Source organism: Balaenoptera acutorostrata, chromosome 3, assembly GCF_949987535.1.
Source record: "Balaenoptera acutorostrata chromosome 3, mBalAcu1.1, whole genome shotgun sequence".
In the NCBI taxonomy this organism is placed as follows: domain Eukaryota; kingdom Metazoa; phylum Chordata; class Mammalia; order Artiodactyla; family Balaenopteridae; genus Balaenoptera; species Balaenoptera acutorostrata.
The window spans coordinates 74,068,557-74,170,860 of NC_080066.1; the positions used below are offsets into that span (position 1 = coordinate 74,068,557).

General features: G+C 41.2%; 2 protein-coding genes and 3 long non-coding RNA genes across 9 annotated transcripts; 2 read left to right on the forward strand and 3 right to left on the reverse strand.

Moving 5' to 3' along the window:
- Positions 1 to 9,361: 9,361 nt before the first annotated feature.
- On the reverse strand, positions 9,362 to 25,357 carry LOC130707739 (uncharacterized). Its single transcript, XR_009007764.1, has 3 exons — positions 25,090 to 25,357; positions 21,570 to 21,676; positions 9,362 to 9,473 (listed from the first exon to the last, which is right to left on the reverse strand). It is a non-coding gene; the product is annotated as an uncharacterized LOC130707739 (long non-coding RNA).
- On the forward strand, positions 16,805 to 20,344 carry RPS27L (ribosomal protein S27 like). Of its 2 annotated transcripts, none has more exons than XM_007165970.3 (4): positions 16,805 to 16,960; positions 17,851 to 17,959; positions 18,919 to 19,029; positions 20,144 to 20,344. In XM_007165970.3, exons 1-4 carry the CDS (start codon positions 16,955 to 16,957, stop codon positions 20,170 to 20,172), a joined length of 255 nt encoding a protein of 84 aa, XP_007166032.1. In that variant the 5' UTR covers positions 16,805 to 16,954; the 3' UTR covers positions 20,173 to 20,344. The 2 variants fall into 2 exon arrangements, with proteins under 2 accessions (XP_007166032.1, XP_057400512.1); XM_057544529.1 differs by lacking the exon at positions 16,805 to 16,960 and adding an exon at positions 17,017 to 17,544.
- Positions 25,358 to 27,712: 2,355 nt separating the features above from the next.
- On the reverse strand, positions 27,713 to 75,651 carry LACTB (lactamase beta). 4 transcript variants are annotated; one of them, XM_057542057.1, is made up of 6 exons: positions 74,767 to 75,651; positions 72,165 to 72,333; positions 42,717 to 42,907; positions 42,077 to 42,428; positions 40,982 to 41,147; positions 27,713 to 30,862 (listed from the first exon to the last, which is right to left on the reverse strand). In XM_057542057.1, exons 3-6 carry the CDS (start codon positions 42,852 to 42,854, stop codon positions 30,331 to 30,333), a joined length of 1,188 nt encoding a protein of 395 aa, XP_057398040.1. In that variant the 5' UTR covers positions 42,855 to 42,907; positions 72,165 to 72,333; positions 74,767 to 75,651; the 3' UTR covers positions 27,713 to 30,330. The 4 variants fall into 4 exon arrangements, with proteins under 4 accessions (XP_057398040.1, XP_007166176.2, XP_057398043.1 ...); XM_007166114.2 differs by lacking the exons at positions 72,165 to 72,333; positions 74,767 to 75,651 and adding exons at positions 44,668 to 44,734; positions 45,143 to 46,128; XM_057542060.1 differs by lacking the exons at positions 40,982 to 41,147; positions 72,165 to 72,333; positions 74,767 to 75,651 and adding exons at positions 44,668 to 44,734; positions 45,143 to 46,137 and having other exon boundaries at positions 30,626 to 30,862.
- A 4,037-nt stretch (positions 75,652 to 79,688) lies between these two features.
- On the reverse strand, positions 79,689 to 90,959 carry LOC103017867 (uncharacterized). Its single transcript, XR_449653.2, has 3 exons — positions 90,670 to 90,959; positions 87,919 to 88,022; positions 79,689 to 80,316 (listed from the first exon to the last, which is right to left on the reverse strand). It is a non-coding gene; the product is annotated as an uncharacterized LOC103017867 (long non-coding RNA).
- Positions 90,960 to 95,531: 4,572 nt separating this feature from the next.
- On the forward strand, positions 95,532 to 99,916 carry LOC130707485 (uncharacterized). The gene is made up of 3 exons (XR_009007379.1): positions 95,532 to 95,913; positions 96,322 to 96,433; positions 98,169 to 99,916. It is a non-coding gene; the product is annotated as an uncharacterized LOC130707485 (long non-coding RNA).
- Positions 99,917 to 102,304: the final 2,388 nt, after the last annotated feature.

The window sequence follows — 102,304 nt, forward strand, 5'->3', positions numbered from 1 at the left end:
GCCCCGCCGCTCACCTCCTGCTGTGAGGCTCGGTTCCTAACAGGGTTGGGGACCCCTAATCTATCTCATAGAGAAGTTATAAAGATTAAATGTGATAATCTATGCAAAGTGCTTAGCACAGTGGCTGGCACAAAATCAGTGCTCAGATAATACCATCATCATCATCATCATCGTTAGAGATTATAGGGGAAGGAGTCTTGGTTGCTCTCAGAGCCTAAGAGTACAGCCTTCAGATTCAGTAACCTGCCCCATGGTTCCATTAATGTTACCTTATTAATCTGAAGCAGGAACCCATGTAAGTCAGAACCTCCAGATTTTCTGCTTCTAGTCTCTGATTTCAGGTTTTATTCTTTGGATACCTAGAGAAGTATGAATAAGATAGTTTTCATTCAGACATAATTTGAGGGCTGTTTAAAAAGGCACTTTGCAAATTAACTACTTGTACATATGCCTAAGTAATTCTGTTGGTTGTAAAATATATTGTTAGGCAATGTAGATCCTTGTAAACAGGCTCATTACCAATGTACTTGGTGGGTCCTTTTGCTTAAACTGGTTTCTCCCCTTAATGTGTGGTCCCTAGATTTCATTATTCTACATGAAAAAAAAAAGTTTTTGTTGCAGACATTCATCATCAATGAAGTTCATGATGAAGGCCTTTTCAGTTAACAAACTATGTTTAGGTATTGTTCAGTGTTTCAGGGAGAAGGCAGAGCTACAGTGAGGCAGCATGAACGGGAGGACTTAGAGCCACTGGCTGCCTTGACAACAGTTTGGAGGGAGTAGTCACCTTAGGGGGTCTTAGTTCAGTCTGTGCCTCCTTTTTAAAGAGGTTCTGTGTATCCACTTCCACAGGGGTGGGCCCCAGGAGTCACTACCACCCCAAGCGCTTACAGCTGATTGGAGGAGACGCTCCTGACCCAAGCTAAGATTCTGTCTGCAGGACATCTGGAATGCGGACACAGCCCTTCTGGTCAGTCACTATTGGCCCTAGATTTAGGACAGCATACAATAAGGGGCTGGCATGGCCATTTTCACGATGTACTCTGGGAGGCAGAAAAAACTGGAATGTAGCAAAAGATGACTAAAAACGTCAGGGAGAAGTAGAGATGAGAAACCAGGTCGCCCCTGGGAGAAAAGGGGAGGTGGCAAGAGAATAGCTGTCTGCGTTCCCATGGGCCTCTCAGGGCTTTGTTCTAACCCCCTTGAGGCCCAGCTGCCCTTCTGGCTCTGGCCCATGTCCAGTCCACTCTCTGTTTTAGCTCAGGCAAGCTTGAACTGTATCTGTTACGTGAAACCCAAGGAGCCTTGGCTGAGTGAGGGGGCTGGCACAGAGAGAGAGGCCACGCCAGGCGGGGTCCACATGGGCATGCCCACCCAGGGGGGTCCCATCACACAGGCCTGCCAAAATCAGACATGCATACAAGTAATTTTTGCTGATGATAAAACTGAATAGAACAGATTCATAGTTATTCCAAAACAGTGCTCTCTCCCAGTCACTTCCTGAAACGCTTTTTTGTGTGGTTGGAAGCAGCCGGCATTATAGATGGCACACCCAGAATTGTGTCTAACCCTGAATATTTTTAAAGGGGTACGTGTACCTACAGCTGTCATTGGTCATGCGTGTTGCAGGAAACAAAGCAAAACACAACGCGATAGGCACTGGTCTCTCCTAAGGAGCTATCAGTCCCCATCACCGTGCCACTTGACACTCATCTATAGCTTTGGCCCTCCCCCAGATTCAGGGCCCAATCCTGTCTCTAGCTGAAGGCTTTAAGGAGCCCTGTTTCAGTAGTTCAGGGGACAAAGTTAGGTTATCCTGTGACTTGTCCTGCTCTGATCAAATGCCCTGGTTCTGGCCTCTGGGCTTTTGCCTTCAACCAGGCATCAAGTCCCTGTTCTAATTCCCTGTTGTAGAGCCTGAGTCCTTGATTCCTCAGGCTTTAGCTCCTGCCTCCATAACCTGACCAGGACCCTGGTCTCTTCAAAATCAGGACTCTAACTTGCTTACATCTGTTTTCTCCAGGTAACACCCCTGAAAGGCAGACCAAGCTGGGAGCTTGCTAACTGCCACTTGTCCTGTCTGTCCCACACTGCCAGTCTGGGTCACTCCCACTGTTTCTCCCATTCCCCCACCCCCACTTTCACCACTGCCAATAATCATATTTGCTTCACGTATGGGACACCTACCTTTTGCTACCTTCTAGGTCTTTCTAACACTGAATCTCTCTCAATTATCATGTCACCTGTTACTACTCTCAGGACCCATGTGGTCCTGCAGCTCTGCTTGCCTGGCAGACCTCTTCCACTGACTTCAGCTGGGCACCAATCACAAAGCCTTGCACACAGCAAGGTGATAGGGAGGCGGGGTGGCATGGTGGAATGAGCATGACATGAACGTGGGCATCCCGAGCAGACCTGGGTTCAAATCCTTGCTCCTCCACTTGCACCTGTTCCTTAATGCCTGTAGGACTCAAAGGTATAAGGTATTGTTGAAAGAATTATATTATGAGATGATGTGCCTGTCAAAATATAGTAGTTATTTGATAAAATACCAAATTTAGCTTTTTTTGGGGGGGGGGGGGCGGGGCCTGCACCACACAGCATGTGGGATCTTAGTTCCCTGACCAGGGATCACACCTGCATCCCCTGCATTGGAGGCGTGGAGTCTTCACCACTGGGAAGTCCCCACCAAATTTAGCATTTAATAAAACACATCTGTCTTTCTTTCTTGAACTTATATTTCTAACAGCTTTATTGAGGTATCCACATATCATTCAACCCACTGATTTAAAGGGTACAATTCAATGGTTTTTAGTATACTCACTGGACTTAGATTTCTTAAAATGTAATTATAGCATAAGGGATATGAGGATTAATAACAGTTAAAAAGACGGAGGATTTTAGTCAGCTATAATTTTATATAAATCAAGAGAGTGATGCCATTGCATTGCCAAAAAAGCTTATGCGATTTTGGGCTGTACAGATACACATGTGACGATAAGAACAAGATGGATAGTGGTTCCCTGTCATTCTGAGCTGGACATATGTTCAGTCCTTGGGCCTAGTTTAAGAGGGATATGGGCAAATTGGAGCATGTCCAGAGAAACATGAAAAGGGTGCCGAGAAACAGCAAATACTGTTTGTAGGAGCCTGTGATATTCACCCTGGAGAAGTAAACCCAAAGAGGAAATGAAACCCCATCCTCAAGTAGCTCTGGGTTGTCATTTGGAAAATGAATGACATGTATTTCCTATGTTCTTTCGCTAGGCCAGAACTCAATAAGTGAATTGATGTTAAAAGCAAGCAGATTTTTTCTTTTTAACATCTTTATTGGAGTATAATTGCTTTACAATGTTGTGTTAGTTTCTGCTGTATAACAAAGTGAATCAGCTATATGTATACATATATCCCCATATCCCCTCCCTCTTGTGCCTCCCTGACACCTTCCTTATCCCACCCCTCTAGGTGGTCACAAAGCACCAAGCTGATCTCCCTGTGCTATGCAGCTGCTTCCCACTAGCTATCTATTTTACATTTGGTAGTGTATATATGTCCATGCCACTCTCTCACTTCGTCCCAGCTTACCCTTCCCCCACTGTGTCCTCAAGTCCATTCTCTATGTCTGCGTCTTTATTCCTGTTCTGCCCATAGGTTCAGCAGAACCATTTTTTTTAAATTCCATATATATATGTTAGCATACGGTATCTGTTTTTCTCTTTCTGACTTACTTCACTCTGTATGACAGACTCTAGGTCCATCCACCTCACTACAGATAACTCAATTTCATTTCTCTTTATGGCTGAGTAATATTCCATTGTATACATGTGCCACATCTTCTTTATCCATTCATCTGTCGATGGACACTTAGGTTGCTTCCATGTCCTGGCTATTGTAAATAGAAGCAAGCAGATTTTGACATGATATAAAGGAACAATCAGAGCTGTCTAAAATTGGAGTGGATTGTCCCTTCCTAACCTGAAATTCTGTATTTAATATATTACCTCTTTAATAGCAAGTCAGAGAGCTACGCCTTATAGAGCTTTGACTCTGTTATGTGTTGAGCTCAGGTGGGTGAAACGATCAAGTAGGTCACCCCTTCTTTACTTAAGGCCAATCATTCAGTTTGGGTGAGTCTAGTAGTCCATTCTTCCTCCCATTTTTCACTCCCACTCTCTGCTTTTTGATCAGAGGACAGAGAAAAGGAAGCCCCAAATCGTCAACATGGGTATTTTAGTAGCACTTCTGATGATAATGGAAATATTTCTAAAATAAGACTTTGGCATTACCTGATCAGGATATTGTGCTCATCTCTTCCCTACTCTGTGTAAGGGAGTTCATCTTAGCACTTGAAACTGGCCATGGTGGAAACATCTACAGAAATTAGCAAATACGGCAGACCATCTTCCCCCACTCCCCCAGCTCATCGACCAGTGCCCACTGCTTTAGCATCCACACCACCCAGTGATGACAGAGCTGGCACTGTTAATAATGATGACAGACCTTCTACTAGATTTTTGGACCATGTGTCTCTATAAGAAATACATTTACATACAACGGTATTTAACTTTCATATAAGGGCAATTTCGAATTTAAGTAGTTTAGTGCAATTAACTAGTTTCAGATGAGTGGAATATTTAGGGGAAACTATTTGGGAAAAACTGGACTCATTCTCAACTGCTTTCTAGACTACATCTCTTTTTTCTTTAAGGAAAACCCATAATAACCATGGTCTGTATATTTGAAGAGTCTATTATGCACAGCTACTTATGGAGTGACCATGTGACAGACTAGGAAGACAGGTCCAAGATAAAGGCCCTCTGGAAGTGGGAAGATAAAGCTCTCTGCTGGCCAGTACTCCTTGTGCCACCTATTGGATTTTGAAAGAACAATCTCTCAGCTTTTGATTCAAAGGTAAGACTCCAGCAAGTATTTTCTGCAGATGGAATATATTCGTAATCTTCCTTAAGGCAGAACTATTGTAAAAACTTTGCATTGTACGCGTTGTTATGAGGGAAATAACCATCAGCCCAAGATTCCCAGGGCCAACTGGTTTCTTTATCATCAACAAGCTCCAGGAATTACAGTCGGCATTTATTGAGCACTCGCAGTATACTATGTACCTTACAAGCATTGTCTCATTTTATCTTCGTATAACCTTATGTAATAGGTATAAATATTTTCACTTTACAGATGGGGAAACAACTTCAAGTGGTTAAGTGGCTATTAGAGTTAAAAAGTTTCTGTGCTCCCAGGAAACAGGGTTTACATTGCCTACTGCTTTGTATATAGCAGACATTCCATAAATAGTTGAATCAGTTTTTTAATGTGAATAAATAGAGCACCATTCTTCTTAATACTTTGAGCCCTTTGACCTATTAGCCTTTTTTTTTTTTTTTAATACTTTATTTATTTATTTTATTTATTTATTTATGACTGTGTTGGGTCTCTTAGTTTTCGTGTGAGGGCTTTCTCCAGTTGCGGCAAGTGGGGGCCACTCTTCATCGCGGTGCGGGGGCCGCTCTTCATCGCGGTGCGCGGGCCTCTCACTATCGCGGCCCCTCCCGCTGCGGGGCACAGGCTCCAGACGCGCAGGCTCAGTAGTTGTGGCTCACGGGCCCAGTTGCTCCGTGGCATGTGGGATCTTCCCAGACCAGGGCTCGAACCCGTGTCCCCTGCATTGGCAGGCAGATTCTCAGCCACTGCGCCACCAGGGAAGCCCCGACCTATTAGCCTTTTAAGCAGCTTTTATCTAATGGAAAATCAGAATGATTTTCATTTATTTTGCTTCTACATACATTCCAAGGGCAGAGCTCCCTGTAATATCTCATTAACCCTACAATGACATAGAATTACTTTCCCAATTTTAGCAACAAGTTAATGGAGGCTTAGCAGGAATTAGGTTGTCTTTTGATGTTTTCATCACACCAAGTCAAGGCAGAGGAAAGACCAAAGGCATGCGTTAAGAAGAACCTAGTTCCTACTGTATAACACAGGGAACTATATTCAGTATTCTGTGATAAGCCATAATGGAAAAAATAGGAAAAAGAATGGATATATATGTATAACTGAATCGCTTTGCTATACAGTAGAAATTAACACAACATTGTAAATCAACTATACTTCAATAAAATAAATATAAAAAAAAAAAGAAATGAGCTTGAACATAAAGGGAAAAAAAAAAAGAACCTAGTAAAGTTATGACAAGAAAAAAGGGTTCTAGATAAACCCGAGGGAAACAGTCCTCAAAGAGTGACCACAAGTCAGTTCTGCTGAGTATGTCACTCAATGGACAGGGTTCTGTGCTTACTAAGCACTGGAGTGGGCATGGGGGAGATAAGACCAAAACCTGATTTTGAGAAGCCTATGGGCTTTTAGGGAAGAGAAGACATAGACACATACACATAGGGAAGGTGAATTTGCAGTACGAGAGTGTAAAAATGAAAACCAGACAAGACAGCGGTGGTTATTGAGAAATGATTAATGCAGGCAATAAGCATTGCAGGAGTTCAGAAAAGGGAGCGATTATATTTGCATAAATTTATGCTGACCTCAGCATCTTCACTATGAGCTGTGGGAAGACAATGAAGTTTGAGAGAGCACCTGGCTTCCAAGGAGCTCACTTTCTTCCCTGGAGACTTGAGCAGATCATGAGGGGGTTTGCAGGAAGTAATAGAGAGATGAGGAGAAGACCAGAGACCTGATCATCAAGACCAGCAAGATGGTGCTGGGACAGCTCATGTGGCTACTGAGCCTGGATGTTCTGAATTATTAATTAATGATGTTTCTCTCTCTGTATTTTTCCCTCTTTCTACCTTTAAGCGAAAGTAGCCTGGAGTTCTTCCTGGACTTTGCTTTTTTTTTTTTTTAATTTATTTATTTTATTTATTTGTATTTGGCTGCATTGGGTCTTCGTTGCTGCGCGCGGGCTTTCTCTAGTTGCGGCGAAGGGGGGCTATTCTTCTTTGCGGTGCACGGGCTTCTCTCATTGCGGTGGCTTCTCTTGTTGAGGTGCACGGGCTCTAGGCGGGCGGGCTTCAGTGGTTGTGGCACGTGGGCTTTAGAGCGCAGGCTCAGTAGTTGTGGCGCATGGGCTTAGTTGCTCCGTGGCATGTGGGATCTTCCCGGACCAGGACTCGAACCCGTGTCCCCTGCATTGGCAGGCGGATTCTTAACCACTACGCCACCAGGGAAGTCCTGGACTTTGCTTTTGAAATTTTTAAGCCCTCCAGAGAACTCTCAACCTTGGCTCCTCTTGGAATCACCTGGGGAGTTTTTAAAACACTGCCACCTGGGTCCCACGCCCAAATACTCTAATTGACCTAGGGTGCTCCTTTGGTGATTCTAATGAGCAATCAAGTTTGAGTATCATTGACTTAAAGGGTTCTTTGACATGATAAGAGAGAATGAAATTTGCTAGAATGAACAAAGTATCTTGGAGAAACAGGAGAGGTGGGGAACTTCCCTGCTGCAATCTAGAGAAATAGCCTTGATTTGCTACCCTGGAGTAGTAGGAATCTGGGTCTGGCTTCCGCACAGCCCCATGGGGGAGGTAGGAAGACTCCAGAGAGAATGGCTGTGTGGTGGCCAGGGCTTCTCACACTGGGATATACACACAGATCACAGGGGATCTTGTTAAAATGTAGATTCTGACTCAGTAGGTCTGGATGGGGCCTGAGAGTCTGCATTTCCAAAAAGTTCCTAGGTGATCCCAATGCTGCTGGTCCACAAACTGGCAAAGATCTGCATAGCCAAGGCCTAGGCCATCTCCCTTAAGATTCTCCTATCCATCTAAAGCAACGAATAGGAGGAGCCATGACCTGTCAAACCTGAAGGGTTCCACAGACAGGGACAGTAGACATCTGTGCAGTGACCTGGCTAGACTGACAACTGAAAAGCCGATGGACCCCATCTGCAAAGCCTTCTAGACTAAAAAGGGAGCATATCCTGTCAGGGGATACTGGCAGATCACAGATGACCCACTCAAAAGGGGTCTAGAAACCAGAGGGCAAGAGAAGCCAGCTGATACGGCCCATCAAAGTCAGCCTCCCGGGCACAGAGCAGGGTGAAGGATGGGCACAGAGCTGGTGGGGGACACATACAGGAAACTTAGCACAATCCTCAAGAATGAGGTGAAGTGTTCGCCAGGCCAGCTATCTTAGTCTGTTTGGGCTGCTATAACAAAATACTATGGACTGGGTAGTTTAAACACTAGACATTTATTTCTTACAGTTCTGGAGGCTGGGAAGTCCAAGATCCAGGCATCAACAGACTTTGTGTCTGGTGAGAGCCTGCTTCTTGGTTTATAGATGGCATATTTCTGTGTCCTTACACGACAGAAGGAGTGAGGGAGCTCTCTGGGGCCTCTTTTTTAATGGGACGAATTCTATAATGGAGTAGGACCCTATGGGGCCTTCCCGGAACAGACCGCCCTCCCGCCCCCCCCCCCCCCCCCCGCCGCAATGTCCTCCCCCTGCCTCTTGTTTGTAGAAAAGCTGTAGTCTCCCAGGCCTCCCCTGAGTCACAAAAGCCTGCCTCAAGAATTAATGATTGAAAGGATGTGAACATGTAATGACAAAAATAGCAGTTGGGCCAGGAGAACTGCTAAGAATTTAAACAGTCAAACAGCTATATGGCAGTCACAGGATTTTTAGTTCCTCCCTGAAGTACCTGGATAACAATATCTGATGCACATTTCCTGAGTTGTTTTACAGATGCTAAAACCGCCACCAAATGGAAGAAGTTAACTACTTGATGACCATGAGCACTTAGCCCCCAGACCTACTGGAGCCTAAGGATTGATAATGTTGATCCCTGTGACCCCACCCTGTTACCTCACCATCAACCACAATTCTTCGATTCACACACCCTGTGACTCCCCTCCCTCACCTTGCCTTTAAAAATGCTTCCTTGAAACCCATTGGGGAGTTCAGGTCTTTTGAGCGCAAGCTGCCTGTTCTTGCTCAGCCCTGCAATAAACCTTTCTTTGCTCCCAACTCCAACATTTCAGTTTGTTTGGCCTCACTGCATGTCAGGCACACGAACTTGGGTTTGACAACAATTCCAACATGAGGGCTCCATCCTAATGACCTAATCACCTCCCAAAGGCCCCACCCTCCAATACCATCACATTGGCGGTTAGGATTCAACATATGAATTTTGCGGGGGACACAAACATTTGGTCTATAGTACCAGTCCAACGGGGGCTCAGCCTCAGTCAGAAATTAAGTTGGTATGGAAAATAAAGAAAATGACACCAGCGTTTGTATCTGAGACTCTTACCCCTTAAGATTGGAGCTTACCTGAAGTGTCAAGGATCCTCATGCGCGGCAGATGAATCGCAACCCGAACAGCAGAGCTTTGGGGATAATGTTTGTGACCCTGTTGGAGAACTGATGTGCAGAGAAGAGGTCGGTTTCAGAAGTTGCTGCTGCTTTCAGGAATGTGTTGAGAATAAGCCACACGTGCTTTGCAACCTGCCAACAGGTGGACAATAGAAGGAAGAGAAAAAGAATACTGCCTTGTTAAAGTTTTGCTGACAACGTGGATTTCTTTGAGCTTCTCAGAAAAATACTTAGAAAGGCAGGGGTAAGAAAAGTTAACTTTAGGGCCCCACCTCACACCCTGAATTTCTTAAAGTCAAGACTAAACTAAACCTCTGACCATCTTTCTGGGAAAAGAAGGGCACAAGCCTGAGGAACTCCAACCCAGGGGAAAGTGGGTAACTGACCTATTTAGAACTGGTTTTGGCCGGCTTGAAGTTTAGCATCAGTGGGTTCCTGGCTTACCCTGAACACCTGTGAGTTTTCCCAGCATCTGAAGTTTGGCAAAGGAGGAGGGGGGTGGAAATGGCCGCACACTTCTAAGGTGAAGGGGGCCGGGTGCTGAAAAGGAGGGTTCAGCAGCACCTTCTCAGACCTGGCCAGATAGAAAAGCTGGAAAGTTTTCAGGCAGCACACAGAATTTCTTTCTTTTTAATTAATTAATTTATTAATTAATTTATTTATTTATTTATTTTTGGCTGTGTTGGGTCTTCGTTGCTGTGCACAGGCTTTCTCTAGTTGCAGAGAGCGGGGGCTACTCTTCGTTAAGGTGCGTGGGCTTCTCATTGCGGTGGCTTCTCTTGTTGCTGAGCACGGGCTCCAGGTGCATGGGCTTCAGTAGTTGTGGCACACGGGCTCAGTAGTTGTGGCTCGAGGGCTGTAGAGCGCAGGCTCAATAGCTGTGGTGCACGGGCTTAGTTGCTCTTTGGCATGTGGGAGCTTCCCAGACCAGGGCTCGAACCCATGTCCCCTGCATTGGCGGGCGGATTCTTAACCACTGCACCACCAGGGAAGTCCCCAGCACACAGAATTTCAACTGGCACTTCTCAGTCCTTTGAGAAGCCAGGCAGGAGCTCCTTGTGCAGGCCCTGAGTGTAGGCTGCCAAGGCAAAGGGACTCTGTGTCCCTGCACCTGCCTGCATGTCCCTTTATCTGCCATCAGTGCAAGGGCGTGGGGACATGTTAGGAGAAACTGAGCTTTGGACGAGGAGGCAGAGTTATAAATAGAGTCTAGGTCTTCTTGACCTTGAGTTTTATTTCTCACACTATTACAGTGTCTCAGAAGTTGAAGGCTTTTAACAATGTGACTGTACTGGGCATTGGTTAAGTAACTGAAGCAATAACTAGGCCTGATGATTAGAAATTGTTCTGAGACCTACTACACATCAAGTGCCAAAATAAATTCCAGGTTAGGGAGTTCCCTGGTGGGCTGGTGGTTAGGATTCTGGGCTTTCACTTCCATGGCCCGGGTTCTATCCCTAACCAGGGGTTCAATCCCTGGTTGGGGAACTGAAATCCTGCAAGCTGAGCTGCACAGCAAGAAAAAAAAAAATTCCAGGTTAATTAAAAAGTTAAAGAATAAATGCTACAACAAAAGAATTAAAAGAAAGCATAGGCAAATATTTAGCTGATCCTAAGGGGGCCAAGGCCTCTCTAAACACAATAGCAAAAAGGAAAAAAATTATAGATTTGAAATATATATAAATTCCTCTATGATTAAAAAATTGCCAAAATATTAATAGGAAAAAAGTTGAGAAAAATATTTGCAGTATCTATGATCAGTGGTTAATATCCTTAATCTAAAAGGATACATAGAGAAGAAATAGATGATCATCTCACTTTGTAAGTGCTAATGGCCAATAAGCATTTGAAAAATATTAATGAAGACAACAGTGAAATATGATAAAAAATGTTTTGCGATGGTTAATTTTATGTGTATTTTACTACAATAAAAAATGGGAGGGAAAAGGATATAAGTTATGTGCAAAGAATTGAAATCTTAGGTAGGAAGAAGAGATTAAAGAGCTTACAGGAAAATGAATTTCCTTTAATACTCAGTCTTATCCCTGCATGTGTTTGGAGACTTTCCAGAGAGTAGTTCCCAAACTCTAGTAGATGGTGAAGTTTTTTTGCTAGTCTATGGGGAAATGAGAGGAGAGCATAGTCAGCTTTTCCAAAAGTTAAACATTTTCAGTGTTTACCATGAGCGTAGTCTTTCACACCTGTTTGTTATTACAGGTTTTTGGGGTTTTTTTTTGTAATTTGTAGTGATAGTGGAAGATAATTTTTTGAGAAAGAGAATGTGCATGGGTCTCTAAAATGTCTGCATCTGGCTCACAAGAGAGCTGACAACACAACGTTCTCCTTCAAATTAGGGGAAGACAGTGACAAGTCCAGACACTTGCAAACAACTGCTCTCAATTTTCATGGAAGACTTACAGCAAAGTTTCATTTACTATTCCATAATACATGATATTATGACAAAATACCATTTACTTCTCTTGGATTGACTGAGATAGAGAGAAACATAATATCCAGTATTGTCAACGTTGCAAAGAAAGGGGCATTCTCAGACATTTACATCTGGATTGTAAATTGGTTTGACTTTTCTGGAGGGTAATTTGGCAGTTTATATTATAAATCTTAAAATGTGCATAACTTTTGACTCAGCAGTTCCTTTTTAGGAATATCCTAAGGAAATGATCAAGGATGGACACCCAGACTTATCTACAAGAATGTTTACTACAGCGTTATTTTAATAGTGAAAAATTGGGGGGATGGAGTATTGAGTGTTAGATTTGACAGAGCTGGGCGGTGGGTAGAGGGGTCTTCATTACTGTATTCATTTTCTATTGTTGCTGTAACAAATTACTATATAAAGTTAGTGGCTTAAAACAACACAAATTTATTTGCAACATCATGGATGGACCTTGAGCACCTTATGCTAAGTGAGATAAGCCAGATAGAGAAAGACAAGTACTGTATATTATATGTGGAATCTAAAAAAATCAAACTTGTAAAAAATACCCCAAGAAACAGAGTAAAATGGTGGTTACCAAGGAATGGGGAGTGGGGGGATAAGATTCATGGTGTTTAAGGGTACAAACTTGTAACAAGTACTAAAATAGCCATAAAGATTTTTTTAACATCTTTATTGGAATATAATTGCTTTACAATGTTGTGTTAGTTTCTGCTGTATAACAAAGTGAATCAGCTATATGTATACATATATCCCCATATCCCCTCCCTCTTGGGCTTCCCTCCCACCCTCCTTATCCCACCCCTCTAGGTGGTCACAAAGCACCGAGCTGATCTCCCCGTATGAAGCAGCTGCTTACCACTAGCTACCTATTTTACATTTGGTAGTATATATAAGTCCATGCCACTCTCTCACTTCATCCCAGCTTATCCTTCCCCCTCCCTGTGTCCTCAAGTCCATTCTCTATGTCTGTGTCTTTAATTTTTATTTATTTATTTAATTTAATTTATTTTTGGCTGCATTGGGTCTTTGTTGCTGCATGCAGGCTTTTCTCTAGTTGTGGCGAGCGGGGGCTACTCTTCCTTGCGGTGCACGGGCTTCTCATTGCAGTGGCTTCTCTTGTTGCAGAGCACGGGCTCTAGGCACGCGGGCTTCCGTAGTTGTGGCACGGGGGCTCAGTAGTTGTGGCTCACGGGCTCTAGAGCGCAGGCTCAGTAGTTGTGGCGCATGGCCTTAGTTGCTCTGCAGCATGTGGGATCTTCCCAGACCAGGGCTCGAACCCGTGTCCCCTGCATTGGCAGGTGGGTTCTTAACCACTGCGCCACCAGGGAAGCCCTATGTCTGTGTCTTTATTCCTGTCCTGCCCCTAGGTTCATCAGAACCATTTTTTTTTAGATTCAATATATATGAGTTAGCATATAGTATTTGTTTGTCTCTTTCTGACTTACTTCACTGTGTATGACAGACTCTAGGTCCATCCACCTCACTACAAATAACTCAATTTCATTTCTTTTTATGGCTGAGTAATATTCCATTGTATATATGTGCCACATCTTCTTTATCCATTCATCTGTCGATGGACACTTAGGTTGCTTCCATGTCCTGGCTATTGTAAATAGAGCTGCAATGAACATTGTGGTACATGACTCTTTTTGAATTATGGTTTTCTCAGGGCATATGCCCAGTAGTGGGATTGCTGGGTCATACGGTAGTTCTATTTTTAGTTTTTTAAGGAACCTCCATACTGTTCTCCATAGTGGCTGTATCAGTTTACATTCCCACCAACAGTGCCAGAGGGTTCCCTTTTCTCCACACCCTCTCCAGAATTTATTGTTTGTAGGTTTTTTGATGATGGCCATTCTGACTGGTGTGAGGTGATACCTCATTGTAGTTTTGATTTGCATTTCTCTAATGATTAGTGATGTTGAGCATCTTTTCATGTGTTTGTTGGCAATCTGTGTATCTTCTTTGGAGAAATGTCTATTTAGGTCTTCTGCCCATTTTTGGATTGGGTTGTTTGTTTTCTTGATATTGAGCTGCATGAGCTGCTTGTATATTTTGGAGATTAATCCTTTGTCAGTTGCTTCATTTGCAAATATTTTCTCCCATTCTGAGGGTTGTCTTTTCGTCTTTTTTATGGTTTCCTTTGTCGTGCAAAAGCTTTTGTTTCATTAGGTCCTATTTGTTTATTTTTGTTTTTACTTCCATTTCTCTAGGAGCTGGGTCAAAAAGGATTTTGCTGTGATTTATGTCATAGAGTGTTCTGCCTATGTTTTCCTCTAATAGTTTTATAGTGCCTGGCCTTACATTTAGGTCTTTAATCCATTTTGAGTTTATTTTTGTGTGTGGTATTAGGGAGTGTTCTAATTTCATTCTTTTACATGTAGCTGTCTAGTTTTCCCAGCACCACTTATTGAACAGGCTGTCTTTTCTCCATTGTATATTCTTGCCTCCTTTATCAAAGATAAGATGACCATATGTGCATGGGTTTATCTCTGGGCTTTCTATCCTGTTCCATTGATCTATATTTCTGTTTTTGTGCCAATACCATACTTACCATACTGTCTTGATTACTGTTGCTTTGTAGTATAATCTGAAGTCTGGGAGCCTGATTCCTCGAGCTCCATTTTTCTTTCTCAAGATTGCTTTGGCTATTCAGGGTCTTTTGTGTTTCCATACAAATTGTGAAATTTTTTATTCTAGTTCTGTGAAAAATGCCATTGGTAGTTTGATACGGATTGCATTGAATCTGTAGATTCCTTTGGGTAGTATAGTCATTTTCACAATGTTGATTCTTCCAATCCAAGAACATGGTATATCTCCCCATCTGTTTGTATCATCTTTAATTTCTTTCATCAGTGTCTTACAGTTTTCTGCATACAGGTCTTTTGTCTCCTTAGGTAGGTTTATTCCTAGGTATTTTATTCTTTTTGTTGCAGTGGTAAATGGGAGTGTTTCCTTAATTTCTCTTTCAGATTTTTCATCATTAGTGTATAAAGAGTTAATGTACAGTTTATTGAACATAGAATATTGTAAGAATGTAATGTGATAATTATTGTTACAATGGCAACCATATTACATAAATATATCAGAGTAACACATGTATACCTTAAATTTATACAATGTGACATGTCAACTGTATCCAAAAAAATAAATAAATAAATGATAAAAATAGATAAAACAACACAAATTTGTTATCTTACAGTTCTGTAGTTCAAAGTCTGACCTGGGTCTCACTGGGAGAAAAATTGAGGCCTGGCAGGGCTGTGTTCCTTCTGGAGGTTCTAGGGGAGAGTCCATTTCCTTGTCTTTTCCAGCTTCTAAGAGGCTGCCTGCAATCCTTGGCTCACCACCCCCTTCTTCCATCTTCAAAGCCAACAACATGGCATCTCTCATGCTCTTCTTTCATCACCACATCTCTCTCTCTTTCTTTCTCTTCCACTTTTTAGGATAATCCAGGATAATTTTCCTAGTTTAAAGCCAGCTAATTAGCAATCTTATTCCCACCTGCCATATAACTACAGGTCCTGGGGATTAAGAAGTCTTTGGGGGCCATGATTCTGCATACACAATTGTATTATTCCATATACTTATCTGTCTGAAAGTATTTAATATTAATTAATATTTTAAATATTAAGTATTTAAAACCCAGCCCTAATGTCTATTTTACTTTATTTTTTTTCCAGACAGAATTTTTATTTTATTTATTTATTATTTTTGTGGCATGGGGGCTCAGTAGTTTTGGCTTGCAGGCTCTAGAGCTCAGGCTCAGTAATTGTGGCACACGGGCTTAGTTGCTCCACGGCAGGTGGGATCTTCCAGGACCGGGGCTCGAACCTGTGTCCCCTGCATTGGCAGGTAGGTTCTTAACCACTGCACCACCAGGGAAGTCCCCCTAATGTCTATTTTAGTGTATGGATGAAATAAGGATATATATTCACAGGATGAATGCTATGTGCCCATTAAAAGTCATAATGTAGGAGAACATGTAGTAACATCGAGTAATGTTCATTATACAGTAAGTTGTGGGGGGAGGGGATCAAGTCTATACAAGAATATATACAAGATGATACCAATTATGTAATACCAAAACCCAAAACAAACCTACATGCAAGTGAATAAAAAAATGTCTGGAATGATAAAGGAAAAAATATGAACAATGCTTATCTCTGGATGGTGATTTAAATTTTCTTCTGTTTTTCTGCATTTTCCAAAATGTACATTACACATGTACTATCTTTTCGAAGAGAAATAAAAGTTGATCGAGAACGTCTATCTAGTACAATTTTCTGATGAAGCGTCTCCCTGGTTTCTTAGCTTTTGACCACACGCGCTCACAGGATGGTCCTCTTCATCAAAAATATTTCAAGTCTGGCCATCGGTGACACTCGCTGTTTTTTTCAGGCTCCAGCTGTCTGCTCTGGAAAGTGTGACCCACGGAGGACAGGAAGGAGCCACACGGTGAACTAAGCACGGCAGCGAATCGGTGCTTCTTAAAAACTTTTTTCAAGGCCAAGCAAACCCAAGGCACAGCTACATCCCGCAAAGAACTTAATAACCGGTACCGGTACCTTGGAAGCAGGATGCGCAAGTAAACGGGCCTCTTTCATAATCTCGCTGGGACGTGTTAACGGTTTTAATTAATAATATTGTTTTTAATACATAAAAGAACAGAACAGAGGCAGCGCCCGTGTGCTCGCCCGCAGGGCAGCCGAGGGCGGAAGGCTTGGCGGCGGGACCTATGACAAGTGACCCAGCGTGCCCAGCCGGGTCCGCTCTGCAGCGGTGCTGGCGCTCCCGAAGCTCGAGGGAGCTTCCCATTCGGGCGTGCACCGCCTGAGCCTGGCCCCAGGCACCACTTGCCCAGGGCGAAGCCCTGAGGCCGGCGGCCTTAGCCCAGGAGCCCGTTAGGATCACGGGCTTTGGGAGCTCGAATGGGCGAGCGCCTCAGCACCTCCCCTCGCCCGCCGCCCGCGGATCCCGGCCGGAGCCAGCCCTCACCACCGAGAGGAGCGCCTAGAGTCGACGGGGCCGCCGCTCCGCTCCTCCCAGTCTCCTCTATCGCGGAAGTTGACGCCGCGCTCCCGGTCGCGTGCTGCTCGCTAGGGGTGTCGCCTTAGAGATCTGCACGGGCTGGGCTTGCGAAAGGATCGACATGCCTGTGAGTTGTTTACTTTCGGGCTTCGCGTTTGTGTCTGCCTTCTCGGTCGGCCGAGGGGCCCCAGGGGCGGGCTAGCTCGATGGCTCCGCGGGCCCCCGGGGCTCCCTGCAGAACACGGCTCGGCGGCTCGGATCCCGCGGCTCTTTCGCGCGTGGCGGACTTGTTGGGACTTGCCCGGCGGCGCGGCGAGTCGGGCCCTGCCTGGGCGTGGAGCTGGGAGGACCCGGCGCCGCCCTGGGTGCAGTCCGGAGTCGATGGCTGAGAGGGGACAGCTCCCCGGCTACCCTACTCAGCCCTCCTGGGTTTCGGTGGGAACCCGCGAGGCTGTGATCGTTGAAGTCTTCTTGCTCTCCTTTTGCTTCGTGGGTCTTGCCCGCCGTGCCTTCTCTCGGAAGCAATTTCCTACTTGTTTCCTTTTTAAAAACTGTCTTCGCAGTTGCCTTACAAATTAACTCTATCAAGGACCGTCTCGCGTCAGCCACTTAAGAGTTCTTATCAGATGTTGAACCCTGGGGGCAGAAATCACCTCGGCGTTGGCATTCGCTGGGTCTACCTCAGCGACTTCTACTCTCAACGGGTCCAGGGTCCGGATCACGTTCTTACTTAGCACCACAGTTTTATTTTCACTGGCGACTGTTATTAGTTAAAAAGAACGGAGCTAACCTTACCACATGTTTCCTGATCGTTCCCCTTAACCGGAACTTGGAGAACACAAGCATTATAAAAAGTGTTGATGAAAGTTAACAGGCTTTAAAATAAGTAACATCTAAAGTGTTGTCTCTGCTGAATATGACCGTTATTCCTGTTTTTTGCATGTATATTTCACATATGGTTAAATCGGCCAGAGTTGTGGTGTCATTCTAGTAGTAATAATATGCTTTTTTATTCAGTTGGCTAGAGATTTACTGCATCCTTCCTTGGAAGAGGAGAAGAAAAAACATAAAAAGAAACGGCTGGTTCAAAGTCCAAATTCTTATTTTATGGATGTAAAATGTCCAGGTAAAATTTCAAACTTTAACTCCTTTCCTAAGGAAAATTTCTGTAAGGATTACTTACAGAATTTCTATAAGGGTTGCTCATAGTGTGTTGTGTATGTTTTGATATTAGGACCCGAAGTGGGATTACAGAATTGGAATGTCATAAGGGTTATTTCCATAATAAACCACTTTAGAAACATTTCGGGGGGAGCGGTGTGTGAAGATGGGACTCCACAGGGGACATGACACTGAACTTAAGTCTTTAAGCTGTTCAGATGATAAGTTTTCTTTTTCACGATGCAATGAAAAGTATATTGATTCTTCAGTGTAAAGCTGCGGGGTCCGGTATGGTGGCCATTAGCCATATGTGGCTACTGAGCACTTGAAATGTGGCTAGTCAAAATGGAAAAATTCTTTCTCATTCTTTTTTTCTTGAGGTATAATTGACATAAACCATTATATTAGTTTCAGGTGTGTGACCTCATGATTCCGTATTTGTATATATTGGTAAATGATCACCACAATAAGTCTAGTTAATATCTGTCACCATACATAGTTACAGAATTTTTTTTTCTTGTGATAAGAACTTTTAAGATATACTCTCTTAGCAACTTTCAAATATTCAGTAGGGTATTATTAACTATGGTCACCATACTGTATCTTGCTTTTTTTTTTTCATGCTGTATCTTTAAGTGTGAAATATACACCAGATTTTGAAGATGTAGCATTGAAAAAAAAAGGCTTTGATTATATGGTGAAATGATAATATTTTGGAAATACTGAGTTCAATAGAATATATTATTAATTTCACCTTTAAAAAAAACTTGTTTTTAATGTGGCTACTAGAAAAGTTTGTTACATATGGGGCTTGCTACTGCACAGCACTGAAGTTCCTAATCTTTTACAAGTCTTTACTAGAAATATGTTGAACAGGTACTGTGTTTTTTTCTGCTTTTCACTTTTAACACTTCCCTTTTTCAGGCTGCTACAAGATTACCACGGTTTTCAGCCATGCTCAGACAGTGGTGCTTTGTGTAGGTTGTTCAACCGTGTTATGCCAGCCGACAGGAGGAAAGGCCAGACTCACAGAAGGTAAATCATTTGGCATTTTCTAACCCAGTGATCAGATTTTATGATTTTAAAATCTCTCTCTTTACTAAAAATCAGTTTTAAAGAAATCTTAAATTCATAATTACCAAAATAATTTTTATCTTTCATTGCTCTTTTAGTAAAGAGTGCCCTGTTCAATGAGATAAGTTTGTACTCTTAACCTTGCAAAGAATTGCTTTATTATTTTTCTTAGTTTAGAGCACCTGATTCTGTTGTATTTAGTCAGTTTGCTTAACTTGGAATGTTAGACATAAATCAGAATGGAGCAAAAGAATAAATACATAAGATATCTAAAAACATAGGATTTAAAAATTTCTCCTGTAAATATTTTGTTTCAAATGTATTTGGTACATATGATTTAAGATAGTTTTAATCATTGCTAGCTGAGCAACAGATAATTAAAATGTCAGAGGTTTGATTTCTCTGAGCAGCTACTTATGATTAATATAGTCTAATTTTAATTCTTTCACTTTTGTGAAGAAAAAATAATACATATGTATATAATTTTCCATAGTAGTACTTAGAGATTTACAGCTCAATAGTGATATTTGAAGTTTGCTTGTGGTATTTTGGGGAGCTGTGAATTCCATGTTATTCTCATTGGAAGAGTTATAAGTGGATTGGCAATAAATCCAAGATCTATTTGGTGTGACTTCATGAGATCTAACTGTGAAATTAGCACAATATTTAAATGCAGTATTGCTCTTAAAAAATGTACTTGCAAGATTGCCAAAACCTTTATATCATGCCATGATTTTAGAATTTTGTGTCCATGTGCTGACAGATGATTAAAAGGGTGCATCTGTACCAGAATTTTCCTAAAAGACCTGAAATGAACTGTAATCAAAATTATTTTCTTGAACTCCATTATAACATTTGAGAACAGGGAGTGACAAGTCACATCAGAGTAAATTCAAATATAAAAGATATCTTTTAGCAAATTTCTGGTATAAAAAAATAAATAACCTGTATATGAATATTACTCTAGTATTTCTAAAACTTAAGCTTTTACGTAAAAAGTATTGTTTGTCATTAAAACTCTGTACCGAAGATAGAACAGACTTGTGTTTAATGTGCTCTTGTGATTCCTTTGCAGGGTGTTCATTTAGAAGAAAGCAGCACTAATGATCCACACAACCTCCTGAAGTTGTGTTCTATCGCAGAAAGCCTTATCAGTTCAGTAATTCCAGTTAATCTACCAAGATAATGTAATTATGTTTAATTTTGTAAGGTATACAACAGCGCTCTCCTATTTTGGTGTCAGTTTTTCAATAAAGTTTTGATTATGGGCAAACTACTCCTTTTCTTTTTTTCAAGTATGTGTTAATGTGCTATACATTTATATATGCTGTGTATATGAATTTGGTTTAAACATTTTTAAAAGGGTATTCTGATTAGTTTGTGTCTCGCTTCAGGAGTAGAAACTTTAAATATTTGATTTTCAGTCCTTTTCCAAATTTCTGTGAGGGGGCTAAATGATTACAAATGGAAAGAAGTTCATTATTTATTAATTCTAAATATAGTTTTGGTATTGTAACTATGGAAACATATTTATAGAAGTACATACTTAATGCAGTAACAATCACAGTGTAGTGCCTTGGATTTATATGCCCATAACATACTGTATACTTTAGTACAGTAACTGCAGCTGGGGTCTGAGTTATAGAAAGCTCTTTTTGGGGTAGAAAATTTGAGAGGAGGAATCAGGAGTAGCATGATTTACTCAGGATGTTCTGGCAGGGGGCAGTAGATGGTATTGAATTCTCTGGTCCAGACAGGTGAGCACTCCTGACTGAAAAATTTGTTGAGTGGTTCTGTTGTCTCATTGTCACTTTTATGGTTTATGAAGTGACCCTTGGGAGTTAGGGGGTAGAGTGTATCTTTCCCTCTCTAGCACCTATATGACTGCTCGTTAGACTGGGAAGATAACTGCTTCTCTTTTACCTGTTACCTTTAAGGCAGGCACTGAAGACAATCATTTCCTATCAAGAGGTGTTCCTACATATACACCCCCAATCCTAGAGACTGATCCTTTAACATACTGATTGGTATATCAGAGGAATGTTGCATGAGAACTGAAGAACTATGGAAAGTTTGGAGCGTATTTAATGATATGGAGAAATAAATAACTCAGAGCTTCCCAAACTTTCTTGGTTTATGGCATCTTTAGTCTCAGTAATTTTTTCATGGAGTCCCCTGGCCAAAAGAAATACCTAACAGTTAAATTTATTAAGTAGTTAGGTTCTAGCAACTGTAGTAGCCATTTGAAAAAAAAGAACACATAAATTAAAAGCAAAGTGATAATTTTTATCTCATTCTTAAATTACCTACTAATGGAATGAGTGTGCCTTTTGGGCACTGCAGTTTCTTAAAATTGGGATCACGTTGGACACTGCCATCCTCATTTTTTTCACATTGATTTTTGCATAGTACTAGCTTTTTATCACAGCAATGGCCCAAAACCCAGCTTCACAAAGATACATCATCAAAGGAAATGTGGTGCTATCTAATGTAACAGTTACCTGGAACTAGAAGTTTGCATGGTATCCAAAAGATGTCAAGTATCAATGTTTCTCCCATGATGCTCCAAGCCACCTCAGCTTGCACAGTTTAGGAACCTTGGAAAAATCTGTGGTAAATAAGGAGCAAATTCCTGAAAATTTTCTTGGAAATAGTATTGGAAGAAAGTATTGTACTTTAAAGAATCTATCTAAGGATTAATTTAAAGAGATACTTGGCACTGGGAACTGAATGGTATATTAAGTTTTACTTCATGATTAAACATATTACTGGGTTTGAAAAATGCTCAGTAGAGAACACTCAGACTTTTCCAAACTTCAAGGTTTGCCACATATATTTTTACTGAAATTTTTTCTTTAATACTATTATTTATATTGTCTTCATTTTTTAACATAAATGTATTTTTAAAGGAAACCTAATATCTCTTCCATAAATTTAAAAAAAAAAAAACAGTTACATAAAGATAATTAAAAATAAAATGAAATTCTTGGCTTCTGACCTGGTCGGGTGACAAATGGTTTCTTATCTGGTTGCCCCTGTAAGTCATCTGATAAAGGTCAGTGTTTTTGGTTTGAGATATAATGTAGATACCATAAAATTCAACACTTTACAATGTAAATTTCAGTGGTTTTTAGTATATTCACAACGTTGTACAACCACTACTACTATCTAATCTCAGACAATTTTCATCTCTCCAGAAAGAAACTCCATACTCATTAGCATTCACTCCCCATTTCTTCCTCCTCCCAGCTCCTGGCAACCACTACAGACTTTCTATCTCCTTGGATTTGCCTGCTCTGGACATTTTATATAAATGGGATCATACAATACGTGGCCTATTGTGTCTGGCTTCCTTCACTAGCATAATGTATATCATGGCCATTCATGCATGTATCAGTATTTCATTCCCTTTTTGACTGAATAATATTCTGTTGTAAGAATATACATTTTGGACTTCCCTGGTAGCACAGTGGTTAAGAATCTGCCTGCCAATGCAAGGGACACGGGTTCAAGCCCTGGTCTGGGAAGATCCCACATGCTGCGGAGCAACTAAGCCCGTGCGCCACAACTACTGAGCCTGCGCTCTACAGCCCGCGCACCTAGAGCCTGTGCTCTGCAACAAGAGAAGCCACTGCAAGGAGAAGCCCACGCACCGCAACAAGAGTAGCCTCTGCTCGCCGCCACTAGAGAAAGCCCATGTGCAGCAATGAAGACCCAACGCAGCCAAAAACAAAAAACAAAAGAACTATTTAGAAAAAATATATATATATATATGTAAATTTTATCTATTAATCAGTTGATGGACATTTGGGTTGTCTTCACTTTTTGGCTACTATAAATAATGCTGCTGTGAACTTCTGTGTACACATTTTTGTGTAGACATGTTTTAAACTCTCTTGGGTATAGACTTAGGAGTGGAATTGCTAGGTCATACAGTAACTCTGTATTTAGCTTTTTGAGAAACTGCCTGTTTTCCAAAGCAGCTGCACTATTTTACATTCCTACTAGCAATGCACAAGCATTCCAATTTCCTACATCCTTGCCAATACTTGCTATTGTCTATTTTTTTGATTGTAGCCATCTTAGTGTGTGTGAAGAGTTATCTCATTAGGGTTTGATGTGTATTTCCCTGATGACTAATGATGTTGACCATATTTTTTTTTTAAACATCTTTATTGAAGTATAATTGCTTCACAATGGTGTGTTAGTTTCTGCTTTATAACAAAGTGAATCAGCTACACATATACACACATTCCCATATCTCCTCCCTCCCGCATCTCCCTCCCTCCCACCCTCCCCATGTTGACCATATTTAAATGTGCTTATTGGCTATTTGTGTATCTTCTTTGGAGAAATGTCTATTCAGATCCTTTGCCCATTGTTAACTGGGTTGCCTTTTTATTTTTGAGTTGTAAGAGTTCTTACGTATTTTAGATACAAATCCCTCATATATACGGTTTGCAAATATTTTCTCCCATTCTGTAGGTTGTCTTTTCACCTTTTGTCCTTAGAAACACAAACATTTTAAATTTTTATGAAGTCTGATTTATCTAATTAGATATAGAAAACAGTATGGAGTTTCCTTAAAAAGCTAAAAATAGAGTTACCATTTGACCCAACAATCCCACTCCTGGGCATATATTGATTATCTGGAGAAAACCATAATTCGAAAGGATACGTGTACCCCAATATTCATAGCAGACCTATACCAGGTTGACTGTTATTTTCTTACCTAGCAAAACCTCACCTTAGAAAAAAATTCGGGAGACTAGTCCTGTCAGATTTAGTTAAAAGCCTACATTTTAAATTTTTCTTAGGGAAGCAGGTTTAGTTTCGATTATTCTACAGGAACAGAATATTGGAGCTGCCACTGCCTTCTGGACCCAGAGCTCAGGAGACACCAGCTTCAGCCCGGGTCGATATTTTGTGTTTGTATTCTTAAGTCCATGAGTGTCTTTTTCATTTTTTCATTTCACATTATTTTTAAAAAATATTTTTTTTCTTTAATCCTCTTGGGCTTTGCTTTTTTTTATATATAAATTTATTTATTTATTTATTTATTTTTGGCTGTGCTGGGTCTTCGTTTCTGTGCGAGGGCTTTCTCCAGTTGCGGTGAGCGGGGGCCACTCTTCATCGCGGTGCGCGGGCCTCTCACTGTCGCGGCCTCTCTTGTTGCGGAGCACAGGCTCCAGACACGCAGGCTCAGTAGTTGTGGCTCACGGGCCTAGTTGCTCTGCGGCATATGGGATCTTCCCAGACCAGGGCTCGAACCCGTGTCCCCTGCATTGGCAGGCAGATTCTCAACCACTGCGCCACCAGGAAAGCCCCTCATTTCACATTTTATATATCATGCCATGTATATAAGAGAGGGGGTGTGTAAAAGCATGACTCTACTGTGCCATCTTTGTTTTGTCTTTAATTTGCATATTAATAACAAAAGTTGTGTATTTTCCTTTATTTGCAGCCAGATTTACTAATTAAAATCCCAATACATGTTTTTTTAAATTCATTTTATGTGACTTAACCTTTTTTTTTTTTTGCTAAGCACTCCATCTTATAAAATTGCATGCCACTAACTGTCCTTTTCTTGGGTCTGTAAATTTTTAGAGATGCTTTTTTTATGGGAAGACAAGATAGTTTTAGAACAGGCTTTTGAGTCAGATATGCCTGGATTTGAAATGAGTTCTAATGGTTAATGCTTGTGTGACTTTGGGCAAAATAAGTACAATAATTTCTACTTAATCGGGTTGTTTTGAAGATAACATATATAAAGTGCTTAGCACAATGCCTGACACATAGTAAGTACTATGTTAATAGTATTCTTTTAAATAAAAAAGGATCCTGCGTATTCAAAATCAAGCACTTTCAAGTTCTGTTTTTTTCTTCCAAATTATTTACCCACTTCATTACCACACTGGAGCATAGCTGTGTTAACTATTGCTGCAAAGGAAGTCACCCCAAAATTTAGTGGCTTAAAATAATGATGACATTCTTTTTCATGATTCTGTGGGTTGGTCTTACCTGGGCTCACTCATGCATGGAGGCTCAACTGGACTGGAAGGTCCAAGATGGCTTCAGTCACATGTCTTGTACTGGCCGTCAGCTGGGTTATCCTGTAAGGTAGTCTGGTTTCCTTACGTGGCTGTCTTGGGGGCAGTGTTCTTGGAGGGTGAAGATGGAAGTTTGATGGTCTCTTGAAGCCTAAGCGTTGGAACTTGTGCAACATCATTTCCACCACGTTCCCTGGGTCAAAGCAAGTCACAAGGCCACCTCAGGTTCAAGGGAGTGGAGAAACAGACACCACCTTTGGTTGAGAAGACAGGCAAAATCACATTGCAAAGGAGCATGCACAATGGAATGGGAGGAATTTGTGGCTATTAAAATTTTTACCACATGTTGGGAGAACTCCAATATTTATCAAGGTTATTCATTCTCCAACCCATGAACATGTCCACAATCAATTCTTAAAGAAATGCTTTATTCATTTCCCTATTCTGGATGAGCACAGAATATAAGTGGGAAATTTACATTAGAGGAAATCCAGATGGCCAATGAACGTATGAAAATAGGTCTAACTTCACTAACAATAGGTAAATGCAAGTAAAAACAACCAGATACCATTTCCCATCCATTGCATAGTCAAATATTGAAAGTCAGTGTTGTCATATAAACAACAGAATTAGGTTCAACCATATAAAATTGTTTATATTCATGCATTTTTGACGTAGAAAAACTGCAATTTCATATGGTCAAAGGATGTTCCTTATAGCACCGCATATAATAGTAAAAAAAAAAAATCCATCAATAAGAAAATGGATAGTATAATGTGATATAGTCATACAGTGTAATATTTCATAGCAGTTAAAATAAACTGAATTTATATTTCCCAACTTGACCAGATCACAAAACAATGTTAAATTTAAAAGGAGAGTGTAGAAAACATCTATACTATGGTGCTATTTGTGTAAATGTAAATAATACAATTTAATACTATATCAGATATGAATATATATACTTGGCTGTGAAAGTATTAAATAAGGGACTGGAAGGATATACCCCAACTCCTGACAGCAGATTCCTGCAGGGCAAAAGGAGTGGGACTCTGGGTGGTGGTTCTAGGGCTCTTCAGCTTTATCTATTATGTTTTATCTATTAGTATTTTTTAAAATATTTATTTATTTGGTTGCACCGGGTCTTAGTTGCAGCACGTGGGCTCCTTAGCTGTGGCATGCGAACTCTTAGTTGTGGCATGCATGTGGGATCTAGCTCCTGGACCAGGACGCGGAGTCTTAACCACTGCGCCACCAGGGAAGTCCCTAGTATTTTTTAAATGAAGAAAATTTGACTAAATGTTAACATTTTAAATTCTGGGTATTGGGATTATATGGGTATTTGCCATGTGAACCTTTTGTGCTTTCTAGTATTTTTTTTTTCCACAAAATAAAAGATCAATTAGCTATTCTGGTATCCTCTAAGAAACAGAACTCAGACTATTTGAACCTGAATCAATAGCAAATATCTTAACAATATAATTCTTTAAGCCTATAGTTGTGAAAATGTAGCTGTAAAATCCTAAAAGGTTACAAGGTTATTATTCTATAAAAGTAATCTTTTTTCTTTATAAAATGCAACAATGAACTCTAACCCATCTACCTTTTTTCTATTAAAAACTACAAAGGCATATTTCCAGAATCTCAGCTTTTACATCTGGGGTAGAGTTTTAAAATTTTGTATTCTGTGATAGGAAGGTAAAGCAAATCATTTGTTGCCAATAACCACCTTGACAAGTTGTAAATTTCAGAAAAAAAAAAAAAAAGAACAAAAACACAAGAAAGTTGTGTCAGGTTCTCTTGCGTTCTTTTCCCTAATATTAAGGATCAGCCGCACCGGAAATACCACCTTGGAAGATGTGGAAATGAATCAATGCTGTTTCTAACAATATTAAGTAAGAAAATAAGTTATCATAGCAAATAGGAATTCCATCTGGGGTCTGTGAACCCCTGGATGTTTGTACATTGGTTCATTTTCTGAGAAGATTCCCAGCTCTTCTCCGAGCTTCAACAAGAATTCTAAAAAGTGAAAAACCAGTCTAAAGCAAGTACCCTGCTCGTAATGCACATTCACTAACTTCACAGGGCTCTTCACACTTTGTGGCTCTTCCCGCACAAACAGTTCAGTCACGCTGCACTTCTCCCGGACACCCAGACAATGCTCTTTCCTCCTCTCCCAATGTAAATGTCACCTCCTTGGCAGCTCCAAGCAGTTCGCTCTGTGGTCTGTGCTAAGGTTCAAAGCTCACATTGATATCACATGATCAAACTAAAAACATGTATCTGCCAATATCAGAAATGTTTTTTTAAATTGCCATTAATTTGATTTGCTTTTAGTCACAGTATTTAATGTTTAAAATTTAGAAGAACACTAAAGGAAGACATTTTATATTTATCAAAGACAGCATGGATTGAAAAATTTGACAAATATGAATAGAAGTCCTAGAGGTCAGGAGAAGCCTGAAAGAAATAAGGAGATGAAATGCATCTGTTGTAGGGAGTTGCTTTCTCTGTACTTTGATCCCTCAGAAATATTCATCTACTTACCTTCACAGATCAAAGTGGAGTGAAGAAACAGGCTGAGAGCTCAGAACTATAGAAAAGTCCTCTTTTATTACACTGTATTAAAACTTTGATTTCTTTTTGAATTTTCCTGAATTCAGTCTCCAGTATTCGTCATCTATGGCTGTTACACAATATTTCCCAGTACATCAACACTACAATAAGCCATCCATGGAGCCAGTCTCCAAGATAGTTCCCAATGAACCCTATCTTCTGGTTATTTAGCCTTTGTGTAGCCTTCTCCCACACTGAATCAGGGTGGGTCTGTGTGACCAGTAGAATTTGGCATAGGTGATAGTGTATGACCTCCAAGGGTAGATTATGAAAGACATTGTGGCTTTTGCCTTGTTTCTCTCTTTAATCACTCAATCTGAGGGAAGCCATAGGACAGTCAAGCAGACCTATGGAGAAGTCCATGAAGTGAGACATTTGAGACCTGTTCCCAAAAGCCAGCAAGTAACAGAAGCCTCTTGCCTATAGCCACATGGGTGAACTATCTTGGAATGAGATCCTCTAGCCTCGGTCAAGCCTTCAGGTGACCGAAACTACTGCTGACATCTTGCCTGCAGCCATAGGAGAGACCCTGAGCTAGAACTACTCAGCTAAACTGCTCCCAGAACTTAAGAAACAGAGAATTTGTGAGATGGGGTAGTTTGTTATGCAGCAATAGATAATTAATGCACATTATGCTAAATAAAAGAAGCTAGACACAGAAGGCCACATATTATATGATTCCACTTACATGAAACATCCATAATAGGCAAATCCAAAGAGACAGAGAAGTAGATTGGTGGTTGCCAGGGCCCGGGAGTAGAGAGGAATGCAGAGCAAATGTTAATGGGTATAAGATTTCTTTTTTGGGTGAAGATGTTCTGGAATTGAATGGGTACACAATCTTGTGATTACACTAAAACCACTGAATTGTACACTTTAAAGGTTGAATTTTAAGGTATGTGAATTGTGAATTCTATCTGAAATACCTATTTTTTTACATTACAGACTTCGATACCTGGAAGTGGAGTGCAGCTGTAACAAACACCTGAAACGTGGGGGTGAATTTAGAAGAGAACAGTGAACAGAAGTTGAAAGGACTTTGAAAAGAGCATCAGTGAAAGCCTGAGGAACCCTGAAGAAACTGTTTAGAAGTATGGTGGCCTTTGAGGAGGCTGCAGGCGTGGACTTAAAGGAAAGTAAGGACAAATGTTACTGGAAATTGGAGGAAAGAGGATTATTGTTCTCCAGTGGCAGAAAGTTTAGCAACACTGTTGCCTGCAAGACCACAGAAAGTAGAAAATATGCCTCATGAACCGGGTGAATCTAGCTGAGATTTCCAGACACAGTGTTGACTCTTGGCTTCTTCTTGTTGCTTATACTAAAAAGCAGGAGAGAGATAAGCTAAAGGAAGGACTACCAAACAAAAATGAATCAATAATTGATGGTTTGGAAAGTTCCCAGACTCCCCAGATGACAAAAGATGCTAAAATTAAGAAACAATTTCAAAGCAAAGATAAAATTTACGGCACTTCCAGGAAAAAAACAGTCTAAAGACGACGTTGAGGGTATGACTATAAAACCCTTTATGACTGTGGAAAGAACCAAGATGGTGCCTCGAAAGCTATTTAAACAATAGGCCTTAATAGAAACTTAACAGTGTTTTCTCCAATTGTCTCAGCAGAATTCCACGTTAGAGAGGGATATATTTTGAAGAGATTTTTGGGTATGGCTTTTGTTTATTAGCATGAACCTCAATGAGATTAGCAAGAACCTCAATGGGACTCACAAAATTTTTAAAAATTATATTAGCAGGAGGACTGTTAACTTAGACTGAAAGGAGAGTACAAAAGAGCCCTCTGGACCCTCAAACTTGTATAAGCAGAAAGCAGGCTGAGAAAGCCACTCAGATGCAAACACATATTGCCTTTCATGAAAAAAACAGTAACTCAGAGGGCAGAACTAAGAGCTCTGAGAACACAGCCAGGAGCCAAGAATTATTCTCAAGCCTTGAGTACTAATCAAGCAGCTGCCAACCTGTGTCTGGTTGGATGTGGGGAACAAAGAACATCTTCAGTTCACAGGTCTTAGGATCTGTGAGTGAATGAGCCATTTGGGAAGGATTTCCTCCAGGACCAGAGAAGTCTTTAGAAGACTACAACATCTTATCTGCAACCTCATTACAAGCCCTGGTGCCAGACCCACCCAGCCAACCTACTCCTGAATTCCTGAGCCTCAGAAACCATAGGATAATAAATGTGTGTTCTTTTAAGCTGCAATAGATAACTAATATACCATTTCTCATAATCTTGTTTCTGCTCTCATATTGAAAGAACAATATTATGAGGTTCCTGTGGAATGAGATTTTCTCTATATTACACATTTAAAAAGTACATTTTTATCAGAATATTTTATTTCAAGAATTAACACTTTTTTCAAAAAGTAAAAATATAGTTATACTTCCCTGAGTATAAAGAATTCATCTTACAATAAAAGACAATTACAAAATTAAGCAATTAGAGGTACACAATTCTCTGCATTCAATTATACTCTATTACAAATTTATTCTTTAAAATCTCATGTATTTGGGGACTTTAATGTTTCAAAAAAACAAACAAATAAAAACAAAACCATAACGGCTCGTTTTGCACCTGTGATGTTAAGGCATGTCTGATCTGTCTTTATCAAATTCCAGAGCAATCTTTAAAGCAGTGCTGTTGAGGCCAACAGATTGCATGTTACATATGATAGAAACAACTATTCCTCTTGGGGGAAACTTGTTATTTATAGTTGCTGCATCCAGTTCTTCAGGAAGGACCAGTAGGACACTACTGGCACCCACTGCACCTCCAGTATGTGAGGCATAATGCCGTTGCTTCCTACAAGAACCATATGTTTGCTTCTTTTCCACAACACCCCATGCCATTGCATATTTACCCTCTCTATCCCAAGACATCTCTGTGTTAGGCACTGGTGTCCAAATCATAAGCATTGTTTCTGGTTTGAGATATCCAGGTAAAAGATTTTCATTTGAGTTCTTAAACAGCCCGACTTGGTAACCATACAGCATTGCATTCCCAAATTTCAGAAGGTCACCTACTGTAGACAGAAATCCACCACCAGCCCATTTATAGGAGTTATCCACGTAAGGTGTGTTGACAAGACGTCTCTTTTTATTGTAAACATAAAATCTAAAATGAAATAAGAATAGTCATTAAAAATTTGATAGTCTTTTATTGACTTTATACATGAAGATGAATAGGAAAACGTATACATGAGACAGATTGTATTTCACTGTAGTGAACATACTTTCTCAGAAACTAACCACTAATTTTCAGTATGATTCAAATCAAATGAAACACAGATAACTAATTAAAGTGTAGAAAGTGGGTTGTTTTTTCTATTGGCAAGGCTTGCCCATGCTAAGTGTATCAAACTTCTAATACCTGTAAAAACTGTACTGATTAGTACTACACATGATATATATTTTCCCCGTGCACATGCAGAAACACCTAATGTTTGGTAGACATTTTCAGTCCCTGGGCTCAATGAATCATGTGCCACATGTAAATTTTATAACTGAAAATGTACATATGGGGATGTTCGGAAATAAGGTTAATATTTGTAAGGAGACTATATCTCCTGGTTAAAAATACATAGATATACTGTGCATAATGATGTGATATGGTACTTTCTTGGTGTAGTGGAAGAAGCAGGAGTTAGCAAATCTCAGTTTGAATCCCAACTCTCACCCTTACTGGCTACGCTTATTTGATTTGATTAAAAAACACTTATACCAGCGGTCCCCAACCTTTTTGGCACCAGGGACCGGTTTCATGGAAGACAATTTTTCCACGGACGGGGGGTGGGGGGATGGTTTCGGGATGATTCAAGCACATTACATTTATTGTGCAATTTATTTCTATTATGATTCCATTGTAATATATAACGAAATAATTATATGACTCACCATAATGCAGAATCAGTGGGAGCCCTGAGCATGTTTTCACTTGCCACTCACTGATAGGGTTTTGACATGAGTCTGCAAGCAGTTGGTTTATTATGTTCTCTGTGCAGTCAAACCCTCTGCTAATGATAATCTGTATTTGCAGCTGCTCCCCAGCGCTAGCATCACCACCTCAGCTCCATCTCAAATCATCAGGTATTAGGTTCTCATAAGGAGCACGCAACCTAGGTCCCTCGCATGTGCAGTTCACAGTAGGGTTTGCGCTGCTATGAGAATCTAATGCCACTGCTGATCTGACAGAAGGCAGAGCTCAGGCGGTAATGCGAGCGATGGGGAGTGGCTGTAAATACAGATGAAGCTTCACTCGCTTGTCCACCGCTCACCTCCTGCTGTGCGGCCCAGTTTCTAATAGGCCACAGACCGGTAATGGTCTGTGGCCCGGGGGTTGGGGACCCCTGACTTATACAGTTCTTACTATGTTCCAGGCATTGTTCTAAGAACTATATAAGTATGAACTAATTTATTCTTGTAACAATGTTAGGAGGTAGGTAATATTATAATTCCTATTTTACAGATGAGGAAACTGAGGCACAGAGAATATAAATAACTTGTCCAAAGCCACAGAGTTTTTAAGAGGCAGACTTGGATTGAAATCCAGGCAGTCTGTTGCCTCTCTGCTTCCATCCTAATTTGTAAAACGGGGACAAAAACATCTACTTTGCAGAGTTAGAAATAAATGTATAAAGCACTTTGCATATTTCTGATAGGTACTTAATAAATGGTAGCTGTTATTCATTCAAGCATTCAACAGTTATTGATGGAACACTCACTATGTGCCAGGCACTGTTTGGATGTTGGGATAAAGTGTAAACAAAAGAGAATAACCTCGTGGGGTTTCCATTCTAATATGAGGAGAGGGTACCATAAACATTAGGTACATGAAATGAAATCACAACATAAACAAAAAAAGGACACTTGGCTCATGAGCCTCCTTCCTTTCAAGTTTCATAATAAAATGGTGTTTTAGGGCTTCCCTGGTGGCACAGTGGTTAAGAATCCACCTGCCAATGCAGGGGACACGGGTTCGAGCCTTGGTCTGGGAAGATCCCACATGCCGTGGAGCAAATAAGCCCGTGAGCCACAACTACTGAGCCTGCGTGCCTAGAGCCTGTGCTCCACAACAAGAGAAGCCACTGCAATGAGAAGCCCGTGCACCGCAACGAAGAGTAGCCCTCGCTCGCCACAACTAGAAAAAGCTGCGCATAGCAATGAAGACTCAATGCAACCAAAAATAATAAAATAAATAATTTTTTTTAAAAATGGTGTTCTTAGGTTTTCAGTTGGCTGACAGTCTCACCCGTAATGACCTTCATCTTCATCCTAACTTGGCTATTCATAAGCACTGTCAGACCTGAATCTCATCATCACTTTAAACTGTTTTATCACTAAGGTCTCAAACTCAGACATTTCTTCCTAGGACTATGACTTCCAACCCTTCCAGCTCTCCAAATGAACCTGCTTTCTGTCCTCAATAGGACCTTCATCCATTCCCCTTGAGTCGTCCCAATTTTCCCAGGTCTTTTAGTTCCCAGTGGTTTCCCCTGATTTTCTCTTCTAGGCTGAACTATATCAGCCGTTTCAACTATTTCAGCTGTGGTCTCATTAGCACTCTTTTGAACTAACACTACACCAATCCATCAATCCTAAATAAATCTAGGTACGCCTTGTCTATCAAGAAAGGCTCCAGGAATTCATATAACAAAGCTGACTGGTATAAATTCATACTCTTGCTAAGGGTCTTCACTGCTGTTCTCAACTCCTTTTATTCTTCTCCTGGGTACTCCTTGGTATACTCTTCATAATAGGTATTCCCACCCCCTTCCACCCTCAGTCCTCTACCCTATATCTCAGGCCCAGTCATTTTACTGAGAAGATTTGAGGCCATCCAAAGTGAGCAAGAAACTCCCATCTTTATCTTAAAATGCATTTACATCATCATCCAATCTTTAAAAATTTTCCTATTGTTTTTAAGAGGCATTTTTTTAGTTGTCACAATTATTAGAGGGCTCTTACTGACATTTAGTGGATAGGGGCCCAAGGGTCCTAATGTCCCGTGGTGTATGGGAAAGTCCCACATAGTGGTGCATTCTCCTATATCCTGTGAGATCAACTATCCTACGAGATACCCATGTAAGTAAGGAATCTGTTTATAACTAGCTGAGCCTAGAACCCTCTCCATTTTATATGTAAATACGAAGTACTCTGTACTCTACAATGTATTTTTCCTGAAAGTAACCACTGTGAAAATTGAAGATCACACTCTATTTTGCTCAAAACTTTAGCCAGAGTTAGCCACCAAGGACATGAGTTGAAGCACCAATGCAATAAACCTGTATTGGTCTGCATGTTGTTGTCACATTTAAAGTAATTTTATGTATTAAGTTGCAGTTGACTTTATTATGTCTTCTCATGTTGTTTTGAGTAAACATTATCATATTGAGATATCTATTATTTATTATAAATTATAAATATTCCTTTTATTTCTTCTTTATATTTTAGTTAGAGTATTGAGTGTAGGTTATATGATCTCTTTCATTTCAGATATTACAGGAGGTGTTATAACATATTAGTTAAATTAAGGGGCAGTGGGTTTAAAGGCATTGATACTCATTGTCCAGTATAATTTAGCCCTTGCTTACCTATTTGACCTCATCACGTACAACATCTTGCCTTACTTCTTTCATGCCAGACTTCTTTCTGTATTTGTAATAAGGCAAACTAGCTTTCCTTATTATTCGTGTTTCAACTCAACAAACATGGCCTAAAACCAATATATTTTAAATAGATCTCCCTACTAACATCCTCTCCCTCTATATCCCATCACCCTGTTCTATTTTCTTCTCATATCTGAGATTCTTAGTTTACGTACTTGTCTGTCTCTTCCCATAGAATGTAAGTTTCATAAAGGCACGAATCTTATCTACCTGGTTCATTGATGCTTCCCTTATCTAGAACAGTACTGGCCATCCACTAAGTACTTGTTAAATATGTTGAACACATGAAAGCATCATTTGTTGGCTAGTATTTAATGGAGACCCCTTGCAAGGCACTGGAGAGAAAAGTAAAACCATACACCCGTGGCTGCTCTCAAAGGGCAAACTGTCCAATAATCTTGTGGGACAGTTCTTAAATTTCAGAGCACCATATGAATCACCTGGAGATTTTGTTACAATGCAGATTCTGCTTCAGTACATCTGGGGAGGGCCCCAAATTCTCCAGTTCTAACAGGCTCCCACGTGATTCCAATATCGCTTTGAGTAACAGGTTGTGGGATGACTAGCAAGATGGACGTGAGGAATCCTGAGCATTAGTGAGAGCTAGCCTTGTTGAAATGGTTCCTCACTTTGCTGGGGAGCAAAATAGTTCAGTTTGACTGAAGCAGAGAGCTTTAAAAGGTGATGCCGGAGGAGTAGATACGGGACAGGGCACAGCTCACAAAGGACTTTCTGTGCCATGCTAGGAATTTTGACTCCTTCACCTTAGTTCACAAAATGCTCTAGTTTTCTATATCCTAAGGAAAAAAAAAAACCTTTTTTTTTTTTTTTACCCTTGTTACAGCTTCCAGCTACCAGTCCTTTCACTCTCATTTATTGCCAAACTACACGAGACAGTCCGCACCTGCTGTTTCCATGCATTCACCCTCTCCATTCATTCAATTCCGTAAAATCTGGCTTCTGTTCTCCCATCTCTACTAAACAGCTCTCTTGCGGGTTATCAAGATCTTCTAATTCCCTTCTTATGGTCCTCATCCTAACTGCCCCTGTAGCACTGTGACCCAGCACTTCACTGACACTCCCCGCAGGCCACTTTGCTCTGCGCTCTCTCTTCTCACTCTCAATCCTATGATTCCCCATATCCCTCCAATCACCAGTGGTTCCAGTGTCCCAGGTCTTCTCTTATACAGAGATAACTACAAAACTGCAGCTGTACCACAAACTCTGTCCCAAATGTACCATCGGATTTTCTACTAGCATTAATAATTCTCAGATTTGTTTTTTTCTCAATGTTGTTTATCAGAATCAGCAGTGGGCCTCATCCCTCCCTTCAAAATTCATAACTCTGAAGGGATAGTGGGCATATATAATTTGAAAAAGTACTCCTCTTTCTTCTGTCAAGATTCTTATATGTCCCCCAAAAGTCCAAGTCATAATATTGGGTGAAGCAGGAGTGACCACAGGTATGTGCTCTGAAGGTTAAAAAAAAGAAAAAAGTCTACAGAGGATCTTAATATGCCCTCCTGAGAACCAATGATTTGATATGTGGTCTCCTCAGTTCTCAAAATGAACATGTCCAAAACTACTCTCTTCTGAACCTTCGTATATTTCTCCTCTCCATTAATACCTTTCTTGCCTCTCCTGCCCTCAAATCTCTCATATCCAATAATGATAAATCCTCATTCAACCTCAGCTTTCTGTCCGACCTTTCTCCCTCCTTCCATTCCTATGGCTACTCCTGTATTTTAGGTCCCCATTACTTTCTGCCTCAACTCTGATTACACTTGTATTCCCAGCCAATCAAATCTCAAAGAAGCCACATAACAGAATAACAAAAATACGTTTTCTCACTGGGAAATATATTTATTACAGTGAACTCCAAGTTTGTAAAGTAGGAGAGAACTACCAATCTATTTTGGTTAATAATCAGCTTTGTGCAACTTTTAATAAAGCATTTCAAAGCACCTACATCAAGGCTGGAAATTAGGATGACTCAGTCACTCCTTTTTTCAAATATAAATATATGGAGAATTTTAGACTTTAATATATAATTCTAAACTTTAAAAAGGTAAATTCAAGACTTTAATCTTTTGATTCCTTTTCACAGAGGACAAATTACTGACTTCTCATGAAAATAATTTTGTTCAGCTGAAAGATAACTTTACTATTTCAAATTCTTAAGGAATTTCTGCACTAAAAAGAATGGAATTATAGACAGAAGTTCTTAAGTTACTGGGACATCTTTGTAACTGAATAATTGATGGAATGATGCCAGATGACAAACAGCCTCTTCCTATTTATTTAAGAATCCCTAGTTTCTGCACAAGATTATATTATCAAAGAAATATACATCTACAAACTTATAAATTCAAAATAAATTTTTAAAAGCTTCTTAAATGCCTTTACAAACAATTATGCATCACTTTGTATTTTATTGCTATGAGAAGTTAAAAAAACCACAGAATTTAAAATGCATATTATAAACACCAATCCCACTCTAACATTTAGCATTAACATGGACTGAACCTACTACTAGAGTCCATCAGCTAAAGGCATAAAAAAGAGCTTCATAAGGAACAATGCTTAATTTTAGAAGATACTCTAGAAAATAAAGATAATAAATAATAATTAAGATAATAAGAGAAGGTAAAGACCATATCTATACTGTCAAAATACAGCAAACCCTTCAGAAAACATTCATTTTATTTGATTTTGGTCCTATCCAATTATGAAAGAGATTTTTGTTGCAAGTATTGTGTCAAACACAGAGAAAATATGAACAGAGTCTAATAATAAGCTAATGCATTGACTAAGGATTCCCCCATCAACAAACTGCGTGTCTTTCAGTGGCAAGAACATTCACTCCATTCCCCTGTGGTCTTTGCTTAAAGGGTTATTTAGTTTACTTGCCTATACAGAGTATACTTGAAATACAGAATCAATGTATTTATTTGCATATACAGAATCAATGTTCCTATTCTTCCATTTAAGAAACCCCAGTTTTATTCAGGACAACACTGCACCCAGCTAAAAACTAATTTCTCTGCATTCCTTACAGCTGAATGTGGCCTGTTGCTAAAATTCTGGCCAAAGAAATGTAAGTAGTATTTTGGAGTGAGATTCTGGGGGAATACCTTAAACAGGTGACAGACACTGGGAGGCACTATTTTAAACACACACACATACACACAGAGAAATGATAAAGATGATAAACATTTACTCTTGGGATACAGTAACTCTAAAAAGCCTAGGTCAAGATAATGTAAACATATTTATGATTATAACAAGGGGTCAGTAGACTAGATAACAAAGCTGCAAACTTTTGCTGGGAATTTTATTTCTGTACAATGGTACCATAAAACAAATGAATAGAAACATACGCATTTACTAAATTTTACTTTAAGGTTTTTTTTTTTTTTAAAACACACATCTATGAAAAGACTTCTTTTACTCCCTGAACTTTTCCCCAAAGCTGGTGAAATAATTACTAAGCTCTTTTGAAATAATTACTACAAAAATAAAAAAAGAATCATAGAGTTGAGCTTTAGAGGCCCAAACAGATACTGTATCAAGTAAAATAAAAACAAAGCAAATGGACAGAACATTTTCCTTGGTAACATATTTCCTTCTTCTTTTAGTGTCCTATTTTATTTCTGCAGCCCATTTAATCTACCTAAAATGAATCACTTACCCCTTTAGCATTATCGGGCACAACTAAAACCTAAAGAAAAAACCCAGAGTTGACAGGAACCTTTAACAGTAGAAACAGAAACCCACTGCCTTTTTCAAAGAATGGGAGATAAAATGAAATTAACTCACCATCATATGCCATATTTTGATTTCTGTGCATCATAAATTAATCACTCATTAACAAAACAGCAAATGATAGCTGCCTTGCAGTCCGCACATTCATGGAGCCTTAATTTTCAGCTGAGAAAAGAGGCTCAATGATTCTCCCTTATATCTACGTGTAGGCATTTGTTATCAAATGCCTAGATTTGAATCAAAATAAGGTCATGCGTCTATGCCATCTTTATTAGAGAATCTTTTCTAGATTCAACTGACAACTTCAGGTATTCGTCATTTTTTCTTATGCTTTCCAGTAGAATATAATGTTGGACCTAAAAATAATAAACACTGTCTGAAGTGGTTGAAAACTACAGGCCATTTCCATCATTACAAAGTCTACAAATAACAAATGCTGGAGAGGGTGTGGAGAATAGGGAACCCTCCTACACTGTTGCTTGGGAATGTAACTTGGTGCAGCCACTATGGAAAACAGTATGGAGGTTCCTCAAAAAACTAAAAATAGAGTTAGCATGTGACCCAGCAATCCCACTCCTGGGCATATACCTGGATAAAACTGTAATTCAAAAAGATATATGCACACCTATGTTCATAGCAGCACTATTCACAATAGCCAAGACACGGAAACAATCCAAATGTCCATCAACAGATGAATAAAGAAGATGTGGTACATATATACAATGAAATACTACTCAGCCATAAAAAAAGAATGAAATAATGCCATTTGCAGCAACATGGATGCAACTAGAGATTATACTAAGTGAAGTAAGTCAGAAAGAGAAAGACAAATACCATACGATATCACTTATATGTGGAAGCTAAAATATGGCACAAATGAACCTATCTACAAAACAGAAACAGACTCACAGACATAGAGAACAGACTTGTCGTTGCCAAGGGTGGTGAGGAAGGGAGAGGGATGGACTGGGAGTTTGAGGTTACTTGATGCAAACTATTACATTTAGAATGGATAAACAACAAGGTCTCACTGTATAGCACAGCGGACTGTATCCATAATCTCCTGGGATAAAACATAATGGAAAAGAATATAAAAAGAGTGTATATATGTGTATAACTGAGTCTCTTTGCTATACAGCAGAAATTAGCACAACATTGTAAATCAACTACACTTCAATAAAAAAAAAAGAGAGAATAAAAAAGAAAAAAACAACAGGGACTTCCCTGGCGGAGCAGCGGTTAAGACTCCGTGCTGCCAATGCAAGGGGCTCGGGTTTGATCCCTGGTCAGGGAACTAGATCCCACATGCACGCTGCAACTAAGAGTTCGCATGCCACAACTAAGGAGCCTGTGAGCCACAAGTAAGGAGCCCGCAAGCTGCAACTAAGGAGCCCGCCTGCCACAACTAAGATGCAGCTCAACCAAATAAATAAATAAATATTTTAAAAAAACCCAAAACAAAAAAACTACAGGCCATTTAAAAATTAAAATTCATTGTTTGCTGCTAACCTAATTTCTTTTAGGTTCAAAAAAACTTTCAGGCTGATTTGCAATGCATATTTGATCCTTTTGAATAAGCTGGTAATTTAAAAATGGTAATTTAACTAAATACAACAGAAAATTGAACAAAACTAGTATGGAGATAGGAAGATAAAGCTAAAAAATCTACCATTTCATCTAGTCAAGTACCATTAAGCCATTTGTAAATCATGTTCTCTAATGGAAACATAAAAAGTAAAAGTAACAGCTGATTTAAACACAGTTAAATGTGTTGTTACCTTTCTAACAAACCAAATAATAAGAGTAAAATGGAAAAGAAAACACCATAATCGTAAAACTCATGTTAGTCTTTAGTCCCCAAATTCTCTTCCTATGCCTTTTTTACAAATTACTTGTAAAAATTATGATAAAATTTTAGTTTGATATATTTCAATAAAATGATTTTCAAACTTTTACAGTGGAGAAACCTGGTATATACCACCTCAACAAAGTGATTAAAATTACCATCACCAGTAATGGAACAAATTGAACTCACGTGACTTCTGAGAGACTTGACGACTAAACGTAATGTGTAAGCTTATATTAGACCCTGCACCAGAAAAAAAGTTTTTTTCCTTTTGTTATAAAGGACATTATTGGGACAACTGGCAAAATTTGAATAAGGTTTGTAGATTTGATATGAACCTTGTGTTGATATTAATTTCCTGGATGTCCTTATTTTTAGAAAATACACATTTAAGTATTTATGGGTACCATTTAAGTATAAGGGGTACCATGTCTGCAACTGATTTCCAAATGGCTGAGAAAAAAATAACATAGAGACTGACAGATAAAGCAATGTGGTAAAATGATTAACATGTGGGGAATCTGGTTGAAGCATATATGAAAATTCTTTGTACTAGTTCGTGTAACTTTTCTATAAGTATGAGATAATTTCAAAATTAAAAAAACAATTAAAAAAATAAAAGGTAAATAAAGCATTAACGAAAACATAAAAAAAGGGATGATGGAAGAGCAAATTATAGATGCCCATGATGGGTGCAATTTTGGTTTAATTATTCATGTGATTAAATTATTATTGCTATCTTTCACCTAAGGATCTTGGGGTACTTCAAATATATGTGTATTTGAAAAATAAAATATATTTTATTTTCCTTACATTATTGGTGGAAAAATAGACATGTAGAAAAGCTCCCAAAATGTGGCAAGTTGATTTTGGAATGGAAACAAGCAAAATGTGACTTTAAATTGATAACAGCGTAAAGATGCAATACAGCTAGACACACCAGAAGGTATTCATTTACCTTGCTCTATTGTAAATCACTGGCTCATTTTCTTCCTGCACAGTTGTCAGCATATCCAAGTCATGGAATATTTTCTGCATATAGTCCAAATATTTATATCCTGAAGCTCTTTCTACTATGGCTGCCAATAGGGTATAGCCAAAAGTTGAATACAAAAACTGACTACCTTGAGACATCATTTTAAGGGGGAAAAAAAAGAAAATGCTTCATTATTATTTAAAAACATGTAAAATATTTTCCCACTGAAAATTGGCATATCTTTTAAAACTGGAATATTTTACTTTAGCATTTAGGTAAAGATCATGGATGATATATTAACAAATTTAGTCAACTCTGCAATGGCCCTGCTTATTCCATGTCTCTAACACAAGAATAAAATGATGATCCATACACTTATCAGTTTTTTTGTTTGTTTTTTGGTTTTTTTGGCTGCACTGCGCGGCCTGTGGGATCTTAGTTCCCCAACCAGGGACGAACCCTGTGCCCCCTGCCATGGAAGCACAGAGCCCTAACCACTGGACCACCAGGGAATTCCCACAAACAAGTTTTAAAATGAAAATGGAATACAAGTACATAAACCTGCAATAAATTTAAAGATAAAGTGGTTTCAGTAGGCATCATATCAAAAAATATACAGAAAAAGTTATTTTTATAGATCAGCTTTTTGGGAAATAAAATTTAGTTGATGCATACTAATTTCTTTAAGAAATGAAAGCACAAAAGAAGTTGAACAATTTAAATACTAAGTTAAATACTAATGAAATACTAAAATATTAGCAATACTTTATCATGCCAACTTCGGTTTAGATTTTATTTGGAGAATTATTCCAATATTTAATTTTTTCCATGAATATCTTGATACTGAGAATCCTCTAAATGTCTAGGTAGCCTCCAATGAAGCTAAATCAAACAACTAACTGCCTGGATGCTAGGCTTTGTTAAGAACTACAGACAAAAAAGCAAACATCTGACAACAAAACCCATGCCATAATCATCAACCACACTGAATGCACTCAGGATGGTATCACTTTGCATTTTCTGAAAATTAATACTTCAGTAATGATGACTTTGTAAAAAGAAGAAATTAACACTCACCAGGTTTAAAGAACAAAGGGTCATTTTTAAATAATCTTAGGGATTCAATTGAATTTTCAAATTTTTCTTTCAAATATAATTCGCCTTGTTCAAAATCATTCTTTCTCTTGCAAGGTTTTGAATTGCGGCCTTTGGCTTCATTATCTTGCTCTATCTTAGCTTTAGCAAAGTCATTCTTTTCATTACTTTTGCCTCCTTTTTCTTTTAACTCTTTTTCTTGGTCAGATTCCATCGTCCCTTTCATCATCTTCAAGGCTTTATAAGCTTTCTCTTCTTTCACCTTTTTCATGTCCTTTTCATAATGACGAATTCCACTTAAGTGGGAAATCAATAATCTTGTTGTGACAGAAACCTAATTGTAAAAACATGAAAATTTAATTACAATATGAAACTGCGTAATAAAAAGTTAGTAGCCCTGGAATAATGTTTCAGCAATATTTTCTATTTTAAACTGCTGCTAGAATAATGTGTCCTGTACACACCTTTAGCCTCAAATTTCAGAAAAATACCCACTCGGTTATTATCTGGATAAAACAAAACTTTAATCCATTAACAATAATTGAAAACAAACTAAAGAATCCTATGAAAGCTTTTAAACCACTTAAATGTCATTAGAAAAATGAACTGCGAGATTTATTACCTTTTCACCTTCATATTCTTTTTCTGGGAATTCAGGAACATAATGTTGTACTGGAATATCAAGATCCAGTTTCCCTGCTTCCCACAGTTTGGCAATAGCAACCATGGTGAGGCTTTTGCTGATACTGGCAATTCTCATAACTGTCTCTGGCTTGCATGGTACACGATTCTCAACATCAGCATAACCTAAACCTTTGGGAAAAAAAGCAAAAAGTCACTATTAATAGGCTTCATGGTCAAAGGAGTCTTCAAAAACTGTAATAATACTATCTTAAAACATTCTATGTGTTTATCTAAAGGAAAAGATATTCCACTTGTATAAATTAATTAAAACTCAATATATAAGGGATGAGTCTTAGCAATACTGACAACAGTAAGCCTAACAATTTAACCTTATAACTAAACTGAAATTGTACCCTATACACAACAGTAATTTTCTGATTCAGTTACTAATGTTTCTTAGCTTATCTAAACAATTTGGTTATTCCACATTTTAAATAAGTTACTCTACATTCTTTAAAGAAAATATCATTGTTCTTCAGATTACATTTATTCTTGATTTTTCAGTGAGTTTCTACTAAATTCCTTAAAATAACCAATAAAAACAAATGTGAAAAGATGCCCTGCAAACCCAATCTAGTTAATCATCAATTTAATTCAGCGCAAGTCAGAAGAAAAACAATGTACTACTAATTTAAAGCTCCTTCTAGAAAATATTTTAAGTTTGGTTTCATCTTCTACAGGATAAAGATGTGGAAATCTGAGACATACAATGAACTGAGATCTGAAAAGAACGAAAAGGCATACAATAATTATTTTCACCTGTAAATGCAGATTATGCTGAAAAATATCTGCATAAAAACAAAGCCCTCGGGCTTCCCTGGTGGCGCAGTGGTTGAGAATCTGCCTGCTAATGCAGGGGACACGGGTTCGAGCCCTGGCCTGGGAAGATCCCACATGCCGCAGAGCGGCTGGGCCCGTGAGCCACAACTGCTGAGCCTGCGCGTCTGGAGCCTGTGCTCCGCAACGAGAGAGGCCCGCGCATCGCGATGAAGAGTGGCCCCCGCTTGCCACAACTGGAGAAAGCCCTCGCACAGAAACGAAGACCCAACACAGCCAAAATCAATCAATCAATCAATCAATCAAACATACGCATCTGATTCAAGATCCTCATTAAAAAAAAAAAAAACAAAGCCCTCACCTATAGAGCTGACTTTTATATAATTTTGGATTACAATATCTGTCATAAATGTTGATCGGGGTACACTTAAACTTGAAGGAAGAATCATTTTTCTTTAAATTCAAAACCTTACTGCTTCTATCAACTTCTAAAGGTACTACCTAAAAACCTGCTGTGATGAGTTGGACCAATTTGTGTGCAATGAAAAAGAAAATCAAATTATAAAATGCTTTGATAAAAGTATCATAAAATGATTAGAAGTCTCTCCTCCAAAACTGCTAGCTTTTCGTTTGAAAAAATAGCTGACACCTCTGCATAGGTAAAAACAAAAAAAAAAAACTAATAAAGTAGATTGTAAGCTCATTAAGGACAAGGAATCATGTGTATCCCCTGTTCTTAGTACATGCATTTTACAGAATGGGGGACTCAGTAAATTGTTGACTGAACTAAAAAAGAAAAACATTAAATTCTGACGTTTTATCTAGTCATAAGGGTTATCTATAAATGTACAGTTAACAGACCGTTCTATACACCACTTTGAGAATACAACAAACCATCTTTAAGACTTCAGTTTACTCATCAGAGTCACACTTTAAACCCTGCTGTTTATAGAAAGTCCAATTCTTTAGTCTGTTAGCTTTCTCTGCAGTATGTATGGTTTTATGAAAACTGAACAGCACTTCATGGGATTCACGCCAAACAGTAACACATCAAGATTTCATTCACCGACTGGCACAAAACAAGCCAATAAATAAAACTATTCTGAGCCCACCTTCTGACCAGACTTCTTTTCCATCTACAGAGACTCCAACCACAATGCCCGGCGCGCCCACCTCATCCTAAGAGCCAAGGGGAAAGAACAGTTCAAAGACAGGCCGAAATCCCTCGCACGTCCGCCAGCGCCTTCCTCCGGTGGGGCTTCCCTCGGCCCGGGCCCCACCCACCTCGGCTCGGCCAGCCGGGAGTTAACCGTGAGGGGTGTGCCCACTGGGAGCACTCAGGGGAAGGGGCGGTCCCTGAGGCGGGCCGTGACCTCCGCCCCGACTTGGGCAACCCCTCGAGAGCATCTGACCGTGGCCGGGAGGTCGGGAAACGGGAAGTCTTTCTCGGAAGCCGACCGCGGGCATCCAGCCGCCCGGGGTGGCGTCCGCTCGCCCCGAGAGATGACCACCAAACGGCCTCATGCCGGGGTGACGCCGGGGGTGGGGCGCCGGGTTCCCGGCCGCCTACGCCCCCCGTAGCCGCACCTTGATCCTGTGCAGGAGGTCGCGGCTGCGGTCGATGGCTCTGGCAAAGCGCCTGGAGTGCGGCGGCGTCGGGGTCTGCGGAGACCACTGGGCGAGGGGCTGCTCCTGCGGCGGCAGCGGCTCGGCCTGAGGCGGCGTCTCGGGGTCTGGGGCCGCGGTGGGCGGCGCGGGGGACGCACCCCTCAGCCCGCCGGCCAGCTTCACCCCGAGCGCCAGCCCCAGACCCAGCCCGAGGCCCCCGACCCAGACGGGGCCGAGCGGCGGCAGCCTGGCACGCTGGTGAGCTGCGCGCCGCCCGCAGCCCCAGGCGCAGCTCCCGTGGGTCGCGGCCCGGGTTGTCACGGCTGACAGGAGCCGGTACATGGCGTCTCTGGCGAGCCGGCAGCTTCAGAGCTCGCGCAGGCCTGGCGGGCGGCAGAGGTGCGGGGAAGGGAGGGGAGGAGGGGAGGGGGCGGTGACTGCGCTCAGGCCCTAGCAGTCGAGGCCGGATGGCTGGAGCGCCGATCGCATCGAGTCCTTCCTCTTTTCCTTTTTTTCTTTGCCTCGTCTCTTTCTTGATATTTCTTCATCTTTCTCCCCCGCCCCCCACTTTTCCTTCTCTGCCTCCCCTTAGATCAAGTGTCACCTCCTCAGAGAAGCCTTCCTAGTCCCCGTCCCCATGGGAGCTCTCGCCACACCTAGACCCCCAGTGCGCACGCCTCCAACAGTTAACACTTATGTTTCACTGAACTAATCTGATTTCTTACCAGACTGTGACCCTTTGCAGAGCCTTGACTTTTACTTTTGGATCTTCATCTCGTGCAACAGCGCTTGGCACACAGCAGCCGCTCAGCAGGCGTCTCCTTTTCCCCCAGGACCCGCTTTTCTGTCTCTTAACTGTCTCCATTCTTTGTCTCTTTTGGGCTCCTTCCATTTCTCTGAGGCCCTTTAAAATCTTACTTCTCAAAGTCTAGCTCCACACCACATCAAACATATTGTTATATCTACGCCTCATATTTTTAAAAAACTTTGTTGTTGTTGTAAAAAAAAAGAAAGTTGTAAATAAAATCTGCAGACTTCCCTGGCGGCGCAGTGGTTAAGCATCCGCCTGCCAACGCAGGGGACACGGGTTCGAGCCCTGGTCCGGGAAGATCCCACATGCCGCAGAGCAACTAAGCCCGTGCGCCACAACTACTGAGCCTGCTCTCTAGAGCCTGCAAGCCACAGCTGCTGAGCCCACGTGCTACAACTACTGAGCCTGAGCACCTAGAACCCGTGCTCCACAACAAAGAGAAGCCTCCGCGGTGAGAAGCCCGCGCACCGCAAGGAAGAGCGCCCCCGCTCGCAGCAATTAGAGAAAGCCCTCGCGCAGCAACGAAGATGCAATGCAGCCAAAAAAAAAAAAAAAAGAAAAAAAGAAAAAAAGAAAAGAAAATTTGCACTTAAAACTTTTAATCCAAAAGTAAATCATATAATTTAGTTAGCTATGATTTCTGACAGCTGTAGATGATCAGAGGTTGTTATGAAATAAGAAACCTAACCTCAAATTATCAATACTACAAAATGTAAAATGTGTATAATCCTAATTGAACCGTTAATTATGTTAATTTTGAAGATAAACATCTATTCCAATTTTTACAATTTTCTCTTTATACTTTGGGATATATAATTATTTTTTATATATTACATATAATATTATATATACTATCTACTTCAAATGTTTTATTATTTTTTAAATTAAAAATATTTTAAATATTAAATAAAATTATTTAAATAAATAATAAATATATATTTCCCAAAGATTTTTGAAAGCCTGTAAGCCTTAGTACTGGGACAATATACCCAATGTATAAAATGAGTCTGTCTTTCCTTACAGGTGGAATTTGTAGAGAGAGAATTCTCATACTTGAATTGACAAGCTATTGTCAAGAGAAAAAGGCATAAACATCTTGAGCTACTGTTTAAGGAAAACGCAATAACAGTAACCACATCTAGTCAGAAGATACTGGGGCTAAATAATTATAAAGTGGTGGGCTGTTCATAAAGCCTACAACCCTGAAGAGATCAGTGTATCTTAGGACCCAGAGGGTTTGGCAGTGAAACTCACTGAGGTTCCTGGAGCACCACCTGCTGTTAGAGTGGACAGGTGCACCCTGTCAAGATGGTATTGGAGGTTCCCATCATAGGGGCCCCCACTATTCCAAGCACATGTCAGTGAGAGAAAAAAATATAAAGAGAAGAATGTAAAAGACATAGCCAGTGGTGGTTACAATAAATTCTCACTATCATTCTTTTAAAAACTATACATATATGTTTTATGCACTCTTCTGTACCTCTCCTTGGATCAGAAATGGAACAGAAGCAGAGAGCCATAGAGCAAAAGCCAAAGTCCTGATGGACTTCTTCCAGTTTAGAAGCAGGTAGAGACCACCCAAAGTATGGCTTCTGTGAAGGTAGTGAAGAATAGATGTTCTCCGTGAAAGCCAGGTGCCTAGGAGGCAACTTAACCAAGCAGCTGGCAGACATGTTGGCAGGATTTTTACTATCACTGTGAGGCAGAAGCCCAGAGCTCCGATATGTCAGCTGGCTCTGGACTGGGAGCCACAGAAACCAGGTAGAAGAAAAGTAAACCACAAGACAGGGAGAGGAGTGCGATGACAGAAAAAGAAAGGAAAAGGAGAGGAAGGCAAAGGAAGAAGGAAAGAAATTTTCCACTGAAAATAAACCTACCAACCAAATTTCTGAAACATATAAGGAAAATATTTCTAAAAAGACTGGCACCAAAATCAATAATCAAGAAGTGAAATCAGGGGCTTCCCTGGTGGCGCAGTGGTTGAGAATCTGCCTGCTAATGCAGGGGACACGGGTTCGAGCCCTGGTCTGGGAAGATCCCACATGCCACGGAGCAGCTGGGCCCGTGAGCCACAATTGCTGAGCCTGCGCGTCTGGAGCCTGTGCCCCGCGACGGGAGGGGCCGCGATAGAGAAAGGCCCGCGCACCGCGATGAAGAGCGGTCCCCGCACCGCGATGAAGAGTGGCCCCCGCTTGCCGCAACTGGAGAAAGCCCTCGCACGAACCGAAGACCCAACACAGCCAAAAATAAATAAATAAATAAATAAATAAATAAATAAATAAATAAATAAAAAAGAAGTGAAATCAGCTCAGACAAATGAACGCAGTAGAACAATCTACAGAAAAGAAAAGAAAAAGAAAAAAAAGGAAGGAAGAAAGGAAGAGAAAAATGGCCATTCCCTGGCTAAAAAAAGATGGATTAATAGAAAACAAAATAAACATGTTTTTTTCAAAGAATTCTCAGAGAAATGAATCATAATATTCACAAAACAAACAAGGAATTATGAAATAAGATTAAATGAAACAAGAACGTAAGGATGCAAAAGAACTTATTGGAAATCATGTAAATAAAAAATCATGAGAGCTTCAGAAAGAGTATCTCTTCCTAAGTTGGAAGTACAAATTTGGTGAGCTGTCTCTATACGAGGTCAGTTTTTGTTTTCCTTTAGTGTTTACTTTTGCAGGCGAAATGTCTCCAGCTGCTCTAACTATTCTTCATTTCTCAAGGTTTCCAGGCCTCAGACTGGCTCTAAGAACTAGACACAGTACTCGAGAATCTACCAGTAAAGTGAGACCATCAGTTCCCATCCTCTGGACAGTTACCCTTTTTTACCAGTTGTATCATGGCATTTGTTCATAATGAATTTGTTGTCAGCAATCAAGTCTTTTTTTACATAAACCATGTAGTCAAACCCAGCTTCTCTTCTGTATCAGGTACTTGCAAGATTGATTTAACATAGACAGTGTCTCTATTGACCTTTATCTTATTGGTTTTGGCTTTGTATTTCCATGGTATTATTTTTAATCTAAATTCTGTCAAAATAAACCTTTTGACTTTCATCTTATCTGCAAACAAGATAGGGAAGCTTTCTGTCTTGTTCAAAATACTGAATAGGGCTGGACCTTAAATAGAACCCACTAGTACACCAGTAGAAACTTCTCTCCAGGAGATCAGAGGTCCAGTAGCCAATACTCTTTTGATATGGTTGTTCAAACAGACAGGAGCTCATCATTGCTATTCTGTGACCCTCTAGTGTGATAGACCCTCTAGTACTATTATGAAGATAGTACTTCTGTTTCCTCTTCTTTTTTCCTCTTCTGAATGTTTCCCATTGCAATCTTGACCTCAGGTTCATTGAAAGCTTTTGCAAAACCCTACTTTATTCATCCAACACATATTTATGGGTATCTGCTCTTTGCCAGACAAAGTGTTGAGGTTACAATGGTCACTCAAAAGAGACACACTCTCAGCCCTTCTGGGAGGGTAAGATAGTCATGAATCACATAAACACACAAATAAAGGTAAAATCCCAACTGTATTAAGTGCTGTGTAGGAGAAATGCAGTGTGTTGAGAGTTTATAATAGTGAAATTTGACCTAGTCTGGGAGATTAGGCTTTCCTGATTAAGTGAAATTAGATCTAAAACCTTAAGGTTAAATGGGAATTAACTTGGTTGAATATGGGCAGAAAGAAAGAGGAAGTGTTCCATGCAGAGAAATCAGTAAGTGCAAAGGCCCTGTGGTGGGAGAGAGGAGGTTTCATTCAAGGAAGTAAAAGATAACCATGGCAGCTGGCATGGAGAACTAAGGGAAGTGAGGTGAGGGATGAGGGTGGGGACTGACCATTTAGGACCTTATCTCTCTCTCCCCTGTTATTTCTTTAGAAGAAGGAATACTCTTCTAGAGCACCTTCTCCTTATACGTCCAGCTCTAGTATATACTGTAATATGTAATATTATGAAATACTATTTATTTTCTTGGCTTAACATTTCAGGTTTACTTCATCATTCATACTCTGTGCTTTGGTCATAAATATTACTGTTAATCAGCTTCCTGCTCCATCTTCCAACCCCAAGAATTAGTGAGTTACTTCCCCCTTCGTGCTGATACTTTCTTTATTCACACTTGTTCCTCATACTATCTGGTTTAAAAGTTTTGTTTCAGTGACTTATTCTTTTATCCCTTAAAATTTCAATAAGGATATATTTACTTTGGATGGTAGCTTGGGAGTATCAATTAGCTATTAAATATGCTTATAACTCATGACCCAGCAATACCATTTTTAGGTTATATATTCTACAGCAGTGATTTTCAAAGTATGGCCCTTGGACCGGCGTCATTAGCATCACCTGAGAACTTGTTAGAAATGCAAATGCTCAAGTCCCACCCAGATCTACTAAATCAGTGGTGCCCAGCAATCTGTGATTTTAAAACCCCACCAGCTGATACTGATACATACTAAAGTTTGAAAAAAATCTACTCTAAAGAAATATCTGCACACATTGTATCAGATAACTTTTGCTGTTAGAACAAGTACTTATTTAGCTCACAGGTCTCCAGGTTGGCAACTTTGGCTGGACCCAGCTAGGCGGTTCTGATTTCCTCTGGCTCAGTCATTGTCAGCAGTCCGCTGCTGGGATAGCTGGGGGCTGGCTGGTGTAGGATGCCCTCAGCTGACACAGCTCAACTCTGTTCGGTGTGGTCTCTCTTTCCCCAACAGTCTGGCCTGGGTTTGTTCACCTGGTGGCTGGACAAAACTCCAAGGGATAGAAGGCAGAGGCATTCAAGGCCTCTTGAGGCCTAGGCTTGAAATTGGCACACTGACGTGTCTGCTGCATTCTATTGGCTGAATTAAGTCCAAGGTCGTCCTAGATTCAGGGGGAGGAAAAAGGACTTTACCTGTTGGTGGGAAGAGCTGCAAAATCAAATTGCAAAGTGCGTGGATACAGGGAGGGTGGAGATTGTGACTTTTTTTTTTTTTTTGCCATCTTCTACACACGTGCATATAGAAACAATACAAGGTTGTTTATTGCACCATTTTTGATGATAACAAAACAATGAAAACAACTTAAATACCCTTCAGTAAGGGAATGGGCAGATTGTGGCACATACATACCAAGGAATACTATGTATCCATTGAAACGAATGAGCTAGGTCTCTTTCGAGGTCAACTAGAAATAAAAAACTTTTTTTTTTTTTAATGAAAAAAAGGAAACTGAAGAGCAATTTGAAAGAATACCGTTCATATATATATATATATTTTTTATAAGCACCTCTATTTATTTATTTATTTAGGCTGCACCAGGTCTTCGTTGTGGCATGTGGGATCTTTTAATAGTTGCAGCATGCGGGCTTCTTAGTTATGGCATGTGGGTTTCTTAGTTGCGGCATGCATGCATAATCTAGTTCCCCGATCAGGGATTGAACTCGGGTCCCCTGCATTGGGAGCGCAGAGTCTTACCCACTGGACCACCAGGCAAGTCCCTACCATTCATATATTCTTAAAACCTACACAATATTATATATTTCTGATGGGTACATATAACACATTTATGAAAGTATTACAGAAAGTCTAGAAGTATATACATCTAACTTATACCAGGGATTACTCTTGGAGAGTGGGAAAGGAGGCAAGAATTCAAAGTGGTAGTCAGAGAGGATATTAGCTTTATCTGTTAGGTTCTCATTTAAAAAACACATTTATATGTGTTCTGTGAAATTAAAGATTTAAAGATAAAACACAAATTTAGTAGGAAGCTCATTTCAGGATAAGTCTCTTCTTTGGCGTGTTCTTCCAGGTCGTTATGAGATTCTGTCATTCACTCAGTCACATTTAGTGAAGATTGCGGTGTTCTATGCACTGTACTAGTTGCCAGGAGCACTCAATCTTTTGCCAAGTTCCCATCATTTTAGTCTCTAAGTCCTTCATTTTCTGACCCTTATCTTCAAGTTGTTAGCAAGAAATTCCAGGTTTTTTCTTACTGCATCATGGAGTTCCATGTTTATCAGAGAAAAGAGCTGTGAATGGTGGGGCTTAACCAAATCTGGATCTGGGAAGATGCATACCTCCCAGTGAACCTTGTCATGATGACATAGATAGATGTCATCTCTTAGCAGGGATCACATACTGTGTTAGCATTGTCATTTTCTTTTTTTTAAAATTAATTTCTTAATTTATTTATTTTTGGCTGCATTGGGTCTTCGTTGCTGCGCACTGGCTCTCTAGTTGCAGCAAGCGGGGGCTACTCTTCATTGTGGTGCGCGGGCTCTCGCTATGGAGCACGGGCTCTAGGCATGCGGGCTTCAGTAGTTATGGCACTCGGGCTCAGTAGTTGTGGCTCACAGGCTCTAGAGTGCAGGCTCAGCAGTTGTGGCACATGGGCTTAGTTGCTCTGTGGCATGTGGGATCTTCCTGGACCAGGGCTCGAACCCATGTCCCCTGCATTGGCAAGCGGATTCTTAACCACTGCACCACCAGGGGAGTCCCAGCATTGTAATTCATTTTCATCCCATCCCTATAGCCTCTTGCAAAACCTACTCTGAGAGCTTGCTCCAAAGCTTTTATTGAGCAGAGGACAGACGTTCATGTGCCTGTACATACTTGTCACAAATGACTGGATGACAGGTAGACCCTTACTCAAGGTAGGCCAAATCAGGTTCTCTGTCCCAGAACTTTGTAACTGTGGTACAGAAATTCTGGTCAGTCTTTCTTGAGTGGTTGTGCTGATGGTATGTACCTCCATCCTCATCACTCTTATTCAGCACAGTGCTAGAAATTCTAACCAGTACAATAAGGCAGGAAAGAAAGTAAAAGGTATACAGATTAGAAAGGAAGAGGTAAAACCATCCCTATATGCAGAGGACATGATTATCTAGGTAGAAAAATCCCAAAGGAATCTTAAAAACAAATAAAACCTCACAGAATTAATAAGTCCAACAAGGTCACCGGCTATAAGAAAAGCATACAAATACTAACTGGATTTCTATGTAATAGCAATTTGGACCCCAAAATTTTAAATGCAATACCATGATTTATCACTCAAAAAAATCCCAAAAGTTTTAGGTGTAAATCTAACAAAGTATGTACAGGACTTGTATCCTGAAAACTACATAACAGTGATGAAAGAAATCAAATAAGATCTAAATAAATGGAGAGACCTACCATATTCAAGGATTGGAAGATTCAACATAGTACAGATGCCAATTCTCCCTAAATTGATAAATAGGTTTAATACAATTATTATAAAAAAAAAAGCAAGATTTTTTTTTTGTAGATACAGGCAAGAATATATTAAAATTTATATGGAAAGACAAAGAAACCAGAATAGCTAAAACAATTTTGAAAAAGAAGAACAAAGTGGAAGAAATTAGTCTACCTGATTTCAAGGCATATTATATAGCATAGTAATCAAGACTGTGTGGTACTGACAAAGAAACAGACATATAGATCAATGGAATAGAATACAGAACATAAAAAGAGACCAATACAGATATGTCCAACTGATTTTTGACAATTATGCAAAAGTAATTCAATGGAAGAAAAATAGTCTTTTTAACAAATCATGTTGGAACAATAGGACACTCATAGGCAAAAATAAGTCTCAATCTAAGTCTCACGCATTATACAAAAGTTTACTCAAAATGGATTACACATTTAAGTGTAAATGTAAAACTATAAAACTTTTAGGAAAAAACTTAGGAGAAAATCATTAGGGTCCGGGGCTACTGAAAGAGTCCATAGACTTGACACCAAAAGCATGATCCATAAAAGGAAAAATGAATAAATTGGACTCAATCAAAATTAAAAACTTGCTCTGAGAAAGACTCTGTTAAGAGGATAAAAAGACAAGCTACAAAGTGGGAGAAAATATTTGCAAACCACATATCCAACAAAGGACTAGTATCTAGAATATTTAAAGAACTCTCAAACCTCGACAGTATAAAAACCAAACAACACAATTAGCACATGGCCAGAAGACATAAAGAGACATTTCACTGAAGAGAATATACAGATGGCAAATAAGCACATGAAAAGATATTCAACGTCATTTCACTACAGAAACAAAAACTAAAACTACAATGGAACATTAATACACATCTATTGAAATGGCAAAAATAGAAAACAGTGACAACACCAAATGCTGGCAAGGACGCAGAGAAACTGAATTACTCATACATTGCTGGCAGAAATGTAAAATGGTTCAGCCACTCTGAAAAATAGTTTGGCAGTTTCTTTAAAAAAAAATAAAACGTGCAACTACCATATGACCCAGTACTTGCAATTCTGAGCACTTAGCCCAGAGAAATGAGGACTTATGTTCATACAAAAGCCTGTACACGAATATTTATACTAGATTTATTCATAATAGTCCAAACTGGAAGCCACTCAGATGTCCTTCAACGGGTGAGTAGTTAAAAAAATTGTGGTACATCCGTACTATGGAATACTACTCAGCAAAAAACGGGAATAAACTGTTGATACACACAACAACCTGGATGGATCTCTAGAGTATTATGGTGAGTGATAAAAGCAATTCCCAAAGGCATGTATGTGTATGATTCCATTCATTTAACATTCTTGAAATGACAAAATTATAGAAATGGAGAACAGATTAGTGTTTGCCAAGAGTTAAGGAGGCGGTAGGAGTGAGAGGGAAGTAGATGTTGCTTTAAAAAGGCAACATGAGGGATCCTTATGGTGATGGAACTTTTCTGTTTCTTGACTGTATCAATCGTCAGTATCCTGGTTGTGATTAATGTACCATGGTTTTGTAAGATGTTACCATGGGGACTGGGAAAGGAATACACAGGATCTTTCTGTCTTATTTCTTAGAACTGCATGTGAATCTACAATTACTTAAAATAAAAAAGCTTATTTAAAAGTAAAAGAAAAAAATTTTAAAAATTAAAGAAAAAGTAAAAGATGTGGTAGGAACCAGGGTGAGTATTCTGAAACTCAGATACAATCATATCTATCCCCTACTTGAAATGCTTTAAAGTTCCCTTTACCAATAGGAGAAAGTCCAGATGCCTGTGGTTAGGCATGTTGATATCCTACTGAGAAAAACTATTTTTCCCCAGGGGAAAAAAAAATTCCACAAAGGAGTGAACCACATTATCTCCCCTGCCAAGAGGGTAGCCAGACCTCTGGGTCCTGAAGGTCTGGGCTTTCCTTACCCCCCAGGGGGTAGTTAACAACTGTAACTCATTTGAGAGGTCTCAAGCCCAATGAAGCATATAAACACAGACGGTTTTGTCTTTCCTAGCTATCTAATTTGCTTGGCCAAATCCCTTTCCAACTGGGTAGAGGGGAACTTCTGTGACATCTCTTTCTGGTCCAAAACCTTTTCAGCCACATATAGCTATTAAAATAGTGTATTTTCAAGGGCATATTCAGTTGCTTTAGGTACTATTTCCTTGGCCAAGTTCATTTCAATGCCCCCTCTCCTAGAGCTGGGCAGGTGCCTCCCCCATGGAGGCCTTGGCAGGGCTTGAGTGGAAGTTGTGCAGGGAGGGGCGTCTGCTCGCTTTCTTTCATCTCCTGGTTGCCTTCCTTCCAGTCACTCATACCCACACCCACTGTCAGGAGCAGGTGTGGGGAAAGGAAGCAGACTGGAGAATGGTGGTTGGTGCAGGTTCCGAGAGTACGGCCTTGAGTCTGGGCCACGCAGCTGGCAGAGCCTTGGAGAACCTGCCTCAGAAGGTGTGGCTGTGCGTGCACCTTGAGCAGGACCCACCAAAGATCATGGCTTTGCAAAGCTCAGTGAGGCCAGGAGAGGCTAAGTTGCTCATGGAAATAAAGTTAAATGGCATAATCAGAATTTGAATTGGGGTTCACTCCACAGTCTGCCCACTTCCTTGCCTGGTTTTCCTGGGAATTTATGCAAAGTAATTCAGGCAACAGAGTGTGCATTCCACATGAAAATTTGCAGAGGAAGGAAGGTCATAACCTCCTACAGCCTCCATCCCCCTGCCCAGCACTTCTGTGTACTGTCTTTTCAGCCCATTTCTTTACCTCTATCTTCAAATAGAGACAAAATAGCCAGGGACAGTACTGTAGGATTTCAAAGCTGGTAGGCACATTAGATGTTACCTAGTGTGGTTTCTGTGAGATAGGTCATTTGGAAATGCACAGAGCTATTTTTTTTTCTTTTTCTTATCATAATGTGGTGGTAGGAGGATGATTTTGAAAGTCCTCAATCTGTGAGACAGTTATGCTGACAAAGATTCTCTCCTTGACCAAACTCTAGCCAGCCTCTACTGAGCCCTCTTCTTGACGAGGCCTCAACTTTGACTGTAAAGACTTGAACTAACAGTTTCTAACCGTTCAAGGGCCCCCTAAAGTGTCTGTCTGAGAAAACCCAAGGCTGCCAAAATCATGTACTGTTTGCTTCAGCAACACCCGATGATAGGGCCCCTACCTCCCAGTCTCTATGCGAGGGCAGGAGCCTAACTTCAATGAATAATTAACAAGCCGGGCTTCCCTGGTGGCGCAGTGGTTGAGAATCTGCCTGCCAATGCAGGGGACACGGGTTCGAGCCCTGGTCTGGGAAGATCCCACATGCTGCGGAGCAACTAGGCCCGTGAGCCACAACTACTGAGCCTGCGCATCTGGAGCCTGTGCTCCGCAACAAGAGAGGCCGTGATAGTGAGAGGCCCGCGCACCGCGATGAAGAGTGGCCCCCGCTTGCCGCAACTAGAGAAAGCCCTTGCACAGAAACGAAGACCCAACACAGCCAAAAATAAAAAAATAATAATAATAAATAAATAATAAATAAAAAATTAAAAAAAAAATAATAAGCCTAACTTCAATCAATAAGCCAGTTAGCAAATCGAGATGGCTTTCATGTGGACTAACACCCTTGTCCAGCTTTTTGTAATTTTTACTTCCCTGACAGCTCCTTCCTACTTCTTACTTCAGCTCCTTCCTACTCCCCCATTCCCTCTGCACGAATAGAACTGGTGCTCAGCTCTCCCCCTACTGTCAGTGGTTTCTGAATAAATCGTTTTCACCACTTTAACTAACGTCCAGCTGTGTTTATCTCTTGACAGTTCACAAAAAATTGTTCTGCCCAAAATACCACCCTTGAGAAACAGGGATCTTGTTTCCACAACAAGGTCTCATGGGTGTGTTCACTTTGTGATAATTCGTACACTTATGATTTGTGCACTATTCTGTCTATATCTTATCTTTTTATACTTTAATGTAAAAGTTCATGTATGACAAAATAAAAACATGAAAAAATTGATAACAAAGGGTAAGTTAAGAAATAATCCCCAGCAACCACTGACACGATTTCTGTCACTATGGATTCGTTTGCATTTTTTAGAATTATATATTTATATATGAGATCATATAGTATGTATGTACTCTTTTTTTTTTGACCTGGCTTCTTTCACTCAGCATAAGTATTTTGAAATTAACACACGCTAGTTCGTATATAATAGTTCATTCCTTTTTACTGATGAGTAACATTGCATTGTATAGGTATACCACATTTTGTTTATATACTTACCTGTTGATGGACATTTGGGTTATTTCCAGGTTTTGACTATTACAAATAGAGCTGCTACAAACATTCATATACAAGTTTTTGTGTGAACATAAGTTTTCATTTTTCTTGGATATACACTAAGCACCTGGAATTGCTGGGTCATATGATAACTCTGTTTAATCTTTTGAGTATCTGCCAGATTGTTTTCAAAGCAGCTACATCATTTTAATTTTCTACCAGCACAGTATGAGAGCTTCAATTTTTCCACATCCTTGCTAACACTGACTTTTTGATAATAGCCATACTTGCAGGTGTGAAGCGGTATCTCATGTGGTTTTGCTTTGCATTTCCCTGATGGCGAATAATGTTGAGCTTATTGGCCATTTCTACGTCTTCTTTGGAGAAATGTCTATTCAGTTCCTTTGCCCATTTATATAACATTCTTGAAATGACAAAATTATGGAAATGGAGAACAGATTAGTGGTTACAAGGCATTAGGGACTGGGGTGGGAGGAGGAGAAAAGAGAGGGGTGGTGTTTTATAAAAAGTCAACATTAAGGAAATTGATGGTGATGGAGTTTGTTCTTTATCTTGACTGTGGTGGTGAATACATGAACCTACACATGTGACTAAATTACATGTAATTAAGTACACACACATTCAAATGAGTACAAATAAAACTGGGGAAACCTGATTCTTATTGGTGGATTGATTTTATATCAATATCCTGGTTGTGATATTATACTATAGTTTTGTAAGATGTTACCGTTGGGGAAAACTGGATAAAGGATATATGGGATTTCTCTGTACTATTTACCAGTACATGGGAATCTACAATTACCTCAAAAAATAAAAAGTTTAATTAGAAACTGCAATTTAAAAAACCCTTATGATCAATTCTTTAACGAGATGTAACATCCCTTTCTGTAACAACAGAAAGTCAAACTATGCGAGGCAAAAACTGATAGAACTGCAAGGAGAAATAGATGAATCTACTATCACAGTTAGAGACTTCAACAACTCTTCATCAGAAATAGATCCAGCAGGAAGAACCTAGCTGAACTCAATAACACCATCAATCTACTGGATATAATGCACAACTCTAGACAACATCATCCAATCACGGCAGAATACATATTCTTCTCAAGCTCACAGGGAACATTTGCCAAGATAGACTACATTCTGGACCATAAAATACAAAACAAACCTCAACAAATTTATAAGAATAGAATTCCTACAATGTCTGTGTTCAGACCCCAATAGATTTAAACTAGAAATTAATAACAGACAGGTAGCTGGAAAAATTCCCAACTACTTGGAGACTTAATAATACACTTCTAAATAACACATAGATCAAAGAAGAAATCTCAAGGGAGATTTAAAAAATTATTGAACTAAATGAAAATGGAAACACAGAACATCAAAATTTGTGGGATGCAGTGAAAGCAATGATTATAGGGAAATTTATAGCACTGAATGCATATATTAGATAAAAAGAAAGATGTAAAATCAATCTTGTAAACTTCCATCTTAGGAAACTAGAAAAAGAGCAAATTAAATCCAAAGTAAGCAGAAAAAATAATAAAAATTCAAGCAAAAATCAATGAAATTGAAAACAAAATTAATAGGGAAAAAAATCAATGAAACCAAAAGCTGGTTCTTTGAAAAGGAAAATAAAATTATCCTCTAACCAGGATAACTAAGAAAAAAAGGGAGAAGATGTAAATTACTAATATCAGAAATGAAAAAAGGGACTTCACCACAGACCCCATGGACATTAAAAGGATAATCAAGGAATACTATGAACAACTCTATGCCCACAAATTTCATACCCTAGATGAAATGCACAAATTACTTGAAGGACACAATCTGCCAAAACTCACACAAGAAGAAACAGACAGTCTGAGTAGGCCTATATATATATATCAAAGAAATTGAATCAATAATTAATAACCTTCCAAAACAGAAAGCCAGGCTCAGATGGGTTCACTGGTGAATCCTAGCAAACATTTCAGGAAGAAATTATATCAATTCTCTACAATCTCTCTCAGAGGTTAGAAGCAGAGGGAATACTTCCTTATTCCATGAGGCTAGCATTACCCTAATATCAAAACCAAAGACATTACAAGAAAAGAAAACTGTGAACCAATATCTTTCATGAACAAATAAGCAAAAATCCTCAACAAAATATTAGCAAATTGAATCCAGCAATATATAAAAAGAATAGTACACCATGGGCAAGTGGGGTTTATCCCAGGTAAGGAAGGCTGCTTCAATGTTCAATTTAATGTAGTCTATCACATCAATAGGATAAAGAAGAAAAATCACATGATCGTATCAATAGATATAGAAGAAGCATTTGACAAAATTCAACACCCATTCGTGATCAAAAATTCTCAGTTAACTAGCAATAGAGGAGAATTTCCTCAACTTGATAAAGAATATCTACAAAAATCCTACAACTAACATCTACTTAATGGTGAGAAACTCGAAGCTTTCCTGCTAAGATCAGGAACAAGGCAAAGATGTCCCCTCTCACTGCTTTTTCACATTGTACTGGAAGTCCTAGCTAATGTAATAAAGCAAGAAAAAGAAATAAATTGTATACAGATTGGAAAGTAAGAAATAAAACTATGTCTGTAAATTACATGATCATCTATATAGAAAATCTGAAGGAATCAACAACAACAACAAACTCCTGAATAAGCCATTATAGCAAAGTCACAAGATACAAGGTTAATATATAAAAGTTAATTGCTTTCCTACATACCAACAATGAATAAGTGAATTTGAAATTTAAAATATAATACCATTTGGATTCCATTAGTGTGTGTGTGTGTGTGTGTGTGTGTGTGTGTATCTATTATAGATTTTTGCGTTGTGGTTACCATGAGGTTTTTGTATAGTAGTCTATATATATGTGATTGTTTTAAGTTACTGATCTCTTAATTTCAAATGCATTTTAAAAACCCTGCATTTGTGCTGTCGATTAGTGTTTTTGATATCATATTTTATATTTAACTGTTTTGTGTATCCCTTAACTGCTTATTGTGGATATAGATGATTTTACTACTTTTGTCTTTTAACCTCCCTACTAGCTTTGTGTTTGGATGATTTCCTACCTTTTCTGTATGCTTGCCTTTACCAGTGAGTTTTTCATTTTCTAATTTTATTTCTAGTTATGGAAGCAACCTAAGTGTCCATCAACAGATGAATGGATAAAGAAGATGTGGTATACACACACACACACACACACACACATAATGGAATACTACTCAGCCATAAAAAGGAACAAAATTTTGCCATTTGCAGCAACATAGATGGACTTGGAGGGCATTATGCTAAGTGAAATAAGTCAGACAGAGAAAGACAAATCATGATATCACTTATATATGGAATATAAAAAATACAACAAACTAGTGAATATGACATAAAAGAAGCAGACTCACAGATATAGAGAACAAACTAGAGGCTACCAGTGGCGAGAGGGAAGGCGGAGGGGTAATATAGGGGTAGGGAAGTAAGAGGTACAAACTATTAGGTATAAAAGAAGCTACAAGGATATATTGAGCAACGTGGGGAATATAGCCAATATTTTATAATAACTATAAATGGAGTATAACCTTTAAAAATTGTGAATTACTATATTCTACACCTGTTAACTTACATGATGTTGTACAGCAACTATACTTCAATTTAAAAAAAGTTAATCTAAAAAAAGTAATACCATTTACATTAGCACCCCCAAAATGAAATACTTAGGTATAAATCTAACAAAATATGAACAAGATTTTTATGAGGAAAACTACAAAACTCTGATGAATGAAATTAAAGAACTAAATAAGTGGAGAGCTATTTCATGTTCATATATAGGAAGGTTCAATATTGTCAAGATGTCAGTTCTTTGCAACTTGATCTATAGATGCAATACAATCTCAATTAAAATCCTAGCAAGTTATTTTGTGGATATTAACAAACTGATTCTAAAGTTTATACGGAAAAGCAAAAGACTCAGAATAGCTAACACAATAATTAAGGAGAAGAAAAAAGTTGGAGGATTGACACTAACCAACTTCAAGAGTTGCTGTAAAGCTAATATCAAGTATTGGTGGAAAAAACAGACAGCTAGATCGATGGAACAGAATAAAGAGCCTAGAATTTTTTGCAGATCTAGAATTAAAAAACCCTTGGGCTTCCCTGGTGGTGCAGTGGTTAAGAGTTCGCCTGCCAATGCAGGGGACGTGGGTTCGAGCCCTGGTCTGGGAGGATCCCACATGCCGTGGAGCGGCTAGGCCCATGAGCCACAACTACTGAGCCTGCGCGTCTGGAGCCTGTGCTCCGCAACGGGAGAGGCCGCGGCGGTGAGAGGCCCGCGCACCGTGATGAAGAGTGGGCCCTGCTCGCCGCAACTGGAGAGGGCCCTCGCATGGAGGCAAAGACCCAACACAGCCATAAATAAATAAATTTATAAAAAAAAAAACCCTTAAAATTCATGTGGAAACACAAAGACCCTCAATAGCCAAAGCAACCTTGACAAAGAAAAATGGAGCTGGAGGAATCAGTCTCCCTGACTTCAGACTATAATACAAGGCTACAGTAATCAAAACAGTATGGTACTGGCACAAAGACAGACTTATAGATCAATGGAACAGGATAGAAAGTCCAGAAATACACCCACACACCTGTGGTCAGTTAATCTATGACAAAGGAGGCAAGAATATACAATGGGGAAAGGACAGTCTCTTCAATAAGTGGTGCTGGGAAAACTGGCCAGCCACATATAAAAGAATGAAATTAGAACATTCTCTAACACCATACAGAAAAATAAACTAAAAATGGATTAAAGACCTAAATGTAAGACTGGATACTATAAAACTCTTATAGGAAAACATAGGCAGAACACTCTTTGACATAAATCACAGCAATATCTTTTTAGATCCACCTCCTAGAGTAATAAAAATAAAAAGAAAAATAAACAAATGGGACCTAATTAAACTTCAAAGCTTTTGCACAGCAAAGGAAATGAAAAGACAACCCACAGAATGGGAGAAAATATTTGCGAATGATGCGACTGACAAAGGATTAATCTCCAAAATACACAAACAACTTATGCAGCTCAATATCAAAAAAACAAAAAACCCAATCAAAAAATGGGCAGAATATCTAAATAGACATTTCTCCAAGGAAGATATACAGATGGCCAAAAAGCACATGAAAAGATGCTCAATATTGCTAATTATTAGAGAAATGCAAATCAAAACTACAATGAGGTATCACCTCACACTGGTCAGAATGGCCATCATCAAAAAGTCTACAAACCATAAATGCTGGAGCGGATGTGGAGAGAAAGGAGCCCTCCTACACTGTTGGTGGGAATGTAAATTGGTACAGCCACTATGGAGAACAGTATGGAGGTTCCTTATAAAACTAAAAACAGAGCTACCACATGATCCAGCAGTCCCAGTCCTGGTTATATATCTGGAGAAAACCATAATTCGAAAAGATACACGCACCCTAGTGTTCATAGCATCATTATTTACAATAGCCAAGACATGGAAGCAACCTAAATAAATGTCCATTGACAGATGAATGGATAAAGAAGATGTGGTATATATGTATCATGGAATATTACTCAGCCATAACAAAGAATGAAATAATGCCATTTGCAGCAACATGGATGGACCTAAAGATTATCATACTAAGTGAAGTAAGTCAAACAGAGAAAGACAAATATCATATGATATCACTTATATGTGGAATCTAAAAAAAAAATGATATAAATGAACTTATTTAGAAAACAGAAACAGACTCACAGACTTAGAAAACAAACTTATGGTTACCAAAGGGGGAAGTTGGGGGAGGAGGGATAAATTAGGAGGTTGGGATTAACACATACACACTACTATATATAAAATAGATAACCAGGGACTTCCCTGGTGGTCCAGTGGTTAAGAATCTGCCTTCCAATGCAGGAGACACGGTTGGGGAACTAAGATCCTACATGCTGGGGGGCAACTAAACCCATGCACTGCAACTAGAGAGAAGCCCTTGGGCTGCAACTACTGAGCCCGCACACTCTGGAGCCCACATGCCGCAACTACAGAAGCCCATGTGCCACAACTACTGAGCTCTTGCGCTCTAGAGCCCATGTGCCACAACTAGAGAAACCCGTGTGCTGCAACTAGAGAGAAGCCTGCAACAAAGAGCCCCGCACGCCACAACAAAGTGCAGCCAATAAATAAATAAATAAACTAAAAAAAAAAGTAATATACATAAGGACATCTAATAACCTAAAAAAAAAGTACCACATAGAAAAATATATATATAATAGATAACCAACAGGACCTACTGTATAGCACAAGGAACTCTACTCAGTACTCTGTAATAACCTATATGGGAAAAGAATCTGAAAAAGAATAGATATATGTATATATGTATAACTGAATCACCTTGCTGTACATCTGAAACTAACACAACATTGTAAATCAACTATACTCCAATAAAAAATAAAAATTTTTAAAAAAAGTATAAAGAGCCCAGAAATAGACCCACATCAATATAGTCAACTGCTCTTTGACAAAGAAGAAAGGCAGTACAATGGAGCAAAGACAGTCTCTTCAATAAAGTGCTGGAACAACTGAACATTCACATACATACATACATAAACAGACCTTACACCCTTTACAAACATTAACTCAAAATTACCTAAATGCAAAACTATAAACTCCTAGAAGATAACATAGGAGAAAACCTAGATGATCTTGGGTTTGGCAATGTCTTTTTAGGAACAACACCAAGGACATGATTACATGAAAGAGTTTATTGATATGCTAGACTTCATAAAAATTAAAACTGCTCTGTGAAAGACAGTATCAAGAGAATGAGGAGACAAGCCACAGACTGGGAGAAAAAACTTGTGTAAGACACGTCTGATAAAGGACTATTATCCAAAATATATAAAGAACTTTTAAAACTCAACAATAATAAAACAAACAACCCAATTATAAATGGGCCAAAGGCCTTAATAGACACCTCACCAAAGAATATATACAGATGGCAAACAAGCATATGAAAAGATGATTCACATCATATGCCGTCAGGGAAATGCAAGTTAAAACAACGAGATCCCACTATACACCTATTAGAATGGTCAAAATCCTGACTACTGACAACACTAAATGCTGGCAAGGATATGGAGCAACAGGAACTCTCACCCTTTGCTGGTGGGAATGCAGAATGGCACAGCCACTTTGGAAGACAGTTTAGGAATTTATTATAAAACTAAACATACTTTTACCATATAATCCAGCAATCACTCTCCTTGGTATTTACACAAAGGAGGTGAAAACTTATACCCACACAAAAACCTGCACATGGATGTTTACAGAAGCTTTATTCATAGTTGCCAAAACTTGGAAGCAACCAAGATGTCTTTCAGTGGGTGAATGGATAAACTGTGGTACATCCATACAATAGAAGATTATTCAGCAGTAAAATAAAAAATAAGCTATCAAGCCATGAAAAGACAAGGAGGAAACTTAAATGCATATTACTAAGTGAAAGAAGCCAGTTTGAAAAGGCTACATACAGTGTGATTTTAACTACAGGACATTCTGGAAAAGGAAAAACTAGATACAGTTAAAAGATCAGTGGTCACCAGAGGCTAGGGGTGAAGGAGGGATAAATAGGTGGAGAACAGAGGATTTTTAGGGCAGCGAAACTATTCTATATGATTATAAATTTGTCCAAACACATAGAATGACCCTAAAGTGAACCCTAACGTAAAGAGTGGACTCTGGGTGGTAATGATGTGTCAGTGTAGGTTCATCAGTTGTAACAAATGTACCACTCTGGTAGGGAATGTTGATAATGGGGGAGGCTATGCATGTGTGGGGCAGGGGGTATAAGAGAAATCTCTGTACCTTTGGCTCACTATCGCTGGTAACTTTAAACTGCCCTAAAAAAAATAGTCTATTTTAAAAGGTTTAGGGTGCAAATGAAATTGTGATGAGCACTGAAGTAAGTTCAAATCCCTGCTCTGGTACTAACTGTATAGAAACAACAACAGGGACTTCCCTGGTGGCACAGGGGTTAAGAATCCACCTGCCAATGCAGGGGACACAGGTTCGAGCCCTGGTCTGGGAAGATCCCACATGCTGCGGAGCAACTAAGCCCGTGAGCCACAGCTACTGAGCCTGTGCACTAGACCCCACGAGCCACAACTACTGAAGCCTGTGCACCATAACTACTGAAGCCTGTGCTCCACAACAAGAGAAGCCACCGCAACGAGAAGCCCATGCACCGCAATGAAGAGTAGACCCTGCTCACCGCAACTAGAGAAAGCCCGTGTGCAGCAACGAAGATCCAAGGCTTGCCAAAAAATAAATAAATAAATTTATTTAAAAACCCAACAACAAAAGCACCTTATCACCCTCAAAATATTTTCATGTCTTGTCTTGAATGTGGTTATCACACAACCTCCAAAGCCCAACTCAATTCCTGTCTCCTGCATGTAGACTTCTTTGATCAATATAAGACCTAAATGCTCTCTCTTCTACCTCAATCTTTTGTTTTCTAATTATTGTTTATGTTGTTTATTCTGGTTTAGACTGAAAACCATTGAAGGCATAACTTTGTCTTACACATGTTTATGTCCCTCACATGCAAAGCTGAGGACTTGTTTTGTGGTCTGATGGGTCTGAATTTGGGTGATGAGTTCCGAACCTCAGTTTCTTCGTCTATAAGTTAGGGTTAATAACAATGACATTGAAGGTTTGTTGTGAAAGATTAAATGTGCTTCAACCTGTAAAATGATAAAATATAAGCCTTAGAAAGTGGACTGAGTAGGAGGAAAGATTAGAACTGTGTATTCCCCTCTAATATCATTTTTGGTGAAAGTAGAAAACAAGCTGTCAACTACTAAAGTCCCTAGTTCTTTTCCTGCTACATATGAACTAATCTTTCAGCTTATGTTTGTATGGTTATTTTCCTCCTGCATCTCCTTCCCTCAACTCGTCAACTTACTTGTTTAGTCACTGCCTCAGTGATTAAAGACAAAATAGGAATTCAATTTCAATCATCTGAAGAGCCAGCCTATGCCTCTCCTGGATTGGGATTGATGGAAGTTTAGCAAATAGCCCTGCCTTGAAATGTCATAATGACTTTTTTAAAGGAAGTAATCGAGTCGTACATGAATACATTCTCACTGTAGTAATGGGAATCTTAAAGTCTTGGGAACTGGGACCAACCCTAAAGCCATTCCATGTCCCTTCTCTACAGGTCAACAGGAAGTCGGAAACATGGCTCAGGAGCTCTGTTGTTGCAGCTGACTGTGTCCCCAAGGGCCTGATGGGTGTCCCCACTTCACTGCTGAGCAAGTTGTGCAGAAGGGATCCAAAGGAGGGCCTCTCAGTCACGTGATTTCTCCAGTGGCCTTAGTAACAACCAGTCTCAGACAGATTTACCTCCTGGGGAAGTAGACAAGGGTTTTTTTTTTGTAGGTCCACAGAGTAAAGGATGAGATCCCGGACTGCTGTAGGTATCTATTTTAGTCTCACAGCTCTAAACAATTTCCAGTTGCAGATGTTAAAATATCCAGAATCCACGGAGAACAGAACAGATGACATTACTCATCATGCCTCTGCTGCTCTGAGGGCTTTCTGCAATTCACAGGGTTTGACGACACCTGTGTGGAGCAAGCCTGCCTGTGCTTATAGGCTGCGTTCAGTTCACAGCAGCTTGTAAAACCTTTTATGGAGAGTCGTTACAGGGCCAGACTTTTATGCTGGGGATGCACAAACATGAACAAGCACCAGGGACCCTCAGGAGCTCGCCATTAGTAGAGGCAACAGGCGCAGAGCCTCTGCACATGGTCGACAGGCTCTGTCCTGCACTCGGGTGCCTGCGGAAGGGCGAGTGAGCTGAGATCCAGCCTGTTCTCCTATTGCCGAGCTGTGTGCCTAGCTCTGGAAGAAGAGGTGCCTTTTTCTAATAGGCACAAGTGAACGATGTGTGCTCCCCACAGCCCTGGTCTGAGGTACAGCCTTAGAACTCATTAATACAATAAGAAAAGTGCCGTGATGGAGGCAGCTATCAATAGCTATGAGAAGGAAGGAGAGAGTAGGTGAGTCTTTGTAGGGAAGGAGTTAAGGGGAGTGACAGAGATTGAGGGACATTTCATGAGGGCCTTGGAAGAGGAACAGGAATTTGCTTGCTAGAATTAGTGAAAGAAAAGCAAACAGGCAGGGGAAATAGAGTGAGCGAAGATGCAGGGCTTGCCATTGCAACATCTGTTTCTAGAGCAGGGAGTAGCTCAATCTGGCTGAGGGAGGTAGGTCAGGAGGTAGGCAGAGCCAGACGGTGCCAGGCTTCTAAGCCACCCTGAGGATGCTGGGCTGCAGCCCATAGGCCGATGGTTCTCAAACTCGGGTGTGGTCTGAAACACGTGGAAAGCTTGTTACACGTGTAGCTTCCGTGGCCCGAGTCCCAGGGATGGGTTCTGATTCAGCAGGTCTGGGGAGGGGCCCAAGAATGAACATTTAAAATGATTTTCCGATAGGATTTTGATATAGTGGTCAGAGGAGAAACAGTGCTTAGATAAAAGGGTGTTCAGAGGAGTTTAGGCAGCAGAGGGTTTGCCGGGCTCACTGGAGCAAAGATCGCCAGCTGCCAAGTGGAGAGTGGGACAGCTGGGGAAGTCTCCTTTGCCAGTACGCGCTCTTAGAAAGCTATCTCAGAGCCCAGCTCTTAATTAATCTGCACCCCCCAAGCGCAAAGGTCAGGTAACAGCTTAAAATGTGAAGAAAGCAGACATTAGGGACAAAGGCAAAGATTTCAGGCCCAGCTCTACCACCTGTGGGTTGGGTCACTTCAGGCTAATGATTATTTCCCCTCTGAGTCTCTGTACACCAACAGGACCTTGGAGGCCCCTGTCAGCCATTTGGTATGAGGCTTTGATCCCTCCTAGTGAGAAGTTCATTGTATAAGAGGATGCTGGATAAGGCTGGAAAAAAAAAAAAGACTCTAGTAGTGGAAGTTGGAACAGAGTCAGAGTTGCTTTGGGGAAGGAAAGTTCTTTTTTCCTGAAACCTTCTCAAGCCTCTCTGTGCCTCACGGCACCCAGCACAGTGCCCTGCACCTTGCAGGCACTCGACACATATGGCTTAATGATGAATAGCATCAGGGTGTCAGAGTGGGCTCTTCAGGGCTGGGCACATCTGAAATGCCTCCTCTGTGCTTTATCCAGTCAATGATCAGCAGGCATTTCATATGGTGACCCTCCTATTATCCAAACTTATTAATTAGGGCTCTCAATTATCTGGGTGCTTTAAAATATTCTCAGGTAATGATAACAAAAACCCTGAGAGGCTGTAACATTTAGGTGATTGGATGGGGGAAAGAAGTAAAGATTTTTTTAAAAAATATATTCCTTTTTTTAAAAATTAAAAAGAAAATTTATGTATTTGGCTGCACCGTGTCTTAGTTGCGGCACACAGGATCTTCGTTGCCGCATGCGGGATCTTTGTTGCAGCATGCAGGCTCTTTTCGTTGCGGCATGTGGGATCTAGTTCCCTGACCAGGGATCAAACCCGGGCCCCCTGCATTGGGAGCGCAGAGTCTTAGCCCCTGGACCACCAGGGAAGTCCCAGAAGTAAAGGTTTTAAAAGGTGATGAAAACTTTTTCTTGGGCTTAAACAGCCATTACTATATGCAGATTTTGGCTTTAAACTTTGCCAAATGGAGGTAGGTATGTAGGTTATTTGAAAGTATAATACAAAGCATATACCAGAAAAAGCAGCCTTTGGTTTGCTGCAGAAATGGTGTTCCTTCCCATCCCAAATCCAAACACAATTATAAATTTCCTCTGTTTATCAGTTTGCGAATTGGGAGAGCCTGCGACTAGGAGGCCGTTAGTCCAGAACACTGCAATAGGTATGTTAAGCTCACTAGTGGTCAAGGAAAGGTTAAGACCAGAGTGGGACCTGTGACCAGGAAGCCCATGCATTTAGAAGATGCTCCTCAGGTCAGGCAGAACTGTTGGTGTTCCACCCACAGTTCCTGCCACCCCTGCCAGCCGTTAGTACCTGCATCCCTGTGCCTGAGGATTCTTTGGTGCCAGAGACTGTTCTGCCCATGAGTGCAGCAGTCAGGAGGTACTGGAGAATTAATTGCTGCCCACACCCCCCAAAAAAGAAAGATTAGGTATATGCCCCAACTGCCTTGCCCCTTGGGTGGGATAACCGTCTCCCAGAGTTTCCCAGGGGGTTAAGCCCCAGATGAACCCAGTGGCAACTTACATGATCACATATCCTTCCTCCCCCTACATCACCTCTCCACTGGTATTTCCTGGGACCATCTCCCAGACAAACCACCCGTGCTGCAATCCTTGTCTCAGATACCATTTCTGGGGAAATCCCAACTAGACATCAGGTCACTGGGAGGGTGACACTGAGGTCATTGATTGGTAGTCAGGGTGCTAACAAAAGACAGGGCCACCATAGGGCTTGCAAAGCTACAGAGGAAGTAGCTGAAGAGTCCTACATAAAAAACAGCTGAGCACGGGGAAGGCTCACGGTGGAGGTGGGACGTGGGAGGAAGAAGGGGTGACCTTGTTTGGATGCCTACTCTGGTCCTGATCCTGTGTTTGGTGTTAGACATACATTACCTCTATCAATCCGTATAGCCACACTATAAAGCAGGAAGATGTCACCTCTGTTTTACAGGTTAGGAAACCATGATTGAAGGAAGTTAAGTAACTTGTTGACAATCTGTGACTGTCAAGTGGCATGGAGAAGGGATTTGAACTCAGGCCTTTCTGGTGGCAAAGTCTGTGCTCTATTCCCAAGAGCTCACCTAATAGCCCACACATAATGAGTAATTATCAGCGACCAGCGTGATCTCTACAAAGAAGAACCAGTGGTGCCTCAGGTCAGGCCAGGCTTCCCAGGGTGGAAGGAAGGAACTTAGGGAAGTTGAGGTCAGCCATACTGGTTCTCAGCAGATCCAGAAATTTGGTCTATGCCTCTAACAGTGGTCTGGCCCAGGGGAACTGAATGAAAACAACTAAACTCTCCAGAGACTCATGCATGATCCAGGTATTAAACTGTTGACCAGATACTCCTATTACCTACTGTATTAGTTTCCTACGGCTGCTGTAACAAATTTCCACAAACTTAGTGGCTTCAAACAACACAGATTTGGACCTAGAGATTATCTTACTAAATGAAGTAAGCCAGACAGAGAAAGACAAATATTGTTGTCTTATATGTGGAATCTAAAAAAAAAAAGTGATACAAATAACTTATATACAGAACAGAAATAGACCCACAGACATAGAAAACAAACTTACAGTTACCAAAGGGGAAAGGGTGGGGGGAGGGATAAATTAGGAATTTGGGATTAACATATACACACTACTGTATATAAATAGATAACCAACAAGGACCTGCTGTATAGCACAGGCAACTATACTCAATATTTTGTAATAACCTATAAGGGAAAAGAATCTGAAGAAAAAGACATATACGTATAACTGAATCACTTTGCTGTACACCTAAAACTAACACAACATTGTAAATGAACTATACTTCAATAAAAAGAAAATAAAAACAACAACAAAACCCCCCATAGATTTATTATCTTGCAGTTCTGGAGTTCAGAAGCCTGAAGTCAGTTTCACTGGTCTAAAATCAAGGTGAGGGTATGCGTGCATTCCTTCTGGAGGCTCTAGAGGAGAATGTTTCCTTGACTTTTCCAGCTTCTAGAGACGTCCCTCATTCTTTGCCTTTCATCTATTTTCAAAGCCAGCAGCATTGCATCTTCCCATCTCTCTCTGACCCTGTGCTCCTGCCTTCCCCTTGAGATTACATTTGGTTTATCTAGATAATCCAGCATAATCTCCCCATCTCAAAATCCTTATTAATCACATCTGCAAAGTCCCTTTTGCCACATAAGGTAACATATTGACAAGTTCCAGGGATTTAAACATGAACATCTGTGGGGGCCATTATTCAACCTACCACAGTGGGCCAGTTTTTCTCTCCACTATAGCAGGAAAGGCTCCACGTTAAGCCTAGTCTATGATCAGGGGCTGTTTGGGGAACCTGAGACAAAGCCTCGCGGTGGGGATGGTCTCCACGGTCAGAGTCATCAGTCAACCATGAGCCAGCTGGGCACCACTCCTCCATCCAAAAAACAGGGAGTGGGAACTTCTGGTACTCAGGCCTCCCTTCTCATAGATGCCATGCACTTTCATCAGGTAGACCACACGCTGATGGTCGGTTACTGATCTCTACTTATAGATTTCGCTGGCTCCCAACTCCCCGACTGGGCCCGTCTACAAATCATTTTTTACGGTTGCTTGATGGCACCTGTCTCACCCTGGGTCCCCATTAATTGTACCCATTAACGTGGTCTGACAGACCATGTTACCAACCAGTCTCCAGAGACAGCGTTTAACCCAGGTATGCCCAGGGCCTCACTGCTCCCTGCCCTCTCTCCCTATCTCTCTGACTTGACCATATACTCCAGACTCCAAAATCCTCTCTGCCCTTCCTCTGTGGTTTTGACAAGCTGTTAGGATTTCTTTTTTCCCTGGGTTCTGTGCACAGATAATCTCATCCATTATGCATTGATTTTTATGAGTAACCCTGTCTTGAAGTTTTGAGAATAATTTACTTTACCTTCAATGTACTGACCTTTTTAAACAACAGCTCCGATTCATAGTTGTACGTGTTCTCCACTCAGTGTCTACCTCTCTGAAATTCATCCAAAGAATGTTCCATGAGAACCTCTTTACGTGCCAGGCACTGGGTTAAGTGTCCCAGGATACGATAGTGAGCAGTTGTGCCCCTCCTCTCACGGAGCCTAGAGACCAGTAGGGAAGATGGATCTTAATCAGATAATCACACTCATGAATATGTAATTTAAAATGGAGGTAATTACTCTTAAGAAGCATGGTTAATGAAAACTTAAAGAGACCTGCCCAAGACAGGGCGGTTTCATGGGAAACTTCCCTAGGAAATTCCATTTGAACTGTGATCACTGGGTGAGTGGAGCGGAAAGGTTGGGGGAAGCCGGGAGGTTAATGCAGCTGCGGGCAGAGAGGGACGGACGGGGAGAAGGGTCAAGGTGAAGCAGAGGCAGGCAGGGGCCAAGGGAAGGTTTTGAGTTTTAGCCTAATAAGAGCAAAAGGTTTTTAGCAAGGGGAGGGTGACACAGTCAGGCTGGGGTGCTGCCATTGTTCTGGTTAGCGCATGGAGAATGGAGATTTTGTGGGGAGGGGAGGGCAGAACTGGAGCAGAGAGAGCAGTGAGGAGGCTCTCAGGGTAACAGGGGCGAGACATTAAGGTGACTTGGCTAGCGTGGTGGCAGTGGAGGAGAGAAGGGGCTGGTTCCTTGGAGGTAAAACCCATCAGGGCATGGTGAATGTTTAACAGGGGCGGCAAAAGAGTGGAAGATTTCAGTGATGAAACCAAGCTTAGAGGCTTACATAAACTCCTATTCACTGAATTCGTGTTTACATTCAATTGCAATCAAACACTTTTAAAAAGACCGAAATGCTCGCTCTGGTGTATTTTATGACAGGCCTAACGAGAACAGCTGCATTCAGTGTGAGAGGGTTGCCCATCCTTATGAACCCCAGAAATGACCACAGTGGTGGCTTCTGGAAGAAGATGACCTACCCAAGTTCAGGTCCTTGGGAGGACAACATGGTTGATGATTTTACCATCAGAATCCCTCTAACAGGCTTCATAGTAGGGGGAGAGGCTGTCTCTAAAACCAACCCACCAGCCAGAGTGGGCTGACCTTAGACTGAGAGACTTACAGTAAATGAGAGGATTCTGGGAATTCAACCCCAAGAATGTTGGCCTCCTTCCCCACTTGTGACTGTCTTTTGAACTTTAGGCTTTGGCAGTCATTCAAACCAAATAACTCTGGGGTGCAAAAGCAACAGAGTCCAAAACAATCTCTGGCTCATTGTTTCAGCTTAGATGTCTTTATTGGGCAGGTCTCTGAATCCTTGCCCTTTTCTCTTCTCAGTTACAACAGATTCTCTGGTCTAATGAGAATCTGCATGAACATGTTTTTCTCGATATGCTTTTCTATAACAAGGCATTTGGTTGCTTCACTGGGACAGAATTTCTAAGATTTCAAACTTGAGTCTCTGGTCCTAAGTATCCTGGTGGCACCGCTTGGATGTTCCTAATTAAAATCACTTGTTAAAAAAAAAAAAAAAAAAAAAAAAAAAAAATCACTTGTTAAAGTGAGTGGGCTCTTTTGGAACATCCTGTCAGATTCTGCTACTCAAGGGTCAGAGACCTGGCCTCCCAGCTCAGCAGAGGGGCAGTGAGCAGAGAAGTGTGTATCCTGGGACGATCCCTGAAGGCTCCCAAGCAGGAAGCATGGCCAGTGAACTCCGAACTGGGCCATTACATTCAATTACACATTACGAAAGGGGAAGGAATGAGGAAAACAAACGAATGCTTAATAACGATTGCATCCAACGCACATCTAACTCCGAAATCTCATAGTTGAGATCTATGTACACCTGAGCCCTGACCGTCATCAAACCCCTACTTCATTATTAACATCTGTGATTCTCAACCTGCCCTTTACATCATGGAGGTAGAGGTGTGGGAGATGAGGGTTTCAACAAACAAATGTCTTTGGTAATGATCTCAATCATTGCCTCATGATAGGTGAGTCACCCAACTCACTCCATTTGTACCTTACCTGATCCTATAAGGCAAGCTATGGCCACTTCAGTTCTGTTCTGTCATCTGTTCTACCTGTCCAGCACATTCTTCCCCCCAACAAGGCACTCACCTGTGTTTCCTGTTGGAACCCAGTCCCTATTCCCTGTCAACGACCTGCTTGGTCAGTGCCTACACCTCCCACTGGGAATTGTGGGCAGCTACTTAAATCCTCATAGGCAATCTATGAAGTAGGAACTAATGTGTTCCCCATTTTACACTTGGAGAAATTAATGCCCAGAAAGGTTAAGTGCTCCGTATAAGACCACCCAGCTCTGGATTTTACTGCTTTTGATTCCATCATCCAAAGAGTCCATTATTCTAATTTCAGCTGTTAAAAGAGCAAAAATTATTACCCACTTACTTGGATGGTGAGGATTAAAGAGATACAGATGCAAATTTAGTGAGACTAGTATAAATAAGACGAGTCATTGGGAGCCACTGAATAAATTGTGGGTATATTACCCCCAAGTGTTTTGTATTAATTCTGGCTGCTATGACAACATACTGTAGTGACTTAAACAATAGAAATTTATTTACTCACAGTTTTGGAAGTTGGAAGTCTGAGATCACGGTGCCAGCAAGGTCGGGTTCAGGTGAGACCCTCTTCTTGGCTAGATCACACAGTGGACCTTATGTTTCTCTTATAACTATACCAATCCTATAGTATCAGGGCCCCACCCTATGACCTCAGGTAACCTTAATTAACTCCTAATGGGTTCTATCTCCAAATACAGTCACATTAGGGATTAGAGCTTCACTTTAGAAATTTGGGGGGGACACAAGTCAGTCTATAACATGTTTCTAGAGAAATCACTAAATCTTGAAAAGAACACAAGTGTCATCTTTTTATTTGCACATTCCTTCCCAATAAATCATTTCTCTGCTCAGTCTCCTTTCCTGAGGTAGGGAGGAGGGAGGGGCACCTTTTACCCTCAGGCTCCAGGAAAGCTTATGCAAACAGACTTTAATTGTTCCTTTCAAAGGTTTTTCCTGCCCTTAGGTTGGTTATTCACACAAATGTCTCAGGGATTCGCAGAGAAAGCTCCCCCAATTCTAAGAATCTGGCTTCTACTTTGGATTCAACGCTCTGTTGAATCCGGCCAATCTTTCCATCTTAAGGAAAGGGAAACACTAACGGGGGAGCTTTTCTTATCCCCAGAGCCATTTTACACTCGAAGTAAAGAGGATGCTGGAAAACAATCCCAAGTGCAGGCCTGAAGCTCATCCCAGTGACAGCAATGGCCTCCAGAAGCATACTCCACTGTGTGAGGTCAAAGGGTTAGCTTCTCTCAGGAGAGATCAGAACTTCCCAGCTTTGGCCTAAGAGGCTTTTCTTATCAAGTTGTTAGAAGTTGTTAGAATCTGGGCTCACTGAGAAAAAAATCTTAAGAGGCCCTTAATCTAATACTTTCTAGAAGCTTAAAGTGCAGCTATGTCAGCAGGGCCCTCCTGTGAAAGGAAAGTTAGAACATTTTAGATCGTCAGAGACTTGAGTCACAGTTAGGTCAATCACAGTTAGGAATTTTCTAGAACGAGCTGGGCAGTTTCTCAGAGATCTGCACCATCAGGATGGGGTGAAGGGTGAGAACCTGTAGCAAGGAAGCCCCGTGGTCCGTCCACTTCAGGGCATCCACTTTGGCTTCAGTTGGCAGACCAGAGGGTAAATCTCATCTCTGTCGCTCACCACTCTGTTACCAACCTACCCTGTTTGACCCTCATTTTCCTCAGCACAACCCTGAGTGGGAGTGCTTCCTTAAATTTTTTTGAGGGGCCTCCTTAATTTTGGACCCTAGGTGCCTCACTCCCCTCACCCTCATTCTGCTCTGGATACTAATATCTGAATCACAGGGATTTGTGAAGATGAAATTACATGTGTGCAAAGTGCCTGGCACAGGTGTGCATTCACTAAATGTTGTTTTCCTTCTTGTCCTCCTTCTTAAAATATCATTTTAGGAGGGACTATCCCCTTACCTATCACCTTACATCTGAATAATGATAACCAACATTTATTTAGCTCTTAGGTGCTGAGCATTGCGTTAAAAATAATGATCATCTATTGTGTTTTTTCTATATGTCAGGTGCTTTACGTGCATTATTCTCAATAATACACTCAATAAGCTTATGAGGTAGAGGTTATTATCACCTCCAGTTTACAGATGAGGAATCTGAAGTGAGAGATTAAATAATTTGTTTAAGGTCTATCGCTAGTGAAGGATAGAACTTTGGCTCCGGGACCAGGCCCAAGAACAAAATTAGAGACTAAGACTGTTCTTGAAAGGGGAGAGAGAAGAATGAAAGAGTGAAATGCTTTCTTAACCTTCTTTGGCAAAAACAGTTGCACCTTTACCTCCCAAGTGAATCCCTGTATTATGCTGTGGGATAGGTAGACATACTCTTATTTTACAGAGGAGCTCAGAGGGGTGAAATTTCTAGTGTAGGGGCACCTAAAATTTCTCAGCAGGTGGCTACGTGTCCATGTGTGTTTTCCACTGATGACAATGGTATTTTCAGGTCTGTGGGTTCATGAATATTGTACCAGTCTCAACCACAGTCAAGTGCTGATTTTCTGCTCATACTTATCTTTCTTGGGTCAGGAATTCTTCATGGTGGCATAGATTCAGGTATGTATTATTCCGGATTTGTGGCTCTGTATGTATTTAATATGTTTTGTTTTTACAGCTGTGTAACAGTTATAAGCATAAGCAATTTATACATAATTCCATGTTAGTATATATTTAAGTAGCATTCAAATAAAATTAATTTTAGTAAGTCTAGAGGGCTACAAGGTATTTCCCTTTAAATGTACAAAACCACAAACCCCAAATAATTAAGAATGACATTATTTAAAGATGTTTTGCTAAACAAGTGATTTGCCACTAGTAACGTGATAATGATGCTGATGGTGAAACTTGAGGTTGCCAAAGGATAATTTTGAAAGAAGTTAAAATTGTGACTCATGCAAATATAAAATGAATGTGTGTCAAAGATTTTACTGAATTCATCAATTAATGAGGGAAACAGGAAGATATAAAGACCGGTGTGGAAAGTGTTTGAGAAATTACGTACTTCTCAGTAATTTAGTAAAGGAATATTAGGATACAATTGCTGAATTACATTCAAAACTGGTTAATGTCCTGTAAGGCAATAGAGTAAAACCTTTGGAGTTACCTTTTCTACTGAGCAAAAATAATTTCTACTAGGCAAAAATCTATAAGCTAACAAATAATTTCTCTAAGTCTGGGAACTTTAATAAACAGTGACTCCAATTAAGTACTTACCCTAGTTCAGTGGTTCTAAATTTGGTCCATGAGACCCCTCAGTAATCCTGGAGAAGCTTTCAGGGGTTCTGCGTTCAAAAATATTTTCTTCTTCTTCTCTTCTTCTTTCTCCTCCTCCTCCTCCTCCTCCTTCTTCTTCTTCTTCTTCATCATCATCATCATCATCATCATCATCATACTAAGACATTATCTTTTTCACTGGGTTAACACATGTATTGATGGTGCAAAAGAAATGGTGGGTAGAACTGCTGTCACTTTCACACAAATCAAGGCAGTGGCACCAAATATAGAACTAGTAGCCCCTGTATTCTTCATCACCATGCGCTCATGGGGAAAAAAAAAAAAGCTTGTTTCACTTAAGAATGTCCTTGATGAAGCTGTAAAAATTACTTCCATTAAATCTTGACTGTTGAGTATAAATCTTTTTAATATTCGGTGTGATAAAATAGAAAATATACATGAGACATTCAAAATGCATCATGAATTCCTGAATTTTAATGTAACCAAATTTTGAAAAGTTCATCAATGTGGTTCTAGATTCTACCTTGCAATTGATGTTTAAGAAACTACCATTTGTCAAATTTTAGTGCAATATCCAAGAAGAACACCCATAGTTATCTGAAACGTCTATTAAAATACTCTTCCTTTTTTCCAACAACATGTATGTGTGAGGTCACATTTTCTTCAAATGTGTCAATGTCCGGGAGGGGGAAATTTCCGCCCCCGCCCCTCTTGATTTTTGTGGCTGGACTAATAATAAAGTCGACACAAATTAAGAGGGACTTCCCTGGTGGTGCAGTGATTAAGAATCCACCTGCCAATGCAGCGGACATGGGTTCGCGCCCTGGTCCAGGAAGATCCCACATACCGCAGAGCAACTAAGCCCGTGCGCCACAACTACTGAGCCTGCGCTCTAGAGCCCGCCAGACACAACTACTGAGCCCAAGTGCCACAACTACTGAAGCCCGCGCGCCTAGAGCCCGTGCTCCGCAACAAGAGAAGCCACCGCAATGAGAAGCCCGCGCACCGCAATGAAGAGTAGCCCCTGCTCGCCGCAACTAGAGAAAGCCTGTGCGCAGCAATGAAGACCCAACGTGGCCATAAATAAATAAATAAATTTATTTTAAAAAAAAAGATTAAGAGGAGAAAAAGAAACAAATTTTAATTCATGCGCACAGAGGTCTCATAAAATGGGAACAAAGAGGTGGTCAAAGCAGGCAGCTTTTATACTTTTTAGACAAAGAGACAATATATTTGTGAGGAATTGACAGGACAAAGAAACTTAGCTTTTGGGTGCTCAATTAGTAAAGAATCTCAACAGAATTTGGGCTTGGGGTAGTAAATTAAAGAAACAACAAGGTTTCTTTATACAGGCTTCTCAGCCCCAATTCCCTGTCTGGTGATAAGGGTGTCCTTCTACCTCCAGATGAAGGGAATACACCTTTCACAGGAGAGATTTATTTCCTGCTTTCAGGGAAGCAGAAAAGAGTGTCCCTCTTGCACTGGCCATTTCCTAATTCAAAATAATCAATATGCCATTGTGGCATAATTTGGGGCGGCCCGCCCTGATCCCAACATAAACCAAAACAATATATCAAAATGGGTTGAATACATAAGCAGACACAAGAATTTAGCTTTTATTTAGCCAGATGTCAAATGGATTTGCAAAAATGTAAAATAATGCTACTCTTCTCACTAAAGTTTTGTTTTGCAAAATATATTTTCATTAAAAATGTTAGCTATGTTAATATATAATGGGTTTATTATTGTCATTTAAAAATGAATTAGTAAATAAATGTCTCAGTTTTAGTTTCTAAAACATAAATATTGATAGATACAACCCACACAAAAGCTCCTTGGGGTTCTCGATAATTTTAAAGATGTAAATAGATCCTGAAACCAAAAAGATCATCTTTGGGCGGGCTGTCATCCCTGTATGACACCATTTTTGTATATCTTTTCTTGACAGGGTTCTTCTGTATTTGGCATGCCTATACCCCAGGGGCTGGGTGATAACTCCGCATACCAACCAGTTTTCTGGTTGAATGACTGGGTAAGTGATCGTCATACAGTGTTTTGTGATGTCCTTTGGTCTCTACTTGTTTACATATTAAATCTATATCTATTCTTTTTTCCTCTAGTTCTGACAATTCAAATAGCATTACTTGGTCCCAATCCTATCTAAACACAGTGCCCATGTAGAAGCTGAAACTGTGTTATGGTACTCAGTGGCTATACAGATGACCCAGAATCTGCAAACATTAATCTTATTTCAAATAGGCATCAAGTGAAAAGATAAAATGTGGAAGTACTTACAGAGCACTCACGGATGCCTGAGGGTGAGTCTGCAGGTCCCAGGTGGAGAAGCCCGACAGTGGCCCAGGGTCACTGGAAATCCTGCTGTTCTTACCACCTATTGTGTGGTTACTGAGGAGCTTCTTAAGAGCGGTACCTAAATACCGTTTTAAGAGTTATTCTTCTTATTTCTATGTTTCGGGGGCTCAGTCTGAAATGTCTTCTTCTCAGCTTCCTTCATCACTGAAAAACCAAAGACCTAAGTCCAGGTCCACCATTAGTTCTTCCTCCCAAAGTTTCCATCAGGCCCTTCGTAAGCCTTGTCTCCCTCTCACAGACGCCTCCTTGCTCTGCGTGCAGAGGTCCTGAGTCATCTGCCTTCAGCTGTCCCACACTCTGCCTTAACCACCTTGCCAATGGGTTCTCCAACAGGGCACTGTGTGCTTCTCCCAGGTTCTGGAAACACTCGTGTCTCACAAGACAAATCCAGGCAGCAGATAGTATCTTCATTTAGTACTCTGTCCAAAAACCAAGAAGGTGAGAGAGCGAGTTGGTACCCAACCTCCCTTTTAGAGGATGAGAACAGCCAGACCTGCCCCTGGAACCCACATAACAGCCAGGCCTGTAATGTGTAGTAGAGTGGATAGTCCTGAAATCGTTTACAGGTACTTACCGGAACTCAGCCATCGAGAGTTTCAGGTTTTGTTTTGTTTTGTTTTTTCTTTATAATTTTTATTTATTTTTGGCTATGTTGTGTCTTCGTTTCTGTGTGAGGGCTTTCTCTAGTTGCGGCAAGCGAGGGCTACTCTTCATCGCGGTGCACGGGCCTCTCACTATAGCAGCCTCTCTTGTTGCGGAGCACAGGCTCTAGACGCGCAGGCTCAGTAGTTGTGGCTCACGGGCTTAGTTGCTCCGCGGCATGTGGGATCTTCCCAGACCAGGGCTCGAACCCGTGTCCCCTGCATTGGCAGGCAGATACTCAACCACTGCGCCACCAGGGAAGCCCGAGAGTTTCAGTTTTGCTGAACTTTTAAACCAGCAATACAAATTGCAAATATTCTAGAAGGACGATTAGACTGGCAACATGAAAGTTAATTGGAATCCAACTGCTAGCGTCTAGAACTAGTCAGAAGGAATGTTAAGGCAAACAGAATCTGTTGTGATGTTTTTAGCTGCTGAGAGGGAGCCAGGCCTCTTAGCTTTGCTCTTTGGGTCAGTTCCCAAGGGAACTTGAGTGGAAAAAGCTCCCTCTAGTTTTCTCAGTTTTACGTTGCCCATTTGCTAGATGCCTTGCCTGAAAGAAGTGATGTGAAACTTGTGAACCTGAATCTTGGAAATGACTCTGGCAGTCTCAGATGGGAGAGATACTTTCAATTATGAAAGCTTTTTCTCCTAAAAAAAAAAAAAAATCAGATATCCTTTTCAGTATTTCACATTCTGGCTCAGATACTCAATAAAATGCACAAAAAATGACTTGAGACTTAATTTTGATAATGTCAAAATCAGTAGCAAAATATAAAGGGAAATGCTTTACTATATAAAAATGTTAATGTAAGCAGAGGTTGATTTTAGACATTTGGGGATGCTTAATTGTTCCCCATCCTGGCTTGTCCTTTACATAGCTAACTTTTTTTCTGGTAAGAAGGTAGACTGGGGGCTTCCCTGGTGGTGCAGTGGTTAAGAATTCGCCTGCCAATGTAGGGGACATGGGTTCGAGCCCTGGTCTGGGAAGATCCCACATGCCGCGGAGCAACTAAGCCCGTGTGCCACAACTACAGAGCCTCCGCTCTAGAGCCCATGAGCCACAACTACTGAAGCCCGTGAGCCTAGAGCCCGTGCTCAGCAATGAGAAGCCCGCGCACCACAACGAAGAGTAGCCCCCGCTCGCCACAACTAGAGAAAGCCCGCGGCGCAGGAACGAAGACCCAACGCAGCCAAAAATAAATAAATACATAAATTTAAAAACTTTTTTAAAAAGAAAAAAAAAAAGAAGGTAGACTGTGGGACTTTCCTGGTGGTCCAGTGGTTAAGAATCCGCCCTGCAATGCAGGGACGTGGGTTCAATCACTTGTTGGGGAACTAAGATCCCATATGCCACGGGGCAACTAAGCCCACGTGCTCTAGATCCTGCGTGTCATAACTAGAGAGCCCGTGCGCCGCAACTACTGAGCCCACACACCACAACTAGAGAGAAGCCTGCGGGCCGCAATGAAAGATCCTGCATGCTGCAATGAAGATCCCACGTGCTGCAACTAAGACCCAACGCAGCCAAATAAATAAATAAATAAATAAATAAATATAAGGAAGGTAGATTGTAGAGGGAAAATATCTTATTTCATCTTAAAAGCAATTGTGTGAAGCAGATATTATGGTTGTCTTTGTTTTACAGATAAGACACAGATTCAAAGAAGCAAGGTCTTGCCCCCAGGTTGCATGGCTCAGAAGCATCTCTGCACTCTCTTATTGGAGCCCTTCTACTTCTGCTAAGGGCTTACCCTCTCTGCATTTGAAATTGAGCAAAGGTTGAAATTCTCTTACCCAGGCCACAGAAGGGGTCTGGGGAAGACAGTGGTGAAGATCTTGATGTTGGGGAGAAGCCCTTGGTTGGAAAATGTGTGAACAGCAGGTGGCAGCAGTGTCCTTGGAGTTTGTGGTTGTCCCCTACAGTCCTTGGAAAGCAAGGTCAACAGGCACCAATTAAGGTGCTGATCCTAATGCCTGACCTCTGATCTCTGACCTGCCTCCCACCCCTCATCTACCTCCTGCTGAGCCAGGTGGACTGTCTGATGTCTAGTAGGGTGCTTCCCTTTCTCTCCCTGAGGAACTCAAAGGGGAGATCGGGAAAGATGACCCAGAAGTCATTTACAATGGAAACGCTCCCACTGAGATCATCAATATCATGTACAGTTGTGTGAGCTTGGCATGTTACCCTCTCTGTTCCTTGATATGCTTTTCTGTAAAATGAGGATAATAATGGCCACCTGCCTTGAAGGCTCATTGAGCTGATGGAAGGAACATACTTTATACAGAGCCTTAGGACAGCACAGTGAATACAACACATGCTCCTCATTCATATTATTCTTTATAGAGGGCTGTATCATTGCAGTGGGCTTTCATACATCAACATCTCACTCCATCCTTCCACCATATTTTGAGATGCAGATATCACACATTTAACAGAGAAGGACTCTTAGGTTGAGCCAGAGGAAGTAATATTAGCATGAGATGAGGAAGCCAGATTCCTCGGGGGTGTGGGACCACATGCAAGTTACTTAATGCTTTGGAGCCTCAGTTTCTTTTTCTGTAAAATGGTGATAATATTACCTATCCTGGGTGTTGGTTGTGAGGACTAAATAAAACAACATATACGAAGCCCTCTGGTATAGTTCCTCTTATGTAGTTACACTTAAAATCATGAAAAGGATGTCTTAAAACATAGAAAAGTGTTGCAATAAAATTCACATTTTAAGGCAAGACAAGAAAAATTTAAACATAAAACTTTTTCTCTGCCCTTTGGCTTCCTCTCTCCCCTCTAGTGTGCATTGTGCACCTGCATTATGTGTTAACCAGACTTCCCCAACAGCAGAAATACCTGCTCAACCATAAAGATCAATTTTTCTCCTTCTGGTGCCAGCTATGTAACTCCTTAGAAGATAACATTCCTTTCTCAATCCTGTAAGGGGTCACGATGACCCACCACTCACCTTGTGTGTGCAGACATCTTTGGTGAACTTTATGTACCATGTCAGTATATCATCCCTTAATGCAGAACAGACTGGTTAGACTACCTGGGGAGATACTGGGCCACAGCTAATGGAAGTTCTCAGCTTAAATACTTACTTATGATCTTATTAATGTTACCAGCTATATTACTTGTATTTTGTCTATTTTACAAGATTATTTCTTGCATTATCAAATATGTGACTGAGCCTTAGATAAAATTAATGATGATTAGGTGACTTGAAATGATTGGCCAAATATATAGTTCTATATGATCAAGGATTGTAATGGTGTATCTCTATATGGGAAGAAGCAACAAGAGGGAACCATTTCCTGGACCATAACAGACTTTGGGCTACTGTTCACAGGGCCTGGTCCAGTAATAGCACATTGAGTGGCCTATCAATGAAATCCTCACCTAACCTGGGAATGAGCATTTCTAGCACCGTGGGACAAATTGGTCACCAAATGCCTCCCAAACCTTGGCTGAAATTAAGACCAAAAGGGAAGTGATTGTAAAATAAAGAATGTTGCCCACCATCTAGTTCTACAAGAATCAAGTCATTAGCTACTGCAGTTGCTGACGTACAGTACACCCGAGAAAGGAGTTCAGAGTGAAGATCTGGAATGAGGCACTCTGTACTCTGGGAAATCTGGCAGAACAGGCCTTTAGATAGTTAGATATTTTAAGGAAAAATTTTTTATGACCTGGATTCTTGCATCTTCCCATACTTAGAAAAGTACTACAATCATCAACTAAGCTGTCTGTTTCTTGTGACTAGCGGCAACCTTCTACTGAGATGTGTGCTTGATTGCACATACCCTCTTCCCCAAAATCACATTACTGACCTCTCCCCTTACCTCTTCAGAGCAGTTTCTCAGAGTAGCTGGCTGTCTCCTGGGCTATAGTCCTCAGCTTGGCTCGAATAAAATTTTCCCTTTCTTTCTTAGATTGACCATTGATTAATTCTTTTTATTGACAAAAGTTATAAGGAAGGCAAGTAAAGTTACTCACGATCCCACCACCCAGAAATAACCCCGTTATTATCATGATGTGTTTTTTCTTCCCCCAGTGTTTGTACAGAAAATGGCTGAGATCACATCACATATGTACAAGTAAGCTGTCCCTAATAAAGTGGCAGAGCTGGGCTGACACCCCGGGCAGGCTGGGTCCAGGTCCAGGCCTTCCTACATACCCATTTCCCTGCACTGCCCCTATAAAGTTCAAGCTTATATCATTTCAAGAAACTGACAAAAAAATATTTAAATGTTTCAAGTTTGAAAATAAAGCACGTAAAGAAACCAGAGGTAGACAAAATAATCCTATCGTATAGTTAAAGGCTGGAATTTTGCCTGGAAAAGTAGTATTTCATGTGGAAAAAATGTTAATTTCTACTATGTCTGTGTAGCCAATATTTTAATTGTTAAAACATTACTGTTCAACTAGAGAAAGCCCTCGCACAGAAACGAAGACCCAACACAGCCAAAAATAAAAAAAAATTTAAAAAAAAACCAAAGGAAAGGGAACTCTCCTTTAAAAAACAAAACAAAACATTACTGTTCAAGCTCATAAAATGAGTAAATTTGGTAAAACTAGTAAACTAGTCAGTTAACAACGTGATTAAATCGACAAATGGAGTGAGTTGATTATGTTGCAGATGGGGTTTTAGGGGGGTGCTGATTTTTGGCAAATTGGCTTGCATTTATTGGAGATGAAGTATTGCTTAATATATATACTTGTTGAGTGAATAAATACATGAATAAATGAATGAATGAATTTTGCCATAAAAGAAATAATCTTCCCCTCTAAAATTCAACGGCTGTACGTGACGTCTGCATTTTAAGAGCCTTGAGGGTTGCCTGAGACAGAAATTCTGGTTCTGGGATTGCATGTACTCACTGCGTGCATACTCCTACTCCAAATACTCACTCATGGCCTAACTGGCGGCTTAGTGGGAGCCGGCGCTTCCTGTGGGCTCAGAGCTCAAGCCTACACTCCGTGAGCTGGGAGTCAGAAGAATGAGGTTCCCATCTCGATCAGCTCATCCATTACTAGCCCCAGAACACTAGCCAGTCAGTTTACTCCCAAACTGTTTCCTCACCTGTAAAATGGGCATAATTCTGACACCTGCCCCACCTTGTTCCTGGCATCACAGGGTGCAGAGAAGTACTAGATGAATGTTAGTTCATGGCTGTGAAAACGATTAGACTTCAGGGTCTGAAGTGACCCTGGTGTGATGGAGGTAGCCCTGGGAAGGGGCGGGGTCTCCTTGGGGAAGGAGGGCCACTGCTCCCCTTTGCTCTTTGGCTGCTCCTTTCTGATCACTGACACCCATGATAGAGAGACACACAGACCCATTAAGCTGCCTTCCCCAGGTCACCTGCCATGAGGAGCAAACACCAGGGGCCTTACAGCCAGCGCCTCCTCACTGCTACTTCAGGGCTGAGGTCCTCTGCCCAGAACCACTGGTGGTGGGGTGATGGGGGGCCTGGGTTCTCCCATCGTTACCCCTGGGGCTCCTCAGGCTGGCCTCCCCCCTCTCTACCACTCACAGCTCTGCACCCAGCCTGCGAGGCTTCCAGTGGGGTATCTACTGGTCCCACCTTTGTGGCCTCACTGAAAGAAACATGCAGGCAAAGAAACCTGGCTGCGGAGGGCTGGGGCAGGGAGAGAACACAGCTGGGTGTGATGAGAAAGGGCAATGACACAACAGGAGCCTGGGAAAAAGACCAAGACAAAAAATGAGGGGGGAGAGAGAAGTCTGGAGAGCACTTTTAATTTCTCCTCCCTTTTCTCAAGTGTCAGAGTAAAATCATTGAGGGGGGAAAAAAGGGGAAGATGGCAATCAGTGTCGGCTTTTAGTGCTTGAGTGGGTGACAGTACATTCCAGCTGCCACCAGGGCACCTACCACCGCTAAGCGATGCTACACGTCAGCCAGTGCAGGCCAGAGGCCCCCCAGTGGCTCCTTGCCTCATACCCAGGTCTCCTGACATGTGTAGGCTCCCTGCCACCAGCCAAGTAGTAATTTATCACCTGCTCATTCTGGGTCACTTTCTCCTCCATGAGTTACTTTAGCCCTAGTGGAGACTTAATATAACAGTTCACTACACTTGTAAGGTGCTTCTTCCTTCCAGAGAGCTTTACGCTCGCTATATCTAAAAGTTCATCTATCTGGATAAAGAAGAGGTGATACACACACACACACACACACACACACACACACACACACACACACACAGGAATACTACTCAGCCATAAAAAAGAATGAAATGTTGCCATGTGCAGCAACATAGATGGACTTGGAGGGCATTATGCTCAGTGTCAGACAAAGAAAGACAAATACTGTATGATATCACTTATATGTGGAATCTAAAAAATACAATAAACGAATGAATATGACAGAAAAGAAGCAGATTCACAGATACAGATAACAAGCTACTGGTTACCAGTGTGGAGGAGGGGCATTAAAGGGATCGGGGAGTGAGAGGTACAAACTACTGGGTGTTAAGACAGGCTACAAGGATGTATTGTACAACATGGGGAATATGGCCAATGTTTTGTAAATGGAGGGTAACCTTTCAAAATTGTATAAAAAATAAAAAAATTTAAAAATGATTAAAAAATGCATAACACATTGTATATAAAAGATAAAAAATAAAAATACAAATAAAAGCTTATACATCTGACTAGCCCTTCAGGGTTGAAAGGACTTGTGTACAGATGGACTCTGAATTGGAAGGCTCTGAGTTCACCTGATGCAGTTATTATCTGACATCAGCTGAGGCTCCCATCTCACTCCTCATAGATCTGGTTCAACTTGGCCTACACCCCAATTCCAGGGCCTATGAACAGGGCTGGTTTCAGACCATAACAAGCCCCAGGGCCTTTTAATTATGGAGTCCACATTCCACATCATATCAAACACATTAGCATATACCCACATTTCACATGAAATATAACATTTTTTGCTGTGGAAGAAATCAAAAGGGTTTTCTTAATTTTGCTTTTGAAATTATTTAGCTACCAGTTATTCACTGACTATATGACTGACTATGATTTGTGGGCTGTCATCACACACACACACAGGAAATTTTACAGAGTGAGAGAATCAAACCGTAGCTTTCTTTGCAAATGTAAATAATTTATAAACACTAAATTGAAAAATGAATGAAGGTGACATAATTTTATGTCTTATGGATGCTTCATTAAAATGTATTACTTTCAATTTTATACTTTTTATGTTTTAGATCCATTAATTTTTTTTCTCATCTCACATGTTTTCACAGGCTTTTGAAAAAGCTGGTCTGCAAGAGGCCCTGTGCCAGCGGGGCCTGCTGGCCAGACGGCCCTGATTGCTGTTGCTAAAAGCCCTTCCCAAGACTCTGACCCGTCCCTCACCTCGCTTCTGGCATCTTCTGATTCTTTGCTCTTGCGTATCTGCTCATGTTTCGGTTTCAGCTGGTATCGAAACTGGTCACAGAGCTCAGCTCCTTCGTTGTTTCCTACAAAATATCCAACCACACTGAACATTTCATGAAGTGGGAGATGTGACAAATTCTGAGGGCCGTGGAGAGAGGTCACTCAAGTCCCTCGCAGCTTCCTGCCATCTGGTCGGCGCTACCCTTTCCGCCCCGTGCCCACCCTCTCTCACCCCACATCCTCCAAGCTGCCTGTGCCAGCAGTGTGGCCACCCTGCCCAGGGCTGCTCTCCAGGGAGCCTAGGTCACACTGTCCCCTTCCCTTGTCTGCCTGCTTCTCTCTCAAACAGCAGACTTGCCAGGAATGCCTGCACTCTCCAGGTCCCTTGCATTATCTGTCTCCTTTCACAAGCATTATCTGGTGCATCCATCCCCTGAGAGCACCTGGGCAGGAGCCCCTGCTGGCCACTTCCGGGATGGGGACCCCCCCATCTCTCAGGTCAAGGCTTTTGCTTGCCTTTTTCACCATTAGAAAGTAACTAGATCAATCTGAGCTCTGGCTTCATTGAAACTTTACTCCCGCTCATGGTCCTGCCTCTGGGTCCTCTGACCTTCAACACACCCCTGAAACAACATATCCCTGTCTCCACAGGACAACTGAGGAGTCAGGTGGCAAAGTCCCAACTGAGACCAAGGCCTCTCGACTTCCAGTCCTGGGCTTTCTCAGGGTCTCTTTCCCTTCGACTGCCTTTTATTACTCGGCTTTCTTCCGGGAAGAAATGCAGTGTACCGTGAATTTCCTTCAGCAAATACAGACTCTTTGCTTGTTTGAGCAAACAGGGCCACAGAGGTGGGATGGAGCAGAGGGTGAAGGGGTGGGCAGCAGGGCCGACTTCTCTGTTAAATCATGAGAGGTGCAGTGCCCAGGGCACATGACACTTCAGGAGGCCCATGAATGTGTTTTAATTTCTTTTAAAATCAGAAGAAAAAAAATAATTTTTAGGTTGAAGAAAATGTTTTAATATATAATATTAATATATTTGTCTTCATACCAATGCAGACACAAAATAAAATTTAAACATTTTTTATGGAGGAAGGAGCCCATAAAAGTCAGAGTACCCAGGGTCCACAGCAGTTATAATGTGGTGCTGGTGGGCAGAGGTCTCCTCACTGAACTTTACAAGTGAAGTCCCTTTAAAGGGATGGTTGTGTTACTCGGGGGATGGAAAATTGGCACCTCCTGAACTATGAGTGACTGTCACTTCCACCAGGTGAACCAGATGACCTAATTAAAAAGGCTGATTCTGTCATCTGGGTCAACATGGATTGGGTCCAACTGCCCAATCCTCTTGTAAAGCCATGGCCCACACTGTGGGGGAAGGCGGCTCAGCTTTCTCTGCCTGGGGGACATCTGTCTTCTCCCTTGGAGGCTTGCCTGGCCCGTCCTCAAACCAGCCACTCCCACTGGGCCCCTCCTCTCCTCCCTGAAGCTCATTAGCATTCTCAGAAGAAAAGTAGCAGAAAATGGTAAAAAAAAAAGAACTTGAACTTTGCACCTGCCAGTCCTGTGTTCCAATCCCAGCTCTACCACTTCCCAGCTCTGTGTGCTTTCTGAGCCTCAATTTTGTTTTCATTTAAAAAGGGGATAATATTACCTGTTCATATAGTTATTGCAAGCATTGAATAAGAGAACCTGTGCAAAGCCCAAGGAACCAGTAGGAGCTTATGGTTGGCAGTCTGAGAGCAGAGTCTAGGGCACGTGTCTTGAAGCTGTATTTTTATACTTTCTGTAATATAAAGAAATACTGATAGCTGCATCAAAGATGGTGCTTCCTCTGTCTGGCATATAGTAGTTCCTCTCGCTCCTTTTTAATGACTTAGTCCCATCCATTAATAATCTGCCTTCATGGTTCTACCTGCCACCCACCTCCAAGCTAGGATCGTGGTATGTCCCAACTCCACGGGCACAGAAGCTCCTGCACTCGGGACCCTACGGGACCTTGCCCTGTATCTCTCCATCTGGCTATTCATTCAAATCTTTTTTATTTTATTTTTTTGCCGTGCCACGCCATGCGGCTTGTGGGATCTTAGTTCCCCCACCAGGGATCGAACCCAGGCCCCCCGGTTGTGAAAGCTCCGAGTCCTAACCACTGGACCACCAGGGAATTCCCTCATATCTTTATTATATCCTTTATAGTAAACTGGTAAACATAAGTAAATATTTTCCTGAGTTCTGTGAGCCATCCTAGCAAATTTTTTAACCCAAGGAGGGGGTCAAGGAACTTCGACTTATAGCCAGTGGATAGTCAGAAGTAGGGGTGACAGCCTGGGACTTGGGCTTGGCACCTGGAGTGGGAACAGTCTTGTGGGACGGAGCCCTTAACCTGTGGGATCTAATGCCAACTCTAAGTACACAGTGCAGAACCGAACTGAATGGGAGGACATCCAGCTGGTGTCAGAGAATTGCTTGATGTGTGGAAAACCCATACATCTGGTGGCAGAAGTGTTGTGTGGTATTACTGGGATTTTATGACTCTTGGCAAAGGCAAAGTCTCTTCACCTCAGGAAAAGATTGGGGATTCTTGGTTTAAAGGTATTTCTTGACATATACCACATTACACTACGAAAACGGGAGATGGAAAAATTCACCGGGGGAGGCAGAGTGAAAGCCTGTAGCCTTCCATTAACTCTCCTCCATCCTGAAGGTGGACTTGACTTTCAAATTGCTCACCTGCAATCCGGAGGCTGGCTAGAAGTCTCCCATCCTGCCAGTGGCCTGTGAATTCTCATGCGGCAGTAAGGTGAGAAGGGAAAATGGAGCTCCAAGACTCACACTGCTGACAGCAACAGAATATCTCTGGCAAATCCAGGAACACCCAGAATTCCAGAGACCCAGGGGAAATCACAACTTTCAGGCTGGGATCAGACTTCATCAGCTTTCCCGACTGGGAGGTGATGTCACACTTGAAAATCTCTGTGCTGCCAACTCAGCCTAAGTTCACATTCCTTCAAGCCGACCAGCTGCAAAACCCAAAGTTTGCGGAGAGAGTCCATGTGGCGATATGGGGGCCAGAAGGACAACCTCACACTTACTGCTAACCTTGAGGGTGGTGTGGAGGACAAGGGGAGAAATACCAATTCTGGAATTCCTATCCTTGCCTGTTGCTGCCCACCCCTACTCCTTGCAGTATGGAAACCATTTAGCTGCAGACAGATGATTTCCCAGGCATATTGTTGGGAGTACCTGGAATAAATCACTTCCTCCTCCAGCCCTGAGATAACTGTCCCTCTCTTGTAGGAGCATAATTCAAGCAGTCTGCCTCCAGGGAGCCGAGATTGAGATTAAGCATGGAGTGCACCAGCGCCGACGGCCTGAGCCCCAAGAATTATGAGCAGTGAAAAGACAAGATAAAGAGGAGGTGCCTCTGCTGTAACACAGTGCCTGCTTCAAACAAACCTGACTCCAGAACTCAGAGAGAGAATATTAACATCTCTCTACACCTAAATAATTATTTTAAGTAGAAATATAAAAAATATTTAAACCATGATTTCATTCATAAGATTTCTACTTACACATAACTTTCTGGGAATCTAGGTAGCTTCTAAAATGAGTGTCGCTTCCTCACTAAAATTAGGTTATATGTAGTGATTTTGTAAAAAATACTGCAACAAGCCAATAGGATAAGTGCTGGAGTACAAACAGCCTCTTCTGAGAGTAGGGAGTCAACAAACTTTTTCTGTAAAGGAGCCAAATAGTAAATATTTTAGACTTTGTGGACCCTAAGTTTCTGTCATAGCCACTCAGCTCCACTATTGTAGCACAAAACAGCCACAGACATCACAGAACTGAATGCATGTGACTGTGTCCCAGTAAAACTTTACTTATAAACACTGACATTGGAATTTTATATAGTTTTCATATATCATGAACTATTATTCTTCTTTTGAGCTTTTTTCAACCATTAAAAAATTTAAAAGCCATTCTTAGCGCTCAGATTGTACAAAAACAGGCAGTGGCTTGAATAGGGCCCACAAGAGATAGTCTGCCTGGTTTACAAGATCCCCAAGGAAAAAATGCAGTGAAGGCAAAGTTTTGTTTTTGGTTAATGTAGTCCTTTCCCTATGGGCCTGTTATTTTAAAGTAAGACAGTGGCGGGGGGGTGGGGTGGTGTAAATTAGGAGTTTGAGATTAACAGATACAAGCTACTATGTATAAACTAGGTAAACAACAAGGTCCTCCTGTATAGCACAGGGAACTATATTCAATACCCTGTGATAAACCATAATGGAAAAGAATATGAAAAAAGAATATATATATGTATAACTGAATTACTTTGCCGTACAGCAGACACTAACACAACATTGTAAATCAACTATATGTCAATTAAAAAAAAAATTCCACTCCGGGGAAAACAAGAACCACTCAGGGCTTCCTCTGGTGGTAAAGGTACCCCTGCATCCCCACCCTGAACAAGACCAAACCTTCCCGCCTCCTCCGTGAGAGCTGAAATCCCTTTAACCGGGGGCACGTTCTGGAAGATGGCATATCAAATTAAAAGCCACAATAAGGCTAAAAAAAATGAAAATAAAGTAAGATAAGTGGGTAAGGAAAAGGAAAGTCAAAGGAACAAATTATCAACACAGGAATTTCAAGAAGAACAAGGGAAATAGTTTGAAGAAGGCCCCTCATTTGCCGCCTTGTAAACAACTACCGACTTTATTACCTTCAGGGAGAATGAGTTTCACTTCTAGTAAATTCAACAGACATCTATTGGCCTCTATTATATTCCAGGAGCACACTAAGTACAGAGAGGATGAAAAACAGCCCCCGCCCTCTGATAGGGAAGAACTGCAATTAGATAAGGAAAGGTCCTTTCCATTGAGTGATAAGATTCAATCATTCATTGAACAAAACATTTACTGAGCACCTGCTACTACATTCCAGGTCCTGGGTTAGGTGCCAGACATTCCAAGATAAATAGATTCTGAAGATGTTTATGGTAAGCACTGTCTTCCTCGCTTTCACTTTGTTATCTTTATTTTCTTGAGGGACAAACAGGGGCACAGAGGGTCAAGCTGGCTGTCCCAGATGGAACATCAAAGAGGGAAACCAAAGAGTGACTGGTGTCTGCCTTAGCAGGGCTGGACTAGGCAGAGGTGAGTGAGGCCTCCAGGGTGCAAAAGCCAAGGAGGGCAGGCTTCCCTGGTGGCGCAGTGGTTAAGAATCCGCCTGCCAACGCAGGGGACACGGGTTCGAGCCCTGGTCCGGGAAGATCCCACATGCTGCAGAGCAACTAAGCCCGTGCGCTACAACTACTGAGCCTGCGCTCTAGAGCCTGCGAGCCACAACTACTGAGCCTGCTGCAACTACTGAAGCCCGTGCGCCTAGAGCCCATGCTCCGCAACAAGAAAAGCCACTGCAATGAGAAGCCCGCTCGCCGCAACTAGAGAAAGCCCGCTTGCAGCAACGAAGACCCAACACAGCCGAAAGAAAGGAAGGAAGGAAGGAAGAAAGAAAATAATAAATTTAAAAGAAAAGAAAAGAAAAAAAGCCAAGGAGGCCTTCACACGCACGTACTTGCATGACCTCAAGAGTGGGCACCTCCTTGAATTTTGCACCCTAGCACTTGCCTCCCTGTAGCCCTAACTGGTGCCTTAGCTCCCTCAGTGCCTGCTGTGAGCCTGGGAGGGCTGGAGTCGGCACTTGTGAGTTTAGGTTACCTAAGATGCCCCAATTCCCTGGTGAGGAATTACTTCTTTCTCACTGTATCCGGTCTTGTGGAACTTCCCCAGGGCCTCCTCCCCCCGAGTCCAGGCTGGTGTGGGCATCACATGCTCCCTTCTGGACTGCGACTCCTGGGCTGAATGAGTTGGTTCCTGTTTCTTCCCACCACCTACAGTCTGAGTAATGCCAACATTCCAGTCCAAGTGACACCTCAGAGCCCTGCTACTCCAAGTGTGGTCCACGGACCAGCAGCACCGGCATTGCCCGGTGCTGGTGAGAAATGTAGAGCCTCAGGCCTGCCCTAGACCATAGTCCGAATCTGCATTTTGGCAAGGTGCCCAGGTGATTCTCGTGTGCCTGCAAGTGTGGGGAGCATTAACCCACACCTTGCATCCCCCCGCCCCTCCCGCCACGTATGGCCCTTGCTGCTGGCCTTGAGCTTCACAACACAGGGGCCTGGGAAAGGGAAATGCACCACTTGCTGAAACGCAAGGAGGCTCAGGGCTGGCCCTGCCCTTCCCAGATGGGCCTCCCTCCCTGAGGAGTCCTCAGACACACGCATCTGGTGTTTTGTTAATGGTTGACTCTAAAACAAAAGAAAAAAATTAGGCATTAATTTCAGAAAATGATGCCAGCACCACCCTTTGAACAAGCCTCTCTCCAGAGATGCCCCTTCCCTTTAAAAGTTTGGGGCAGTGGAGGCGGGAGACTCAGGAGGCTACTTCAAAGGGTAAAAGCACCCTACGAGACCCCTTGGTCTTGGGCTAGTATGGGATGGCGGTGGTTCTTTTTTAGACACAGACAGCTGTTCTCCCTTCCTTTCAGAATGGGCCAGGAGTGGGGAAAGGGCATCAACAACCCCAGTATTTACTGATAGCCTGTCACACACCAGACCCGGGACATATTTTCTGTTTTATTCTTTCATGCAACCATAAAGGACAGGCTTAGACAGAGGAGGAAACAAATTCAGAGAGGCCAAGACAACTTGCATCAAATCATCCATTTGTTACCTGGGAAGAACCAGGGACTGAACCCAGGTTTTGTCCATGTTGCAGACTCACCAAAACACGTGAAATGTTAACACATAACCGTGGTCAGCCTTTGCCCCGTATGAGAGAAGTGGTGGAGGTTGATGATGGCTCTAGCCGTGCACGTGCGTGAACGTGTGTTGGGGGACGGTGGGCTGGGGTCCTCAGGAGAGTCAAGGGCAAGTGTACAAGTGAGAAGCTTGCAGAGGGACCTAGCTCTTCGTGGTGGTGGGCCATGGCATCAATGACATATACAGTCAGCTTAAGACTTCACACATTTGTAATTTAAAATAAAATAAGTGGAACAACAAGGACCTGCTGTATAGCATAGGGAACTATTGTTTGTAATAATGTATATGGGAAAAGAATCTGAAAAAAAATATGTATGTATAACTGAATCACTTTGCTGTACACTTGAAACACAAAATCAACTATACTACATAAAAAAAAAGAATGAAAAAAATAAGTGGAAGTAAGGATATTCAGATTTTTCCAATGATGATTTCATCAGTGCTTTTTTGGGGGGAAATATAAAATACTAAATTCTCTCTTTTTTTCTCATTCTTTTGGCTCCCCAGCTTTTGCTGATGCGCTCAGTACACACCCCTGTAGGACCCAACTTGACACCAGATCTGAGGCTAAGGGACCCTCGCCCAGCTGTGTGGAGGTGGTGGTGACACCCTCCACCTGCAAGACCAGTGGCGTGCAGAGTGGTTAGGGAGGAAGGGAGACTGCAAACTCTAGTGAGTCACTGCTCTAAGAATTTCTGGAGTGCCTGCTATCCCCATTCCTGGGCTCTGAGTCAAGAATGTAATTGAAGCCACAGGACAATGGAGTGTGAAAGGAAAGATGTTCCCTGGTGTCAGATACCCTGGCTAACCAGACCCAGAAGCACAGAGCAGGTGCTTGGCTTTTGTTCCTGGGTCCCTGTGCCCGGCCCCACAGTCCAAAGCCTCTCTAGACAAAAGCCACAGCTCCTGCCTCCTCTGCATATCCAGGATCTGCGTCGACTGAGAAGAGTCTGCTTCCTCCTCCCGACCCCTTGTTTCAAGGCTAGAGATAACAGAGACGGGAACCACATCTCAACAGAGGAAACCAGGAAGCAGGACCTCCGATGCTAAGGATTTCACCAGACGAGGATGAGGATTTTGTCATTGTCTGAAGAAAACCTTCAAGTGCCCTAAGTAACCTTCTGGTGTCTGGGAATAGGATCAACAACCAGGTGAACTGGGTTTTCATAGGGTCACTGAGAAGTCCCCAGGAAACCGAACCCCAGAGGCAAGCCCCATCATGCCCTGGTGGAGACACAGGACATGTGTGCTGTCTTCTGGATGGCATGGGGGAGGTGGCTCCCAGAGAGCTGGTGATGGTTGGTCTTTCTGTCTTGCAGGGTTTACTTAAGCCCATCCCTCCCCACTGGAGAGGGGCTGTTCTTACTGTTCATCAACATTGGATTTTAGTGGGGTTTTTTGGCTGCACTGCGCAGCTTGCAGGATCTTAGTTCCCTGACCAGGGATTGAACCCACCTCCTCGGCAGTGAAAGCGTGGAGTCCTAACAACTGGACCACCACGGAATTCCCTGGATTTTAGTTCTGAAGGGCGATGAAGCCTTGTCTCCTTGTGATTTCAGGGGAAAGATCTAAATCGGCTATCTGGCTCTGAACCATCCTGATGAAGCATCCTGATGAACATCAGAGGCAGCCTTGAAGGAGCAAAGACAGCACCATATGGCAGCCTCCCAGGTGAGTATGGAAGAGACAAGGGGCAGCCTTTTCTTTGAAGCCAGGGAAGGGTGGCTATAATGGCTGATTGCAAAGACACAAGACTAAGATATGTTTAAATAACAACTCAAAAAAGAAGCTATCCATCATTGAGAGTTTGCTGTGTCAGGCACTGTACTAAAAACTTTACAGGTAGTATCTTAATCATGCCCCGGATGCAGGTACTATTATTACCCCCATTTTGCAGACAGAGAAGTTTAAGAGCTTACTCAAAGTCACACAACCAGTAAGTAGTAGAGTGACTTCCAAATTCTGGTCTTGCTTCAAAACTTTGTTTTTTGTTTTGGTAGTTGTATTTGTTTTTATTTTTGTAATGCAAAGAGGGACAGAGGAGGCGAAGGGGCAGGGCCCAGCAATGTCCCTGAAACAGCTTCTGAGGCATACATTTGTTCTGAGGCATATATTCCTCCAGATTTGTTTTGAAAAGGCAACTTCAGTCCATTTTTCTGGAAACTCTCCAGGTTGTCAACCTCAGTGCAAACAACTTAAAATAAAAAACTCCCATCTGTTCACCACACGGGGATCCAACACAAAATGCAAAGCAAACCTGTTTGGAAAATGCCTGCTCTTAAAACAAGAGTGAGCAAAGCCTGGGATTTTGACCTCTATCCTAGACTGCATCCTTTGCAGTGCAGTTTAAGTTTCTTTTATCGCTGCTTCTTCCCTCTATCACTGTTCATTACCAGTAGTTAAGGGTCTTCCCCAAATGGAGGCAAGAGTGACCCTGGGCAGTGCTTCTGAGCCCTCATAGCCATTATTCACTTTTATCAATTGGGTCTAGACACGGGGTACAAGAAAGAGTGGCTGCCGTGAAAGCATCTTTTAAAGTTCAAGATTGTGTGTTTCTGTTGGTGGGAGGAGGAGGGGGGAGAAATGTGTGGAGCTAGATTTCTTAAAGGCCTCTATCTCAACCAGTTTGGGGAAACTGTCTTGTTTTGTTTCTTTTTAAGAACCCAAAGGCTGGAAATCAAATGGCTATCCAGTCCAGGCTGGAGCAGGAATCACTACATAGTTAAACAGCTTAACACTATATTTAGGGTATGCCTGCACTTAAAATAAATAGCTTTTTTTTTTTTAAGTGTATGTTTTCATTTCCTATGAGTCAGAAAATATCCAAATTACAAAGAATCTCATATCAGTCCTACTTATGAGAGCTAAAAAAATCTAGAAAGATTCAAAAATAGGAGAATAACAAATTACGGCACATTAACCAGTTGGAGTATCATACAATGATACCATGAAGACTAAGTTAGGAACATAGGAAAGTGCTTATGCAAAGGTTTTTGAATAAAAAATAAGGTTTTAAATACAAAGTCCTATATATATGCACAGGCAAAAGACATGGAAAATAATTTTTTAAAGTGGTGGTGAGATTATAAGTGACCTTTTTCCTTATAGATTTTCTCTTATTTTTATAATCTTTTGTGACAACCTGGAAATGTATACAATTATATGTTGCCTTGTACCTTATGTGTACATTTGGCTTATTTACCTAGCAGTCCTATATCCAAATATGGCAAATAGATTTTCATTTGAACTTGCAAATTGCTGCATGAAATTTGCATATTCCTTTAAATACATAAATATGTATCTATTGCTGTTACACAAACTGGAATTAATTCTTTGGGTTAGAGTCTTTTCAATCCAAATTTCATTATGCTATGTTTATCAGTAATACTTTATCTATCTTGCGTAGGAATCCAAACTAGAAAAGTGAAAGGGAGCTGCCACCCCCCAGCAGTTCCTATCAATACAGCAGTGAAACCCCATTCTCTCAGCACACCACCTCGCTTTCCATCTTTCATGGAAGTCTGGAAGAAGGATTATCTGGAGACTCCCAGGGCTCCTAACCCATTAAGAAGGCTGAAGTCTGGCAACCCCAGCAGGTCAAGTGACTCTTCTCTAAGGTCCACAGGAAAGAGCACTAGGGAGTCTTCCTGTGGAAGAAATGAGTGTTCATGGTGATTCTCATCCATCTGCTTTCCTAGGAAGCAAAGACTCCCTGCAGACCTCCCTTGTGGAGTAGGAAGCTGATTTTGTAGTCTCAAAGAGGCCGTGTAATTATTTATTTACACCCTACTCCTTGCTCTGAAGATTGGGAGATGCTCTAGGATAAAAGCAAAGGTCTAGTAGGGCCAAAACATTTTTTAAAAAGTTAAATGGCATAAAACAAGAAATGGGAGGCTGGTACGAGGGAAGAATTTGTAAATTAAGTTCAGCAAAAGAAACCTACAGTAAAAAAACAAAAAACTTGGTGGCCAGAGTAAATAGTACAACCAAAGCATTTATAAACTAACAGAGCTCTTGTTTCGAAGGTTTGAGAGGTAAGGGTGAGTCATGCATGCCTATGGCTGGAGTTCTCAAGAAAATTGCACAGCATGCCTGAGACTTTCCCATTGGTTTTAGGTGGTTAAAAATCTTCCAGGAAGGGGGGCACAATGCCTGTTTTCAATGCACTCCTGTATCATTTACTCTCATTTTGCCAGGCAATCATACCCTATTATTATTATTTCTTAATGTGTGTGCATTGCCTCCTCTAGATTATAGACTCCTTGAGGGCAAGAATTCTATTTTATACTTTTTCTATATTGTCCTCCAACCTCTAGCCCCTAAAATAATATAAATTCTTCTTAAATGGAAATGGAAATTCTTAGTCCTGTAGGCCAAATTACTTATAATCTTAATCTCCACATATTCTCTAGTTACTAGAAGACAACAGGGAAGCCCTTTCTCTGTTTGAGTGAGCAGAATAAGAGATTAATGAAAAACTATAGCTGGAGGGGAAATAGAGAACATAAGCTAGAAACGAGAGACATTCCAGATAGGAGTTTTCAAGTAGAGGGTTAGGGGTGGAAGAGATGAACAGTTCTGCAAGGATTTGAGACCAGAAACACTTCGTGGAGTCACATTTTCTTTACACTGATTACATTCTTATTCCTAGGCAGATTATCTGCCTTGTTCCTTTTTAATTTCTTGGGAAGGTGCTAAGGCAGACAGTCCTGGAGTATCCTGCAAAAGAGTACTAGGTGAGAACAGAGCAGGAAGACACATCATGGGAATGGTGGTGATCAAGCTCAAGTAAGCCAGCAATGAATCACTTCCCCGCTGGGTCTTGAGATGCAGATATGCCAGCCATCCCTATGAAGCCATCACTCACCTTAAAAACAAAAATGAAAAACCCTACTGCCTGGGCTTCCCTGGTGGCGCAGTGGTTGAGAATCTGCCTGCCAATGCAGGGGACACGGGTTCGAGCCCTGGTCTGGGAAGATCCCACATGCCGCGGAGCAGCTGGGCCCGTGAGCCACAATTACTGAGCCTGCGCGTCTGGAGCCTGTGCTCCGCAACAAGAGAGGCTGCGATAATTAGAGGCCCGCACACCGCGATGAAGAGTGGCCCCCACTTGCCACAACTAGAGAAAGCCCTCGCACAGAAACGAAGACCCAACACAGCCATAAATAAATAAATTAATAAATTAATTAATTAAAAAAACCCCACAAAAAACCCTACTGCCTGGGTGCTGGGTCACATTTTTAACAGGCTGATCACTGGACTTTTAGCAACAATATTTAACCCTTTTGGGATAGTGACAGGGCTTACTTTGGATAGCAGTGTCCTTGATCACAGCATGACTCAAGGAGTTACTTGGCAAACTGTTATATTGTGAAACAGGTTTTCACAGAGGAAGTGGGCTTGGGATGGGGTGGGGGGTTCGTCTGGATGCAGGATGTGGTCAGCACATCAAAACCTAGCTCATCGGAAGGCCACAGGACTACATTATTCCACAGCATGTACCTGGGAATTTAATTTTCGATTTATGAGTCTAAGCAACAAGAGTTCCACTGGAAAGGCAGCATTTCAAATTCCGAGTATCTCCTGAGTTGACAACAGATCAGGACTCACCATCATCAAGTGTACTCACCTCTCACCCCCATCCCCACGCAGCATCCACCCAGCGGAGCTGACTCCTTCACGCCTCAGGTCCAGCCATGTCCAGTTGGCCCCTCGGGAGACAGAACAGAGTTCTGTGTGTTCCTGGGCCACACACACGAAGGGCTTTTTACCTTTCCCGTCATTAGCTTTCCTCTGGAGACAGGGGATTCCGCGCGGCTCCTCAAGAATGAATGAATGAGGGCTGACCTGCCTTCACTTACATCTGCTGCAAGGGCTACCAGCAGGATCCCGTGTTCTGTTAGCTTCCACTCAGCAACGCATCCAAGTGCAAGAAACGGAGCAACGGAAACTTATTTTCAAGGGCCAGTGTTCTGCTTAAATATGAAATGTGAATCTATTACTTTGAAACATTCTTCACCCCTGTGCACAGGTGATTAACCATGTGGCAATTGTTACTTGAGCATTTGTGTCTGGGCCAATCAACAAACGTATTGAGAATGCATTTTATGTGTGGGATACCACTGCAAAGCCATGAATGGTCTCCGGGGGATCGGTGCTGGGGATTTTCATTTCAAAAGGAAAAAGGTTACCTTCAGTTTCCCTAAGGACCCAACGCAGGGAGAAAAAAAGGCTCAGGGCTAAGGAGCAGAAGAGGGGCTGGATGCAGAGGCAGGGCGGAGGTGGGGAGACTACAGACATCATCACCTCGTTTAGTTCTCGGCCTTAGAGGAAGTGCACAGGCAAACCATCTGCTTGAAGGATGGAGAAATTGCTGCACAAATGGTAAAATTAAGCTGGGGTCACACAGTGAGTGGCGGAGGGCCTGAACCTGACCCCTCTGGTTTCCAAGCCCCACACTGCACTGCCTGCCCTGAAGGGGACCTGGGGTTGAACTCAAGCAGATGGTGACCTTGAGCAAGCCACCCAACTCTCCAACCTTGAGGATGATAAGCCTCCTTCCGGCTCCGAATCAGCACTTCAGTTAAGGCACCAGCCTTGGCAGGCCCTGATAAGGCCCTGACTCGCCTCTTTGTTCTCCACGGCCTTGGTTAACAGGCGGAAAGAAAGCTCACAGGCAGCGGCGACCAGTCTTATCCTCAGGTCGATGCCTATTTGTCAAGCATCTGGCAAAAGTTGCATTCACATTAGTGAGCCTTCAACATAGCTTCATTCATTGTTTGACACACAAAATTTATGAATTCTTTTGGAGAAATGTAGCTCTGAAAACCCTCAATGTCAAACAGTGTATAAAATGGAAGGAACGCTTCTTGTACTGCCTGACATTTCTAACAATTTCTTTCCAAACCCCTGTCTCCAATTTTGGAAATGATGGCTCCCCGAGTACCCCAGTGTTTTGATTGGAGAATTCAGATTTCTTTTCTATATGTACATGTGACAACAGATACTTTTAAAAATCACATTTACAAATAGCGTTGACAAGGTGAAAAAATGGTTAAGCTCGACTCAAATATTTGTTCAAGTGAAAAAGACACTTTTTTCCTGAAGAAGAAAAATAAAGATCAGGCCCAAAGTATTATACTCTCGAGGATACATAGCAGCATACACAAAAATTAGATTTTGTTCTTGCCAGTGATAGCTCTAGGAGCAGTAAGAACTGTTCTCTTCAATGCCAGCGTCAGAAAGTTCAGAACGTATCCACAAAGTGCTTTTCTTTTTTCCTTAATAAGAGATCATAAAACTCTCATCACAAAATTAAATATTTTTGGAAGATGCTTATATTCTTAACCTGTACCCTTTCTCTGTGGAGTTCCACGTTTTACACTGAACAAGGCAACGTCTCCAGCTGTTCATTCTGAAATCTGGGCCTGCTAAGTCTTGGCAACGAATTTAGGGTATGAATCTTGCTTTGTCTGTACTACACGGTTTTCTAAATGGTGACCGTATCAGCATCCAGCCTCGGTGTCTGCACACTGAAGGGCC

Coding starts and splice junctions, on each gene's coding strand:
- RPS27L (XM_007165970.3), top strand. Junction 17,960..18,918: donor TATGGATGTAAAATGTCCAG/GTAAAATTTCAA, acceptor TCCCTTTTTCAG/GCTGCTACAAGATTACCACG. Junction 19,030..20,143: donor AAAGGCCAGACTCACAGAAG/GTAAATCATTTG, acceptor ATTCCTTTGCAG/GGTGTTCATTTAGAAGAAAG.
- LACTB (XM_007166114.2), bottom strand. CDS start 45,505: ATGTACCGGCTCCTGTCAGCCGTGACAACCCGGGCCGCGACCCACGGG. Junction 42,908..44,667: donor AAAAGAAGTCTGGTCAGAAG/GTGGGCTCAGAA, acceptor TTTTTCCCAAAG/GTTTAGGTTATGCTGATGTT. Junction 41,148..42,076: donor CCCTTTGTTCTTTAAACCTG/GTGAGTGTTAAT, acceptor TGATGTCTCAAG/GTAGTCAGTTTTTGTATTCA.